This window comes from Natrix helvetica (assembly GCF_964273705.1).
Source record: "Natrix helvetica genome assembly, chromosome: 9".
Lineage (NCBI taxonomy): Eukaryota > Metazoa > Chordata > Lepidosauria > Squamata > Natricidae > Natrix > Natrix helvetica.
This window is the reverse complement of record NC_138560.1, coordinates 26,937,158-27,076,920: the sequence shown is the minus strand read 5'-3', so window position 1 is coordinate 27,076,920 and position 139,763 is coordinate 26,937,158. Positions and strand designations below refer to the sequence as shown.

The 139,763-nt window shown below is 48.2% G+C and overlaps 5 protein-coding genes and 1 long non-coding RNA gene across 18 annotated transcripts; 4 read left to right on the top strand and 2 right to left on the bottom strand.

Annotated features, from left to right (window-relative positions):
• The first annotated feature begins 3,046 nt into the window (after window positions 1–3,046).
• Window positions 3,047–11,712, top strand: EVA1B (eva-1 homolog B). 5 transcript variants are annotated; one of them, XM_081962351.1, is made up of 3 exons: window positions 3,047–3,554; window positions 8,819–8,908; window positions 10,480–11,712. In XM_081962351.1, exons 2-3 carry the CDS (start codon window positions 8,839–8,841, stop codon window positions 10,914–10,916), a joined length of 507 nt encoding a protein of 168 aa, XP_081818477.1. In that variant the 5' UTR covers window positions 3,047–3,554; window positions 8,819–8,838; the 3' UTR covers window positions 10,917–11,712. The 5 variants fall into 5 exon arrangements, with proteins under 5 accessions (XP_081818477.1, XP_081818478.1, XP_081818480.1 ...); XM_081962352.1 differs by lacking the exon at window positions 3,047–3,554 and adding an exon at window positions 3,756–4,601; XM_081962354.1 differs by lacking the exon at window positions 3,047–3,554 and having other exon boundaries at window positions 8,383–8,908; window positions 10,480–10,620; window positions 10,714–11,712.
• Window positions 11,713–18,472: 6,760 nt separating this feature from the next.
• THRAP3 (thyroid hormone receptor associated protein 3) lies at window positions 18,473–51,951 on the bottom strand. 4 transcript variants are annotated; one of them, XM_081961845.1, is made up of 12 exons: window positions 51,794–51,951; window positions 43,886–43,966; window positions 40,637–40,798; window positions 36,562–37,443; window positions 31,403–32,152; window positions 29,334–29,506; window positions 27,508–27,613; window positions 24,718–24,802; window positions 22,249–22,430; window positions 20,572–20,767; window positions 19,898–20,047; window positions 18,473–19,701 (listed from the first exon to the last, which is right to left on the bottom strand). In XM_081961845.1, exons 3-12 carry the CDS (start codon window positions 40,771–40,773, stop codon window positions 19,480–19,482), a joined length of 2,883 nt encoding a protein of 960 aa, XP_081817971.1. In that variant the 5' UTR covers window positions 40,774–40,798; window positions 43,886–43,966; window positions 51,794–51,951; the 3' UTR covers window positions 18,473–19,479. The 4 variants fall into 4 exon arrangements, with proteins under 4 accessions (XP_081817971.1, XP_081817973.1, XP_081817972.1 ...); XM_081961847.1 differs by having other exon boundaries at window positions 19,898–20,044; XM_081961846.1 differs by lacking the exon at window positions 51,794–51,951 and adding an exon at window positions 51,527–51,659.
• Window positions 51,952–72,337: 20,386 nt separating this feature from the next.
• Window positions 72,338–81,028, top strand: MYCL (MYCL proto-oncogene, bHLH transcription factor). The gene is made up of 2 exons (XM_081961627.1): window positions 72,338–72,966; window positions 78,402–81,028. The coding sequence occupies exons 1-2, from the start codon at window positions 72,504–72,506 to the stop codon at window positions 78,974–78,976; spliced, it is 1,038 nt and encodes a 345-aa protein (XP_081817753.1). The 5' UTR covers window positions 72,338–72,503; the 3' UTR covers window positions 78,977–81,028.
• A 4,702-nt stretch (window positions 81,029–85,730) lies between these two features.
• Window positions 85,731–101,053, top strand: TRIT1 (tRNA isopentenyltransferase 1). The gene is made up of 11 exons (XM_081962615.1): window positions 85,731–85,893; window positions 90,621–90,763; window positions 91,962–92,058; window positions 92,699–92,841; window positions 95,125–95,267; window positions 95,509–95,620; window positions 95,771–95,883; window positions 96,153–96,230; window positions 97,629–97,738; window positions 98,769–98,886; window positions 100,688–101,053. Exons 1-11 carry the CDS (start codon window positions 85,756–85,758, stop codon window positions 100,828–100,830), a joined length of 1,338 nt encoding a protein of 445 aa, XP_081818741.1. The 5' UTR covers window positions 85,731–85,755; the 3' UTR covers window positions 100,831–101,053.
• A 3,326-nt stretch (window positions 101,054–104,379) lies between these two features.
• On the top strand, window positions 104,380–112,510 carry LOC309396880. Its single transcript, XR_014176164.1, has 2 exons — window positions 104,380–105,666; window positions 108,523–112,510. It is a non-coding gene; the product is annotated as an uncharacterized lncRNA (long non-coding RNA).
• On the bottom strand, window positions 112,478–139,219 carry LOC309396879 (CYFIP-related Rac1 interactor A-like). 6 transcript variants are annotated; one of them, XM_081962410.1, is made up of 14 exons: window positions 138,877–139,219; window positions 121,964–122,051; window positions 121,195–121,274; window positions 119,842–119,923; window positions 118,617–118,738; window positions 118,212–118,317; window positions 117,475–117,611; window positions 115,925–116,002; window positions 115,429–115,545; window positions 115,125–115,204; window positions 114,680–114,806; window positions 114,036–114,106; window positions 113,098–113,182; window positions 112,516–112,614 (listed from the first exon to the last, which is right to left on the bottom strand). In XM_081962410.1, the coding sequence occupies exons 4-14, from the start codon at window positions 119,912–119,914 to the stop codon at window positions 112,591–112,593; spliced, it is 1,020 nt and encodes a 339-aa protein (XP_081818536.1). In that variant the 5' UTR covers window positions 119,915–119,923; window positions 121,195–121,274; window positions 121,964–122,051; window positions 138,877–139,219; the 3' UTR covers window positions 112,516–112,590. The 6 variants fall into 6 exon arrangements, with proteins under 6 accessions (XP_081818538.1, XP_081818539.1, XP_081818536.1 ...); XM_081962412.1 differs by lacking the exon at window positions 113,098–113,182 and having other exon boundaries at window positions 112,478–112,614; XM_081962408.1 differs by lacking the exon at window positions 112,516–112,614 and having other exon boundaries at window positions 112,653–113,182.
• Window positions 139,220–139,763: the final 544 nt, after the last annotated feature.

The following is a 139,763-nucleotide window of genomic DNA, read 5'->3' as shown; positions in this document are numbered from 1 at the left end:
GTGGTTCCAACAGCATCTCTGGGGGGGTGGGGGAATCCCGCAGCTTCATCTTGCAGGGTCAGATCCAGCTGCGAGGTTCACTCAGGTGCCGGCTCTTTGCGCCTGGCTCCCATTTGGCGTTCCCCCTCGATGGCCTCTTCAGCTTCCACCACAGCTTGGGAAGGAGAGTAGATGGTCTTGGCATAAATGGCCAAGCCATTACCTATGGCTCCCCCCGAGAGTCTCTTCTCTTCCTCCATCTTCCCTGACTTTGCATTGCCAGGGCTCAGGTCGACACTGGGGCTCAGGACTCCAGATAGCACCCCAAAGTTCAGGGGAGCTGGTAGAATTCTTTAGAAAGGATTCGGGTTAATGTCAGGGTTCCAAGTAACACCCCTTACAAAAGAACACTCGGTGTTTCCTCAAAGTTTCATTTTATTAGAGATGTCATACTGGTACATCTGGGAGAACCTGAATCTGAAACTTTCCAGGTTTTCCCCACCCAAAAGAAAGTTCAAGTCCCTGCCCAGCACCCACCTGTCCATCACATGATCCAATCAGGCACCATCCAACTGGAGATGCCTCCCAATCACCTCATTGTAGCTGCAGGGCCAGTTGACCTTGACTTTCTGAGAAAGAATGCTATTATGGCTACATAGCACCTACACTCTGTATAATCCCCCCCCCCCCAATTTCCTACAGTAGAAAATGTAGCAGGCCTGAAGTCCAAAAGATAAAAGATTGCTTCCAGGTCTGACAGACCCACTGGAGAACTGTTTTCCTCCAAGCTTGCCAATAACCGTGGCCGCCTCTGGAGAAACTGAGGTACCAAGGGTCATACAGCCACCACCACTCATAGGCAACCCAAACAGGCATCAAGACTCTGTCCAATTAGAGATGGATAATACTCCACTTAAACAGGATGCTCCAGTAACATTACGGTGGTCCATCAGGATCCATGGGCCCCTAGGGGGGAGGGGTATGTATTGAATATATGTTGTGTTAAGCCTTGCTAAGTAGCCCTTAGAGGATCCTAATGTTAATTTCAACTGTTTTGGAGGGAAACGTAGAACATTCATAGTTGGGCGGGCTTTTTCAAGTACTATGATTGGTTAAGGCCCTGTGGGCCGAGTATAAATTGCAGGGGTTTGCCAGCAGTTCCTCAGTTCCAGTTTTGAATCAATAAATGCTGTTGTATCTATGCGGGTCTGTTCTTGCCTACTGAAGCCCACTACACAATAACTACCATTGCCCTTCCAGCTGAGGAGTGGACTTGATGTGTGCTCTTTTCTAGCTTGCTACAATGTTGCTGTTCCATTTCCTGTTGCTCTGCTGTGTCCATCCAAGCGTTTGGGGGTCCTGCACAAGTTCTAAAGCAACTTCCCAACCAATCCTCCTCACCAGCCCCCTCCCCAAGCCTATATTTAAGAGGAAGGGGGAGCTCTGGCCCCAGCCAGCAACCATTTCCTGTTGCTCTGCAACCTTAATGCAAACCAGACCCCAACTCTGAGCCTCAGCTGCACCTCCCTTTGCAGTCAGGAGGAGGCGGACGCAGAGGGAGGGGACAAGCTGGGAGTTTCTGGGCTTCCTGGCTGTCCCAAAGGCTCTGGATCATTCTCCTCCCAACACCCCCAGGTAAGCAGCATAGGAGTGGGCTCCTTTCCATTCCTTTCCTTTCTATGTATTCCCTTCTATATTCTTCTCATTTCTCCCCCTCCCCTCACTAAAATAAAAGCAGGGATGTCTTTCTGTGTTTGGCCACTCACGGAATGATCGGATGTCAGCCACCTTTATAGGAATCTCCAGTTCCAGGATCTCTAACTGCGTGTCCAAACTGCAGCCCACAGGCCGCATGCGGTACTGCCAATAGCAATAGCACTTGGGTTTATATACCGCTTCACAGTGCTTTATAGCCCTCTCTAAGCGGTTTACAGAGTCAGCCCTATGGCCCCCAACGATCTGGGTCCTCATTTTACCCACCTTGGAAGGATGGAAGTCTGAGTCAACCTGGAGCCTGGTGAGATTTGAACTACCAAATCGCAAGCAGCGGTCAGGCAGCAGCAGTACTGCATTCTAACCACTGTGCCGCCACAGCTCAGCTGGCAACACAGTCCCACAAGAAAATAAAAAACAAAGGAAGTTTGTTATCTATATACATTAACTACATTCTGTATTTTAGAGGAGTATCCCTCAATCATTTGGGCACCAGGGACCACTTCCGTGGAGAGAGGTTTTTCCGTGGACCGGAGGGGCTGTGCTTTTGCGTGCTCCCTGCATCCCGTGGATGGGGCTTGGCTTGTTTGCACAGCCCGCTGGCATCCCGCAGACCAGTGCCGGTCCCCGAACTTTTAGAGGCAGCCCAAGAGAATTCCTCTTCACTCAGTGTGGTCCAGGCAAGCCACAGGCTGGCCCAACGCATTCCAGCGACTGCTTGGCAGAGAGCTGGGACTCCGCTTTCCTTCTGCTCAGGGCCCAAGCTGGGTAACTCCCTGGCCACCTGTGGCATTTAGGCAGGCAGGCAGGGCTGGGCCAGTTTTTGGCCCTTTCAGCAGGGCAACCAGAGCAAACATTTCATGCTCCTGTGTCTGAAGGCCTCCAGGGGGGAGAGGGAGGCCTGGGCCTGCCCAAACCTCAGGAAAGCTGCTTTCCCCGCCAGAGGGAGGGTGCCTGGGGCGCATCCCCTCTTGAGCCCTCATGAGTGCTGCCCCTTTGGGAGGCCGGGTGCAGCTGAAGGGCCAAGATGCCAGGGAGGCCACCGGTGCCTGCCCGCCTTCCCATCCCTTCCTTGGAGGAAATCATTAACCAGGGTAGCTGGAGGAGGAAGCGGCAGTTGTCCTGGGAGACCAGAGCTGCCCTTTGGCCTGGTTCAGCCTCGCCAGCCGCTTTTCCCCGACCCCGCTGCCCATCAGGAGGGAGGCAGCGCTCCAGGCCAGGCACCCTCCGGGGAAGGCCGCTTGCTGGAGCCGCCGCGGTTGTCGCCCCGCATTTTTGGCGTTTCGGCCACAGCCGGGAGGCTCCTGGGAGAAGGCGGCGGATCTGGCTGCCCCTGCCCAGCCGAGGGCGGAGGGAGGCCAACGCCGATCGGTCCCCCCGGGCGGGGATGCGCCCTTCGGCGGCAACCTTCCCGAAAGGCTGGGGCGCAGCCTGAAGACGGGGCAGGTCCTGAGGCCGCCTTCCCTGAGTTGAAGCCGCTCGCCGGACGGCGCCCGCGGGTCTTCCCCAGCTTGCGCGGGCGGGGAAGGGGCGCGCGGGCGGGGCTCGCTCTCGGTGGGCCGGAGGCCGTTCCCCTGCTCCGCTGGCCAACGCCCCGGAGGCCGTCCCAGCGAAGGACGACGGCTCGCATCCTGCGAATCCCGCTGAAAGTGGCTCTGGGGCGGCGCCGGGAGCGTCCCTTCCCCCGGCCGCCCCGCCTGTCCCACTCGCTTCCCGTCCCGTCTCCGCCGAAAGGAGCGCCCCTTTCCACTCGCACCAGGCGGTCGCTCGGCTCGGCTCCTCAGCCCCGGCCGGATCCTCCCGCGGGCCCTGCCTCCCTTGCCGCGATGGGGAGCCGACGGCCGCAGCCTTGAAGGCAACAGGTAAGCCGCGGCTGCCGCTTCTGGCGGCGGCACCGAAGCAGGACGCGCCTCCCAGGACGTGGGGAGGAGGGCTCCGTCGACGACCGCCGGACGAGCTCTCAGCCCGGGTCGGCCCGGCAGCCTGCGCTAGGCTTCGCCTTCGGGCCGCGGCGGTTCGCGGGGGGGGGGGGGCGCAAACCGGCGCGGGAGTCCGGCAGCGGAGGCCAGCCGAGCCCTCTGCGCGAGTTCAGAGGTTGCCTCGCTCCTTCGTGTTGCCGGCCCACGACTCCCCCGCGCCCGCCCTCTCCCTTGGCCCCAACGGAGCCCCTGGAACCGGAGCCGCGCCTCTCTGGAAGAAGGGATCCCGGGTGGCGGCGCCTTTTCGCCCTTTCCCCGGACTTGCTGTTCCCCGAGCCAGGGAAGGGGGCGGTGATGGGGCGGCGTTCTTTTTTCCCGAAGAGAAGGGCTTGGACCCCCGAGGCATAACAAGCCCCGAGACCTTCGCCAAGGAGCCTAAGGGGCAGCGCTGAACGAGAGTCCGGAAACCATCTCAATCCTAAGGCTCCAAGCCACAAAGTTTCCCTCCGGCGGTCAGAAGTGGGAGGGAGCTGCCCGAGGAGCGCAAGGAGGGGCGTCACCTGGTGGGCCACGAGCCCCCGCCGCCCCGCCTGGATTGGGCGCTGCCCGGCCGCGGTTGTCCCGCCAAGGAGCCGCGGCGGGAGCGTCGGGAGTGGAGGGGTTCCGCGCCGCTCGCTCGCTCCCTCCTTCGCCGCGTTGAGGCCAGGCGCCTTTTCTGGCGGGGGGGGAGGGGGTCGCCATGTTCCCTTAGCCCTTCCCAGAGTCGTGGCGTCTCCAGCTCCGGCTCTCCGAGGCTTCGCTCCGCCCGCCTTCCTGCTTTTCCTGCCCCGACTGGCCAGCAGCCCGTCCCAGCCGAGGCCCAGCAGCAGCCTCGTGGCGCGGGAGAAGCCGCGGTCTGCTGTTGGGCGGGAGGCTGTGGCGCTGCTGGGGCTCCCTCGGGCCCTGGAAAGGAGCAGCCCGGGACCTCTTTAAAGCTGCCTACTGAACAGCGTTGTCCTCTTCTGGAGGGACTTCGGGATCGGTGTCCTTTGAGCTCTCCAGATGGTGAAGAAGCCAATGGCTCCGTAGAGGGAAGGCAGCCAACGAATGGAAAGTGCCTACAAATACTTGGGCATGTCCTTGTGCCCAGGTCCCACCCCTTGGGTGTTCGTGAGAGGAAGCCCCCCAAGTGCATCTTCTCTGCTCACTTGCCTGGGGGCAGCCTCTGGCAAGGAGAGGCTGGAGCTGGGTGCTTCCCTGGGTGAAAAGGGCTCTCCCCGAAAGGAAGGTGCCTCTCTTTGTTCAGTGGTCCTTGGATGCTCCTTCAGGGCTGGTCACAGTTGCCATCTGAACAATGCCGCATAAGGAAAACAAGGAGGGCCTTCCCCTCACAAGAACCGCCCGGCTGGTTCCAAAGCAGTGAAGAAGTCAACCGTAACACATGGAGTTGCTGCAGACAGTTGTCCTTCCTAGAGTTAGGAGGACCCTTGAGTCCAGTCCCAGCTCTCTGTAGGAGCCCCAACCCAAGCTTCCCAAAGAGATGGCCCCCTGGCTCCATCATTACACATCCAGGAAAGGGAAGCTGATTCTTTTTACCCTCCAACGGCGCTCCCTGTTAAGAAACACTTCAGTTGACATGGGGCTTCCTGTTCTGTAACTTAATTTTATTATTTTTCTTCTGGCCTTTGAAAAATGGAGGACAACCCTCTGTGCCTCTGTGTTGCATCATTTTCAAATATTTATATGCTATCTCTTCTGCACTAAATCTTCCTAGTTCCTTCAATTTTTTTCCTCATAGAATGTAACTCCAGTTTCTTGAAAATCTGTTTCCCAATTATCTTAGTTGTTCTTTTAATTTGTCTGAATCCTTTTTAAAGTGTAATGTCTACAATCAGACATAAAACAGGATCTCTCCCTTATAATATACAAGATTAGATATTATATGCAAAACCTAATATACAAGATTGTGTAATTTGGAAAGTGTATATTTCATTTGATGGCCATATTTGTTCTTTTGCAGCTAAATCACACAATTCAGCCTTATTCAGTTTATAATAAACTATTTCTCCAATTTTCCCCCCAGTATTGTTTCCAAGCCAAGTATCTCTGCTCAATACTTTTGCAGTTGATAACTGTTACCTAATAATGTCTATGTCTCTGTTAAATATATTGTTATTTTTCAGTTTGACAAAGGAAGCTAAATCGTGCTTCCCTGGGTGAAAGGGAGTTTTGGGTGGGGCGGGCGTTGCTTTTGAGTCTGTTGGTTACCTGGACTACTCTCTGCAGTTCTCTTGACAAAAGTTTTTCAGGAGTGCTTTTCCTTTGCCGCCTTCATCCCAGGACTGAGAGAGAGGGACTGGCCCAGGGTTGCCCAGCTGACTCCATGGCTAATGTTAGACCTCTGGTTTCTAACCACTGCACCACCTGGCTCTCCTTCCTGTGTTAGCAGAGGGCCTTTGGCCATCTTCAAAGAGCAGGTGCTACAACAATTCCCTTCTATTGGATCTTTCCCGATGGATGGATGGATGGATGGATGGATGGATGGGTGACCCATCCCTCTTTCTAGTTGCTGTAGAAGATGTTCTTTCTTGGCTCCCATCTTCACTAAGCTTCTTGTGCTGCCAACGCTCTGCTCTATTTTACTCCCTGGCTGGAGTAGTTTGTATTTTTAATACTGTATGGCCTTTTAAGAAACTTTTGTACTCATTTCCCCATCTTTTTTCTGCTTATAATTGTTTTGAGTTCATGAAAACTGGAAGTCCAAATTGTAGGAGGTTTGACTACACTCAGCTAGTTTTCTTTAAGGACGAATATTCCTGCTCTTTCCATCAGCTCCTAACCCTTCCCCGTTGGTTAATGTCAGTTGAAGGGCAGCTGATCCCCCTGTGCCTTCCCGCCTTTTGAGGGATGGAGTTGTCAGGGAGTTAAGACAGCCGTTTTCTGGAAGGATTAAGTTGCAGGGTTTGCCTCCCATTGTGATTCCTACCTGCTTCTTTGACAGATCTACAATTAGCTTTTGAACATATCATTCACAGCTTTTTTTTTAACGTGAGGTAATATATCTGGGCCATAGTTTAATTTTAACTAATTCCACCACTGTGTTTGACTGAGGCATCCCTTAGATTTCTGGAGATGTGAATATTTATAATATAAAGTGCAATCTCCCCCCCCCCACCCCCATTTTATTGTTTCTGTTCCCTTTTGACCAAGTTATGCTGCTCACTTGCTATATTCTAATCATTGGAATCATCCTGCCAAATTTATTGCACCTATCAAATCTTTTTTTCTTCCTGGAATGAAAGTTTCCTATCCTCTCAGTCTTACTGTGGAGGTTATAGCCATAGCCCTTGTTACTCAGTCATCTTCCTCATCCTTGGTTTCCGCTGAATGTCCTAAGAGTTCAGTCCCTGTCTTTCTCCTGCAGGGCAGACGCAGCCTTATACAAAGGTCTTCTACCTTTACATCCCCAGCCCTGACAGAGGTACCTTGAAACCCTCCTGATCACTTGTAGCATCGATCCATAGATTTCTTGGGATACAGTCCATCTTAAGAAGAGAAGCTAAGATGGAAGGGACCTTGGAGGTCTTCTAGTCTTCTAGTCCCCAACCTCCTGCTCAAGCAAGAGAACCTATACTATTTAAACTTACACCTATAGCACCTTCTACAAGTCCATCCTCCCCAAATTGAACTTGTAGTGTTTTCCCTTTCTTGTCCTCTTCTCTGGAATGGAAGGATGGAGAAAATGTTTTGAGCCAGGTCCCAAAGCCCATGGTGCAGTGGTCACTGCAGCAAAAGTTGTCCCAACCAAGTTGTTCTGTAAGCGTCCTTGACATGTAGCCAAGAGACCAGGCCTGGGTGGCAGCAGGATGACGTTGTTCGTCCATCGTTTTTGAAGAGGACCTTGGCACCAAATGGGTTGTGAGCTGTCCACGGTGTGTCCGCAAGCGGCTGGTAAGGCCTCTATGCACACGGAATGTTCTGCCACAGGTCAGGCAGCAGGATAAGAAGCCTCAACATCCAGTCAGTGGTTCTTCATCTGAGATGGAGCCATTCCTGGGAAGCACCAGGAGGCTTCCTCCCTCCCTTGCCTGCTCCGTTCTGCAGCTCGGAAAACATTGGAAGGACCAAAGGCAGCTAAAGCAGAGGGCAAGGAAAAGAATCAATTTCCTGTCCGATTTGGCTGCTGGCTTCCATTTATTCTTGGCCTGCCTGAAGAGGGCAGTTGGGCTGGGTGACTGTCACAGGATTTGGCAGCCTCTGCCAGGACTCCCATGACGCCTCTGCAGGGCCCGGGGGGAGGGGGGATGGAAGGGGGAAATCAGGCTTTGCTTGCTGGTTAAAAGGACCCTGTTTTGCTGCCATCCCAACTTCAAAGCTCCTTTTATAACTTGCTTCATTCTGAATGCTACGGAAAAAGTGGTTGTGTCTCTTATTGGTCTGACTTCCTGAAAGCAGGCAGGCAGAGACTGAACTGTAGTTGGGATCCAGTCCAACCTGTTCCCATATTTCCACCTCTGAGATGGGCAGTTGTGAAAGAACCACTGTGGCATCCCCTGAGGGAAGTGAAAAAAGCATTCAGCTTCTGTTCCGCTTCAAGGCACCAGAGCAGGGGTGGATTTCAGCTCTCAGAATTCCTGAGTCAGCCTGGTCGTAGAGGGGCCCTGGCTGCCCACCCCTGCACCAGACGATGCATTCGGCCTTCCAAGAAACGCCTAATATTCTGTCCCTTTTGTGACACAGCAGCAAATACTGTACTCTACCCAAAAAAATGTCACCTTTGCTGAGTTCCTGATTTGACCCTGCTTTGCAAATGTGTTCCAGAGGGTCCCTGGGGGCCCTCCAAGGCTGCCCAGCCAACCTACCTGTAAGCATGTTAGCATTCAGAATTCAGCTGATATGTATCCCATGACCAGGAGGTAAAACATTAACTCCAGGTCTTAAGAACCTGTAAAACATTGCACTCAACTCCAACCTACTTTCAGCCATGGAGACTCCTGGGTCACTCACCCTTCCTCACCCCGGCCTACCTCACAGCTTGTGCATTTGGGAACCAAATGAAAGACAATCAGCCTCTAAACTGCAGGGATTGGACTAGTAAGAAGCAGATTATGTTTTAATTTTAATCAATTAATAGTCAAGACAAGCCAGCTAGCCAAGTGAAGGGCTTTGCAAGGTCCAGCATGATGCAAACCATTCGCACTGCCGAAACTCCATCCCCCTCTCTCCAGGTACCACAAAGGCATTGACCATGGAAGCGGATGGCAAAGGGGAAATGGAACTCCTGAGTAGCAGCATTGCAGCCTATGCGCACATCCGAGGTAGGTGGGCAAGTGGGCCTTGGTTGAAAGGTGTGTGTGCCACCACACCAGATAATGTTTGAGAGCGCTTGATGGGTGCACAACATGCTTGGTCTGGCTTAGCAGGCTCTCTTGGAAGTGACTGAGCCCAATTATCTGGAACTGTTTTCAGGAACCGGTTGATGCTGAAGAATTAGACGGTGTCCTTGTGGCTATAAGCTCAGCTACATGGACTCATGCTCTTTCTGGTTGATCAGGGATCCCAGGAGTGATATTTATTTGGGTTGTGTGGTGGTTAAATGCCTCTTTGCAAGAGGAAGAGGTATCACCTGTCTCAAATGATGTGATGGTGGACCCCTTCTCAAGGGGGTATCCTTTACCCCAACAGTATGAGGCAACTTCCATCAGCCTCCAAACTTCCCTTTATGGGGAAGATCATTGAGAGGGTGGCTGGCACTCAACTACAAAGCCCAGGATGAAATAGTTTATTTGGATCATCTTCAATCTGGATTCAGACCAGGATACAAAACTGAAACTTGTGACTCTTGTTGGTGACTTTCAGGGGACTAAGAGGAGACTGGTGCAACTATTCTGGCCCTCCTGGACCTTTGAGCAGCTGGACTGGCATTGGGGGGTTTGGGGTGGAAGGCACAGTTTTGCAGTGATTCTCCTCTTTCCTTCATAGCCAGGTCTAGCGCCTGACCCTCGCAATGTGGGATGCTCAGGGCTTGAGTCTTTTTTGAGCTCTCCTCTTTCAATCTAAACCACTGGGGAGGTCATCCATGGGGTTATACGTCCACCTCTCTCCAGGCAGGTGATGCTGTGCAATGCTAACATGGAGGCAATAAAGGTCTAGATGGGGAGAAACTGGTTTCTGTTCAACCAGTTGAAGTGCCTTTCAGCCCCTGCCTCAGCCCGGGTGATATGTCATCTTTGACTCCGGCTGGGGTTATATTCCCTTGGACTGAATCACGGCTCCTGCTCCAGAAGCAGGTGGCAGCCTTGCCTAGGTGGGCTTTGCACAGATTGAAGCATTGCTAAAGCCTTGGTCACCCCACCCCAGCGCTTGGATTAGTACAGTTTGTACTGTTTTTCAGGAGAATTTCCCTGGAAAATTTCACTTTTTCACCAATTTATGGGCTCTGGCTGCTTCAAGTGCAAAGATTATTTTGCCTGTTGCTTTACTTTTCTGATTTTTAAAATGAACTTACCTTTCATTGTTTTAAGCCTTAGTGGTTTTGAGGCTGTTTCTGATTGTTCTCTTTGAAGTCCTTCCAGGAGGGAGAACTGGTGGCGATAGTCAGGTTCAATCCCTTTAGTTTATACCATTTTATGGGGAGATTGCTCTTCCCTCCTTGCAGCCTGCTTGAAGAGCAACACAGAAAGAATGAAAGACAGTCCCCCAAGGAGCAGATGTGCGGCCAGAGATCAGAGCAGCTTCCTGTTCTTGTGCCCCAGAATGCTGGATTCAAATCCCAGGTGCCCAAGCAGCAGAAGCTGGGAAGGATTTGCCCAGTGAGGCCCCCCCCCCCATCTACCTCCCCCCCCCCACAAGCCACCATGTCTGACCTGCTCCTTTTTGTCTTGCCTAGATAACCTGGAGAGTGTGGGCCTCTACTTTGTGCTGGGCGTCTGTTTTGGTCTGGTGCTGACACTCTGCCTTCTGGTCATTCACATCTCATGGCACCCTCAAGTCATTCCCCCCAAGCGCCAAAAGAGCCTGCAGGACTCGAGTGAGGGTGAGGAGGAGGAGGAGGAGGAGGAAGAGGAGGAGGAGGAAGAGGAAGAAGACACAACCGACCACACACTTTCTGTCCCCCCCTTAGCCATGACAGAGCTGCCCCCGGGGGTTTCCCCCAGCACCCCGGATGGAACCCTCACAATCAACGTCTTTGCTTCGGCTGAGGAACTGGAACGTGCCCAGCGCCTGGAGGAGCGCGAGAGGATCCTCAGAGAAATTTGGCGTAATGGGCAACCGGATGTTCTGGGAACTGGGACTGGGACCATCGGGAGAGTCCATTACTATTGACCAACCTCTTATTTCATGCCTAAGCTGAGTAGGCAACCGTCCTGCACTCCTTGAGGCACTGCGACAGTCACAGACCTTGAACCAAGGGATAATGGCGGGTGGGAGAGGAGAGGTCTTCCCCAGTGTGAGTGACTCTGATGGGAGCACCACACAGAGCGGGGGTGGAGAGCTACCAGGACTATGCCAGGGACACTAAGGGGATCACTCCCAGGTACCTGCTTCTGTGGGGAGGAAGGGAGCCTGTCATGGGTTCTGGAAAGTCTTCATGGCACCCTGGTGGATCTGGGAGGGAGAAGGCTTGAGGGACTTTGGGCCCACTTGGTGGAAGGATGCAAGATCTTTGGAGGTAAAGCCTCCAACCGCTGAAGAAGCTGGGCTTAGTATGAACAGCACTGCCCAATCTTAGCTGAGCTGCTTGTTCAGGCTGGCGCTATGCCCAGAGCTGTGCTCTGCACCCTCTTCTCTCCCCAGCAGGTGGGCAGGCTCTTCTCCTAACTTGCCATACCCCCCCCCTCCCCACACACATAATTCCTTATCTAAAGTACTGTATCTTATCTCAGGCTACCCTCCATGGTGACTCCTGGAGTTTCCTCTGCGGTGGTATTTCTTACTTCCTCAGAGGGGTTCAGCAGTGGGAAGTCTGCCTCTAGCAGGCTGAAGATGGAGCTGGCAGAGACCGGCTGCAGGGTCCCCATGCCCAGCTCCTCACTGCCTACAGGGGTTAACCGACTGGTAGCAAATACTCCATTTAGTGTGTAAAACTTTGCCTTATCTTTTATAAAACAGAATTATTCCACTGCTGTAGTTCTTGTGGTGCTCAGTGCTCAATTCCTTAGGCTGCTTGTGGGTGTCATTCTTCAAAAGTGGGGGGGAGAGCCACCAGTTTTGTATCACTTGGGAAGAGGGGCATTGATTCCTTCCAAGGGAGCTTTTATCATACCATTCATTGGAGTCACGTGCCAGTCCAGCCTCCCCCTCCTTCTGTGGAGGACACTGGTACTTTCCTGAGAAGTTTTGGTTCTTTAGGTCCCAGGCTCTCACGGGGGAGGGGAGGGGGGGCGCACGGGACGACACCCCTTGCAGAACCTTCTCGGTTTGTGAGCAGGCAGCTGTTCCCACGCTTCTTTTTCCCCTCCTAACCTTCCAGAGATTCCCTGGTCTTTCCCTTGAGGGGGGGAGATACTGACTCCCCTTCCCTGCTTTTCCATCAGGGAATAGATGGCTTTGTCCTATCGCCAGAGACGATTGGGATTAGGCCAGGTGTGTGTGTGTGTGTGTGTGTGTGTGTGTTGTGTGTGCGCAGAAGGGCATAGATGCAGTTCATGGAAACAAGTAGCTGTAAAAGAAGTTAATTTTGTCATCCCAGACAAAGCAGATCCTGGACTCTGGAGAACTGAAAGCCCCTTGCTGAGGGAGGGGGAGTCATTGCTTCTGAGATAAAGAAACTCCTCCATGCCCTCCCTTTCCTCCAGGCCACCTCCCTCCTCACCCCACCCCCCCCAGGAGTGGTAAAAATAGCCTTTCCGCTCAGTCCTGTTGTAACATGAACCAGATGTTTGCCAGATGTTTTCCTGCTGCAGAGTTTCCTGCAAAAACCCGTTCAGGAGACTTTGGAGTGCTAGAGAAGGGGAAGGACAAACAGAAGCCGAAGCAGCTCTCCTCCGTTTTGCAGGGAAGAAACGGAAGTCTTTTCCTTTGAGGGGGGGCAGGAAGGCAGCCCACACCTTCCCCACCTATAAAGCCTCAGTTTTGCCATCTGTATCTTACGCTTAAAATACAGGCAACTCTGATTTGTTTCACGTCAAGGAAACAAACTCCTTGTCTCGGTCTGTGGAGAAGCCCTTGGAACCTGTGCTATTCCCCACTCCCCTCCCACGCATTTCCACATTCTTTTCCTTGGTGCAAAGCATTCCTTCGGTTGGTTGGATTTAACAGACCTAGAATTGTGATTGGGCAATCCCCACAAAATGATAAAAGGACGGTGAGAGAGATGAAGGCGAGATGGAAGGGGGTTCTTCCGAGGCATTGGTTTTCTTGGTTGAGCTGGGATTGGAAAGGAGGCCACAAGGCCCATCACCAGACGATACAAGACTTGCAAGAGGATTTGGAGCTCTTCTGGCCCATTGCAGGATTCCAGCACTGAAGTCTCCCTGACAACGTTCATCAAGTTTCCTCCCCAAATGAAGGACTTTCCGCCTCTCTCTGCTAAAATCGGTCTTGAGGATTGGTGGCCTGATGTTCCTCTTATAAAAGTGGATGCTGCCCCCACGGTCTTTGCTATCCCTCTGCTCATCTGAAGATTTGATTACTGGATTGTCTTTAAGCCCCCAGCCAGGTCCTCTTCCCTTCCTCTGGAGGGAGGATGCCTTCTCCACGGAAGACATCCTGGCTCCTCTGTAGGCTCATCAAAACGCTCCTGTTGCACCTAAGTTGGAGGTGAACGTCTAGCACAGCAAAACGTTGACATCATTTCTTATACAGGTAGTCCTCAACTTACGACCACAATCGAGCCCAAATTTTATGTTGCTAAGTGAGAAACTTGTTAAGTGAATTTTGGCCCATTTTACAACTTTTCTTGCCACATTTGTTAAGTGACTCACTGCAGTTGTTAAGTTAGTAACCTGGTTGTTAAGTGAATCTGGCTTTCCCATTGATTTTGCTTGTCAGGAGGTTGCAAAAGGGGATCATCACATGACCCCGGGATATGCAACCGTCATAAATATGAACCACTTGCCAAGCACCTGAATGTAAATCATGAGACCATGGAGATACTGCAATGGCCGTGTGATAAACGGTCACTTTTCCCACTGCTGGTATTCAATTCCTGCAGTCCAATTCCAAGCCGTTAATTCCCCCTCCCCAACAAAAATCTTTGTTCATCCTTTAATGTTGTTCCTTCACACAGGAGCCAGAGGACTATGAGTGCTTAGTTTAATTAGTAGCCTAATTCATGCAACTAGTCCTTCTGAACCATGAACTGTGGATTGCAAAGAACCCATGAGGCTGTGCCCAATGCTGAGCCCAAAGCAAGTGACATCTTAACAGGGTTCCCCACCTACTGGCACCATCCGAAATCTTGGTGTCTCATTTCAGAGGTAGAGGACTCAAAGGGAACATATTTTGCCCAAGGGAATCTTCGCGTACCCCTCCCCAATTTCAACCAAGGCTACCCACTTGTCGTCCCCCACCCTCCATTGTTTGGAACCCCAAGGGAGAGAGATGCGGGCAGCCAGGCTGTTGCAGCCCATGAGCAGAACAGAAAGAAGCATCTCTGGTACGGGGCATGGCGTGTCAATCTGCATGTTGCATGGAGGACAGGTGGCCCAGTATTTTAACAAGCCATGATGGTTTATGACAGAAGGGCACTGTTTTATTGACAAACGGGAGCTGAGAAACCAGGAGTCTCAAGAGGCTGAATGGCTAGAAACCTAACAAATGTAGGGTGGTGTTTAACTGATTTCTTGGCTGTCACTCAAGACCCATACATACCCAGGAGCAGCATCATGACCATGGGACTGGATTCACCTGCTGCTCAGCCTCTGCCCATGCACAGAAAGCTACCAAAGGGAAGGCGCCTCCCAGTGAGAAAAGCCAGATTAACGTGGGACTCAGGCATGGAACAAAAAAAGAGAAGTCGGGAAGGACGTCACCCTTCGTCCAAGCAGGGCAAACCCCAGCTGGAGAGGCAGGCACGTTGGGCTGCTTCGCTATCCACAGGGCCGGCCCTTGGGAGCAGCCACGGAGGCCCAGCCTTGCCTGCAGTCCCGGGTAGCAGATTGGGAGACCGGACAAAAAGAACTGCATGGGCGCCCCCTGCTGCTGGAAGCCAGAAGCACAGGCCATATAGCCGTGATGGCGAACCTATGGCACGCGTGCCACAAGTGGCACGCGGAGCCATTTGTCAGGGCACGCGAGGCGCTGCCCTGTCAGCTGGCCAGCTGAGTTCACCTTTTTAAAAGCTATTTTTCGCCTTCCCCAGGCTCCAGAGGCTTTATAGGAGCCTGGGGAGGGCGAAAAGAGGCTCCCCGCCCCCCCGGGAGGCTTCAGGGACCGTCCCGAGGCTTCCCTGAAGACTTCGGAACACTTAAAACCAACCTCCGAGCAACCCGGAAGTGACTTCCGGGTTGCTCGGATGGTCGTTTTAAGCGCTCTGAAGGCTTCAGGGAAGCCTCGGGACGGTCCCTGAACAGGCACAAGACGTGCGTTTCCATCGCCCGGGCCCGGATCGCCTCCACTGCGCGGCGCCTCAGGCTCGGCGTCCTTGCGCCCAGCCTTCACATCGCTGCCGCCGCCGCTGCTAGGACGGGCTCGGCCGAAGGGAAGTCTGTCAGGCTTCAGCCGCGCCGCCCTCGCCTCCTCCTCCTCGCGGTGGAGGCGATCCGGGCCCGGGCGATGGAAACGCACGTCTTGTGCCTGTTCAGGGACCGTCCCGAGGCTTCCCTGAAGCCTTCAGAGCGCTTAAAACGACCATCCGAGCAACCCGGAAGTCCGGGTTGCTCGGAGGTTGGTTTTAAGTGTTCCGAAGGCTTCAGGGAAGCCTCGGGACGGTCCCTGAAGCCTCCGGGGGTGGCGGGGAGGTTTTAAGTGTTCCGAAGGCTTCAGGGAAGCCTCCGGACGTTCCCTGAAGCCTCCGGAGGGGGCGGGGGGGGCTCTTTTCGCCCTCCCCAGGCTCCTATAAAGCCTCTGGAGCCTGGGGAAGGCGAAAAAATCATGCAAAAATGGGCGCGTTGTGCGCGCATGCGCACTGGGGGCGCGTTGCATTATGGGTGCGGCACGCCCGCACACGACCCCCCCGCGCTCCCCCCACTTGTGGCACGCGAGCCAAAAAAGGTTCGCCATGGCTGCCATATAGGAACCACTCCCCACTGCAGTCCACATCTGTGCACACCTGGATTGGGCTTTATCTACACCTTAAGTGCAGCTGTTGCTGCACTACACTAGTGGGCAGTTGCTTCCTTTGGAAACAAAGGCACCCAAAAAGGAGGTCAGAGTTCCTGGCTCTGCCCAGATAGTGCGGGCGAGAGGCACGCAGCCTTTATTTGCTCAGAACATAAAATAGCGGGAGTTGCAAGGGACCTTGGAGGCCTAATCCAAACCCCTGGCCAAGCAGGAGACCCTATACCTGTGATGGCGAACCTATGGCACCTGTGCCGGAGGTGGTACACAGCGCCCTCTGTGTGGGCATGAGAGCAGTCGTTGCCCCAGTTCAGCTCCGCCTCCCACCAGCCAGCTGGTCTTCGGGTCTCTGTCGCACATACGCCGGGGAGGGAGGGGGGGCACGTGCAGGGGGGCAGGGCCGCATGCGCATTGCACTTTGGGGCTTTGGCTGAGCGCATTTGCGTGTGCATGCACGCTCTGGGCACTCTGTCCGGAAAGAGTTAGCCATCACTGCCATGTTGGATCAATGGCTGACAGTCTCTTCTTAAAAGCCTCCAGAGTCATGGAGCAGCACCCAGAACTTCATGAGGGAAGCTGTTCCGTTGGTTAATTGTTCTGTCAGGGAATTTCTCCTTCTGGGTTCTGGGTTGGTTCTCTCCTTGATTAGTGTCCAAGATTCCAGATGGGGGTCATGTTAAGTCCATTAAATGCAAGTTAAGCCCAAGGAGCAAAGGGAGACCCTGCAATCCAACACACTTAACCGCACAATTTCTCCCTGTCCATTCTAAATCGGAGGCTTTCAGGATTTTACCTCTAAGCCTGGCATAAGCCACACATGACACCTTCTAAGCTGAACTGGGATTTGCTTGATGTTGGCATGCCAATACATTCAACGAGCCACAAATAAGCAAAGTAAGGTGTATTGTGTGAACACAGACTAAACACTTGTGCAGAGTTGGATCTAATTAATACTTGGATGGGAGAGCAGCACAAACTGCCAGGGTTCTAGAAATACTAAAAAAGCCTAGAAGGAAGGAATGACAAATCCTTTCCAATTGTCCCACCTCCAAGATAAGGACCTTTATGTAGTCACCGGGAGCTGCTTCACTTTGATAAAAGGAAGCTTTTAACTCCACTCGGGGCAGAATCCCAGCCTCTAGGAGAGACGCTGGCCACCACCCTGGTTAGTTGGTTAGTGCCTAACAGGCCCTTTCTGATTTTTTTTCCAAATGAAAAATACTTCCCCAGAACCTTCCCCATTCACCACCCCCCTCCCCCAAGAGCTTCAGTGACTTTAACCAGATCCACTTCCCCACTCTTCATTCTTAATCATGGTCACCCTCTCTGCCTGGAAACAAAACCCCAAATATGTGGCTCCAAGTTCCAATGGAAATGGACATACTTTGCTGCCGCAAGAAGCTTTCGAACACATCCAACTCCCTTCTCCTAAAGAAATGTAGTTATCGTACGTTCCCTAAGCCGGTGCTTGTCAACCATGGCAAAGAGGTATGGACCCAAACATCCAGGATCCCCAGCCAATTTCTAATTCTGGGAATTAAACTCCATGCCCCTTCAAGTTGCCACGGTTGAGAAACACTGGCCTAGGCCAATATTCAGGCAAGAAACCCAAACCCCCTCGTGTTGCAGGTCAGGTCTTTTTTCTCAGCATTAATGGACATTTTTCAGAAGTCTGCCATGGCTCCCTTCTGTATTGTCTGCACCCTGGTTTTCCCCTACCCCGCTCCCTGGGTGCCTCTCTCAGGCCAGCCCACATCCGAGTGGAGGTAGGATAAAATGAAGGGAGATCTCTCAGAAGACACCGACTTCTTGAGACAGAAAGCAAATACACTTTAAGAATAAAACTGACTGAAAGGGCCTGCTCCTCCCTGCAAAGCTGAAGCCGTGAAAATGGGCAAAGTAAATTGAGGTGCATGTGACTAATACTGGATCATGTAAATCAATATTTGCTTTGATTAGGAAAAGAAAACTGGAACACAGCGCAGTTGGGTCAGCCACTGCCCCCTAAGAACCTAAAGGTTTAAAGCTTGCACCCTTTGATGTCATTCCAAGCTATTCTTTATGATAAGGGTAATTTCTGGTAAATTTACAAAATTCTGTAGATGTAGAAAACTATACGCATGGACAGTAACAGCTAAATGGATTAGGAGTGGAATCTGAACACCTCACAGAACAAGTAAAGCAAAGCAAATTTTCTGCATTTTTCTTCTTCCTACAGAAAGTTGCTTTGTTTTCCTCCGGCCCAACCTGAGGAATTCTGAACACTCTCACAGGCTGTTTCCAACCTTTTTTACTGGAAGCAATTGGATGGTCCGGATCCAGCTTTTGCTGCTCTTTGTAACCGAGTATTGAAATAAAGGCTACACCAAGCATTCAAAGGCTGGTGAGACAGAGGTGCTGCAACAAGAGTGGGGGATGCCAGTTATGAAAGGTACAGAGTGAAGCACAGAGCCTCACATCCACCTTCATCCGTGCGGAACACGCCCCCCCTTTCCAGCTGGAACAAAAGATGTGATCCACAATGAGCATTTTCTCACGACTTCTGAGGACTTGTTTTTGCTCTCTCTTTCTTTTTGCTGACAACCGTAATGTGCACGACTGTTCGCAGCCATGAAACAAAAGGATTAGTACAAAAGCAGTATGAAATGGCATGCACAAAGTTCAATTCAACATAGTTTTATTTTAACAAGGAGGCAAAACAAGAATTTGCTAAGAATTTGCTCTGCTAAGCAGGAACTGCACCTGTCCCACAAAATGAACTCACAGAGGGAAAAGTAGGGGAGCCAAAGGAAGCCTGGCAAAGCCACACAGCAATCAGAATCTCTCTTGTGTGCCTGGGAGTAAGAATGCTATATCTAGCAAGCATCTTTTAAGCACTGCAGATTTAAAGCTGAAAAGAATGGAAAGCCAACTGTCAGCAAGTGACCGTGGCCACCACACAAGTAAATGAAAACTGCTTTATAAAAAAGATTAATATAATAAGAATTCTCGTTTTTATTCATGCTATAGGCTTTTTTTAATCTACTATATTCAGAAGTTTCTTACAAAACTGTGATCCTGAAAATGTGTTCAATTTGACATTGGGAAGGAAAAGAAGTATGAAAGGAGTCTGGATGAACAAATGAAGTTGCTAACATCATTCAAGAAGAGATCTGTAATTGGTTGAAAGGAGGAAAAGGAAGGTCCCCACTGTGCCATGCTATCTTTAAAATTTCAGCAGAAAAGGGGGAAAACAACCTTTAAAAGATATAGTTCTAAATTCAGTTGGGGAAAAATTCCTGTAAATTAAAAACGCTACAGAGTTTGGTCCCAATAGTTTCTAATCAGATGTTTATTCTTTCCCCCCTCTATTCATTATATGTATATATTCATGAAGACCTTTCTAAAATTAACCATTTAAAGGCATATTGTCAATATATATGTAAATGCTTAAAATAAAGGATTTTTTTAAAAAAATCCACAAACAGGAAAAAGGAAAATGAAAGAGCAAGACATTACTCATCTCTATCACCACATTTAAAAAAGACAGAAATGATTGCCAAAATAGCGGGCACAACTCTACCGTCCTCCAGGGTCACTGAGAAATCAAAGAGCATGAAAACATTCAACTAGCCAATCAGGATCGAAGACGCACCCCCCGCCCCCATCCTCGCGTCACCAGAGGTTCCTACTCTGCCACAGGTTGGAGGACATCCTTGTCTTCCCTGTTCTCCGGCCCGCTCTCGTCGTCCTCTATCTCGCCCTCTTCGCCACTGAACTTGTCGTGAGCCCACTTGGGGCTGGTGCTTGACTTGCGATACAGGAACCGGCCCCTGCCTCGGGGGAAGAGGCCACGACCACGGCCCCGGTTCGCCCACTTCTCGCCACCTTCGCCCTCCCGGTCATCGTGCTGAGGGAGAAAAGGGAGTCAGCTGGTAAGATCTGGCCACTGAGACCCCCGCTCCCCCCTCTTCCTCTGCCCCTGACGCAAATGGGAGGCTGGCTCTGGCGGGGAGCGGGGGAGGGCCTCAATCACAAGCAGGCAAGCTCTGCCCAAAGGGTCAGGGTTGCCCAGCCCCACCCAACGGGAGGAGGAGCTCACGCACCAAGTAGTACTTCTTGCTCTTGGGTGTGTATTCGGGGTCCCAGTCCTCCTCCCGGTTTCGCTTCTGGAAGTCAGCGCTGGTGCCGCTGTTGTTGGTGTTGCCGGAAAAGGTACCCCTTCCCCAGCCACGGCCTCTGGCCCGGAACTGCTGCTAAAGAGGAGGAGGCAGAGCAGGGCTGAGTCTGAAGCCCCTTCTCTGTCAATTTGCTCTGGGATGGGGGTGGGGGTGGGGGGCAATTACTCAAATGGGCAAGTAAAAGGGAAACCTAAATGGAGGGGTTTTCTTTGCCTCAGGAAAGGGCTTGAAGACAAGTGGAAGTCACAGGCTGCTTTGATTAGGTTCAACATTTTAAAAAATCCCTCTGGAGAGATCTGTCCGTATTTATGCTCCACCAGAGTTTGGAAATATTGAGACATACTATTTTCAAACAGGGCCTAAAGAGCTCAAAGCAGAAGATGATCTTAAGTCACAGAATGAGGCACCTTTAGGGCCAAGGATCACATTTGGCCATGAGCACTAGAAAGCAGGCTGGGCCAGGATAAAATCTAGATTAATTTAATTAAAATTCATTAGTGGCAGCTAATATGATAATTCTCAGAATGTAATCCAACTAAGCAGTCCAGTGGTGATAACCTCTGGAGGGGCTTCGCAGGACACAGGAGAGGTGTACTCACAAACGTTCCTCGGGCCCTGCCTCGGTCGCTTGGGCCGGCAAACTCCTTGGTGCCAAGGCGGGATTTGTCAAAGCCGGGGGCGGGGGCCTCCTCCCGTTCCTCAGTTTCCTCAGGATAGTCATCTGCTTTATAGGAGCGTGAAGACTGTGAGGACGAAGAGCTTGACCTCGATCTCTCCCGGACACGTCGGTGCTTCCTGGGACAGCAAAGACACAGAAGAGCTGGCTCGAAGCAGAATCACCGAGACTCAGTAATCCCTTTACTTGTTAGGGGGAGAGAGACTATCTTGAAAATGGGTCAGGGCCCACACTGCCCTCTGCAAAACTGAAGCCCAGAGGAGCCACCCCCAGCCTTTCCAACTCTGCGGACCAGCAAGGGGGGGGGGGGGAGAGGATGGTTTCGCACACGCACCCACCACTTGCACAAAGGGAGCTTTGCATGTGCATGCACACTTGCCCGCCACTTGTGCAGCCTGGTTCAGAGTCGAGAGGGCATAGCCGGGCAGCCACAGCCAACAAATGATACAAAGGTAAGTAGCTGCCTCGGTCCCACTCTCTCCCCAAGGAAAAGATCTAATTCCTGAAAACAAAATTACCACTCAGTCAATTCTTTTCCTTCTATAGCAGCCAAAATAAATTTACAGGTGCAAATGCCTTCACTGACTGCACTCCATAAACAAATGGGCCAATAATTAGGTCTCAGATTTTCCCTGTTTTAAGAGCAAGAATGACAGTTGTTTAATCCCAATCTTGGGGAATCTTGCAAAAACACTGGCTCTCTCTCTTCTTCCTCATCAACATTTTATTTTTATAGCTATGAAATAGAAGGAATTGACTGTTGTCTCTACTGCTAATTAATTAAACTGTATGTCATTAGACTCCTGGTGAACCATCAATGGAAACCAGGATACGGCTGCTTTAGCCCAGTCCAGGTGTCACCAGAGAGTCCCACAGGCCTAGTTCCTCTTGAAAGCAGCTCTTCAAACGCTCATTCAATTTCTGCAGGACTGCAAAGTTGACTTTAGTGAAGCAGCTGCTAAAGTAAAAAAAGGCATACATATTGTGCAAGGTAACCTGTTACTTTGTCTTCTTATATATCCTTCAATATCCAAGTTCTTTTTTAAAAAAGGAGTGATTCATTTTTAACAGGGACAAGGGAAAGTGAGAACATTCTCAATATACCTTCATGCTAAAGGGGGTCTGAGTAGGCAAAAACTCTGCACGAGGCCAAATTTGACCGATCTCCCCTGGCCCTGGAACAGCATGTGAATTGCTCCAGCCTCTGGGCAAGTTGGAGCAGGGAGACGGTGCAGAGTTAGATCTCATGAATCCTGGCAACTTGACAGAACCTCATCCTCCTCACTTAATGGGGAATAGAACCAAATCATAAATGTTGTCATCCTGCCATCTTGAAACTAAAAAACATCCTTCCCAGAGAACAAAGTGTGCCCCTCCCTGCTTGGATGAGGTGGCAGCTGGATCTGATGAATCTGCAGTGAAGGGGCATCCGGTTGTTCAATGTTCCTCTTGCTCCACACATCTTGAGGACAGGCAGGTTGGGAAAGACTCTCCTCATTACTAACCCTGGGGGAGCGGGGGGGGGTGTTCTGCAGGTCATGGAACCATTTCAATAAAAAGGAAAGAACAAGAGGGAGAGAGGGGCTCCCCTCTGACGTACTTCTTTTTGGAGCCTTTGTGAGGCCTCTCCGTTTTCTCTGCTGACCGTTCTCTTGAATGACTGGAAGGCCTGGACTCCACAGATTCTCTCGACTTTCCTCGCTTATCTTTCTCCTTATGTTTTTTACGTCTTTCAATGTCAAGGCGCAGGTCAACTGGATCATCTTTGTATTTGCTCTCAGCCTGGAAGAAGAAAAACAGCAGGAAAAGGATTTTAAACTGAGCCATTAGCAGCTTCTTCACAGATGCAGCATTGATCTTATTTAGGACAGGAGCCACCAAGGACATCACACACCTTATGTTGCTGCTCCCAAATTGTCTGAAAAGAGGGAAACTCTCCCAGTCTTTCTGCACACATTTCTCTCCCAGCCAGAGGACAGAAGGGTCTTGGCCAAGGAATTCAACCAGGTAAAGTGAAAGAGAAACTCAGCCAAAGCCAAGACCCTTCTGGGCAACCTCAAGGGCTGCTACCACTAAATGAAACCAAAAGCTGTCACTTCCATTTGGGGCAGGGAAAAATACTTGTCATATGCTGCAGGAAATTGACTTAAAAACCATAGAATCCCCCTCTTCCTAAAAAAAAGGATCTCTTCCCCAAGAATGGGAAGCCGTTGATTTATATGTAGGAGCAACCCAATAAGTCCATATTTTTGTCCACTCTCCCTCCAACACCTATGCATTTTGAAGACTCTTGCTAAGAATCACCACTTAAGCTTAGATTTGTTAAGACTCACATCAAGCACACATACACAAAGACAGGCCTGAAAAGACTTCTGTTGATGGAGACCAAATGAAGGAGAAAGCAGTTTGGGCCCAGGAGACAAAGTTTGGTGCCTGGGCCTCTTGCATAGCTTCATCTGCCCAAAGGAACCCTTCAACGGCTCAGCAATGGACTATGCGTCTCCTCTTTTCCTCACTTCCGTCTTGCTCCTTGCCAAACCTACTCTTTGCTATTGGAAATATGACTCCTTTGAATCACTGAACTTTGAAAGCATAATAAATATGCAACTAACTGCAACTAATAGCTGCTTCTGAATTATTGACATGTTTATTTAGCACCTGCATAATAAATGGAACTGCAGATAACCGTCAGATATCCTTGGAGATCGAGAGATTTTCTGCAGAGCAGAAAAGGAGAAAGGAATAAGCAGGAACCAGAGAAAATTCTGTAGTCAGAAAAGTAAATTTTATGGCAAAGCCAGACCTTCATAGGAAGCACTGCAATTATCCATCCAAAAAATCATTTTAGATGTGTACAAGTCTTGCTGGGTTATAATGAAACAGTTGATCCACGCAGGGCCTTGAACCAATTCAGCAGCTTCCAGTCTGGCCCAAAGCAAGACCGCACAATAAGAGGCCAAAGAAGGGTTCCCTTCACCCCAACGAGAAGCATTAGCAGCTCTCTGTTGAAGCAGTACTTACACAAGTCTATATAGTACCCTTCCCGGTAAAAATATAGGATAGCCCCCATTAGAGCAGAAACTGGCACTTGTTCTTGGGAGATTTTATTTTTTGCGCTTGTGCATTCCACAGGTGAAGAACAACCCTTTGCAGTTCAGAAGACAAAGACGAAACTGGTTTGTCACCAAGAATCACCATCCAAACCCGGAGATGTAGCCATTATTCAATCCACTCCATTCCTCACAGAGCTAAGCAGCTCTTGCTTGCCAATCAGAAGAATGTCCCTATTCATGTGTCCACATGCACATAACATAACTTTGGGTTCACCATCGGGGATCATCTATTGTCTTTCAGAAGCAACAGGGGTGTTGATAAACAGAGAACACAGGCATGATAGGAAAGTAAACAGTTTCATAGCAATGTTAAAATATTTTAAAACAAACTTGCATGAAGGTGAAGAGACAATGCTTAAAGATGAAATACTTTTGTTTAAAAACTATAAATAATATTAAAATAAAGGGCCTACTGAAATTTCACTGTGCATATCTAAAAAGGCTTCCATTTTCAACAGCATTTTAAAATAAACGAATAGAATTCAACAGGAAATGACACATTAGCAAAAATGTTCTTTGATTCGGCTTATTTACAGTTTGATTTAATTTCCTCTTTCTGACATGCATGGCTTTTTGAAAACATGGTTGGAAAATATCACGGGTAAGACAAGTGATTTAGTTATACTTACAAGCATCAAAATATCACAAAAAGTCTCTTCCATCATCAAGGCCACTTTTGTTTCCAAAAATCCACTTTTTGTCTCAAGCTCAACCTCAATTGATTTTGTGGTCATTTACCATATTTCTAACCACTTCACAAAGGTTGTTGATACATTTTTTAATAAAAATTAACCCTTTGTAGTTCATTTTTAGAATTATGCCCATCCTTGAAAGAAAAACACAAACTTAAGTAGAGAGCAAGTTAAATTAAAAAAAAAATCACTTTTTTTTTAAAAAAAACCCAAAGTTCATGCCCAAAGCACACAGATGAACCCAAATCAAAAGCATCCATTCACCTTGTAGCTTGCTTCTTTGGAACTTTTGATCTCCTCTTGTGAGAATCCATGTTTTCTAAAAGAACTTGGAGAAATGTCTATCCTCCTAAACACAGAAAGGCAAGTCACGATTAAGAGACAGAAATTTTTGTGGTCTTTTTTTGGTGTTCAGATTATGTACAAACCTGGTCAGTTTCACCCTGAGATTTTAAGATTGGGAGTAAAGTCATCTCAGAGTTGAACAACTCTCATCCCACTCTTAAAAGACGGAGATTGCTTTCTTCAGACTATTTTTCAGCAGTTGTAAAAAGGAAATTGCCTGTCTCTCTCTTATCTGCTATAGCTCTACAGGAAGTTGGGAGGCTGTTTAGTTTTAATTACTTGATTTTCAGTGTGCATTCCTTTGATTTTAACTGCATTTTCATTAAGATCGCTAGTTGGGTCTTTGGTGGGAGGGAGTCCTTATTTCTTTTTCCACTGATGCGTATCTCCAAATGGCTTACGATGGTTAAAAAAACTACAACAAAGAGAATAAAAATGACTTCTTCATCAAAGGAAGAAACCACCACAAGCAGCGAAATTCTGTCGCCACCTGCGTTCTGGAACAGCAGCCCTCCAAAGTGCCATAGCCCCGGCTGTGCTCAAAACAGCCCTGAGAAGAAGTTGGCTCTTCCTTCAGCCTTGGGATCATGCAGGTTTGTCTTTTAAGGCCGGTTTTTGTTTCAACAACATATGGATTTTTAAAATAGTATTGTATCCTTGTGCTTATCATCCAATCACCGTTGACAGTTTTATGAGTGAAGGGTTCAACCCTGAGCCACAAAGATTCTCCTTTACTGGTAGCTTTATAGTTTAGAAAAGGGAAAAAACCCTCTGCCCAATGCCCGTGGAATGAGCCAGGTCTTTTAAAGGCAGGCAGGGTCAGGGCCAGACAGATGCCAGGGATGGGCTGCTCCAAAAGGCAGGCAAAACCACACAGGAGGCTCTGCACCCCAGCAGACACCATCGTTGGACGGATGGGAAGCAATGCAGGCCAGACCGATTGGACAGGCAGGCACAACTGCAGAGGCGGGGGGGGGGGGGGGCTGCAGGTGGTGCTACACCGCGTAGGCTTACAGATGACAACTAGCACCATCAACTGCACCCGGAAGCCCACCAAGGCCCCTTGAGAAGGAGCGGCACCACAGGGACAGAGCAAGTAGGACCATTAACTGCTTTTGCCATGACATTTTGGGACCAATTGTGGCCTCCAAGTAGTCTTCAAGGGCAGCTCTCTATAAAGGGCACTAGAGTAGTCCTTGACTTACGACCACAACTAAGCCAAACACTTCCATTGCTAAGTGAGGCATTTAAGTGAATCGCTGCAGTTAGTGACACGTTTGTTGAGTGAATCTGGCTTTCCCATGGACTTTGCTTGCTAGAAAGTTGCAAAAGGTGATCACATCACACCAGGGTATTGCAACCATCATGAGTCAATTTTCAAGTGTCTGAATTTAAATCAAATCCACACACAATATATCCTATAAGTGACTATAAACAGAGCCACATAACCCAAGAAAGGGATGAATCTGGGCAAAAGCTTTCTTGGTCACATCTTCTACCACTCCTTGAGCAAGAGCAGAGTCCATTCCCCTTTGCCTCCTTCCCCAGAACTCTGCAATAGACCAACATCTAGAGCTGCTCAATCCCTGGAAGTGGATGGTCTATAGCCATTGAGTCCTGCTGCAATGAGCTTCATCCTTATAACATCTTATGATGTTTGACTGACTGAACCGCTTGGCATCTTGTAACAGGTGGATACTAATGATTGTAATAAATAAATAAGCTCGTATAACGCTACCTAACCCTGAATGTTATGCCACCTTTTGGGACCCTGATTGTGAGACACACACACACACACACACACACACACCATGGCCTTGGAGAAGCTGCCATTGCTAATCCTGGGGTAAGGCAATAATATGCTGAGAGATAAATGTGCTTTTTCTTGCAACACTGCAAAGCTTATAAACATTAGATCAGGTGGAACGATCTAACGTCCCAGAAGTTGCTGTTTGCTTTTGGTCCTTAGCATTGGGGAAATAAGTCTCAATTTATGGGATCCTGCTAAATGTTCAGGAAATTCAATACAGTTTCAGCACTCATACTTTTTTTTGGCTAAGTATTGACATTTTTGCACAGAATCTGTGGCCACAGCAATACTAGTTTTCACCTGTGTGATATTGGGGCTGGGGGAAGTGTATCTGCCCATACACACGTAATCTCTCCCCCCACAGGCTCCTTCAATGAAGCAGTGCTTGCTCCTGATCAGCTGCCTAACACCAAGCAGTCAATTGACAGGCTGATTTTGCTGTGCAAGGACCACAAAAGGCTTTCAAAGCCTTCGTGATTTTCGCCTGTAAAGTAAAATCAAATACTAGGCAGAGAACTTCTCCTGCATTTTTCTACCACTTCTTAGTATTTTTGATGAATTAAATTTTGTTTTAGAAATTATTTCAAAAGAGAAGAGAATTTCAGATTATTTTTCATAGGGTGCATTTGGGCTTCCTTTGGTTATGAGGTTGCTGAAAGTTATATATGAATGTGGAGTACTCTAGAAATGTTCCCCTCTCCAGCAGCCAGCAGATTCCCCCGTTTCCCGATCCTTTTCCTTTCTCTGTAAAAATCCAGGGAAATCGTACACCCAGTTCTGCACCTTTTAAAAGACCATTGAAAAACCCTGAAATCTCTCCTCCTGTGTATGTCCCTTGCTAAGGCTCCCTCGGTTCCCTTAGTTGAGCCTACTCTGCTTTCATGCCAAGTTCCACTCACCTGTGGATTTCAGGGCTTTTGCTCTTAGCCGACTCCTGCTCTGCCCGCTTGAGGTATTTTGTAAAGCGTTCATTCAACGTCATTCCTGAAGACCCAAAGTGATGCTCTGTTGGTTTGCGATGAGGAAACACCATATTGTTAATATTGTATATAGACTTTAGGACAAGATAAAAGTGGGCTCTGCAACAGATTCAAGAAGCAAACAGTAGAGAAGTGAAGAGAGAAAGAGGACAGGATGCACCTCACTGCTTAGACGTATAAAAGTCTTTTAACTGGAAGCTCCTCCTGGCACTAAAGCCACCTGATGCTACTAAGCGTGATGTGGTGCAGGAGCCTCCTGAGAAATAAGAAGGGTTCCATGCCACTCTTCACTTTCGTAACTATCCTGCTCCTAGGCTTTTCATTCCAGACACCTGAATTTCAGACCCTTTAATCCATTTTTTTTAGGTAGAAGCAGACAAAGAAGAAGTGGAAAGAACAGGAAGCAGACAATAATGCTAAGCCATATGTGGAGAAGCGTTTTCTTTCCCTTGGCTCAGAAAAGGCCAGCTACCCCATGGGGCTACAGCCCAGTAACTATTTTCTCCAGGCAGCCTAATCTGTCTCTCTGGGTCATGTGTGTGTGGGGTGGGGTTGTCTTTTCAGAGCTGAATGCAAAGAAATTTCATTTTAATGTATGCTGATTATTGTACATTTAAAGTAACAATAAAGTTCTATTCCATTCCATTCCCCCATGAATTATTGTGTTTCCTAATAAGGTTGCTGCAACTCAATAGCAAGGCTTCAGAATCCTGCAATGTGCATTTTAGGGCTACACATCTTCTCCTTGTGACAATGTTGTGACCAATTGTTCACAAAGGTCCTGCACAGTATAACTCAAGTGAAGCTGTTTAGTTCTGGGGTGGGCATGTTCACTCTCTCTGTCTACTGATAGGCAGCCATTGCCTGGGTCCTTTAGGTCCAGACCCAATACTTGTTCCCACTTTGAAATTGCTTTCCTATTGGCTCAACGCTACTAGGAATTTTATATGGGGCTGACTAGGAAGACTCTTGGGAAAGTTCGATTAGCACAAAAGGCGGTTGCCTACAGCTGGCAGGTGAGTAACTCTGGTTTTACAGATGCTGTATTGGCTTCCTCTAGGTTTATGGGTACCATTCAAAATACTAGTTTTAACTTGCAAGCTTTTTATAACTTCATTTCCAGATATTTCCCATCTCTTTCAAACAGAACTGTACCATTCCAGGTGCTAATCTCAGCATGATGCGTACAGCTCCCTACTCTGAGAGGGAGGAGGGATGATGCTGGGCCAGCAACCCCTGACTGCGGACTTTCTCTTCAAAACAGCCTCCAGAGAGTTTATAACACCCCTAAACTACTGCTGTGATTTCTATTTAAAATACTGATATATATGAAAACTGCAAATACATAAATAATTTGCAACAATCAGAAATAGATAAAATGATTTGGGTTAATTTATTTCTGTTTGACTCATCTTAGAAGAACTAAATAGAAGTTCAACTGGAACTGAATCAAAATCAGCTAAGAGGCAAAATGAAGAAATTGGTCCAGAATCTTTCAAAAATTCTTCCTATAAAATAATATAGGAATGAATCATAGGACTGGAAGGGACCTTGGAGGTCCTCTAGTCCAACTCGCTGCCCAAGGCAGTTATGAATCCACCCTCCTGCACGTTGCAGAATTCACTACATCTTCCCTATGGAAGAATTTCCCCATTTGTTCTGCCGAAAAGAAAGAGAGAAAAGTGTGCACCAATGTCTGAGAAAGCAGCAGTGCCAGGATGGCCTACAAAGTCCAGGGAACTCACCTTTCACGTGATGGACAATGGTCACTATATGCTGGGCAAAGAGCTCTGAGGGACTTCGCTGAGACTGGGCTGATTGGATGTGATGGAAAATGGAACGGAACTCCTGTTCCTTTTTATTGCTGTGCACCAAATCACGACATAACTTGCGCTCCTGTGCCAAAATCCCACTTGGACTGTAAAGACACACGTAAAAGATCATGTATGAATGATTACCGCTGCCACAGAAGGCCACTTCCAGACTGGAAGTCATAGTGATGTGAAATGTGGCACTCTAAAAATCAAGAGATTATGGCAATTCCCATTTTCTGAGGATTATTCTTCTGGTATTATTTCTTCAAATCTAGATCCATACTAATATCTTTTTTCTCACTGTAGCCCAGAGAGGAACGGGAATGGCTTTCATCTCACAGCTTTTAGGGACAAGAGGTACTACTATGTGCATGCCACTTTTCAGACTGGCAAGCTTTGAAACAGAAGTGCTGGGCACTATGTATTGTCTGAACACATGCATATAAAGGGCTTTTGGCCATGCTTCATTTTCACTGGCCGAGAGAAGAATGAGACTTCTGTACCACTAGTAGCATAACTGCATCTGAGTTAACCTGGATTAAAAACAGTATTAATTAGAGTCAGATTTCAGGAGAGACCTAATAAACATTGGTTCTTTTTATAGACATGCATATAATTACACCAAGAGTGGTTTTGTGCATGGATCTGGAACTCTGGGTGTTAGTACCGCTTTATAAAGCCTCAGTAAGGCCACACCTGGAATACTGCACCCAGTTTTGATCACATTACAAAAAAGGTGGTGATACTTTGGAAAAAGTGCAAAGAAGAGCAACAAAGATGATTAAAGGCCTGGAGACAAAAACATGCCATATTTTTCGGAGTATAAGACGTACCAAGGTTTTGAAAGGCAAACTGAAAAAAAAAGTTTTTGCACTCTGTAAACCTCCCAAAAACGACCCTTTTTTGCGAAAACGCGCCTGTTTTCCCCCCCAAAAGGGCATGAATAGTATGCATTGTGTTTAGGAGGCTTATAAAGTACTCCTAGGGGCTTTGAGGGCATAATTGAGCAAAAAACAACCCATTTTTCACTCATTTCTGCCCTCCCCCAGCCCCCAGGAGCTCTCTGAAGGCCTTCTACAGGCTCTGCACGGCCATTTTGGTGAAGGGGGTGGGGTTTCGGGAGGCAAAAAAATACTGGATTCAGTGTATAAGACGGACCCAGATTTTCAGCCTCTTTTTTGAGGGAAAAAGGTGCATCTCATACTCCAAAAAATACGGTATGTAGAATGGTTGCTGGATTTGGGTCTGGCTAGTCTAGAGAAAAGAAGGATTAGGGGTGACATGATAGCAGTCTTCCAGTATTTGAGAGGCTGCCAAAAAGAAGAGGGGGTCAAATTATTCTCCAAAGCACCGAAAGGCAGGAGAAGAAGCAACGGCAGGAAATGGAAGGAGAGTAGCAATCTGGAATTAAGGACAACCAACTAATGGAATGGCTTCCCTCCAGAGGTTGTGGGTGCTCCATCCTGGGAAGCTTTTAAGAAGAGACTGGACAGCCACTTCTATTCCGATTGATTGACAGAGCCAATATTCTGGCTGGGTTGATAACTGTTTGCATGCAAAAAACCCAGCTCCAATGTGGGTTTTTAAATATTTTATGTATTTTATTGTAAGTCAATGAATGGCTACATAAACCAGATAAATAAGATAACAATAGCCACTCTTATGGTGCTTCAGTGAGGATCTTTTTCAGTTTTCATTCTATATGGAGGGTAACCGGGCCGCACAACTTTTCCTTGGCTGAGGGTTATATTTTACTTTTGATTGTGTATGCTAAAAAAGCCCCCATTTTTTTTGAGTTAACACTAAATGTTACCTAAATTATATTTCGTTCATACTACTTTCTTTACGAAGCAACTGGCACCCATATACGTTTGGGCTTATTTTTAAACAGCTCCTGATTTATCCTTTCTATTGAGAGGGAATAGAATAGGCATCCGTGTCTTCCCCAACCTCCCTTTTCCTTCCTTTCCCTACAAAGGCAGACGTGCCGAATGCCTCACCGAGCAAGATCCTCATCAAAAGAATCCATCCGAAGGTTGACCTGGGTTTCACGAGTAATGGAGAAGGAGGATCTGCCTGCAGCCAGGCCCTCCCCCCGCAGGCTCAGCTTCTCTCTGCTCTCTGGGACCTTTCGGGGCGGGGGAGAAGTCGCCACTTTTTCCTGGCCTGCTTTGTAAGTGGTAACTCGGAAATTCTTCTCTGGAACAAACCCTCGGTGCCCGGCTTCTGCTCTTTTGGCCGCTTGCCTCTCCTCTTTCTTGGAGGAGTCAGTGTAGGACTCCTCCGCCATCTCTTCCGCTTTCCTCGTCTTCTCCTTGGCTGCAGGTAAATAAACCAGGCCTTCCCATTTGCCTGCCCGATCTTCTTCCTGGCTTTTGCTGGACGCAGGCACCGTCTTCACAAACTTGGGCTCCTCATCCTCATCCTCATCAAAATTGGACTCCTTCCGTCCTTTGCCCTTGACTTTCTTTTCTGGCTCCTCTGCCTCCTCTTTGCCGTAGTGGGTCTCCTTGTGGAACTCAGCCATTTTCTTTTCAAAATCATCTCGGACTTTATAGCGCTTTGGGGACTGATTCCCACGATACATCTTTTCTGCATCTGCTTTAGAGGCATAAGGATCCAACTTTGTTTTACCATCTGCTAATCCCATCTCAGAAAAGCTTCCTTTCTCTTTCATTTTGTCCTTTTCTATATTCGTCAATTTCTGCTCTTTGTCCTTCCCATTCTCAGCTTTTTGTTCTTCCAGGTACCTATGAGTAAAGAGAGGGGATATTTCAGGCAGTTATTCCTGGAAGAACTAATCAAGCCATCTGGAAAAGATCCTGTTTGATGATGTGTGGCCCATGTTTATTTAGCTTCTTTTGTATTGTTTAATCTGAACCTGGGAACAAATGCCTTAGCAACAGCAATAAAATGTCAATCTTTCTACAATCTTTTGCCACAGCTAGAAGGCAGAAAATATGTAAAAGATCTTACCCAACCTGTGCATTCATTTACAAACCTGTTTCTGAAGAATTAACCCATCAACAATTTCACTTTGGACTGCTGTGCTTTTAAGTAACACACAATGGAAATAAAAGGCTCAAAAGCTACTTCAAATATTTGAAGGCATGTCTCCTATGGAAGCTATAGACAATTCAAAACACAAATAAAAGCAAAAATGTTAATGGGGAAAATACTTAATTGGTTGGGAGGAAATGAACACTTATCAAGAATGGCAATGTTTAACTAGATCTGATGATTTAATCTGATTCCAGTGATTATTGCATCTAGCTCTAAAAACAGCTTAATGTTCAATCAGAGGTGGAATTCAAAACAACTCTAGCTGCAATACAACTATCCTTCCATACTAAGCGGGCTTTTAAAAAGAATGTGTAAATTACCAAGATTACCAAATCAGCTAAAATTAACATCCGTTTATTGATATGGATATTTTCATAACATGGATGTTATTTTTAAAACATGCAAGTAATGTTCCTGCTCAAAACTGTCACTTTCATTATTTAATTCTTACTGGATGTACAAGTTGACTTTTGAACAGCTACTGACACTTGCTAAAAGTGAAGCCCAAGAATGGATTTCAAAGGTCAACAAATACCGGGTGCATTCTTTCAAATATCTTGCCAAATGCTTCTGAAAAAATACCAGAAAGGTTCTGCTCCTGAACTATTGATTATAGCAGTTCTGAAATCTGACTTACACTACCTTATTTGCAATAATGGATGACTGAAGAGGCAACAGTGTTAAAAATATGCAGATTTCTATTTAAATTGTGACCAATCTCCTAGCTCTAAAGACATTTATATGTTATGCAATTTTTAACAACTCTTTTGTATCCATGTATCCTGGATTATATAGTTTAAACTATTTTAGAACACTCTCAGAAAAGAAGAATCTAAATTTAAAATATACCATATAACATGGTAAACTGAGGAAATATATTCCCGTTATTCCCTGTATTGTGAACATAAATCATCAGTCTATTAAAATTGTACTCTGCCTTAGATGACCAAATCTTGTGTTGCCACATAGCAACAAATAAATGTAACCCCAATGCAGCTCTAACAATATTCCAGTAATATCTAAAAATTGGCTTTTCCTGATAAGAATACAATTATTTCCCCCGTGGACAGTAGAGGCCTAATTTTATGTTATGCCCAGAATTAATGGCCACATAGTCCCATTGCTCCATTTATCTTGTAAATCACTGCTTTGTGAACCTCTTAAAGGACTATGGAGCAGTATATAAGTCTAAGTGCTACTGCTATTATCAAATCTAAGTAAGCTATCATTGTTATATGTTTAGGGGGAAAATACCTTCATGTAGGAGTGCCAATAATTAGTTAAATGACAGCTCTGCCCTGCCATTCAATCCCCAATAATGAAAGGGGGAAATGGGTGGGCTAATTCTTCCTAAATTTGCACCGCCGAGTGCAATTTGTGCCATTTCTCTTCAAGACTGAACGCTACTAGAGCAGAGAGTCTTTGCACTGTGATACACATCAAGGATTTAAATCCTTCAGGAAAGCTCAACAAGCATCCTTATGAACTGCCTTCCATTCTTGTTTAAAAATCTGTCCAATTCTAAAAATAATAGCAACTGAGAAAGTGCTGAAATGTCTGCATTTTTGTGTTAAAAATTCATGTTTTTACATTTAAAATAAGTACCCTTTGATGATAAAGGGATGTTTTCCAGCTCTTTATTTTTCCCCAAATTCAGAACTTTAACCCTAATATATAAGGCTGAACCTAGGTAAGCCTTGGGACTTATGCACCCTCCTCTGGCACTGGTCCCAGATTCAAAAGCATTTGCTTCTCTTTTCAATTAGCTGTGCTTTGTTTCCGAATGTGGCTACTTTTATAGGTATTAGGATTAGTGGCACTAAACATCAGGTTATAGTTCATAAAATAATTTGGATTCCTCTAGCCACTCTGATCCACGATTTGTATTGGATAAAGCCACGATCTGGGTTTACCGTATTTTTCGGAGTATAAGTCGCACTCTCCCCCCCCCCCCCCCCCAAAAAAAAGATGAAGATTTGGGTGCGTCTTATACACCGAATGTAGCCCCACCCACCCACCAGCCCCCACCCTTCAGCCTATACGTGTCACGTTTTAGACCTGTTCCAGGCTGCAGGGTTTGCCACAGACCATTGCCCCCCCCAAAGCAGCTGTTCCGGGTTGCCATTTTGGCCTTTGCGCCTCGTGTTTTCAGCCTCTGAACGCTCCGTTTGAGACCCGTTCAAGGCTGTGGGGATCACATCGTCACCTCCGTGCATCGCGTTTTCAGCCTCTGCCCATCTCATTTTAGGCCTCCGCACAGCGTTTTTGGCCTCTGCCCACGTTGTGTTTTCAGATGGCAATTGGTGGCGACATGCTTTGGCGTTCCCTTGGCCTTGAACCGGTCTCAAACGGAGCGTTTGGAGGCTGAAAACACAAGGAGCATCGGCCAAAATGGCAACCCGGAACAGCTGCTGCCTTGCCTGACTGCTTCCATGCTTTGCCTGCTTTACTCACTGGAGCTCCCTGCGACGATCAGCTCTGTTTTTGAAGCTTATCAGCCCCAATGAGGTACGGGCGGGCGAGCAAAGCAAGTGCTCACAACCAGCCAACTAATGTGCTCAAGCAGATCAGGCTGTTTGCTAAGGTCTCTAGCCAGATGAATACCGATGGATGCTGGTAGGCAGAGGAAGATTTTTTTTTCTTATTTTCCTCCCCAAAAACTAAGGTGCATCTTATACTCCGGAGCATCCTATACTCTGAAAAATACGGTAATCTAAAACAGAAGCTTAGTGTTGCCAAGTCAGGGATGCAGAAAATACAAGCCTGAAGTTTCTTCTACTACCTACCTAACATTAAAGCACTGGTGATTGGTCCATTTCAATTAGTGTGGAAAATGCCACTGGTTGGGTTTCACAAAAAGCCTAAATTCCAGGTTTCCCTGGCTCCATTGTTCACAATTTCCATTCTAACAATTCAGTCCAAACTTGTTCGCTCACTCAAGCAAAGACCAAATTCCAATTGCGAGCTGCCTTGCAGGACTCTTTCAGGCAGTTCTGGAAAATGCATGAAAAAGGTGAATTCTGGAATGAATCCAATCCAAATCTGCATTTAACTTCTCAGACGGCCATTTTACAAACTATATTTAATGTATATATGTAATTTGTACCTATTTAGTACCTAATTTGTAAAATTAGGATGCGAACCACTTGAAGATTTCTCTCCCAATTTCTAAAATATATAAATATGGTTATTTTAAAATATTTGTAAATATTAATTTTGAGTAGAGCTTTGAATCTGAAATGTGACATTACTGATATTTAATTAATTTTTAACCAAAAAACACCTTCAGCTATTTATGTGAATATTTACAGGTAGCCCTTGACTTATGCCACAGGACATTGCAACCATTGGTAGATACCTACCGGTTGCCAAGTTACCAGGTTTTGATCATGTGGTGGTTGCTGCAACAGTCATAAGGTGTGCAAGGATCTGTTGTGAATCCCTTTTTTCAGCGCCACTGTAACTTTGAACAGTTGCTAAACTAATGCTTCTAAGTTGAGGGTTTCCCGTATTTAAAACTACCCAAGTAAAATATGCATTCAGGGTGTGGAATAGTTTCCCAAAATACCTCTTTTATTTCTTCTAATTGAATTTAGTTACTTTTTTCATGAAATGGTTTGGATTCAAAAGAAGCCTGGTTTAGGTGCAGCTTGTTAAAATATAAAATGCTCTTCATTATGGTTTAAATCTCACTGGACCGAATAGCAGCAAATTTAGTCTGGATCCAACTCATTGCTAGCAGTAAATATTCAACAGCAATAGCACTTCAGAGTGCAGCCCTCTCTAAGCGGGGTACAAGTCAGCATATTGCTCCCAAAAATCTGGGTCCTCATTTTACCGACCTCGGAAGGATGGAAGGCTGAGTCAACCTTGAGCCTGGTGAGACCCAAACTGCCAAAGTGCTGGCAGCCAGTGAGAAGCAGAAGTAGCCTCCAGTACTGCACTCTGACCACTGCAACTCCACCAAGAGCAACTTATTCCACAGCCATGTCAAAGAAAGGGCAATCATTCCATTAACCCACATTATATTTTATGCATCCAGCTTCCAACCCAAAAAAGGAACAATTAATCAACTCCAAGAGGTAAGATCACTTGCCTCTTAGAAAAGGCTGGCCCTATTTCCTCCTTCTGAGAGGCCCCATAAATGGAAGTGATTGTTGTGGGGCTTTTGCACACTGGGCTCTTCCTGGTTGGGCTCAGGCTGGCTAAGCCATGCTCAAACGGATGTGAGCCTGCCTGAAAGGAGCTGCCGCTCTGCAGAGCTGAGCCCAGCTGGGAAGGATTGGAAGATGTTGGGCTGGGCTTCTGAAGTGGGCTTGGCCTGGGCGATCGGCGTCTGACTACGACTGATTGAAGAGGGCTCTTTAGCGCTGGACTCCGCTCTTTGGGACTCAACTCTGTCAGGGCAGAGGCCCTTGAGGCTGCACTGGTGCCGTAGGTTCCCACATCCTGCCAGGGTTTTGACCCCTCTGAAGACTTGACATCCTGGGCAGTTCCTCCTGAGAAGGGTTGTTCCTTGGAGTCATCCCCTTGGTTGTCCCCAGCACCTTGGGATCCCCGAGCCTCCTTAGATTTCTTTTCCTTTAACGACCAACGTTTGGAGGACTCAGCTCTGCTGTGATTAGAAGATGACCGAGATGATGAAGACCTTCTTGAACGATCAGAAGATGATTTGTCAGAGTTTCGAGAATGACTTCGGGATCTTGGAGAGGGAGACCTCCTCTTTGGTGACCGAGAACGAGAACGTCCTCTTCGAGGGCTATACGTTTGGCGGTAGTTTTGCCAATTAGACCTGTAATTTCCATAACCACCTCGATTATATTGGCCCCACGGGTAGAATCCTCTATTTCTTCCACGGAAGTAATAGGGTCTACGATAGCCTCTGTTATGGCCTCGAAAATCCCGGTTCTGGTATACTCGTTGATGGTTCCTCTCTCTGTTATGAGATGGAGAATATGATCTTGAGCGGGACCTAGAACTGAACAGAAAAAAGATATTTGGTAAATATAAATTAAACATTTCAATGTAATTCAAAAACCTATTCTTTCTTGCATGGCAGGATAGATTCCCTTTCTAGAATTTCTCAAAACAATCTTCCATACTAAAAAGCTACCATTAAGAAGAATTTACAGCTAGAAGAAGAAATTGGTTACTGCAGTTGCTTTGATTTTCCTACAAAAACATTAAGATACACAGGTACTCAGAAAGAGGCAGTCACTTCTAAATACCAATTACAATGGATTGAAATGAACTTAGAATGAATGAGATGGAAGGGACCTTGGAGGACTTCTAGTCCAACCTCTTGCTCAAGCAGGAGAACCTATACTATTTCAGATAAGTGACTGCATCTATCTTTGTAGAGGAGTAGGGAAATAACTTTTAAAAAGGAACACAAGAATGATTATATAAATAAATTTGGCCCTAGGAAAGAAGAAGGGATGGGAAAGAATCTCAAGATAATCTTGTTTTGATTCACTCTTGAGAAGGCAGAAGGTAACTCTGTCAGGCTTTCGAGATTCTATTATTATACCCTATAAGAGAATTCCAGTAATTCTTGTGATGTCTCTTTCCTGACCTAGCCTACTGCAAAGGACTAAAGACTATCAGTCTTCTAAAACCCCTGTTGCAATAGAGAACACACCTGGCAGGGATTGTGTGTGTGTGTGTGTGTGTTCCAGCATAACTCTGGAAGTTCTTGAGTAATTTCAACCAAGCTTAATACACAGATGACTTACTCTCTTGAAAAAAAATAGTGGAGGTAAGACATCCCTAACACCCCTCCCTGTGTGTTCTGTTAAGATACAGCTACTGTACAGCAGTGGAGTTGCCATGGTAACAGTTTTACGGTATTCCACAAGGAGGCTCCCTCTGGTAAGGGGGAAAATCCAACACTAGAAATTACCTTTGGTCTGGACATTTTCCCCCTAAAAATAAATACCTGGGCAACACAGGGTTATCAGCTAGTCTACTATAAAGCTGAACAAAGCCTTATGATCATATAGAAAACTCATATAACACTGGAAGTGTACTGTGTGACATGTGTAAAGTTTTGAGCAAGTCCATTTTATTTTGCTAAAAAAAAGTATAACATCACCTTAGGAAGCCAATGTAGTCAGAAGGCCAAAACTATGACTTGGGAAACCCAGATCCTGACTTTGGAACATACATACTCAGCATAATATCTTTTGCAGCATTGTTACAAGGATGTATATAGGCAACATCAAAAGTCACTATTGTTTAGCAACACAATACATCTTCCTCCCTGATAAAAATAGGAAAGACACCGACTTACCTGGAATACTGTCTCATTCGCAAACAGTTCCAGGAACATAAGAAAGACGAAACAGACACACAGCCTAGTGCGTGCGGTGAAAGTGAGCCAATTAATGGTAGTTCTAAAAGAACTAACCAGCCCGCAGAAGAGACAGTCCCCAAGCGGTTATGTTAACAATCACTGAAAACCAGTTTGCCTGGGGGTTGTTCACAAAAAATCATTTCGAAAGACATGCTAACATGGAATGCAGCCCAAGTTGTGTAACAGTAAAGAAGGTTTTGTTTGGCCTAAATAATCACTAATAAAATCATTCCACACAGTTAGGGGAAATGAAGAGAGAGGCAAGCGACTGTCTCCTACCATGAACTAAACAGACTGTCAAATTGAAAAAAATATAAACTCTCCTGAGAGAGATACAAATACAATCCAGCCAATTTTCCCAACTAAGTCACTGAAAGCAACCAGCTGCTACAGTTTTTTCCTCTGCCAAAGGATTATGATCTGCAGCCATTATGCTGAAGAAATGAATCCTACCTATGAGAGACTGCTAAATTTCTCCCAAATGATTTGTGCATGTCAGCTTTTTCCATTTTGCTTCTTTAATCAAACCATTCACAAAATTAAAATTTCTCCAACAGGTTTCTACATCTAGAGACATTTTGCACACAGAGTCTGTTTTCATTTGCTTTTTCTGAATATTGCTGCATATTCCCAGTCTTAGGCAGATGTTCCTAGTGGTTCTGCCCTCTGGAAAGAAAGCTCTTCAGTTTCACTGCATGACTGAGTTGCCTTTTCCACACGTTTCTTTCAAAAACGACATTCTAATTGTTAACAATTACTTGTGTCTATAGCCTAACAAAACATAGAATAATTTCAATTATTTAGACATGTAATTAAATACAACAAGAAGCCAAGAAAAAGAAATCCATTTGGAGACTGAGTGGTTTCTGAAAAGCAGAGCAACCACGTAAACAGGCATGTCCCTAAGCAGCTATCTGGGATTGTCTGAACAACTGTTGCTTTTTATTTAAGAGTCCAAGCTTCCACAAGGAATCAGAAAAGCACACCAAATTTATCTCTTGCTTTTTGGAATTTAGTTACCAGCAACAACACAATATTCAGATCAGGGAACTAGCTTTCTATCTGGATTAAAATGTTTTCTACTTACAGGGTCTTAAAATGTAAGTACAAAGTAAAAAGCTTGAAGATTTTGAAAGGAAAACAAAACATTTTACACATACTGCAGTTACTCTTTGCTCTTGAAAAAGAGAAAGGGACCCTACCAGTGGTGGGATTAAATTTTTTTAACTACCGGTTCTCGGTTCTGTGGCCGTGGCTTGGTGGGCATGGCAGGGGAGGGATACTGTAAAATCCCCAATCCCACGCCAGGGAAAGGTTACTGCAAAATCCCCATTCCCTCCCGATCAGCTGGGACTCGGGAGACAGAGAATAGATGGGGCGGGGCCAGTCAGAGATGGTATTTACCACTTCTCCGAACTACTCAAAATTTCCTCTACCAGTTCTCCAGAACTGATCAGAACCTGCTGAATACCATCTCTGGACTAACCACAAAACACAATGTTTTTAAACAACTCTCATTTTATCTGTCAATTTACAGAATGGGAAATGTTTTCTTACAGTTTATTGCATTCCTCAACAACAAAAGAACAAGAAAAGCAAATACTTGCCAGTGGCCAAAAACTACCTCCCCCAAAAAATCCTTCCCCAAATATGGAAAGCTCAGGTTTTCTTTTCATCAATGATCAAGAATCATGTTGATAAAATTATTGAAGTACAACTTCTGGCATGCAGTAGATATTCTTTTCATATGAGCATCTGAAGGTGAAGCATTTGTTGGCAAAAATCTGTCAACCCGAGACAACCCCAAAATATTTACCTGAGTCTTCGTTTCCTTGATCGTGAAACTGATCGAGACCGAGATCGAGACTTTGAAAAAGACCGAGACCGAGACCGAGACCCAGATCTTGAACGAGAAGAACGGGACCCTGATTTTGATTTATTCGTTTTTGACATCTTCGATAAATCCTTTCACTTCAATCTGTCAACAGAGAAAATGTAACCAACATCAATGGCTGTCCCTCTGTAGTAAGGGAAATGTTTTTTACTGAATAATTTCTGAAGGGAGAAAAGGGACCACACTAGGATCACACAAGCTTTAAGAGTTCTCTTAAAGATATTTCAAGCCTGTTACTTTTTTTATGACTAGCAACTTTGTCAGTTTGTCCGCAAATGTATCAGTTCTCCAAGTCCTTACTGCAAACTGTAACAGAGAAACTGTAACCTGTTCTTTCCACACATAAATACCAGAGCTCAGGAAGAGGTGCTGACTCTGAGGAGCACTGGTGCAAACCAAGCCACGATCAAGTAGCCACCAGGGATTTCTTCTGTAGCAAAAATAAACAAGGAATCTATCCAGGTATTTCAGGGCTTCAAATGTTGTTACAGCATCTTGTCAACTTGCAATGTCTTTGAAACATTAGTTTTTATAGGAAAATGGTTTTGCTATAAGTTATCTCATACCAGTGTGTGCTCATCTAGAGTTCTTGCTTCTCTTGTGTAAGAACTGTATTTACACAAGAGCACAAGCACTCTGCAGCAACTCTGGACAGCAGAAAAAAGGAAACAGATCATCTATAGACATCTTACACTTGACTTGGGTAGGATAGTCAGTTTCCCAATTGTAACTATGGTTAAATCTGCCCATGTTTTGGGAAAATAAAGAGTTGTAATACAGTAGATATTCATGTCTTCTTTCTTCACTTGTGGCAGCAATCCCAGCTGGCATGATTAAATGAGAATCACAGGTTCTTAAGCAGAGCCCCAGGTAAAGATTGAAGGCCGTGTGTGTGTGTGTGTGTGTGTGTGTGTGTGTGTGTCTGTCTGTCTGTCTGTCTGTCTGTGTACGCGCGCCTCAGGGCTTGGAAAAAAACAGCAACCTCATTCTTGTGGTATTATAGAAGCCTCATTTCCTAAATCACACACACACCTTCTTCCAAATCACATTTCTGAATGAAACATAAAGCAGCAGGACTGAAAAAAAGAAAGATGGTTCAAGTATATTTGTTTATTTTCAATGCATTTAAAAATGTCCAGTAAGAGGATTCCTTCCTAGATTCTTAATAGTGATAGAGCACCCACAACTTCTGAAGGCAAGCTGATTAGTGTCTCACTGTTAGGAAATTTCTCCTTAATTCTAGGTTGAGTCTCTCTTTGACAAGTTTTCATCCATTTCTTCTTGTCCTATCCTCAGGTGCCTTGGGAACCCTTCTTCCTTGTGGCAGCCCCTGAGGTATTGAAAGAGTGCTATCATGTCACCCCTAGTCTTTCTTTTCCCCAGACTAGACCTACCCAGTTCCTGCAACCGTTCTTTATATATTTTACCCTCCAGTCCCCTAATCATCTTGGTTGCTCTTCCCTGCACTCTTTCCAGAGTCTCAACATCTTTTTTATAGCGTGGTGACTAAAACTGGAAGCAGTATTCCAAGTGTGGTCTTATCAAAACATTATAAAGTGGTATTATCACTTCATGTAACAGAAGTTATCCCTCTGTTGATGCAACATAGAATTGCATAGGCTTCTTGCTGGCTGTAGCACACTGCTGGCTCATACGTAAGTGGTTGTCCACTAGGACTCCTAGATCCCTTCTCATAGTTACTGCTCTTGAGCAAGGTATCACCTATGCTATGCTTGTGTGTTTGGTTTTTCTTGCTAAGTGTAAAAGCTTACTTTGTCAAGAACCTTCTGAGTCTATCTTGTGAAGTGTTAACCCTTCAACTGGTCCTGATGCTGCAGCCTACTGCTACTGAGCAGGGTAGCTAAAAGGGCACAGTCAGGGGTGAGGCGCAGACAGGTGGGTGGAATGAATTGGAGCATCCTGCAGTCTAAGCACTACTGAGCAAGTTGAATGGCTGTAGCTTCGCATGGCATTACCCCTCAATGTATAATGTATATACAAACATGTATAAATGTTTATTGAAATTTGATACAGAAGATGAATAAGTGAAATAATAATAAAATGGGCTAAACTTTTGAATGTAATATTCAAAGGGAACAATGGGAGAATATGTGGATGAAAGGACTAAAATTCACAGTATTATAATCTTTAAAATATTTTTTTCTTTTTCTAAAGTTACTTTGTATCTCAGCATTGTGAACTTTTTATCATGCTGGGTGGATATGCAAAAAAGCGGAAAAATTGGATTCAAATGCAGAATTCAGAAGCTCATGAAGACTAATATACAACTGAAACCAAAGATATTCCTTGCGATGAACTTTTTCCAACAGTTGGAAAAAAACCTCAAGGAACTTTGTTTCTCAATATAACAGCAGTGAGACTTTTCTATGCAGTGACGGAAGGAGCTGACATTTCCCACAATGGACGAATGGATGGTGAGGTTGATGGAGCTGGCTGAAGTGGTGAAATTGACAGCTTCAATTAAATACAAAGATACTGAATAATTCTAATGCTGATTGGAACCCCCCTTTGGACTTTATGTATGAAACAGAAAAACATATGAAATTTTGATGGATGGATTTGATTAGAAACAGGAAAATAATGTGGGATGGAGAAGATGAGTGGGGTGCCACAGAACCTGTGAAGCACAGGGCAGCAAGGGCAAAGGCAGCTTTGCAGAATGGCACAGACGCAGCTGGCAACAATGTGGAGCTTGTATTTCTCAGTAGCAGTGGCAGTGCTGGGGCTGACGTAGAGGCCAGAGGCAGCTGGCTGGGGCTGCTGAAGGTTCCAGGCCTCTTCTTTCAGAACCAGTCCCAGAGCTACCACCAAGTGCCACAACGCAGGATAGCCAAGATAGCCTAGATTGCCAGGAAGCAGATAGGTGGGTGGGGGGGGGGGCAGGGGATTGTAGCATCCCTGCAGTCGTAAGTGCAAGCAGGCTGCCATATGCCCATTTTTTGATCACATGACTACTGGGAACTGCAAAGGCCTTAATTTTGGACATGGGTCATAAGTCCATTATTTTCAGCAGTCATTTTGAACAGTCTGTGTATATAACAGGAAAACAATGAGCTTTTTAAAACATATTTTTAACAATTTTGCATGAAATGTATGCAATATTCAAAGCCTCTTCAGTATTAACAATGACAAAATTGTTGGAAAACTTACTTTGCCTTGAAATTAACTCTGCCTGAACAGAAATCAAGGGTCAATTGGAACGTCTCCTTCCACTTGAAAGAGCAAACAATTCTGCAAAATAAAGGTAATTGCTTATACTCCAACTGCACACACAGTAAGGGTTATTTTTTAAGGAATAAAATAAAGACAACATAGCTTGAAGGATGATCTGAGGCACAAATCTATCTAGCTCAAAGTGAGTTCATTTTAAAGCAATTTTTAATCTATGTCTCGTGTGAGCACAGAGTATGGCATGTATGAACAGGGGTCCATGGCCCAGTGCCAGTCGGCAGCCCATTGGACACTGGGCTGCAGAAGTGATGGTTGAAAACCTCCCCCTCTTCGCTCCCCCTGCAAGCCAGGAAGGTTGGGGACCAGTGATGTAGCCAACTGGCCTAGATTGGAAGGTTCACATTGCAACCTAAGAGGTGAATCATCCCTCCTGCCTTTTGTATCTCAATATAACAGAAACAGGAAATAAAAAATGAAGTATATACTACTCTATTCTCACTCCTACATATAAGTAGTCCTCGACTTACGACCATAATTGAGGCCAGAATTACAGTTGTAGATCATACACACTGTAAGGCAGTCATCACGTGACCACATCCAATTTGATGACTTTTGCTGAAGTTGTTAAGCAAACTGCTGCTTTCCAGGAAAAAAAATGTTGTAAATCACTGTCATGATTTAAATGCAGGCTGGTTGCAAGTAACCAAAATGCAACCATGTGACTGCAGGGGGGAAGTTAGCCATTGGAATTTCAAATCTGGGTCATAAGTAGCCCTGGGGAGAGCTATCACAACTGAGAGGTCCCTGAACGGCTGATCGTAAGTCAAGGACTCCCTAGTTTAGAACCTGAATTCAGTTCAACTTAGCAACAGAATGATCCAATGATATCCTGCTGCCTGCTATTCCTGAACTAATGTTCACTGTATTTGCTGTTTATGTCTGCCATACTCTAATGAACATGCAAGATGGACAGCACAAAAGCTTGCATTATAATGTATTAATTCATTAAACTAGTACAGATTGAAATAGCTTTTTACAATTAAAAAAGCTAATCAGTGAGAATATATGTGGACACAGTCTCTTGGTGTTTTCTCATATCTGTTCCTCCCTATCTACTATTTGGTGTAAACCCCTGGCTACCCCATACCCGTCAGCCTTATCATTTATTCTAGAAAGGAATGTATCTGAAATGCTCACCAAGAAATAAACGCAAGTCAAGCGAAGAAACTCTGGTCGCAATAGCACTTAGACTTATATACTGCTTCACAGTGCTTTACAACCCTCTCTGAGCCATTTTCAGAGTCAGCCTCTTGCCCCCAACACTCTGGGTCCTCATTTTACACACCTCAGAAGGTTGGAAGGCTGAGTCAACCCCTGGTGAGAGTTGATCTGCCAAATTGGAGGCAGACGGCAGTCAGCAGAAGTAGCCTGCAGTACTGCATTCTAACCACTGTGTCACCATGGCTCTATTTTATCTTGATCCCCAAAGTAGTTCAAGACAAACTCAAAAGCACGAGTGTATTTAAAGAAACATACTGGAGAGATTTGTAAAACACATTAATGTCAATCTTGTGATCTAAACTAATCCAGCTATATTATATATCAAGTGCCAACAGCAAACTTACTTTTTGAATACACAATGGATATAGTTTTGTATTTTTATAATGCAAATTTGGCATATTATGTAAATTATTCTATAATTCATTTTAATATTCATTGTTAGTGCATCAATTATTACCTTATAACACAAGTAATCAACTTATAGTGTGAAACTGCTTGTTTTTAACTGCCTTTACAAGCAGAGGCAGAATTTCTAGAGTAAGCTTGGAATTTTGCCATTAAAAGCAATCTGCTTTGCTTCCCAATTGCCATTGCTGCAAATCACACCTACATACAAAGTTAATTTTTATCTTGTTTTTACCCCTAATAGGAAAGAAAACACTTTTTGTTCAGCACAGTGAAGCCCAAAGGGCCTCACCAGCAAAATGGGCAAAAAGCCAACCACTCCTCCTCTGTGCAGTAGCTGCCTGGGCTTTTGAAAACAAAAAGCCACCACCTGTTCCATCTCATCCTTAAGGAATATTTTAATTATCTCACATCTGAAAGGGGACTGTTTATCTTTTCATCCTGTCAACAATGAGCTAAGATAACATGCAGCCTGCTTCACAACATGCAGTTGACAAGTTATTCGATCAACTGATGACTGTTTTTTACTTTCTTTTCCCAGACCTATATGCCTCAAAATCACTCCTAATCAGGCAGAAGGCAGAAGACAAGGCCTGCAGTGTTTTAAAAATCTTCTAGAAAGTATCATAGCCCGTAAAGAAAAAGGAAACCTGAATGAATTTTTCAATAACACACAGTATTAATACACATAATTGCTTAATACATGTTGCTGGAAAAGGACAAACTTTTCCATGAGTAGATAAGTTATCATCCATTCAAATTTCTTCTCCTTCTTAGCATGAGATCCAAGAGTTATCCTTGCCTGAAGAGCAAGACAGCACCAATCTCTTGTACAAAAAGGAAAAGTTGTTGCACAAAAATCTATTTACCCTTAGTCTGAAAAGTATTTATTTAAAAGAAAAGTGAACTTCCCACAAACTTGAAAAATTACTATTGTTCTTTTAAACTTTGAACCTTCAACATTGCTCAACTTTAGTTGTCCCTGACTTCCCTTCATTGCCTTTCTGCCACAATAGCTTCTCCAACAGTCCAAAGGTTTCACAAACATCACTGAGGAAGGTGAAGCTCATGCTGTGGCTGGGTGCTTCCCTCTTTTCCTTGAACAGAAGGTTCAGCATAAATATCATAGCTTGCATTAGGTCAAAGTTTCCTTTAGCATTTCAAGAATTGTATTTTAATAAAACTGCTAAAGTAGACAGCAAAAGAAAATTATTTTCCTGACAACTGTCCTCAATTGGGCATATCTGTTTTAAGTTTGTATAAGACTTTATGATAACAAATAGGCAATGCTCTGCAGATTCATCATTTTCTATTTTTAAAGGTAACCTTTAATTCCCTTTTTTAAGATGCAATGCAAAGTGGACCATAACGTCTAAAACTGGAATATCAGGTCAACAAAAAATGATCCTCCTTCCTGTTACATCAATAATGAAACAGTTAGCTATGATTTTAAAGCAGTCAGTTTAAAATTTTATATTGATTTACAAATTGTTTTTGAACAACTTATATAGCTGCAAAATGGTAAATTTGATATTATAACCCTATAATAATATTCAGACCAAAGTTTCCTTGGACTGGAATCAGAACTCTTACAAATCAAATTAAAAGCATAATTCTGCTTGCTTATGATTCAGAAGCTTCAGATAACACAGAGCACTGCAGAAAGCTCAAACAACCCACACCTGTTCTACCTTCCAAATGGAAATATTTCTGCACAATGAGTCAGGATAGTGAACTCTACTAAACAGGACCATCTGTTGCAGCTATTTGCATTCTGATTATCTTATAAAGCAGCTCTTTCTTACATGCAATTAATACTGGGAAAGTTACAAATGGTGATCACATGACCCCGGGATGCTGCAACCATCATAATTACATTCGGTTGCCAACCACCCAAAGTTTGATCACATGACTGTAGGGATGCTGCAACAGTCGTAAGTGTGAAACCTGGTCATAAGTAAGTATTTTAGTGACATGCTAACTTTGAATAGTCATTAAAAAAATGACTGTAAGTCAAGGACTGCTTATAGAGTCTAACTACCCCACAGACTGTGATCCAGCTTTTCCTCAGACAGATTCCTTGGCTCTGAGCAACTCACCCAGCTTCAACTTCCATCTTATAATTACTTTATGGAATATAGCTGCCTATTTCAGAATTCAGACATAACTGGGAAAAGAAAGGACAAACAATGTGAAATCTAATTCAGAAATGGAAATAATGATCTGACAGGCACTGAACAAGACTAATACAAAAGTTATAGCTCCTTTAATTCCACAGTATTGCAAATCCTTCCCTTTCATAGGAAGTTTCTGCCTTCCTTTCACAGCCATTGCCCATTTACATTCTTAGACTCTTGTCACTCATAAAACTCACTGGAGCCAGTGAGGCATATTGGACTATGACTCCCATTATGTCCTGCCCCTCTAGTTAATCTATCATACTGCCTGGTGAAGACAAAATTTGTAGCCCATCAGCCCAAGAAGACAAAAGGAGTCTGAGGGAAATTTACAAAAAGCAAAGAAATTGTACCATTGATATAATAATAATAATGGAATCTTAGGCTTATCTAATGAAACACATGGATTATTCAAAAGAGTGATCAAAAAGTATTTTTACAAAGTATATAATTAGAGGGGGGGTACTACTGCAAGACATAAGGATGGTTAGATTATATAACTTTAAAAGGGGATAAAATCTTCATGAATTTGTCACAAATAGTTGGGTATTGGTTTCAAGAGAGATATGCAGAGCTTCCAGTTTCACATAACTACTGAATTTCAAACAGAGGGATGGACCGTAGTTCCATCAAATAATAAAAACAGCCAGAATACAGAAAACAAAAAATAAATAAAAATCCCACATCTTTCTTTGCAGCTTAAGTTACTATCAATTAATCACAGTGCCAAGTTAATCTCATAGATCATTTTGATATATTTTAGAGATAATACTAACTAAATGGTGGAAACAGAACACTTACCTACCAACTTCAAAAAATATATCATACACAACAGCAAGAGGCAAAAGAATTTATAGCCCAACATTGTAAATGAAACAAAATTTGAATCCAAGTTATGACAAATGAAAAATTTTGAGATTGATTTCCATGGCAAAAAAATAAATTATATAATTTGTAGTAGTACTTCATGTGGGCTTGATTCTATCCCTCTGTTGATGAAACACAGGACTGCATTGGGTTAAGTGGTTGTCCACTAGGACATCTAGATCCCTGTCAGTTACTAATGTTCAACCATGTATCTCCAATTCTATGCCTACGCACTTGGTTTTTCTTACCTTATTTTTCACACCACTGAACTGCATTTTGTTGGAGTCCAGTGTTGAAGTCTGTCAAGATTCTTCTTGAGTCTTATCTTGTAAAGTGTTGGCTACCCTGCCCCCCCCCCCCCAAGTGTGGTGTCACCTGCAAATTCAATGAGTTGCCCTTCTATCCCCTCAACTAAATTGTTTATGATGGTGTTGAAGAGTACTGGGCCTAAGACAGAACCTTGAGGTACTCCACTGCATGCTTCCCTCCATTTAGATGTAGTGCCACAAGGACTACAGGTTGAGTGTGATCAGCGACTTATGGATCCATCTCATGGCAATTCTGTTTATCCCATATTTTTCTATCTTTACCAAGTAGGCTTTATGGTCTACTTAGTCAAATGCTTTACTGGAGTCTAAGTAAACTATGTCTACTGCATTTCCCTGATCCACCAGCTTAATCACCTTGTCAAATAATGTAATAAGGTTTGTCTGCATGATCTGTTTTGGACAAACTGATCTTGACTCATATTTACAGCTGTGCTTGTTTCTAGATGTTCACATTTTATCTTTTTCCAGGATATTCCCAGATATTGATGTCAGGCTGATTGGTCTGTAGTTTCCTGGCCCCATTTTTCCTCCTATTTGAAGACTGAAACCACATCTCTAAACATTCATTTTCTCTGGTAGTTAATTGTTTCTTATTATGTTCAGTTTGGTTGCAGTCTTTTCCTTTAAGTTGGGGTTTCTCATTTTGTTGTCAGAGTGGCTAGACTTGTCTCCAGACACTTTGCTTTTTCCTCTGGACCTTATAACTTTTCCTCAAGTAATTCAATTAGTTTACATTTGGTTGAGATATAATTTGTGTCTTTTACACACTTGACCTAATGTTAAGGAGCAACAGTGCTTTGACTTATGGATGAAGCACATTAAATGTTGCCCTTCAAGACAAAAACCTTGAGATTTGAGGTCTGCTGCCAAGCATAATGGAGTTAAAAATGACATGTTGCCCTGCCTTGAAAGGGCTTGTGAATGGTTTTAAACATATTTTAAAAATCAGAATTTACAAAAATCAGGTTTTTTTCATATTTAATTTTAGAGGCATTCAAATTGTTAATTAAAGTGCCCAACAGCTGGGCCATTTAGCCTAGGATCAGTCATACCATTGGGCTACAGTGAGTGAAACAAGCAGCTGAAACGCAGAACTCCTTAAGAATGTGCTCTGCCAAAGAATTACTTCCCTAGCCTTTTATTATTTATTCATTCATTAAGAGCTGTGGTGGTCCAGTGGTTAGAATGTAGTATTGCAGGCTAATTCTGCTGACTGCCAGGGATTCAATCCTGACTGGCTCACAGTGGACTCAGCCTTCCATCCTTCGGAGGTTGCTAAAATGAGAACCCTAATGGGGGGAGGGGGTGTGACTGTAAACTGCTTAGAGAGGGCTCTAATGCACTGTGAAGCGGTATATACCCAAGTCTAAGTGCTATTGCTATATTTTTAGGAAAAATAGCAAAAATACCATTTTTAAAAGCAAGCTATGGAGAGAAATGCACATTTAAAAAAATCACTTGTGTTGCTTAAGCTAAACATTGTGTTTGGGTCTAAACAGTACAAACGTAAAATTTACATGAAACCCAGAAAAAATATGCAAAAACATAAATTAAAACCACCATCATGCCTAACGTGTATAGCAATTGATAACTGACAAGGGCCGTTTTCCCTTATCATTTAATGATAATTAAAATACCCCCTTTGGGGCTCAAGTAACACTTAATAAGTTTCAGCTGGTACTACTATATATTAGAAGTCTGCTAGCACCTTTTCTATTAACACCTTTTATTACAAACGAATATGTTAATTTCCTGAAATCATGAACCATTCGCCATAGCAAAATAACACAAAACACTTTGGAAAAGCTCATTTCACGCAACGACCCATTTCGCTAACATCTCTCAAACGTTCAGGGCAAGAAACCCCAGAGCCAACCGGACGCCAGCAGGGTCCGATTATCCCCTCAAACGGCAGCCGCCTGCCCGGCCATTTCTTCGGGCGGCCCTGGTCAGCCCCGCGGCTGCTCCCTTGGCGTCTTTGTGTGGAGACCGAGGCGATCCACTCGGTAGCCATTTTGAAAAGGAGCCACCCCCGCGGCAGCCACGCCACGCCAGGCAGGTTCCCCAGGAGGCAGCGAGGGCCTTAGGCCGCCCGCCCGCCCCTCCCCTCCCCCGAGGCAGATTTCGAAACGCGCCCTCCGAGTATCCCGCCGGCACACCGAGGGGCCCTTAAGGAGAAGGCGCCTTCTGGCGGGGCATTTCTCCGAGGAAGCTTCTTACGCCAAAGGAACAAACGCCATAAAACCGCTACTCTCCAACCGCCACCGCCCAGCAACAGACGCGCGGCCGGCCCTTCCCCGCCCAGGGTATTCCTGCTGGAGCCCGCCCGGGAATGTCGAAATTACGAGGCTAGGACGCCGGGGAGGCCGGCGCAAGGAAGGTCGCGCCGGCTGCAGCCAAAGGAGCCCGGCCGGAGCCACCGCCTGTCCGGTTTTCCCCGCTGCCAACCGAGCTTTAGCTGACGCCCTGCGAACAAACGCGGCAGAGTCTCAGCTTGGGCCGCGCGCGGAGCAGAGAAACGTTGCACTCGCGCTGTCGGGCCCTTTCCTCGCCTCACCTACCGGCCGGGCCTGGCGAGGCCGCGCCACAATCCGAGCACCTTCTCCGCCCGCGGGAGAAAGAGGCGCCGGGCCGACGGAAGGCCTGCGCTGGCCGGGGGGGGGGGGGATACGCGACCTCCCCGGGCGCCCCTCCCCCACGCGCCGGGCCTTCCCTGTCGCCCTCCAGCTGCGCAGCGGAAGGCCGCGCCAAATCCCGGTCCGTGAGCCCTTCGGTAAATCCAAGATTAGTGGGATGAGAAAGAAGAGACGCCGCGGCCTCCCACTCACCGCTGCGGAGCGGCCCGCTCTCGCCTGCCTTTCGTCGCCTCACAGTCCACCTCCACAGCTGCAGAAGGCCCGGACGCTTTGCGCGCGCATCACCATAAAAAGCAATCCAGTTACGTCCGATGGGGGATGTAGTTCTTCTTGAGCTAGAATCCACGGGACTTCCGTGAACGTCTTCCCCGAGAGCACTACATCTCCCAGGATACCCGCGTCTAAATATTAGCCCGCCTTCTGCTTCTGAGGCTCTCGCCCTATACTCGCCAAGCTCCGCCCCTTGCGCTTTTTCCCGTCCCTGCCCTCCTTTGGCGTGACGGAATATCGAGTCTTTCTGCTTCTCTCCCTTGCATAGGCTAAGAGGAGGAGTCCCTAGATTGAGAACTACAACTCCCAGGAGGCGAATCGTCCACGCAGAAGCCCTCGGGAGAGAATGCGCGCACGCTCGCGCCAACGCGGCTTTTTTCCTCGGGCCCCGGATGTCCCTGTTGGGCCGCTTCTGTCGCCCGATTGCTCTCAATCGGCCTTGAAGGTGAAGGAGCTAAGGAAATAAATCCTCTTGAGGCGACCTGACGGAAATTGTGCTGCTCGATTGCGCTCGCATGTCGGCATTTGAGTTCACACTGTGCCCTGAGCCAGTGAAACAGGCGTGAGAATCCCGGGACACGTGTTAGGATGGTTACACAAAATGCAAAACATTCTACTCGGAGACTATATGCAAATATGAATATGGGGGAGTATCGCGGGACATTCATGGCTCAGGGTTGAACCGCGAAGTGCTCTCTGAGCTGGGTTGTTTTCTTGCAGATGTTTCATTACCAGATTAGGTAACATCATCAGGGCACAGCTGAGGGGCTGCCGCAGGCACCCGAGGGCTGGATAAGAAGCAATGGATGGAAACGTAACAAGGAGAGATCCAACCAAGACATTTCCTGACAGAACAATTGCTTGCATCCAAAAGTGGGTTCTGAGCACCAGAGATTTTTAAGAAGAGACCGAACAGCCACTTGTCTGAAATGGTCTAGGACAGGGTCTCCTGCTCAAGCGGGGTTCAACTAGAAGACCTCTACGATCCCTTCCAACTCGGTCACTCTAAGCTCCAAGCATCCACAAACACATCTGCCAGCTCCAGCTAGCCAAGGAAAAAGGCTGCACTTGCAGACAGGGTTTCCCTTCAACTGGGGGGCAGAAATTTTAGGAAAGCAAGATAGAAAAAAAATGGCCAGAGGATTTCTTAGAAACAAGGCATTCCAATCAAGTCACAGTCCAAAACATAAACAAGGGGCTACCTTGGCAGAGTGTGATGATGTAAGAAGGTCTTTGGGGCCCTAAGGTGGCCCATATTACCATTGCTCCATAACTGTTGGCATGCTTTTGGTGCAATTTAAGGTGTTGGTTTATTACCTTTAAATCCCTGGATGGCATGGGTCCAGGTTGCTTGAGGAACTTTCTCACCCCCAGTGGGACTGGCTTGCCCCACCTGCGCCGGCAAAGGAGACATCCTGTGGGGCCTGCCAGTCAAGGAATTCCAGCTGTTGGCATCCAGAGAAGGGCCTTCTCTGCCGTGGCTCCTGCTCTTTGGAACATCTTGCCCCCTGCCCCCAGATATGCTTCCATCATCCTGACCTTTCATAAGGGCTCTGGCAGATTCCTTGGGGCACTGCTGGAGGTAGTCTATGAATTAAGAGGCAATGCCAGCCCCTGCACATCCTGTTCCCTCCTTCCCCATCTTTTAATTATAATTTTGTCTTGATTGTAACTTCAATTTTTATCATTTTGCAAATATTTATTTCATGGTTTTATGTTTTTATTGCTGTAAGCTGCCTGGAGTTGCTTTGAAATCATATGGGCAGGAAATAAATTCAATTAATAAATCTTAAATATGGCTGACTTATTAAAACAGCCCTTTTTCCACAATTGAAAGAAAATTTGTTTTTTTTTTCAAAACAAGATACCGTATATTGATAAATTGTATCTATATAGTTACACTACATAGTTATCTATGTATTTTTCTCCAGTGGAAATTGTTTTCCATTGTTTTCTTAAGTATAAAAACCCTTTTTCTCCTAATCTTGGATTTGTGAGTAAAATAGACACATTCTTTACTTATTGGGATAGAAAATAGATCTGTGTTCAGAACCTGAAAACCTGTGTAGTGGAAGCTATATAATGTCATCAAATACACTGTAGTGTTAAGTCATCTTTGGGAACACTTCCTGACATGCTTACAATGATAATATTTGAAGCTCCCATAAATAGAGTGCTAGTTAATTGTCTCTCAGAAGAAAAAAAAATTCAGGATTAATTGGACTGATCCTTCATATACCCACTTTTTAGTTTGGCCTCCCCTTGTTCCACCAAGACGAAAACCACAAGTCTTAAGAATTGCCAAGTTTGGAGTTCCACCAAGCTTGCAGGGCTAAGCATAGAGTTTCTATCACCTTCTTGTTTTGGAAACATGGTCTCAGTTGGATTATGTGATGCCCTGTTGAAAATGCCAGTGATCTATAGCAACCTAACTCTGAAGTTCCAGCACATTTGTGAGCAGTTTTTGAAAAATGAGATAAGCAGAATCTTTTCTGTTCAATGCTCTTATATCAGTCTTATTTTCACTAGAAGGTCTGCAAGTGAGATCTTAAAATGCAGCAGGAAAATCCTTAAAATTAATTTTCTTGCCTTGTAACACTTAAAGAAGGGATGGCAGAAGAAGGAGGAATTAAGAGCTGGAAAAAATCGGAAGCGTCACGACGAGACTGGCTGGAAAATAGCGGGTTCCAACAAGCCTCACGAAAGCCTCACGAAAATCCAGCTGGACAAACCGCTGTCAGGAGGTCTTTGGGCAGGAACTGTCTTGAAGGGACAGGGAAGAAGGACAGGTATCTCGGACAACTAAGAGGAACCAGCAAGTTCCTCGGTAGGTTGGAGAAAAGGTCTCCAAACTGACAGCAGGAGTGGCAGCCATATTCAAATCACCGCTTTTAAGTTGTGGCTTTAAGTTTTAATTAAATGGGATTTTGCAGAAAATTTCTAAAAATTTGTTAAATTAGTTAAATTAGCATGATGGAATTCTGTATGTATGATGAATTACTTGATATGCTAAGAAATGCACTTGAAACATTAAATGGTAAGAAAAAACAAAGTCAGATGGAGCACTCAGATCAGAGGAAAGGAGAAAAGGGGGTAAAAGAGGGCTCAAACGGAGAGCAAGAAGACAATATGGAGGAAAAAGGGATTGAAAAGGAAAAACAGATGATTCCACTGGGATTTACAATGGCACAGAAAAAGTAGACAAGGGGGGAATGTCCCCCCCAAAAGAAACAAACAGCAAAGAAAGGAATTGTGGGGAAAGATTGGAAAAAATCCTGGGGAAAACTACCAGAATAATAAAATTAAAAGTGAGAAGAAAGATTTTGAAGAAAAGATACAGTAATTATAAAAATAAAAAGAACAAGAAGAAGCTAAAGGAATGGGTGGAAAAAAGAGAAGAAGTGGAATTTTTGAGAGACCAAGAGAAAATTGTTAGAGGAGAAGGAAGGGAAAGAAGGGATATATTAGTAGATTAAAGTGAAATGTGTTAATATTGTTAATGGTATGTAGTTAATTAAGATACATGGGAATTATATTAACACTACTAATTGTGGATAATTAATTAAATTAAATGCTTATGTAAAAACTGAATTTGAGGGTGTATGCTACTTATAGTAAAATAGATCAACAGACAGAATATGAAATGATAATTTGGTTTTAACTTTGAAGTGGCAATTAAAGATACTGTTTATGTATTAAGAAAAAAATAAGTTTAAGATGGAAAACATGGACGGAGAACAATACGGCTGAAATGGCTAGATATAGTATTATGATGTAAAATGAATTATGTATATGAGAGGATGTTATTCCCCTGGACAACATTTTGTTTATAAAAGATCTTACAATTTGTAATAAAAAATAACATCCTTGTTTAAAAAAAAGAGAGCCGAGGTCGCGCAGTGGTTAGAGTGCAGTACTGCAGGCTACTTCAGCTGACTGCTAGCTGCAGTTTAGCAGTTCATATCTCACAGGCTCAAGGTTGACTCGGCCTTCCATCCTTCTTCTTTTTTAATTATTTCTTTTTATTTTTTGAATAGACACAAACAAACAAGACACAACAAACACCATAAAAACATATTCCATTACAAATTATAAAAAGTGTGTCAATTGGTTACAAAGAACTTTCGTGCATCCCTTCCACAGTCATCACCTATAATCCATATCAAATTATATATTTTACATCAAATATATTTATATATATTACTATCATCATACCTCATCCTTCATATGACTATAGTTGTTTTAACATCCCTTTATAACAAATATTCCAAAATTCAAAGCAAAACCATATGATGGCATTCCATTGTCTATTTTCAATATCATCCAACAACATTCTAGCTTTGTGAAACGCTCTAAATAAAAATTATGTTTGATAACAAAGTTTCTAAACCTCCTTTCTTAATCACTGTTTACAATTTATATCTAATTTCAATATTATAGGCTTTCATACATAACTAAGTTTCAAAAATTCCTTTCATGGTCACCATTTAAAATTTATACCAAATTTCCTCTTGTCGAACCAATATATATACCAGAGGTTGCTTCCTAGCGGTTCGCACCGGTTCAGTAGAACCGGTTCGTCAAATTACCGAACCGGTTAGAAGAGGTTCCACCAGTGGACCCAGAAGTAGGTTCCACTGGTCGACCCGGAAGTAAGTTCTGGAACACCTGCCACGGCCCTGTCGCTTGCTCACCCTGCCCGTTCTGTCACAGATCGCTTGCTCCCCTGCCCGTCCGCACTAAACTAGCCCAGCCCGCCGATCACTGATTGGCTGGAGTCCAGCCAATCAGTGATCGGGCTGGAGTCGACCCGCCCACTTCTAACACCCGTTTAGTTTTGTTTACATTTTGTTTTGTTTCGCTTCGCCTTCCAGCAGCTTGCTGCTTCCCTCAGGTAAGCAACAAAGCGCGAGGAGGGGCGGTGGGAGGCTAGCTTATGCCAGCTCGCAGCTTTCACAAGAGAAGGCCTGAACCTCGTGAAAGCCGTGAGCTGGCGTACGCCACATAGCCCAAAGGGGGGGTAGCCTAGCTTACGCCAGCTTGTGGCTTTTGCAAAGGCCTTGCCTCGCGAAAGCCACAAGCTGGTGTACGCCACGTGGCCGAAAGGGGGAGGTGAAAGGAGGAGGTGGGTGGCAGCGGCAGGAGGCTAGTTTACGCCAGCTCGCGGCTGAAAGGTGGGCGGCGGGGGTGAGCTGGTGTGTGCCGCCGCTGGCGGCGGCAACAAGGGACAAGGTGTAGTGGCAGCAGGGGGGCGAGCTGGAGTGTGGCGGGGGGGCAGGTGGTGGTGGTGGCAGCAGCGGGGAGCAGAGCTGGCGTGAACCGGGGGGGCAGCAGACTATGCCAGCTCGCAGAAAGGAAGTGGGCGGCGGCAGCGAGGGGACGAGCTGGCATGCGGCAGCGGGGGTACGACAGTGGCAGTGGTGATGGGGTAGCTTACACCACCTCGCAAAAGACGCGTGGTCAAAAGGGCGGCGGCAGCAAGGGGATGAGCTGGTGTGCGGCATTGGCGGTGGGCTAGCTTACACCAGCTACGAAAGCCGCGATCTGGCGTACGCCGCATGGCCGAAACGAGGTGGGCGGCGGCAGTGGGGAGGCGAGCTGGCGTGCGACGGCAGCAGCGGGTGAGCTGGCATGTGGCGGGGTGGGGTTTTTGGAGGTTTTGCTCCTGGGAGGATCTCAATGCTGCAATCTGTTGCACAGTGAGGGGATAATTTATCAGAGGATTTTTCACTGTAAACATCCTTTAGGTCCCAATATTCCTTTGGGGTTTTCTCCTCCCCCTCAATTTTTTCCTGCAGCATGGCTGCTAGGTTAGGTTCAGCGTTGGTAATATTGGAAACCCTCCCTTCTCCCTCAGGGGGTTTATCAGATCGGATGCGCAACCACCCTTTCTTCCAGTTGATGTGTGGGTTTCATTGACGTAACCAGGGTAAGGCCAGTATGAGAGGCCAGTCCATCCCCGGTGCCACAATGTAACTTAATGTTTCCTGGTGATCTCCCATCCACTTGTCTATAGGTTCAGTCACAAAATGGGCAGGAGCCCCCTCCCCAGATATAGACCCATCTAGCTGGCAAAAAGCAATGGGGACTTTCAAAGTTCTGAGTTTCAAGCCCATTTTTTCCACCACTTCCGGGCTAACAATGCAACGTGTGCATCCCGAGTCTAAAAGGGCCAGCATTTTTGCTTGGGCGCCAGTAGAGGGCACTTTAAGTTCTACTGGGATGGTCATGGGGCCCGATCAGGAACTTACCAGATGGTCGTCATTGGATTCGGTTTCACTTTCCCCTGATGAGGAGGACGGTTCTTTTTCTCTCAGGATGGGAGGGAATTGCGCAATAGGTTCCACCCCTTTCATGGCGGTGTCCCTTCTCTTCCCAGGTTCTTTGTCTGGCTTCCTCCCCCCCCCCCCAGCAGAGGGCTTTGGGCCAATCTTGGAGCAGCAATTTGCTGCCGTGTGCCCCTCTTTTCCGCAGCGGAAGCAGGTGGTAGACCAGGGCTTGCTTGTAGACCAACTTTTTACTCCTTTCGGAGTTCCTTTGGGGGGATTGGGAGGGGTAGCTTTCTCTTTCCCACTGTCTTCGCGGTACTTGTCTCTGGCTAGATCGATCTCCACATCTGCTGCCAATTCGTACCAGCGTTCCAAGTTATGGAGGGGGGGGCTGTTTACACAGTTTTAGTATATATCTTTGTTTAAACCATCCAACTCTTACCTTGGCTTCTTCTGTGGGGAGATCCTCTCCGAACTGTTGTATGAAATTCCAGACTTGGACCAGGAAAAATCCTCGTTCCTTTGGGTCAACTACAAATTTCACACCAAGCGGAGGAACTTTTGTCTGTAGGGGGGCCCTCCTCTTGGAAGGGCTCTCGCGGCTGCTGCTGCTTCTGCTGCTGCCGGGCCTTCCCCATCCTGATGAGCTCCACTGTCTGCCCCCAGGACCCCCCTTGGACGGAACAGGGCTTCTGCAGTTCTGGGAGGTCAGCTTCTCTTTCAGGACCACTCTCTCGTAACCCAAGCCTCTTGAAAGAGTTTCATAGCCTGGGACATCATAAGGTTCTCCTCGTTGGCATTCTGCCAAGCAGCTGCCGGCCGCCAATGTCGCCTTGTGGTAACTCCAGCCAAAATTTGCTCAGGGTCATACTTCTGTCCCACTCCCAACGACCACCTGGGGTGGACGGATCGTTCCTCCAGATTCAGATCCGCCATCCGCTCCGTCTCCAAGGGACACGAGGATGCAGCTGCCCCCTTGTCGTCCTCCTGGTTGCTGTCTGGGTAAGACATTCCTTTGAAGGTTTTGGTTTTATTTACACTCCCCTCGGAAGGTGTTAGCTCCGGGATGAGTGCGAAAGTGAGATCTTGCTTAATGTCAAGCCGGCCTCCCTCAGCAACCAAGAAAGAAACCACTTAACTCCATTTTGCAGAATTAAGAGTCCTTTTACTGGTTATGAAAAGATAGCAGCTAAGCAAAGCAAGATCTGAGGCAAAAGCGCGCGAAATCATACATATCAATTTGTGACCAGCCCCCTCCCCCTGGTAACTCTCATCCCAGTGTCCAATCTGTAAATCCCTTAGATGTCATGTGAGTTCCATCTTCAAGGAGCATCATCAGGTTGGTATGCAGGACGGTTGGCCTTGACCGACACCAAGCACTAATCTCTAGCACGCACAGTTTTACCAATACTCCCACTTTACAATCTCTCCTGTACTTAAACTTCCCCTTCCAAATACCAGCGCCCCCCCTCCCCGTTTCAATGGCAGCTGAAAGCAATTAGTGAAACAGAGGCTGACACTCAACATTCTTGGCTGGGTGATTGACTGAAGATATTCAAAAGTTGGAACAGAATTCCCCCAAATTGACTGCAGTATGAAATAAGCCATCTTGGTAAAAAAATCCTACATAGTAGGACTAGTATGAATGCATAGCCATGGACTGCGTATAGAGCAGTAATAAAATCCAGAGAAACCATATGCCAAGGACGTAGGGGAGGCTGCAAGGCGGTAGGGATGGGTGGTAACAGCCCTGCTGGCCTCTGATGGTGGGGTTTAGCCCTCCTGCGTGTGTAGAAGATACTACGTAGCCCTTGATGCCCACTGCCATTTTAGGCCACCAGCTGTCTGTACGATGAGCAATAAATTAAAAATAAAGTCTGCCTTCACAGGTGATTTTATTGTGGACGAGAGGGCTGACCCGGCATGCCTAGGCCCGGGGGGCGGGGCGGGGGGAGTTCCTCTTTTAGAATCCTGCCCACCTGGGTTGGCTTGGCATCAGCTGAGATCCCCTCACGGGAGGGATACTTGTGGCTGTGGTTATCAACAAGTTGGTGAAATCTCTCTGAGGCTCTGCTGCACAGATGGCTGGATGTGAGGCAGTCTGGTTGAAGTCGGGTCCTCAAGACAGTTGGGATTGCTGCTCATGCACCACTCTCCCTGCTGCCAACTGGCATCCTGGCTTCAGCTGTTAGATTCCTTGCCAGGTTGTGTTAGCCTTCCGGGGTGAGCTAATTCTACCTGCACGTCTGAAGGTCTCACTGTTAACTACTTGATTGGGTCCTCCTTTCTCCCTCTGGCCATTAAGCCCTTGGGGGTCTTCTCTCTCTCTTGCCTGATTGTTTCTTAGGCAGCCCCTCCTCCCCCAAGACCACCCACATATTCCATTACACGGTACATCAATCCCAGCCGGAGGGGGTCCTGTGTTTCAGGTCCTGTCTGCTAAAGAATTTCATTGGATGGGACCCAATGATAGGCCTTTTGTGCTGGGGCTCCCCTCCCCCTCCCTCCCGCACGAGGCTCTGAAAACTTGTTTCTTCCAGCTCTCATTTGGAGCTCCTCTCGTGGGGAGCCTGCACAACGTGTGTTCTTAGGTGGGTGTTTTCCTGAATTTTTTTACATCTTAATTTTTTGGCTTTTATTTGTTTTTTTTCAAGTGTTTTAATACTTGTGTTTATTATTTAAACTTTTGGTTGTATGCTACCCAGTGTCACATTTAGTGAGGTGGGCGGCTATATAAATGTTCGCTTGCCAAATAAAATTATTCAATGTTCACTGTTCACTATCAGGTGGTTCATTTGTTTCAGATAATGTAATGGTATAAATGTGAAAAAGGCCCTCAAATTACTGGTGTGTGTGTGTGTGTGTGTGTGTATTACATATTAGCTTAATCACATTTATCTTATGAGAAATATTCACAGAAATTCTAAATCAACTGTCAAAATCTTGTATTTGTTGAGAAACAGAGAATAAGTTCAAAAGTATCACTTCTGAAAGTTTTCTGGAAATTTTCTGCAGCTGCAACACAACCTAACCCCTCAAACTTTATAATTATCCAGATAATTACCACGACTCAGCAGCATCAAGTAGGATTAACTTCAGAGTAACCATACAAAGGGGATGCCTTGGCTGAGTGGCTAAGATGCTGAGCTTGTCAATCAGAAAGTTCAGCAATTCAAATCTCTAGCGCTGCATAACAGAGTGAGCTCCCATTACTTGTCCCAGTTTCTGTCATCCTAGCAGTTCGAAAGCATGTAAAAATGGGACTTCCGGTTCCGGCTGCGGTTCGCGACGGGCAAGCTTTGCTCGCCCCGCGCACTCCTGATGGGCTCTCCTTTGATCGGGGGGGGGGGGCACAGGATGCCTTGGAGGGGCTCCTGCCAAGGGGGCGGCATAGCAGGGGACCCCGTCTTGGCGGCGGCCGGGGGGCTCCCCGCATCGCCCTAGGCATCGGGAGGCAAGAGGGGAGGCGCTGCGGCGTCTTCGCATTGAGGCAGCTGGACAAACTGAAGATTTGAAGGACGCAGTTGCAATGCGGTGAGATGGAGATTCCCCCCGTTCCCTTTCATGAGTGAAGGAAAATAAAAAGACTGTCATCCTTTTGAAAAAACTTTCAACCTGTTCCTGGGAAGTGTGATTGGAGGGAGGGGGATTTTCCCCCCCTTGGACAAGCGGCTTTAAACTGTTCTGCTCTCTGCCCCCAGAGGAGGGGGAGGAGGGGGGGAGCCTGGAATGAAATCACGCTCATAGTAAACGCAGATTTTTTTTTACTGTAATTGTGAAAATGAGGTGATGATCTGTTTCCTTCTGAAAACTTTGAAAACTTTTGGTTTGTTGCTCTCTGATCCCGGAGCTGGCAGGGCAAGATGGCACACTTCCGTTGTCTTCATGTACTTTGAAATTTGACTCCATGCACAGAAACTGCTGGCATTTGTCTTTGTCTCCGTGACACTCAGAGAAATCTCTTGTTACATTTTACCCTGGACTTGGAACAAAGGATTTTATTGCTTTATTGCCTGGAACTAGAATTGAGAAAAGGTCCTTATCTGTCTGGACTTCCTGCCTCGTGATCTCTCTTGGCTATCCACCTTCCCAATTGTTTCCTCTCTGTATTGACATTGTCATCTCTGAGCTTTGCTTACTACAATGCCACCTAAAAGACCACCACCGGGGAAACCGGGTTTTGCTGGCTCCGCCCCAGCATCTTCAACGTCCAGCCCCAGCGGACAACAGACACCAACTTCTTTGTTCCAGCCTAAGCCCCCTGAGGTGGACTTTCAACAGATGTTTCAACAACTCTTAAAGGGGCAGGAGGACTTAAAAAATCAATTGAAAGAAATGAACGAGCAGCTCAGAGAGAACCAAGACCGAGCGATCCAAAACTCACGGAGACTGGAACTTTTGGAGGAGGGGACGGCTGAAATGAGGAGGGAGGTGAAGGGGGTGCAGAAAGGAAACCAAGAACTTGAGAACCACCAGATAAAAGTGGAATTTGAAAGGATGTCTTTTTTTCTTAGATTTCAAAATGTAATTGAGGCTGATGAGGAAGACCTGAGGGATATTATGACAAATTTATTGGCTGAATATATTAAAAAAGACAGACAACAGATGGGGTGGGACATGGACCTGGTCTATAGAGTAAACTCAGCATATGCCAGAACACACAATGTTCCAAGGGAGGTACACATTAAATTTCTCAGAAAGACCACAAGAGATGAGATTCTGAGTGCACAAAGGGGGCAAGCACTAAAATACAAAGATAGAGAAATAGCCATTCTGAAACAAATCCCAAAGAAAGTTAGAGATAAAAGAAAAAACTATTCGCTTTTAGCGAAGAAATTATACCAGAAAGGGGTGTGGTTTAGATGGCTTATGCCAGAAGGTATGCTAATATTCTGGGAGGACACGAGAGTTAGAATCAACACAACTATGGAGGCTGAGGCCTTCATGGAAAAAAATAAAGTCCTCCTAGATAAACCTGATGATACTATACGGGACATACAGGACACGGGAGGTGCCGGAGCTCTGCTGGAGGGGGGAGAAAAGGCAACATTGAGAAAACTCAGATCACAAAAATGAACTAGAAAATCTGTTTGATATAAAATGATTGAAATTGTTTGAAGATAAAAGTTTATGCTGACAAAATACTATTAAGTAGCAACAATCTAATGTATTAATAAATGAAAGTTATGAGAATGGGGGGAGGGCCATTTCCTGCATAATGTAACTGTCAAAATTTGTAATTTTACCCATTACCCCTTTCCTTGATTATTTTTTTTAAAACTAATAAAATTTTGTTTTTTAAAAAAAAGAAAGCATGTAAAAATGCAAGTAGAAAAATAGGGACCACATTTGTTGAGAAGGTTCCGTGCACCGAAGGTCATGCTGGTGACATGACCACGGAGATATCTTCGGACAGCACTGGCTCTTCAAAGCAGAGATGAGCACCGCCCCCTAGAGTCAGGAACGACTAGCACATATATGTGAGGGGAACCTTTACCTTTTAACCATACAAAATGTAAATGTGAGATTAGGAACTGATTTTTCTCTGAATTTTAAGGTATCATCTGCATGCAATGGAATCTTGACTCTTCACTCCTCCTGTAGGAGAAAAGCAAGATGAGCCTGAACGGAGGGATTAAACACCTTGTCATGCCCCCAGTGTATCATTTGTGTATGTACTGTTGTTCACTGGCCCCATCTAATGGCCGGGACCAAACATCAATCTTTATTGCTTGGAAACTGATCCAGCTCTTTAAGACAACCATCTTCCCATCACCCCTCATTCCAGGCACAGGTGCATCCTGGGAAGCCAGGCTCCCTTTCCTTAAGGAGCCTGGAAAGAATCCACTCTAATCCATGACCTAGCTTCATCGGAGGACAAAAATCCACATCCTGTGCGCACAGTATTGCTGGTGAGATTTATATTTATTTGCATATGTTAATTGTTATGTTCACCAGCAACTCAACATTGCTTATTTTGTATTTGGGTTCTTACTGCACGCATTTCTATTTGTCCGTTTTGCACATCCTGTTCTTTTAATAAAGCACCCAGATCTACACCCACGGTCTGTTTTATTGGAGGGCGGGTGCATTTAGCTGCATGTCAAGCTGCACAGAGTAGTGTGTCATGAGGACAGAACACACACTATCAGTTTGGCATTGCTGCATTGCCACAAGAGACCTAGGTGTCCCCACCCCCCAACCCCACCCCCCAGCGGATTCCATCGACCCTTATCCAGCTCCAATGTAGCTTTGACTGTTACTCAACTAGTTTCTTACATAAAAAGGAGTTTCTGAGGATTTCCTCATCTCCCTTTCTTAGCAGAGGGAGCGAGCACGGTCCAAAGATGTTTCCACAGCCATGTGGTCTGATGTCCTACCACAGCACAGAGCGTGCACCCAAACATGGAGCACTGTTACTTTGGACTGCATGGTGGGGGGATGGAAGGATAACTACTAACAGTTGAGTCCCCCCCCCCTAAAGGCCATAGGGGCTTCAACAGGACTGTGGGCAAAGTCCTTGAGATTTTAGACCATGGGTGGGTTCATTTTTAAAAAAATAACTATTAGATTTTAAAATAAATAAAAACTAACAACAACGAATATTTAAGAGAAAAAAATAGAGAGAAAAAGTAAAGAATGAGAGAGAGAATAAAACCAGTGCAGAGAAAAAAGGCAAAGAAATGGCTTGTTTTTCCTTCACAGCAGTATAAATTCACTCTAAGTTTACAACATAACTTTCATTTTCTTGTTGTCTCCTATTTTTTCTAATCATGAAATACATACATCAAAAAGGAGGGGTTACAATCAACATTATTCAGTATCTTTGTATTTGAGCTGTCAATTTCACCACCTCAGCCAGCTCCATCAACCTCACCATCCATTCGTCCATTGTGGGAAATGTCAGCTCCTTCCATCACTGTGCATAGAAAAGTCTCACTGCTGTTATATTGAGAAACAAAGTTCCATGAGGTTTTTTTCCCAACTGTTGGAAAAAGTTCATCAGAAGGAATATCTAGGCTAGACTTTGCAAGAAATATATGACGTAAGACAGCTGTCATGAAATCTTTTGTCTTTGTTGGAGGGAAGGTGGAGTACCACAGGACATGAAGGATGCAAATATCATCACGCTGTATAAGAACAAAGGTAACAGGGGTGACTGTAACAACTACCACGGCATCTCTCTTCTTAGCCTTGTAGGGAAGCTGCTTGCCCACGTCGTACTGAAGAGGCTATCCAGAATCACAGTGTAGATTCCGAGCAGTGGTGGGTTCCTGCCGGATCGCGCCGGATCGCGCGCTCCCTTTCGGCGCTAAGCCCGGAAGTACGGTCTTGCCCCGCCCCTGGCGACGCGACGACGCTTGCCTGCGCTCCACCAGCTCGGCTGGGAACGGAGACGTTTCCTCAGCGGAGCGGAGCGCCTGAAAGGGACGCAGGCTCAGCCTGCCAGGCTGCCACCACTCCACTGAAGACATTGCTGAGCAGAGAAACATCTCCGTTCCCAGCCGAGCTGGTGGAGCACAGGCAAGCGTCGTCGCGTCGCCAGGGGCGGGGCAAGACCGTACTTCCGGGTTTAGCGCCGAAAGGGAGCGCGCGATCCGGGTTTAGCGCCAAAAGGGAGCGCACGATCTGGGTTTAGCGCCGAAAGGGAGCGCGTGCGATCCGGCAGGAACCCACCACTGATTCCGAGCCAACAGGTCCACTACTGACATGGTATTTTCCCTTAGACAGTTACAGGAGAAATGCAGGGAACAAAGACAGCCACTTTTCATAGCCTTCATAGATCTTACGAAGGCCTTTGCCTTGGTTTGTAGGGACGGCCTTTATAAAAATCTCTCCAAGATTGGATGTCCACCTCAGCTCCTCAACATCATCAGGTCCCTTCATGAGGAAATGAAGGGCACTGTAGACTTTGATGGCTTAACATCAGATTCCTTCGACATTTGAAGTGGAGTGAAGCAGGGCTGCGTCCTCGCACCAACTCTATTTGGGATTTTTTTTTTTGCTCTCATGCTGAAACATGCTTTTGGAACTGCAACAGAGGGCATTTATCTCCAGACCAGATCAGACGGAAAACTCTTTAATCTCTCTAGATTGAGAGCCTAAAGTCTAAAGTCCAGCTGAAATGCTTACGGGATTGCCTCTTCGATGATGATGATGATGCCATTACTGCTCACTCTGCAGAAGACCTTCAACAACAAACTTATGGACTGTTTGAGCAAGGCCTGCCAAAACTTTGGACTAACAATCAGCCTGAAAAAAACACAGTCCTGGGTCAGGACGTAGATTCACCTCCCTGTATTGCGATCTCTGCACAAGAACTGGAGGTCGTTCATGACTTTGTATACCTCGGCTCAACTATCTCCAACACTCTCTCTCTTTAGATACTGAGCTGAATAAACGCATTGGTAAAGCAGCCACCACACTCTCCAGACTTACACAGAGAGTATGGCTTAATAAGAAGCTGACGGAAAATACAAAGATCCAGGTATATAGAGCCTGTGTCCTGAGCACACTCTTGTACTGCAGTGAGTCTTGGACTCTTTACGCATGGCAGGGGAGAAAGCTGAACACCTTTCATAGGCGCTGTCTCCAAAGTATTCTTCTTGGCATCACCTGGCATGACCAAGTTCCAAATAGTGCAGTCTTGGAACGTGCTGGAATCTCTAGCATGTATACACTATTGAAACAGTGACGTCTACGCTGGCTTGGGCATGTTGTGAGAATGGCCGATGGTCGGATTCCGAAAGATCTCCTATATGGAGAATTAGTGCAAGCTCCCCAGAGGGTAGCTGCAATAGAAGGATATCTGCAAGAGGGATCTAAAGGCCTTGGGAATGGACATTAACAGCTGGGAAACCTTGACCTCTGACCATTCAGCTTGAAGCCTAAAGACGCAGCATGGCCTTCTCCAATTTGAAGAGACGCTTGTTCGGCAGGCCGAGGCAAAGAGGCAGTCCTGGAACCAGCGAAATCTGAGGGCATCTGCCCTCACTGTGGAAGGGATTGCCACTCCCGAATTGGCCTTTTTAGCCACACCAGATGCTGCGTTAGGATCTTTTTCCAGAGCACGATACCATAGTATTTTGAGACTGAAGGATGCCAATGTAATTAGAGCTTCTGAATTAATGTATTTGAATCCAATTTTTTGTATATCCATCTTGTATGACAAAAAGGGCCCTCTTCAAATTTCCAACACACATTCAAAGTACCTTTATACATTTTTGACAATTTTTCAGTAACAAATACTATAGCACTTTATGAAAATTCTCTTTAAGTTTATAACAGTCCACATGTTCTCACATGTGAGAAAACTACACCCAAAGTTTTTAGTCCTTTATCATACATTCTTTCACTTACTCGTCGTCTGTTTCTAAATTTAATAAAACGTTATACATTTTAGCAATATGTACATAATTTATACATAATTTTATTTCAAGTTTGGTCTTACAATGAAAAGTCATTTCATCTATTTTAAATCTTTCTAGTAATTGTACATAGGAAAACCACTGACATCTTTCTGATCTTATCTTTCTGATATAGCAATAACAATAGGACTTATGCACTGCTTCATAGTGTTTTACAGCCCTCTCTAAGTAGTTTACAGAGTCAGCATCTTGCCCCCAATCATCTGGGTTCTCATTTTACCAGGTTCCTGCTGGTTCTAACCGGTTCGGTAGAAGAGGTTCCACAAATCTACCGTACTGGTTAGAACCTGTTCCTCACAGAGTGCCTGCCCTGTCCCCCTCGCTCACTTCCCCCGTCCGTTCCGTCTCCGCTCGCGGGCGGTAGCTTGCGCGGCGCAGCCGGCCTCCTAGGACCTCCCCGAACTTGCCTAGGAGGCGTGGCTGCCAAAAATCACGGGGGCGTTCCAGGGTGTCCCCCCCCCCCACTGTTTTCCCACCTCCCTTCCCGGCAAAATTTTCCAAGGCGTGATTTCACTGTCTAAACTTCCCATTCCTTGTGCCCGGCTCCCACTGAACTCTGGGAAGGAGAAGAGGCTTTTGGGAGTGAGGTGGAGGAGGAGGAGGTGTGCAGGAAGAGCTGTGCCAGCGGGGCAACCGGTGCTAAGAAAGCGCCTCACAGCTTTTGAAGGGAGGAGGGGCAAAGGAAAGGGAGAATGCGGAGTCGCCTTTCAGGGATGCCGAAGCAGCGGGAAACCAGCACTGCCACCAGAGTCTAAAGCTTTCGGCGGCTCCAGACAGGTGAGGCGGAGAGCAGAGACCCAGGCGGTTTCCTTCGCTCTCCTTGCAAGGGAGTAGTATCCATCGTTTTTGCATTTCTGCCTCCGCTGTACTTCGCGCTCTTCCCCGCGCTCTCCTAGGCTCCTCGTGACTGCAATAGATGTCCAGAAGTGGAGGGAGCTGTCGGGCTGGAAGCCCGAGCCCCATTATCCCCAAAAGCCGCTTCTGAATGTCTATTGCAGTCGTGAGGAGCCAAGGAGAGCGGGGAGAAGAGCGCGAAGTCCAGCGGAGGCAAAAGGTTCTTGGCACTCTGGGAAGCCGCGAAAGCGGCTGGAAGAGGCGCACGGCTCCAGGGAGGCTAAACCAAGCCACACGCCTCTCCCAGCTGCTTTTGCGGCTTCCCGGAACACCAATAACCTTTGCTTCTTGAGGGAAGAGCCGAGCTGGGAGAGGGCCCCTTCGCCGCTTAGGCAGGGCACCGAAGCCTCTTCGCCTCCAAGCCACTTTGTCTTGATGACGTCGCTGCAGCTGCAGACGCGGACAGACAGAGGTAGCCAGAGCGGCGCCGTGCAAAAGAGCAGCTGCAGCGATGTCATCAAGACAAAGTGGGAGCGAAGGAAACCCAGACCTCCCAGTCGCATTCTTTTCCACACTCCGGGGTGGGGGGGGGGAGGAAGAGACAAAGCAGCTTTCCAAATATCATGCAGAATTAAATCAGAATTCAAGGCAAAACTTTCCTTAAAGTTCCAATTTAATAAGACAAACATGTTGGCATTGTGCTATGAAATCCCAAATCTGATTTGCTTCCTGAGATTCCAACCAGTTGAAAGTTCATGATCTTATCCCCAACCCATAATCCATCACATGGTCCAATCTTCTTCTTCCACGCTGGCATCTACACCCCTCTGCTTCCGGTCAGGTGTCGAGGTGCGGAGACAAAAGATGACCTTGAGCTTCTAGAAAGAATGACAATAACACATTCCACAATTCTACTCCTTTCTATTCCCCCCTCCCAACTACTACACTAATGAAACAGCATAAGAAATTAATAGAAAGTGTGGCAGGCCAAAGATCCCAAAAGGAACATAACTACAGGCCTGACAGCAGCAACAGCTTCTTTTTCTCGTGAATTCGGTTCAAAGGAAGAGTGAGGGAGAGGGGAAAAGTGAAGCTCCCGGCGGCGAAGCGCGCAATTCAAGCAAACTCTTGCATAATCATTCTGCTGTCAAGAGCGGTATGGCGCCATCGCAGGAGCTAGTAGGAAGGCGGCAGAGGGGGCAGGAGCGGCGCCGTCGGGTTTGGCTGGGCAGAGAGGGCGGTTTAGGAGATACCGAGCGGGGCTGCTGCAAAAGAGTTGAAGTGCTTCCACTTCCTCCTTGCCACCTCATCTTCACCAGCGCTCCAGTGCCCTTTTCCCCTCCCGCAGTCGGTCCGTACCTGCCGTCCAGCTCCCGCCGCAAGAAAAAAAAGGCCTCATGGCTCCTCAAAAGCACAGCGGAGGAGGAGCTGGTGGTGGGGGTAACACGGGGCCCAGCACAGGTGCTCCAAGCGGAGGGGGAGGTGCTGCCGCTGCTGCTATGGGCGGGGCTGCCGGTGGGAGCTTCGGCGGCTTTACCTCAACTGCAGGGCTAGGCGGCAAATCCGGCGGTGTTGTTGGAGGAGGCAGTAGAAGAGGAGGAGGAGGAGGCAGTTATTCCGATGGTGGCGGAGGCTTGGCGGCATCTTCTGCGGTGACCGGTTTGGTGGCGGCCATTGGAAATTGTGGGTGCTTCAAAACTGGAAGATTTTAAGAAGAGGCTGGACAGGCATCTATCAGAAATAGTATAGGTCTTGCGAGAACCGGGGGTTGGACACAAGATGACCCCCAAGGTGCTTTCCAACTTAAGTACTGTTGCTGAGAGGATGAACAATGACACTCAGAAAGAAGTCCAGGACCTCCTTGGATAATCAGACATTTGAGAAGCTGATCACTGTTTTAACTGCAGCATTGGGTGGGGAAATCAAAAGATTGGGTACTGAGCAGCTGCCCAGAAAAGTTTTCCTAAACGCTTTTCAGCTTGATGCTTTCGATGTTGTCAATGATTTGCACACACACGCAATGCCATCAATTTACCAGGAGATGGTGATGTTGAACAAAGAATTGCAGCTCAGTTTCTGGGCAGTAAGATGCCATTGCAATGCGGTAACTTGGTCTATGGTTCAGGTGGTGGACTGGGAGTTAGTATGCCTAGTTCTGCTTTCGGCATGCAAGGCAGCAACTGAACCTGGGCCAGTCACTCTTTCTTGGAGGAAGAAGAAGACAACAACAAATCACTTCTGAAAACGTCCAGAAAGCTTCGTGACACCAATTGCTGGGAGTCAAATCTGATTAAAAAAACAAAAATGGAGTGTATAAAAATAGTATGTGCCTTCTCCAAAGAGTAAGTTCATAGCACAGCACCAAACATACACAGACACATGCAGGATCACTAAAAACAATGTTCTCATTTTGAACCAATCTGTCATGTGACCTTTTAAGGTACTCAGGAACTCTTTCTCTGGTCAGGTCGATAGTTAAACCAGCACCGGGGGGGGGGGGGGGAGACAGCAAATCTGATTCTGGAACAGACTAAGAAGATGCAATTTTGCTCATCTACATTTATTTCAGTGTTCAGGTAGTATTCTTCATGAATAAACGTTGTACAAATTATATTTAATTCCCAATAATTTTATCTCTTCCGTACTCTAGGATCCCATTAATGGTAGCCTCAGTATTCAATCTTGTTCAGTCGTACCACCTCACCCAGATGGCTACTATGCTTAGAAAATGAAAAACAACACAATGCAGAAAGTCCTCAACTTACAACCACAACTGAGTCCAAAATTTCTCTTGCTAAGTGAGATATTTGTTATGTAACTTTTGCCTCATTTTACGCCTTATTGCAGTTGTTAAGCTAATAACATGGTTGTTCGGTGAATCTGGGTTCCCCATTCACTTTGTCAGATCACAAGATGATCAGACGACCCTGGGACAATGCAACCGTCATAAGTACATGCCAGTGGCCAAGCGTCTAAATTTTGATCACATGAAAAATGGAATGATGCAGTGGTTAAGTGGGGGACGACGTCATTTTCCTGGTGCCGTTTTAACTTTGAACGGTCACTAAACAAATGGTTCTAAATTGAGGACTACTTGTATAGTCAATTGTCCTACAGTCGCCTCAGCACTGGGCAATGCTTACTTGGCCTCAGTTGTGGCAAACGTGGAATCTGCCTCCTCCTGGTTCCCCAAGGGCTTCTGTGTGACCCCGAATGTGGTTGTTTTGTGTCTTTGCATCTTCAAAGCACAATCCTGGGCAATGGTCTGGGTTCCTTCGGTTGCCTTCCTTAGCTTCACTCTGTTTTGGGGGATTCGAAGGACGGAGCCCCCCATCCACCCGGCAGGCGTTGGGGCTTCCTCTGTGCCTCAGGCCTTTGGGAGGCAGCGCCCTTAGGAGGGGGGCAGCTGAGGAGGTCCAGGGCCTTTCCCGGGCTATAGGAGGAGAAGGAAGCGGGGGGGGGGTTCTTTTTCAATGGGGAGGGGGCCTGGGGGGTTGGCCAATTGCCCACCCAATGAGCCCCTCCCAAAACCACCAGCTGCTGCTACGTGAGAGCATCCAATGGGTCCAGGGTGTCCCTCCAGGGCGCAGCAGCTCCGTTAAGTCCAAGGCCAGGGATTCTTTCACGGGTTCGGGTTTCCCCGCGCTTTGCGCCGCTGGCCAATGGGCGGCAACCGAGGGGAAGCGGGAGGCCGAGCCGGGGCTCCCGAGCGGCCTCGGGGAGGGGGGGGCGCCGCCGTAGCCCCCCTCCGGGCGTCCCCCTCCCCCTCCCTTCGGGGCCGGGCGGGGGGCGTGGCGCGCTTGGCGGGAAGGTGAGGGCGGCGCCTGACCCGCCCACTTCGCCCATCCGGCGCTGCTCATTGGCTGCGTTCCGGGGACGGTCCGGGCGGGAGGCGGGAGGCCAATATAAGCCGCGGAGGCTGCGAACAATACGGCTCAGCCGAACCGCGGGGCTCCGTCGTGGCTCCGTCGTGGCGGGGTTTGGGAGGCGCCTCCCCGGCCGCCGCCGCTTCCGTCGCTCGCCGGGCCGGCCGGGCTGCTGCGAGGCTCTACGCGGCCCCGGCAGGAGCCAGAGCTGCTGCGGCCGCCGCCGCCACCGGCCATGGAGCTGGACCTGCCGCCGCCCTTCTTCTCCGAGCCGCTGGAGGCGCAGGGCGAGGACTTCCACCGCTCCAGCGCGCCCAGCGAGGACATTTGGAAGAAGTTCGAGCTGCTGCCCAGCCCCCCCGCCTCCCCGCTGCCCGGCCCGGCCGAGGATGCCGCCGCCGACGGCCCGCCGGAGCCCGCCGCGGGGCTGCTGGGCAACCTGAGCGCCTTCGTGCTGCGCGACTGCATGTGGAGCGGCTTCTCGGCCCGCGACCGCCTGGAGAAAGCCATGGGCGAAAAGCTGGCGGCCAAGCCCACGCCGGCCCTGGCGCCCGCCCACGACTTCGGCGGGCTGGGCGGCGAGTGCGTGGCTCCGGGCGCCGTCTTCGCCTGGCCCGGCGGGAGCGCGGCGGCAGCGGCGGCGCCCGCGGACACCAAGATCCCGGCTTCGTCCGGCTCCGAGAGCCAGAGTGACTCCGGTAAGGCTGGCATGGAGCCGAGGGAGGGCTGGAGGGTCTGCTCGTCTCTCCGCCTCCCCGGGAGTTTCTGCACGGTCCCCTCCCGCCTTCCCTCGCCGTTCCTGAGCTCTCCAAGGCTGCTTGCCGGCCCTTCTATCCCCTCTCCTCCCCGGGCAGCTTCCTGCTTCGGCCCCTTCCCGATCAGCTGCCCCTCGGCTGGTTCCCAAGGAAGCTGGATGAAGGAGGCTGGGGTCCCCGGGCGAACCCAACTATTGGCTTAGCGGGTTGTCGGGATTGGGTCGTTACCGGGCAGGGCAGGCGAGGCGGTGGCTTTTCCACACGTTGAGTGAAGTCAGCCCGAGGGGCCTTGAAGGCAGATCTGGAGAGATCTCCCTCCTCTGCCCCTGGGGTCTGTCGCTAGGAGGGAGCCCTTCCTTGTGGAACTGGAAGTGCCCCTTTCAAGTTTCTGGGTGGCTGAGCTGCATTGCAATCCTATGAACTACAATCTAGTTCTTAATTATTAATTATTGGAAGGCCTGGAATAGCAGCATCTGCAGCATCCTAAAGCTAAAAACTGGTAGCATGGCAGGCTGGTAAATAGAGCAAGAGTGGTGTCCCTTTCTCTCCCATTCTGCAGCTTGGCGCTTAAAATGATCTGAAGTGCGGGGTGGGCAGCCAAACCATGCCTGACGTTCCGGAGTTTGGCTGCACACATCAGTTCACATTCAGAATTGCACAGGAGTAAGAAAGAACCTAGAGACTGAGAGCCAGAGCCAGCCTTTTAAAATGGGGGGGGGGGGGCTGCAAGGGACTTTCTGATCTAGTAGGAGACCCATGGACTTCAGGGGAAGAGTGACAGGCAAGGGCAGAGAGACAGGCAGCATGGTGGGTGTGGGAGATGGGCTTTTAGAAATGGAATGGCATGAAGGTATACAAAGTAATGGTTGAGTTACGGGTCCTTAGTAGTTCATCAGAGCTTGTTCAATAAATGCGCTGCAAAGGTTGCTGATGCCTGGTCCAGTCAGCTGCTGTTAAGGCACCTTGATCCCTTTTGTGCCAGATTTAAGACTTGAGTTTCACCTGGCTCAGTCCATTTGGTGTGTTCACAACAGAGCAGGTGATGGTAGGAGCTGCCTGTCCTCCTTCACAACTCCACCTTTTCACTGGTTGATTTTTCTGGCTGAGACTGAAAGGGGAATCTCCCATTTCTTAACTACTCCACCCACCACTAGGCACTAATATTGCATATCAGGCCTTGATATTCGAGTGGTTTGAGTGCACCTGGCTTGCTAAGCCTTGCATGTGCAAATGTTATGATGGCCCATGTGTGTTCAGTAAAATAAGCAATGGCAGAGATGCTTTCTGAAGTGATGCTTTCTGACGGACTCATTCTAGGGAAGTAGTCTTTCTGGAAAAAGTGTTCTCCAGCATAAGGACTATCACTCCAGGGTGATAGCTGCCCTCTGGTGAAAAGACAGTTCAGACAAAGTGAGGAGACACCACCTGTTCAAGGGCAGCTTTTTCCCAGCTAAACTGGGAGGGGGAGGCTCCTTGCGCCTCTACTGCATTCTCCTTCCAGGCTTCAAGCCTTGTTGACTCTCTTCTGCTTGAGTCACTAGGTGAGCGGTGGTGATGCCTTGTGACTCAGCTTGCAAGGCTGAAGAAACAAATCTGGTGTAAGGTTTAATTACACGAGGACACTGGTAGGTCTGGCAGAGGCTTAATCTCCGTTCACAAAGGGGTGAGAACTGTTACTGATTGATTGAATCCTGTTCTTGTGTTGACATGGACTTTGCCCCCACCCACAGGAGGGCTCTGTCCACAAATGCCCTTTTCGGTCAGGGACAAAAGGCAACAGATGCTCATGTTTGGGTTATTGGGAGGGGGCGTGGCTGCCACTCTCATTAAGAGTGGCTGGAGGACAAACCAATGGGGACAGGAAGGGGAGGCATTTCAGAAGGGGAGCCATCAGCTTCTTGCATTCTGGGACCAACAGTCAGGGAGGGGTGTGTGGGTGGGTGTGTCTTTTTGTTGAGTCCTGGAGAGTGCCTCTATGAATCCTGCAGTTTTCTTGGGGATGATTTCACAAGCGTTTGCCATTGCCTCCTCCTCGGGGTTGAGAGAAAGTGCCTGGCCGGAGGTCACCCAGCTGGCTTTGTGCCAAAGGGGAGACACAGGGCCTCCCTGTTGGTAGCCTGATGCTTTAACCACTAGACCAAACTGGCTTTTGGGCCAATATTAATCCTAGAGATAAGTGGATTGTGCAAAAGGACAACATAAAAAGGTAGAGCAAGTGGTAGAAAGAGATATGGGAATTCATAGTGGGTATAAATGGGTATTCCAGTATTTTACTTAAGAATTGTATGCTGTTTTCAGAACCAGAACACGCACAGTAAAAAAAAAAAAACACTAGTCCCCAAAAGTAGTGATCCATTTATAATTTTGTCAAGTGCAGATGGGTGCTCTGTAGAGGGTGGGGCGTTCCCACAGACTCTTTCCAGCCCCCCACCCCCACCCCACCCTGCTTGCTCACTCTTCAGTACTGGTGAGACAGGAAGCCCGGATCTTCTCTTCTCTTATACACTCTTTAGATCTCTTTGAATTTGGATAAGACAAGTTGCAAGAGAATGGCAGGATCTTTCCATTATCATTGTTTAACATGTAACCCAGTGGTGGGATTCAAAATTTTTAGCTACCAGTTCTGTGGCTTGGTGGACGTGGCAGGGGAAGGTTGCTGCAAAATCCCCATTCCCTCCCCATCAGCTGGGACTCCGGAGGCAGAGAATAGTTGGGGGAGGGGCCAGTCAGAGGTGGCGTTTACTGGTTCTCCGAACTACTCAAAATTTTCGCTACCGGTTCTCCAGAACTGGTCAGAACCTACTGAATACCACCTCTGATGAGCACTGCACTTGGGTCTTGAGAATGAGAAATAAGGTGCATCCAAGCATCTTTATCATACCTTGGTAAGACCACACCTAAAATCCTGCATCCAGTTTTGGCCACCACAATATAAAAAAAGATGATGAAACTCTAGGAAAAAGGGCAGAGAAGAGCAACAAAGATGATTAAGGGGCTGGAGGATAAAACCTGCAAACATCGACGGCAGGAATTGGGTATGTCTAGTCTAGTGAAAAGGAGGGACGGGGGCAAAATAGGATAGAAATGTTCCAGTATTTGAGGGGCTGCCACAAAGAAGATGAGGTCAGCCCCTACCCTATTTTCCAAAGCAACAGAAGGCAAGACAAGAAACAATGGATGGAAACAAACCAAGGAGAGAAGCAACCTAGAACTAAGGAGAAATTTCCTGACAGTGAGAACAATTAATCAGTGGAACGGCTTGCCTTCAGATGATGTTGGTGCTTCTTTACTGGAAGCCTTTAAGAACAGACCGGACAGCCACTTGTCTGAAATGGAGTCTGCTGCTTATGCAGCGGGTTGGACTAGAAGACCTTTAAGGTCCCTCCCAATCTGTTATTCTGTAATTTTATCTTTCCAGTTAAAAACCCTCCGCTGTGGACTTCTCTGTCTGTTTCTTCTCCAGCCCGTTAGCAAAGGAGAGAAATGCTGAACCAGAGGGTGGGGTTTGGTGAGAGGCAAGTTTAGACAGGCGGCAGCCTCCCCTGGCAAAGGCCTTCTTCTGTCTTATAGTTTATAGTTTATTTAATTTATAGACCGCCCCCTCTCCCCGTAGGGACTTGTCTTTCAGAGAGCCTAGCCAGTTTGTCTGAAGAAGAAGAAAGAGGGATCTCTTTGGAGGTTTACTCAAGCCCTGCTCAACTCCTCTCTCTCTCTCTCTCCCTTTTTGTGCCTCTGGAGTTGGGGAAAGGCCCTGTAGATTGAGGGCTTCTGAGAAGGGGCAAGTCAAAGGGACAAAAGCCAGTTCTCCCCCCTCCTCCCCCTCCCCCCTCCCCCCCAGGCCTGTGCTTCATTTACAATCCCAATGAGCTATGGAAGATCAGGGCAAAGATGGAGGTGGGTTTAACCCCCACAAAGTTTACTCCAGCCCTGCCTCCCAGTCGGATATAATTTTGTTGCTGTTGTCCTTGCAGTTCTCTTCAGTAGAGATTTCTTCCCTTCCCTCCAGAGTACCAGGCCACATGCCTTCTTTGGCCGCAGTTTTAGACAGGTTGAATTTGGAGGGTAGAAATGCCCTCCTCCCTATATTCTCAGGATCTCCTGACGGGTCTGAGTAGGACAGGCGGCTACATGGGTACTTTTGGGGGAGTGTGGGGGAGGGGTTGCCTAAAGGTGCCCCCCTGGTCAGTTTTAGAGTTTGGCTTTAATGCCTCTGATCTTTTGCTACTCCGTCATAGATGTGTAAGTTCACTGCTTTAAAGAGTTTTACTTTATTATTGTGCTGCATTTGGTTACTTAAGCGCAACAGAACAATATCAGTAATATTATTAGAATTAGCAGACTGATAACAACTGATGAAAAAGAGGGGGAGGGAGAAGAGTATCATTCCGGGGGTCCAAATGCCCAAATACTACCCAAAGAGGACATAGTATTGCTTACTCACCGAATGTCTCAGGAGGAAAAGTCATTCAGTGTACCAGATATTTGAATTTGGAGACTGCCAAACTCAAGACTGCCTCTTGTCTTCTGAGCCACAAGCCATTCCAGAATTTGTTAATGCCCTTGACCCATAACTTAGGATCAGGAGAAGTCATGTACTCTGCATTGTGACAACAGGATGGCAGCCTGCACAGTGCCACAGAATGTCCCTCGAGTTTATTTTTTCTTAGGAAAATTGCCCCATAATTCTTTAACATTACGGCAGCTGAGGAAAGGAGAGGGCAAGGCATAGGCGAAAATCCTGCTGTTCAAGAGCTCAGCTTTTCGTGATTCTGGACCCTGGGCTGGAGAGGTGGGGAGCCCTTGAGCAAGGGCTCGGTCTTATGGTCTTCATCCTGGACCTGGAGGCAGGTGAGGTCATCCCCATGGACAGAGACAATGAACTGGCTTTTACGGGCTCCTGCCCTTGGCATCTGCTGGAAAAATAACCTACTCTGGCAGTGCCAAGCTTGGCTTTACAAGGCATCTGATGGCTACCAGGGAAAACTGCTGAATCCACCCCTTGGAGTCGGATCAAGCCAGTTCTCAGTAGTTGTAGAAGTTAATACCTGGTTTGGGACGCTTTTCTGAAGGAAGAGGCCACAAGCTCCCACCTCCCTCTGCCGGAGCCCTTGGTTCACACAAGTTGAGGCGTGTTTTGTTCAGCTATGGCTTATTGAAAATCACAATTAGCTGGATTTGCATAATATGCAAACCAAAACCAAGCAAACCACAGCACAGCCAAACCATCTGCCTTGAGCTGTTTCTGGGCTGCCCATCCATTGATCCTCTTCTGCAGTTGCCCACTGGGTCAGTTCAGTTAATTCGTTGTTTGCCACTGCCTGAAGCACAGAAACGGACCTTGATACCCGTTGATTCCTCCATCTTTTCTTTGTTTGCAGAAGGAGAAGAAATCGATGTGGTGACCGTTGAGAAGAGGCAGGCTCTGGGGACAAGGAAGCCAGTCACTATCACAGTGCGGGATGACCCTCTGGACCCCTGCACCAAGCATTTCCATATCGCCATCCACCAACAGCAGCACAACTATGCCGCCCGCTCCCCACCTGAGGCTCACTCCATTAAGGGGCCTTTGGAGAAGGGCAGCCCGGGTGCCGGAGACAATGAGCCACAGTCGCCCGGGCAGGGGGTAGAGAGTTTCCTTCCTGCGGTTTCCCTCCCCACGGCTGGCAGTGCTCCTGGCTCGGACAGTGAGGATGTGACCAAGAGGAAGAACCACAACTACTTGGAGCGCAAGCGGAGGAATGACCTTCGTTCGCGTTTCCTGGCACTGAGGGACCAGGTGCCCGGTCTCGCATCCTGCCCCAAAACCCCCAAAGTGGTGGTCCTGAGCAAAGCTTCCGAGTATCTGCAGCTGCTTCTCAGCACCGAGCAGCAAATGGTGGCTGAGAAGAAGCTGCTGAAACTGCACCAGCTCCAGCTACGGAAACAGATTTCGCACCTGCAGGGCCCAGAGTAGCTGGCCAGGCCTCCTGGGTTTTCAGTCGCATAGGGCACTTTTTGGTTGGTTATGGGTTGCAGACTCCTAATGGGATGTCATTCCCATCATGCACTGCCACTGCGCATCACACGGGGCTTGTCCTTATTCTGCTGCTCCCGTCTGAATTCTGTTCCTCCTTCCAGGAGAGGGAAGGGGCTTCAGCTGCCAAAATGAGGCTTTTGCTGCACAACGTTGGATTATGGCCAAGCCCCACGGCCGCCTCCTTTTTGGTGGGCCCAGCTGGACCCAGACGGCTGTTTCTCCAGAGGGACCCTGGACACACCAGACACACCACACCTGATGTTTCAAGGGGGTCCTGAGCCACATTTCTCAGTGGAGGTCAGGAGTGCATGGTGCATTTGTAATTTGTGGAGGGTGGATCTTTCTGCAATTTGTTGCTTTTTCATAATAATGTGATGGTAGTTAAATTCTCTGTCTCGTCCCTTTGCTCCTGGACCAAGACTTCGTTAGAATTGGCTTTTTCTGTTCCTTCAACAAATTGTGGATGGATCCTTTGTGCAAAAGATTATTTTACATCTCTGGAGTCCGGGGGAGCTCAGACCTCCCTGGAAAGGCAGCAAGGAGCTGCCTCTGGTTTTAGGGAGAGCTCATTCCAGTTGAGTGCAACCTGCGCAAGAGGGAATTCATGCCAAGGGTTTGGTGCAAAAGGCACTTCGGCCACGGATACCATCTGTCTTGTCAGAGTTTCTCCAGCTCACAGGGGGGGGGGGACTTAAAAAAAGCACCCCACTTTACACCATCACTAGAACAGCACTGCAATCACCTTGAATTTGATTTACCTCATTCTTTTTCCATTTAATGACAAACCAGGGCTTATCTTGGCATTTGTATATCCTAGAACCTAATGTAGTGACTGCCTCATTCTTTGTACCAGACTGCTTTTTAAAGATATATACTGTATTTTTGTACTTTTTAGATTTTTTTCTGTTTTTGTAAAATGCTGGCTCTTTCCCTCCCCCCTTTGTTTCTATACCCAAATATACCGCCTGCAGTCAGGGCGGTGGGCCACCTCCATGGCTTCCAAGGGAGTGATTCAAATTGGCTCCCTTGGGAACAGGCTGCTTTCCAAAAACTGGGATGACTGGAAATTCTTCTTGCAGGGAAGAGGCTGGTTCCAGCTTGCAAGCACCAATAACAGATGTCCCAGGGGCCTGTCTGGTGGGAAGCAGAGCCGGCCCTGCACTTTCGAGCTGACTCCAAGATGGGCAGGAAAGGGCTGCTCTTGCACTGGGCTAGTATGGGCTGCCCGTCTATGGGGCAAACCTTCAGGGCAGCAAAGTAGGTGAGGTGCGAGTCCTGGCTTGCCAGAAGCATTGGGAAGTGAACGAGAAGGCTGGCAGGTCTCACGAAAGGGCAGGGTGCATGGCGGGTGAGGAAAGCTGTACTTGTGCCTTTAACTTCATGCGCTGCACCCCAAGCTCGCTGGGAAAGGTGGGTGCCTAAAGCAGGGGTCTCCAAACTTGGCAACTTTAAGACTTCTGGACTTCAACTCCCAGGATTCCTCAGCCAGACTCAGAAGCCTTAAAGTTGTCAATTTTAGAGACTCCTGGCCTAACCCTTTCGGAAACTGTCCTTCTGCCCAAGGCCTCGGCAGTGGGTCTCTTTCTTCTTCAGTGGAAGAGCCACCCGAGGATCCTTGCTGGTGGGATGGGCAGAAAGACGGCCACGTTTATCTGCTGCAAAGGACTCCTGTTTGTGGTGGGCTTTACTTCTAGGTTGGGACGGCAGCCTTTGCTAAGGGGAGAGGGGCTGAGCGGCATCTCCCTCTGCTTGGGCCAAGCTTTCCTAGAGAGCGGCTGCTCCCTCCTTATGCAAACCTCCCCCCATCCTCCCCCATTTCGGGAGGGGTGAGAGTGATGGCCCCCCTTGCTGGCTCAGGGCAGGTTCCACCATGCAGATGCCCCTGGGATGTTCCTCAGCCCACCCCGTCAAAGCTTCGAGCCTGGGTGGTTCAGACTTAGCACTTTCTTACCTTACATTTCTGAAATAAATTAATGGCAAAAGGGCAAACCAATGTAGTGTCTTCTTCTCTTGGGGGGGGGGGGGCGGGGGGATTCTTCTGTGTTGAATCCAGCTGAAACTCAGCTGTTTGGTAGTGGGAGCAAAAGGCACATTTGTGCTACAGTGGAAATTCCTCAAGACCGACCATCGTGGATTGTTCAGCACTTTCCTTTGGTCTCCTGAAGTGCCCGGACACTTGTGGGCAGCCTCTGGCCAATTGGGGGTATTGTCCTGATTGTCACCCCATTCCACCCATTCCTGCAAACGGAGACTTACTCTAATTCGGGAGGTAATGCAGCAAAGTTGGTTCTTGGAAGGATAAGGGCTTCTTTGGGGCCTTTGGGGCACCCCAAAGCATTCGGGGCTGCATTCTTACTCCCACAAAGGGCTTCAGGGTTTTGCTTGCTCTGACTCAGAGGCCAACAGCTTTTACTCGACAGATGCAAGAGGAAGATGCGGGTTGGTTTTCCCAACACTAGAACTGGATTTGCATCGAAATTCAAAGGTAATTAAAGTGTTTGATTCAAAAGGTTTTATCAGACCAACAAGATGACCAGAACGGAAGATCCTGGTTAGGCCCACCATCCTTGGGACTGTGGGGGATGATGTGAAAGAAAGCATGAAATCCCTGGCGATGGGGACAGAGGCACAAGGTTCTGCCAAGCCCAACTAAGTGTTCCTATGCTCGAGAGAAATAGGCCTCTTTAGCTTGTGGCATGGATTTGAAATGTTAGCCATTACACAAACATCCTGGATTCACACAACATATTAAACTCATGTTAACAGTGCAATTCTGTTTTCACATCTCTAAAGACAAACCACGTTAACTAGTTTCAGTGCAAAATGAATCAAACTAGCAACTTATTTTAGCTTAGCTTAGTGTGTGAACCAGGCCTCAAATGTCTTGCGCATTATGCTTCGATACGCATTTCCATGTTAGCTCTGGCTAGCAGGTTTATTTGGCTACTCAATATTAAAACATTAAATGAGGATTAGTGACCAAAAATCAGATTAGTAACTAAAGTAAACTGAAGGCTTCTACCTTTAATTAAAATTTTAATTAAAGGGGTGCTACCAGGCTCCTCATTTTACCTTTAGAGGACTGATGGCTCTGCTTTGCCCAGGTAAGAATGACAGGTATGATGGTGAACCTCAGCCTCCCCAATCTGCAGCCTTCCATCTGAACTCTGCGACTGGAATATTGCCATTCTTGGGAAGGCCAACATGCTCAGCAGCCTCCTAGCCTGCTTATGTCACCAGGAGCTGTCTCCCTAGGCACACTGCTACAAATAGTTTATAAATCATTTGATTTTTCCAATTTGCATGAAGAAACTAACATAGATGTAAGCTTTCAACCCAAAGGGTTCCCAAAATAGGCCCAAACTCATTCCTACCTCTAGAGTAATGTTCACAGGCGCCTGATGTAGCCCTTATAGTCTTCAAGGATTAAAATAACAATAAATGACCATTGCAGCTATAAGGCAAAAACACACCATCTGCTCTGCAAAATGAGGCCCTAACGTGCTTTTGGTCTGCTGTAGAGGGGACATTTCTCGGGGGGGGGGGGGGAGTGTAAGCTTTTCTTTGGAGATGCTCAGCCCTTTCTGCATAATAAAAGGGAAGTTGGCAACTGCAGAAATGCTTCAGGCAGCGTCATGAAAGTTCCAGTTGGCAGCAAGAACCTCTGGCCTCCTGTCCCACAATCAGGCCCCAGAGCAGGGACTCCGTGGGAACTCCTTAGGACTCGGCCAGTTCCACCGCATAGATTGGGGCTGGAAATGCACTCCTCAATGCCAGGTAAGGAACCGCAGGACCTTTCTGCAATTTCACCTGGGAATTCCTATCCCTCCGGTGTGTGATCTGGCACTGAGCCCCTGCCCAGAGGGCAAAGTGCCCATCTTCTCCTGGCCCGTGTCTTCTGTGATGCTATCCCATAAAGTCCGTTGGCTGTATTCATGTGACACGCTTATCCTGCTCAGTTGCAGATTTTGTTGCTGCGTTTCACATCCTCCCAACCTTGGTTACTTTTAATCATTTCCATTCTTTGGAGGTTGGTTTGGAGTCGGAGGGCAGCTGCTTTGAGGGGGTAGCATGAATGAACGTATTGTGCAAAGCCTGAAAACTGATCATTAAGCATCCCATGTAGATACATTCCCGGTACAGGTAGTCCTTGACCTATGGCCACAATTGTGACCAGAACTTTGGTTGCTAACCAATGCAGTTGTTAAGTGAGTCATGCCTGATTTTACCACCACCTTTGCTATGATAGTTAAACAAATCACATGGTTATTAAGCGAATCTTGCTTCCTCCATTGACTTTGTTTGTTGGAAGCCCCCTGGGAAAGTTGCAAGCGGTTATCACTTGTTCCTCGGACACTGCAAGTCTTGTAAATACAAGCTGGTTACCTGAAAGGCTGTGACAAGAGGCTCTCCTGGCTCCCTCGGGACATGAAATTGCAGATCTAGAATCTCAGAAGCCTCGGAGTGCAAGTGAAGGTGGCTGAGGTTTTGTTGTTGTTGTTTTTGAACTAGAACAGCCGGTCATGGAGGGAGATGGGCTTTACCCTGAGCAGAAAGACGGACTGCAGTCTAGACATCACTACTTTTTGCTCTGTTTTGCTTATCAAGCATTTACTCTTGGTGGGTTTGTTTGTTTGTTTAATCTAGGTGCGTAAAAGCTTCATATATTTTTTCATTTTTGGGGGTGAAATGAAGGTTAGTTCATGGCTGGGTTAGTAAATTTTCAGGCTACGTTGGCTGAGCCTGCTTTAATCCCATCTCCTCCAATTATATTGCCTGCTCTCCCTGTTGCTATGGCAGGAGATGTGAGTTGCTATGGGAAAAGTCCTCTCCCCCCCCTTGTTGCTATGGCAGAACATTGCTGAACCTTTCTGCTACCTTGGCAATAGCTTCCATCTCCTTGGTAACTGTCTCCCCATCCTTTTTCTTCTTTGCTTTTTGTTGCTACGGCAACAATCCCTTTCTCTTGTCTTTGGTCACAAGTTCATCTCTTTATCCATCCCCAGGGCATCTGCTCTTCCAAATGGTTGCCATGGCAATCTCCCTCTCCCAACTTTGCTTACCCAATCATTTTTCTTCTTCTCCCCTTTGTGCTTGGCTCTCCCTGCCCATGTGCATCAGCCCACCTGGCACCAGATGTGACATGGCAAGGGCAGACCCCTGGCCCAGAACCCAGCCTCTTCTTAACCTGTACCTTCCTAATGGGTGAAGACTCCAGTTCCCATCATTCTTGACTTGGAGGGCTCTAGCTTTGCTAAGTTGGAGGGACTGTCACAGATACCCAGCAAACCCAGGTGAGTTACCATGGCATCAGAGCTAAACTGAAGGACACAGACCACCACAAATTGCATCTGACTGTAGCTCTAATTAAGCAAACCATAGTTATTGGATTCAGAAAACCAATCATGATGTAGCAATACAATATGCAACCCCCCTGGGTCAGAGAGGCAAATGTCCAAGAGGCAACTTCCTGTAAGACTGGGATCCCCAATACCATGGTGCACCTTCTATGTCGTATAGTTCAGTGTATTATATATAGCTACCAACTGTGGTATAATTAAAACATCCACGATTTTAAAAAACCATGACAGAATAAGAGAGTTGGAAGGGACCCTTGAGGTCTTTTAGTCCAACCCCCTGCATGAACAGGGAACACTGTATCGTTCTGGATAAATGGCTGTCGGCTCTCCTTAAAAGCCTCCAGTGACGGAGCACCCAGAACTTCTGGAGGGAAACCATTCCACTGCTTAATTGTTCTTACCGTCAGGGAAATTTTCCTTAATTCTAGGTTGGTCCTCTCCTTGATTAGTTTCCATCTATTGCTTGTCTTGAGTTCAGATGCTTTGGAAACTAGGTTGACCCCCTCTCGTCTTTGTAGGAACTCCTCAAACATGAGAACAGTGCTATCATGTCCCCCCCATGTCCTTCTTTTCAGTAGACTAGACATACCCAATTCCTGTAACCATTCTTCATGTTTTAGCCACCAGTCCCCTGATCATTCTTGTTGCTCTTCTCTGCACTTTTTCTAGAGTTTCAACATCTTTTTATAATATGGTGACCAAAACTGGATACAATATTCCAAGTGTGGCTTTACCAAGGCCTTGTAAACTTCACCTGATCTTGATTCTAGCCACAATGTGTTTTTTTTCTCCAGATGCAAATGCCAACTTTATTGATTTTGGCTACAACCTCTGCAGGCCTGGCTTGAGCAGAATTCTCTTCCCTTCAATTCTATCCACAATATTGAATTGCAGGGGGAATCTCAGAAACCTCAAGCAACTGCAGGGGATGTCAAAGGTGTCACCCCAGGAAACTATTAGTGCAAAGTGAGAGTGGAAACCCAAGTTTGAGACAGTGAAAAAAAAAGTCTAAGATCAGAGAGACAAAAGCCGGAGAGATGCTGGAATCCAAGTCTTGGCCTGACTTTCTTGCCAAGCCAAGAGTTCCTGAAAAGGGCTTACCCAACAGCTAAGCTAGGAATCATGGTTTATAAACCAAATGCCCCAGAGCGCAGACCTTGTGACCCCGGTTGTGCAAACTTGGCCCAAACCCCCCAAAGCTTCAGAACCGCTGCGGACCGGCCCGAGGCGGGAGGGGGCGGGGTGGGAAGGGCATTTCGGCACGCGGTTCCCCGCCCCCCCTCCCCATTCCAGCGCGCGCACCCGCGGCGGCCCCGCCTCCCTCCCTCCTCCCTCCCTCCCGTCCTGCGGCCGGCCATGGCACGCTCGGCGGCGGCGGCGGGGCGGCTGCCGCTGGTGGTGGTGCTGGGCGCGACGGGCACCGGCAAGTCGCGGCTGGCGCTGCAGCTGGGGCTGCGCTTGGGCGGCGAGATCGTCAGCGCCGACTCCATGCAGGTGCGCGGGGCCCGCGGGGAAAGCCGGGCCCGGGCCGGAGGCGCGGCGGCTCCACTCCCCGCAGCGCCCTGGCTGCCGAGGGGCGGCAGAGAGCCAACCGGGGGCGGCGCTGCGCGAAGCGGGCTCGGCTGCTGGTGGCGCGGGGCCCTCGGCCGGGCCTTCCGCCCCGGAGCTTCCCGGGCTGGCCTCTCCACGCCCGCTCCTCGGCCGGCCGGAGCTCTGGGGAGGCGCTACGGCCTCGGCCCGGGGAACTTCCGGCCCGCCCGGCTCTGCCTTCTATGGCTTTACCTGGCAGGTTGTTTCCTTTAGGTGTGAAAATGGTCTTTTTCAAAGGGAGATCTGGCCTAAAGTGACATCTGTCGATCAATCAGTCGCTTTGTAGAGCTGCAGGGGGGAGGGGAGGCTGTCCTCGGTCAACCCCGGGGGGTAAAGGGGCTTCTTGCGAACCTATGTCGTAGCCTGGGAAGCGTCCCCGGGTCTGCACTGCACTTGTATGGAAACCCCAAAGGACATCCAAAGGAGCCTTTCTTCTTCCTTGCCTGGAGAGGAGGGTCGCCCACTGCAGCCGCTGGGCTTTCTCTCCGGGAGGGGGGAGGGGGGAGGGGGCTGAGAAACCTCCTGGGGTTTCCCCACTGCAGCCCTGCAAACCTGTTGAACTGGAAGTCCCACCTCCCCCAGCCCCAGGTGAGCCACCCTTGTTGGGGAGGGGTCACCTCTTCCACCCCAGCAGGATGGCACTTTGGCCACCAATTTTGCCTCTGCTAACACACGTTTTGCTTGGTGCCTGGATGCTGCATCTGCTCAGATTAGGAGTGAGGGGCCTAGAGAGGCATCTGTTGCTTAGATTGGGCATCTTTCTCACACCAATAGAAGTGACATCTAGATGGGTGTTTCTCAGTCTTGGCAGTTTGAAGATGGGCGGACTTCAACTCCCACTGGCTTAAGAATTCTTGGAGCCGAAGTCCACTCATCTTCAACTTTCCAAGGTTGAGAAACCCTGATCAGTTTGGTTGAGCTGACAGGCATGCGTGGAGCTGAGACTCTGCTAGCCTTCATGGATGATCTGGGGTATCCCTTGACTGGGAGTATGCCCCACAGCGTCCCATCCTGTCCCTCAGGTTGTTCCTCAGACGGTCCTTGAGATGGTCATCACCTGTGCTTTTCGCAGGCCGTGAGCTGCAGCCTCCAGGCTTCCTTTGGTCCCAATTCTCTCTTCCTTCAGTAGAGCAGCCAAGATGCCCCTATGTCACCAGAGTTTTAATGGCTAGTGATGTATGGCCTTTTAATCTGTTCTCGTAACCCTTCATGCATTCCACTTTTATTGAGAGATGTCCTTGAGCAGAAGGGTGAGGTTGGGCCTGCAGACCTACAGAGTTGCTTTACCATTGCGGATTCTGCCTGACCAGCAAGTCCTGGCCAAGTTGGTTTGCTCCAGGTTCCGTGAGGCAAGCAAAGACATCTTGTGCGATAAAATGGAATATTTAGCCAAGTGTGTTTAGATATGTATGGAATTTGTCTCCAGTGCAGAAGCTCTCAGTGTACATGCAAAGCAATATAGTTAATAATAATATTAATAGCAATACCACCTATAAGAGAGGATGGTAAAGAAAAAGAAGACAAAAAGAATCAGAGTTGGAAGGGACCTTGGAGATCATCTACTCCAGCCCTCTGCTCAAGCAGGAGATACTATGCCATTTCAGGCAAGTGACTGTCCAGTTTCTCCTTAAAAACTTTCAGTGTTGAAGCACCCATAATGTCTGAAGGCGACTTCTGTTCCACTGGTTAATTGTCCTCACAGTTAGGAAGTTTCTCCTTAATTCCAGGTTGCTTCTCTCCTTGATTAGTTTCCACCCATTGCTTCTTGTCCTGTCTTTCAGTGCTTTGGAAAATAAATTGAGCCATTCTTCTTTGTGGCAGCCTCTCAAACACTGGAAGACTGCCATCATGTCCCTCCTAGTCCTTCTTTTCTCAAATCCTCCAACCGTTCTTCATATGTTTTAGCCTCCAGGCCTTTAATCATCTTAGTTGCTCCTCTTCTTTACACTTTTTCCAAAGTCTCAACATCTTTTTTGTAATGTGGTGACCAAACCTGCATGCCGTATTCCAGATGTGGTCTTACCAAGGCTTTATAAAGTGGTACTAATACTTCATGTGATTTTGTTTCTGTGCCTCTGTTTATACAACCAAGGATGATATTAGTTTTGGCTGCTGCTGCTGCACACTGCTGGCTCCTGTTTAAGGGATCGTCCACTAGGACTCCAAGGCCTCTCTCACAGTGACTGCTTTTGAGCCAGGTTTCGCCTAACCTGTATTTGTACCTTTGGTTTTTCCTGCCCAAGTGTAAAACCTTGCTTTTCTCCACATTAAATTTCATTTTGTTGGATAGGGCCCATTGTTCAAGTCTATCAAGATCTTTTTGGATCCTGAGCTTGTCTTGGGGGGTGGGGGGTGGACTATTCCTGCCAGCTTAGTGTCATCTGCAAATTTGACAAGTTCTGTTCCCTCATCTCAGTCATTTATGAAGATATTGAAGAGTCCTGGGCCTAAATCAAAACCCTGTGGTACCTCACTGCTTACTTACTTCTGTGCAAATGTAGGGATATGTAGGAACAAGTAAGGACTACTTGTTGAGTATGGTTTGTCAGCCAGTTACAAATCCATCTGGTGGTGATGGTGTCTATCCCACATTATTCTAGCTTACCAAGAAGTAGGTTGTGGTCTACTTTGTCAAATGCCTTGCTGAAGTCTAAATATTCTATGTCCACAGCATTTTGCTGGACTACTCATTTAGTCATTAAGAAGATAAGGATAATAATAATGCTATAGACATGCAACTTGTATAATATACCTTAGACAGCATGTGAGAATTAAGTGTTCAGCAGACGGATGGCACGAGGGAAAGAACTACCCCTGTGTCTAGTTGCTTTGGCCTACAGTGCCCTTGTAGCACCATCCCAAGGGGAGGCGAAACCGTTGATGTCCAGGATGGGTGGGATTATTTTCTCAGCCCCTCCTACTGACCCCATGAAATGTACAGGTCCTCTACAGAAGGGAGGCTGGTTGTAGTTGTTCTTTCTGTGGTCTTAACTATCCGTTGGAGCTGCACCCGTCCTATTTGGTTGCTGTAACAAAGCAGACAGTTATTGAAGTACAGATGACAGACTCAATAATTCCTGCGCAGAACTGTGTCAACAGCTCCTGGGGCAGACTGAGCTACCTGAGTTGATGCAGGGAGAGCGTTCTCTGCCGTGCTTTGTTAATGATGGTTCTAATGTTAAGTGTCCATTTCAAGTCCTGGGAGATTTTAGATCCCAAACCCTTGAAGGATTCCACTTCTGATACTGTGCTCTTGAATATAGTAAGGAGACCGACCTTTTCCATCCTCTCTGAAGCAGCCTTCTCCTAGAAATGGATGGGGCCGCACAGGCCCTGCACGAATCTTGCAGAGGGCCATGGAAAAGGCTGGCACCGCTCTCCATGTGGAGATTGATTGTATGATTGTGTCTTGTTTTGCTTTGTTCTTTTTCCCACTCTGCCTTTGGATACCACTGGGGGTTTTGTTTGCTTTTTCTCCTCTCGTTTTAACCCTTATATGTGAGCCGGCTGGAGGAGCGGTGCTTCTCTATCACAGCCCTCCCCTCCTCAGCTCTTGCCCCCTTGCCTCCTCCCTTGGGGGCAGGAAAGATGCTGCGGAGGCTGAGGCACCTTGGCGCCTCCAGCCGAAGACGGGGACTCTCGCTTGCGAGCGTCCTTCTGCTGAGGCTGCATCCAGGGTGAGGCTGTCTGGCTGCTCTGCCAGCTGGGATTTCTGAACATAGAAGCTGCCAATTAGAAACAGGATCGTGCAAAACCCGGAGCCGCCTGTGCTGGCTCCGTCTCCTGGCACTCAGCACCCAATCCCAGATTTGAACGGGAGATAGGAAGGTGGTGATAAGGGAGAATTACTTTGCATATTTGAAGGTTCAGATCCTTCCGTGATGCAGCGTTATGTAACAAAGAGTATATAGAGTAATCCTAAAAGGAAAGTTGGCTCCCCTGGTCCTTGAGGTCTCCTGACCGGCTGCCCAGAAGGATGGGTTGAGCAGATGATGGACCGCAACCTGTCTGCTCGGTGTCAGATGTGTGCAATTCAGTTGTGGCTCCTCAGTGCAAGCGATCGATACATGCTTAGTGTCCCTGTCTTGGTGTTCTTTCAAGTCTTCCGTAGCTACCTCTGAGGCTGAACCGTCCTCTGGAGAAAAGGAGCAGGTCCTGGGTGGGGGTGCCAAAACGCACAGCGAGTCTCCAGAGGTGGCTCTGAACTACTGGATGGGTGAGCTGGCTTCTAGCTTCAGCCTCCGCAGACTCCCCTTTTCCCAGCAAGGGAAGGAATGCAGCTCCTCCCTGTCCCACGGGGAGGGAAGCACCCCGCTGCTGAGGAAGAGGGTGCTGGAGACGTCTTTGGGAAGCCGAGTGAACTGTTTCATTGGTGCACTCGGTCATCAGGGCGTGTTGATGCAGGCAGGCAGCCATTCTTTGCACAGTGCCCCACTCAAGCAGTCCTGAACCAGCATGTCCTTTCTCAGGGCGGGGGTGACATCCTCCTCCCTTAAGGCTGACCCTGTGCTTGCCCCGAGGCCTCCGGTGGCTTGACGTGGGGAGCCACCTGAGATACTGGCTGGCCCCCAGCAAGGAGACTAGCACTGGCTGAATGTAATGCTTCGTCTGTTTGTCTTTCCCCGACTCAGATCTATCAGGGCCTGGACATCATCACCAACAAAGTTTCTGCCCAGGAGCAGAAGCTGTGCAAGCACCACATGATCAGCTTTGTGGATCCCTTGGTCACCAATTACACAGTGCTGGACTTCCAGAAGAAGGCCAGCGCCATCATATCCTTTGCCAGAGACCCTCTTGAGACATGGCTGGACCGTTCAGTGCTGTGGGAGAGAACCACAACTAAGGGCCTATAAACCACATTATATCCAAATCTGAGAAAGCATGTTGGGGAGGGGAGGGCGGATGGAAAATTAGGAAAAAATGTTTTTATTGGGTATAGCTAAGGATTTCACCAAAGGGGAAACAAAATTGGCCTTGCATATGGTCACAGCAGCTAGGTTGTTGATTGCGCAACATTGGAAAAAAGATTTTTTACCGACAATTGATCAATGGATTCAGAAGGTGGCGGGGTTTGCTGAAATGGCAAAAATTTCAGCTTTCTTAAAAGCTCAGAAACAGGAGGATTACACACAGGAATGGGCAAAATGGATTGATTATATACAGAACAAATACCAGACTAGGAGTTATTATCTAGCCTTTAGGTAAGAATGCTTAGATTGATAGATGATCAGAGTAAATAATATACGGGATGTTTGGAATTGTTAGAGTGGTATACAGCGGAAGTCAGGGGGGTGGGCTTGTGTGGGAGGTGGGGGAGGGTTAGGGTGGAGGGCGGGGTAATATATATGTATGAATAAATTAGAAGATGGAATTAATGAAACAATGTTATTTTAGGAGAAATTTATACTAAGAGTTATATATGTGAAATTAGCTTAGAAAATGGGATCAATGTGTTGTTATTAATCTAAGAGAAATTTATATTGTGTTTGTTGGGAGGAGAGGGGTTACGAGTAATCTATTTTAAGATGGGGGGAGGGGAGGGGGCAAAGTATTTGGTATAATATTTGAATGTGAATTTTTGCGGGGGTGGGTGGGGGGGTATAGCATTTGTATGAGATTTACATTGTATGGCGGGGGGGTGAAAAGGGGGAAAATCTGTTTGTTCAAAACTCTTTTAATAATAAAAAAAAGAAAATTAGGAAAAAATGTGTTTGTGATGCAGGCAAACAACATATGCAAGTTGTGTCCTGGAGAACCAACCGTTTCTGATGCTGGCAGTGCATCAACGTTTCAAGAATAAACTTAATGCTAATTGGGAAAAAGGGGAAATACAGAAGAAAAAGATGACTTCCAAAATGTATTATTTTAAAGTTGTCAGGTTCAATATATATATAGTATATTATTAAGGTGTTTTTTTTAATGAAGCTCAGCTCAGCTTCAAATTTTTTAATATGTTCCTCAACTATTCACATTGATGAGATTCTTGCCTCCCAGAAGATCCCAATTGTGGTTGGTGGAACAAATTATTACATTGAATCTTTGCTCTGGAAGATTTTGTTTGACACCAAGGTAAGCCTCTCTTTGGAACCAGTGGAAATTAATCCTTTGGCAGGAGGGATTTTGACTGACAGGTGCGGGAGAAGGAGCTTCATGAAGATCGTGTTGGTTCTTTGCCTTCCTGTTGCTTGGTTGATTTGTGTGAGTTGTAAATTATACCTAATTTCTGCAAGTCTTCCTCCCTCCCTCTCCCTCCCTCCCTCCCTCCCTCCCTCCCCCTCTCTCTTTCTCCCTCCCTTCCCCAATCAGTTGCAGAATCCTGCCCTTTCTGAATGCCTGCAAAACCTTTGGTTACAAAATGTTCCATGTTTATAGTATAATATTTCTCCCCACCCTGCCTAATGGTCTGAGATTTTCCTTATGCTGCTTGATGTGTTACTTGTTGGTGGCAATGGTTTTCTCAGCTTTTCCTCCTCCCCGCCTGAGTCTGACATCTGGTGTTCTGCCTGCAAGCAGGATGTCCCCCTGAGAGATGAGCAGTGCTCTGGTGGGTGGGTGCAAGAACTCCATTTTGAGCTCAATGTCCTTCTTGGACCCTTGCTAAGATCAGAAAAAGAGGATTTGCGAGCTTAGGCGCAGGTGGTCTCAGCAGTTGTGTCATACTTCGGGGAATCCGTCTTGTGTGTAATCGTCTCTGTCTTTTCGGGGGAAGGCCCAGGGTCCAGCAGTGGCAGCAGAAGAATGGAAAGCTGGGCTGGAGAATCTGGAGAGTCAGGAGCTACACCGTCGGCTGAGTCTGGTGGACCCTAACATGGCAACCAGGTTGCACCCTCATAATAAGCGCAAAATAATCAGGTCAGTCAAATAGCTGGAAGCAGAGAGGGGCAGGTTCCCACTCATCCTTCTGGAGGCTGCAACAGAGACAGCCCCTGCTCTCCAAATACAACACGCCCCTGAAAATGAGAGGCTTTTACCTACAGGTTCCTCTGGAGGAGCATTTTGTTTCCCAGATGCCCACTGCGCCCAGGGGCTGGGTGGAGATAGTCCCACTCTCGCCTCTTCCTTCACACTTTCTGGGCCAGGAGGGCACCTGTTGGCTGTGTGGTCCTGCCAGCTATTTAATTTACAGCTTTATTAAGTCCACCTCAGTTGCCCTCTGATACTTGGTGACAGATGGCGAGCAACAGCAAAGCAGTTTCCTTGAGAAAACGGGAAGTTGTGGTTTTTATCTCTTGCAGGCAAGCAAAGCCCTTCAGCTTCTGTTAAAAATGAAAAGGAGAGAAGAAAGTCAACCCTGCGCCTCCCCTGGGGCAACGTGACTGGCAAACACCCCATGAGTGCTGGCTGCTGAAAAGATGCCCCCCCCCCCCTTCCAATAAACCAGGGTTTTTCAAACCTTGGCAGCTTAAGCCTTGTGGACTTCAACTCCCAGAATTCCTCAGCCAGCATGAGCCCCACAATAAACAAAGTGCCTGTTGTAAAGTCACCCAAGCCACTGACCACGCAGGGAAGGTCTGCAGGACGGGGTCCACAAAGTCACGGTGGCAGCCGCATAAGAAACGGGTGGAGCTTTGTTTTCCCCTGGCCCACAGCCTGCAGACACCCCTGCCCAAGTGTTGTTGAACTCTGCCAGGGGCTTCCCACCTGGGCCAATAATGCTCAGCAGTTGTGATTGCAAGGGATCCCCCACAAGAAAGTCCAGATTGCAACTGTGATGAGAGTGTACTGATGGGACAGGGTTTCAATTGGGTCAGGGATGGGCAACTGTGGCCCCTTTATGGCCTGTGGACTTCAACTCCCAGAATTCCTGAGCCAGCATTAGGTGATCACAGCCGCCATCTTGATTTTTGGACATGTTCCCTGAGGAAGCTCCCACGCGGCCATGAAGCAGCGGGGTCAGAGCTGACCTTGGGGGTCTTCTAGTCCAACCTCCTGCTCGAGCAGGAGACCCTGACCCATTCCAGACAAATGGCTCTCCAGTCTCTTCTTAAAAGTCTCCACAACCTCCGAGGTCCAGCTGTCCCACTGATTCATTGTTCCCACAGTCGGGAGATCTCTAGGGAGCCCACTCTCGGACCAGCAGAAAAGCAGCAGCCCTTGCCCCGGGGGCAGCAGCTCCGTCATGCGCAGCTGTCTGAAAGGCCCGTCTTAGGCCGGGCTGCTCCGGGATTTGCACCAGTTGTGCAAACTAGAGTTGCCCTACCAGACAAGCAGCTTTACAGCCGTGTGGAGAAGCTGGCCCTGGCTTGCCCTTCTGCTCAAAGTTCCCAACCCTGCCCTCCCCAGGAGAGGGAGGAGGCGCCCCCACCTTGCTGACTTAGAGTGGGGCCGAGGCCAGGCCTTCCCCAGAAGTCCTGGGGTTTTGTTTGCATTTGCTCTGGGGGTGATGGGGGTCAGAACTGGCACAGAGCAGCCTGAAGAAGCCTCTTGGGAGGTTGGCGCTGTAGCCAGCCTCTGCTCTGGCCTCTCCTGTGGGCATCCTGCAGGTGCCTTGTGGCAGAGCTCTCTTAATTTGTTTAATTTTTATGCCACCTTGTAAGGTCCCTTAATTTCTGCTGAGATTCTGGAGGCACCGGGTCAGAAGACTGGGCAGCTGTGCCAGGGCAGCCCGAGAAAGAGCCATCTGCCTCTCTAGCTGAGCAGGCAGTTCCAGGCAGGTTCCTGGGCTGGAATGAGGAACTCCCTTTAGATGCCCCACAGGGCCAGGGAACGCTGCATGGTTTGGAGAGGGTGGGGGGAGCTGAACACCTGACCAGGCCCAGCTAAAAGGACGTTGCTTTTGTGGCATGACAGCCGTGAAGGTCATTCTGGAGAGCCTCCGGCCTGGGTCCCATTTCTAACGTGGATTGATCCCCTCTGATCATCCCCCCCCCCCCAGTTGCAGGGATGGTGGCCGCCTCTTTGGAGCTCCTGCCGGGCTCTGTGAAAGCCCTCCTTGCTGGGGTTCCTGCTCCCCTGCTTGCCCCAGGTGCTTTGGAGGGGTTCCCTGTCCTTCTGGCCCGGCTGCCTCTGCAAGCACGCTTTACTCGGACGCTTCTGTCCTCGTGTGTGCTGGCCCGGTGCCATCCTTCGCTCGGGGGCTGCAGCCAAGCCCCCTCCAAGCCAACCCTCCCTAAAACTCTCCCCCCCCCCCCGTAGGAGCTTGCAGCTGTTTGAACAAACGGGCATCCCCCACAGTGAGCTCCTGCAACGGCAGCATGAGGAAAAAGGGGGAGGACCCCTGGGGGGTCCCCTGAAGTACCCCAATTCTTGCATCTTCTGGCTTCATGCAGAACAGGCAGGTAAAGAACAGGGAGGGCCTGACCACCAGGGCCAGCCTTCCTCTCTCAGGCCGAGGGGAGCTGAGGTGCTTTCTGGCGTTGGCAGCTCCTTTGGGAAACGTGCCCCAGTTTTAACCTCCAGGCATGTGGTGGGTTGGCAGCCATCCCCTGGGGGGAAGGGACTTTGGAGCTGGTGCCCCGTCACCTCCCAGACCTTTTGTGGGTTGTAGCCGGGCTTGTTTGTCTGCTGGGTTTCCCTCAGTTCTGGAGATGCGACTGGACCAGCGGGTGGACGAAATGATGGAGGCCGGGCTGCTGGAGGAGCTGCAGAACTTCCACAGGCGATACAACCAGGAGAAAGTGGCTGAGAACAGGTGAGGCCCCTGCCCTGTTTGCAGGTGGACGCTGGCAGGGGGCCGGGGGATGTGAAGGGCTGAGCTGTCTCAGGAGGCCAGAGTCCATCTGGGTGATCGACAGCCAACATGCCGGCAATGTTGGCCAACTGCCTCTCATCCCTTCCCCAGCCAGGATTATCAGCAGGGCATTTTCCAGTCTATCGGCTTCAAGGAATTCCACCAGTTCTTGATTTGCGAGGACAAGAGTCCAGAGCAGGTCAGGCACCAGTTGCTGGACCAAGGTGAGGATCTGCTTGGGATGGGGGGGTGGGGGAGCCCTTCTGGAGAGCAGGCTGGGGTTCGCTTGACTGGCCAGCCAGAGGATTAGGTGAGCTTTGGTCTAACGGCTGGTTCCATGTTCTGGGAGATGGAACACATTTTCTGGCACACAAAAATGCCGTGGTCCAGAGGCCATAAACAAAGAATTTGTGGTGCATTCCTCCCACTACCATGAGACCGGTTTGTATTGGCCTCTCCTGTCTGTGCCGTTCCTCACCCTGAACTCTTTCAGGCCTTCAGGCCTTCAGGATGGTGACCAAGAGGTACGCCCGGAAGCAGAACAAGTGGGTGCAGAGCCGCTTCCTGCGACGTAAGTCCTTCCTCCCTGCTCCTCCTTTGCCCGGCTGGCCAGGAGAGAGACGGCGCCACTTTTCCTCTTGGCATCTGTGGCATGCTGGGCACCCTCCTCTGGACAAAGCTCAAGTGTGAGGGGAAAGGGACAACCATTGTAAAGGCTTCTTTTAAGCATGTGCAGAGTGTGTTCCCCTAGAGGAGGCTTTATTCTGGAGAAGAGCACTTTGAGACCAGCTGTGCCTGAGGGGCTGCCCTTTTGTAGCCCCCGAAGGGACCCATGAAGGGTGGGGAAGCCAGAAGTAGCCGGAAGGGGGCCTCCTGCTCTCCTGTCTTTTTCCCTCTTGGGCAAGATGGAGGGAGAGGCCCCAACTCATAGCTGTCCTCCGTGATCCAGCTGGTGGGGAGGGGGCATGAGACTGTTTTGCTGCCCCCACCACCACCACTGGCCTGTCCCACCTTGCCTCGGGCCGGGGGTGGGGGCTGTGGTGGGAAGGCTGCTGGTGGATTCAGGAGAAGGCCACGGAGAGGAGGGAGACTCTGGGCAGGGCCTTCTCCTGGCCAGGTGTTGAGCAGCCCGTGCTGGCTTCTCTGCCAGGCAGCCGACAGGTGTGGCAGGAGCCGGGCTTTGTGGTCAGGGCAATCAATGGCATCACCTGCTCAGATTTTGGCCCTGGGAGGCCTATTGTCCTGCTGCTGCTCAACTCGGCCTGCCCTGGCATACACGGGGTCCCGTCTGGAGGGAGGCCGCCCTCTCCTGCGATGGCTCCTCTGGAGAGGCACACTTGGCCTGTGGGGGGGGTTTGGCTCCTCTCCACTTGGCCTCTTGTTTTAAGCAGGAAGTTACCTCTTGAGATGTCACAGTTCACTGTAGCCCTTCTAGGAACTCTTCTCTGATCAGTCCCCCCCCCCACACACACACACACAGCCCCAGGGATGGATGATGGGGGACTTTTTCTCCCCACTGGGCATCAGAAACAGTATAGCCAGAGCGATATAGCAGATTAAAAGAGTAAAATGATGCATCACTAAGATAGAAAGAGATACCCAGGATAAAGAGGCCCCAGGATGAGGGTCCAGTCCTCTTAGAAACACGCCCACTTGCCCTCTGAGTGAGTGAGAGACCCATCGGCATGAAGAGCAGAGAGAAGCCAGGTGATGGGGGAGGAGGAGGGCAGGGATTCTCCTCTGGGGCAGACGGAGTTCGTTGGAGGACTGCCCAGCGGCAGCTGTGCCCTCCAAGGAATTGGCAGCTTCTGCAAGTTCTCCCTAATATTCACAGCAGAACATTCCAGTGTATCCCGCCCCCCCCCCCCTTCCCAAACATTAGGCCTTCCTGGCCTCCCTGCTCCTTTTCCTGGGAGAGGAGCCTCCGGTCACAAAGCCCCTGATGCTCTTTTTTTATGGGTCCCTCCAGGTCCTGGATCAAACGTGCCCCCCGTTTACGCCTTGGACGTCTCCGATCTCTCTCAGTGGGACAAAAGTGTGTTGGAACCAGCCGTTCAGATTGTGGGGAGCTTCTTGAAGGTAACCCCCAGATTGCCCTGGAGGAGGTTTTCTCTGGCTCACTTTGAGTCTGCTGATGACTGCTGTTGTGACTGGCTGTTGCCCTCTTGGCTCTGCAGCCTGGTCCCCTGAGACCCTCGTTCTGGACCAGAGAGACCCTTGTGCCCACTGGGCGTGTCCCTGAAAGCCCAATTCAGTGGAGGAGCCCTAGGAGACGGGGAGTGGGCACCTCTGGGTCAGCAGAAGGACCCAGCGGAGGTTTTTGCCATACCTGCCCTAGACAAGATCTTGCCCTATCCCTGCAAAAGAGAAAGATGGGGCAGGAGTAGTGAGAATTTCTCCCCTCCTTCCCAGGCGATAAGTGGAAGAAGGACCTTTCAGGCTTTCTGGGTCAGCAGACAAATGGTTTCCTTGCCCTAAAACAGCCTCCACTGGTTTCAAACATTTCTTCTTGAGATCCAACTCATCAAACGTGCAGATAACTCTAAACTGGCAGGTATAGTCAACACCCCAGAAGATCCAGAAGGCTCTTGACAGACTTGAACACAGGGCCCTGTCTAAGAGAAGGAAATTCAGTGTAGAGAAAAGTAAGGCTTTACACTTAGGCAAGAAAAAACAAATGCACAATTGGTGTACAATTGGTGCTACCTGAAACGGTGCAGGGCTTCCTGTGTGAGCCGAAGATTGGAATAGAAGACCTCCAAGGTCCCTTCCATCCCTGTTATCCTGTTGGACCCTGGACTCTTCTGCTTTCGTCCTCTGCCCAGCTTTTAGCCCCAGCAGGCTTGATGAAGAGTTCGGAGGGGGGTTGAGCATTCCGTGCCTTTCTTTGCCACTTGGGTGATCTTAATAACAGTCTTGCCAGTCGCTAGATTGGGGCCTCCGACACGCTCCTTTGAAAGAGAAGACAGGCTCTCCTACCCGAAGGGGAGAGTGTGGATGACAGCGTTAAAAGAGCTGTCATCTAGGGCATTGCTGATCTCGGAGAAAGCTGGCACGATGGGAGCATCCTCCCTGGCATCCAGTGACCGGCCGAGGCTTTAACCCCCAGGGCCAGAAGCCTCCGATGGAGCCCCTCAGGCTGGAGCCGGTGCCAGCAAAGGACAAGCAGAGTTGCCGGTTGTGTGAGCTGTGCAGCCGAGTCATCATCGGGGACAGAGAATGGAGAGGTAAGTCTTGCTGGGGGTTTTAGGACATGGCTTGAAGGGACTGGGACGATGTGACTTAGCGGTGAAGACTGGAAAGCCAGCAGCCCAAGTTCAAGACCCAAGTGCCATCTGATGGGATCAGCGCCCATCCTCGCCCCAGCTCCTGCCAACCTAGCAGCTTGGAAGCAGGCAAATACGAGTGGATAAAAAGGAACCACGTCAGTGGGAAGGTAACGGTGCTGAACGACATCATGCTGGCCACATGAGCGTGGGAATCTCTTTGGATAACGCTGACTCCGTGGCCTTTAAACGGAGATGAGCAGCGCCCCTTCTAGCCAGCAACCACTAGCGGAGTAAAGTCCACAGGGACTCCTCTGCTTGAAAGAAAGGGACTAAAGATCTATCTAGATTGTTAAAAATAAAAAGAAGTTATATAAAGTTGATTTGTTTGATCATGGCTAACATAGAACTGTTGTTATCTTTGGTAAGCCTTAATAGACGTTTGCTGATCAGGACTGAAATGACCAGAGTTTTAAGGATTTTCTTAGAGACAAGAGATGGGTTATGGGAAGAAGAGATTAGTTATTATATTTGAAAAAGGTGAAAAGTTAACTAATATTGTTTATATTTGGGGGGACAGGGCAGGGGTGGGTTCCAGCAGTCACTGCTGCCGGTTCGCTCATGGCTGTTCCTGATGTGCGCTGCGTGCTCAGTGCGCAGTGCAATAAAAATGGTTCTGCGCAGAAGCAAAAAACAAGGTGCCGCCACCAGGAGAACCGGTTTGGGGGGGGGGGGGTGCCAGGCCTGGGTCCCTGCCAGTTCCAGCAACCCAGCCCACCAAACCACTAGCGGTTCAGCCAAAGCGGTCCGAACCGGTAGGAGCCCACCACTGGTACGGGGGGGGGGGGAGTCATTTCTTTATATATTTCTTTTCTTTTTCTCTACATAATATTTTTTCTTTCTACTTTTTTGGCCTTCTATTTTTATTTTTTTTAGTTCTTATTTTTTATCTTTGTAGTTATAACTTTTATAACATTACTATTAATTACTATTTTAAAACATTTAAAAAAAACAGTCACAGTTCTTGTTTTACCTGCACCCGTGATGGCGAACCTATGGCACACCACAGGTGGCGCGCAAAGCCCCCTCTGCAGGCATGGCAGCCATCACGCCAGTCCAGCTCCATTGCACATGCGCGGACGCCTCATGTCAGCCAGCTGGTCTTCGGGTCTCTGCCGCACATGCGTGGAGGGCGGGGGGCATGCAGGGGATGCACACGTGCATGAAGGGGGGAGCGGGGGGCATACATGGGGGGGGTGCTCGCATTGCATTTTGGGGGGTCATGTGGCACCCCATTCCCCGTTTTGGGCCTGGAAGACCTCCCGCACCAACCTGGAAGCCAAAACGGCACAGAGATGCCGCATAATGCCAAAAAATGCAATGCAAGTGCCCCCCCCCCCCCTGCATGCAGCAATCTCCTCCACATATGCGCAGCAGAGACCCGAAGACCAGCTGGCCGGCGGGAGGCATCTGCACATGCGTGATGGAGCTGGGCTGGGGTGACGGCTGGCGTGCCCACAGAGAGGGCTTTGCGTGCCACCTGTGGCCTGTGTGCCATAGGTTCACCATCACGGTGTAGGCAAAGCAAGAACTGCAACTGGTTTTTTTTAACTTAAAACGGTCACTAAATGAAGTGTAGTAATTTGAGTGTTACCTGTGTTATGCCGAGTTAAGCCCTTCCTCCTGCGCTAAAAGAGTTGTTTTATTTAGAGAAACAAGGTCGTTTCTGGAGCGATATTCTGAATGACTCTCTCGTTGGCAGCTCACCTGAAATCCCGCTCCCACCTCTCCCTCCTAAAGAAGTCCCAGCGCTCAGCCTTGGCCTCCCCGGCTGAAAAGGGCTGCAGCAGCAACTCAGAATCTCCTGCAGAGAAGACGGACGGACGGAGGGACGGAGGCCAGTGAAGCCTCGGCTCACTTCTGCATCTGAGACTGGGGGATGGAGGGAGACGGAGCCCATTGCCTTTGCGCACAACGGACCGAGAGGAAGAGCTTTTGTGCCATTCCCCCTGAACCCCAGTCTGCCAAGTGGAAGGCGCTCATCCTCTAGTGGCAAACTGTCTGCGGGGCCCCTCTAAAGTCTACTGTGCTCTTTTCCCTAAATGAAGGCAAGGTTTTTATATTTGGAGACTGTGGGTGCTGGTGCCTTTTTCTTCATTACCAGGATGAGAAGCTCCCCCTGTCATCTCCAGGCAGGCAAAAGGGAGCTGGAGAGTCCATGTAGCCCATGTTAAAATGCCCTCAAAATGCAGGACGGAGCCCAAATTCTGGCCTGGAAGGTTCTTGAACTACACAAAAACCATCAGCAGAATCCTTTCCCCGACTCGGCTCTTCACTCTCTGTTTGGGGCTGTCATTATCTGCCTACGTGGAGGGACGGCATGCCAATTAGTTCCATCCATCCTCGGCTGAACTGCAGAGAAGGTCTGGTGGCCCCTGGTGCTTTCCCAGTGGCCCAGCCCATCCTGCTAAGTAGCCTGAGCCAAAATTAGGCCCAGCACCTCCCAGTCCTTCAGCTCTGTCCCTGTTGGGGTGGGGGGCAAAAACACCTGGGGACAGGTGAAAGTGGGCCTGCTCACCTGGGGCTGGAAGCTCCCTCAGAAGCTGCTTGGGAGGTGATGGTCCTAAGGCGAGCCGGGCTGCTTCTAAAGGAGGAGGAGGAGGCTCTTTGAGGGGCCCCTGAGGCTCAGGTGGGGTGGCCTCCTTAGCAGGGTGGACCTCGACCTAGGAGGAGCGTCTGCTGCTGCTTTCAAAGTGGGTTGCATCCATTACTCCCCAGGGGGGGATTCCCTGCGCAGGGTGGCTTGCAGAGTGCTCAAAAAGGCAAGACGGGAGTTGTAAGTACGCATCTAAAACCGGGTGCTTTTGGTAGGGATTGCAAAATAGTTAATTGGGGGGGGGTTTCAATTGCACAGTCATGGACCCCCCTGCTTTTGACTCAGGCGGGTAACAAATAACAATATCAGGGTTGGAAAGAACTTTGGAGGTCTTCTAGTCCAACCCACTGCTCAAGCAGGAAACGACCCTTCAGGCAAGTGGTTGCCATAAAAGACCTTAGAGAAAATCACAGGATCATAGAATTCTCCATGAATCCGATAAGAGTCATTAGTTGGGAGTAAAGGAGCAGCTCTTCCCTGGGTAGGAAAGGAGCAGAGGCCCTCAAGGACAACTCAGGAGCTTTGGTCCTGAGAACCTGCGAGAGGAAGCTTTCCCATCCTGCACTCTGATGGGTGGGCGTAGAACTTCCTCCCTCCTTCCTTCCTTCCTTCCTTCCTTCCTTCCTTCCTTCCTTCCTTCCTTCCTTCCTTCCTTTCTTTTCTTTTTCCAGTGGTTTCATTCCAAACATTAAGAGGAGGGAGGGAAGACTTGTTATAAGGGAAGAAAAGGGAGGATGCTGGTGTTGCAATATCTGCAGAGAGGAAGGAGCTGGGGAGGGGCCTCTTCAGAGGAAAAGAACAAGGGAACTCTGCAGATGGAAGGCAGGAGAGGTGGGGGAGGGGCTGGATGGGGACCTGCAGGGGAAGAGGAGCTTGGATGATGGGCTGCGGTTCCTCTGGTTGATTCCTGAAGAAGTGACCCCCCCCCCCAGCTGCCATATGCATGGGGGGGGGGCCTGGAGCAGCCCCTCCAGGGATGGATTGCAAAACTCTGCAGCTGCCTTGATTGCCGACACCAGTGTTGTGCAAAGCCGGAACAGGAGTGAATCTTCAATTCCATCCTCCTCATCCCCACCCCACCCCCAGCCCCCAGTGGCCTGGTGGGAAGAAGGGCAGAGATCCTGGGGGACCTGGGAAGTGAGTGGAGGCAATGCTCTGCGTGTGCCAGAAGGCGGCTGGTCTCTAGCTAGCCCGGAGGGTGTGGGGTGGGGATGAGAAAACTGACCTGAGGAAGAAGAGCTGAAGTCTGGGAGGATGGATCAGGTGTTCAGCAGGAAAGTAAACCAGTAGAACAAAATAACCATACAGCTCCAGCATCCAAGGAACAGACTCAGTCAACATTCAGCCTCGGTTTTTGAAAGAACTTTTCCTAGCCTTCACCCTCCAAAGGTTCCTGCTGCTCAGGCTCCCTTCACTTTCAGGGCTGACTTTAAAAGCCAGACTTGAACTCCTTTCTGGAATCTCCACGGGGGGGGAGGGGGGGAGTTTGTCTGAGCCTGGAAGTTCAGAGAGCAGAGGCTGCGACTGAGCAAGCGTAACTCTGGGGCCTCTGGAGGTGGCATTCCTAAGAGCAGAGGCCCTTCCCAACCTTCTGGGCCCCCGAAAATCACTGGGAGCAGGTGGTCCTCTGGACTGCCCAGTGTTGAGATGTGTGGACTCAACTCCCAGAATTCCCAGCCCATCTATCTAAAAGTTTTTAAGAAGAGATTGGACAACCGTTTGTCTCCCATTTGAGCAAGGGGTCAGACTAGAAGACCTCCAAGGTGCCAACTCTTGTTACTCTCATAACATTGTTGAGGTAGAGACGCACTGCGTAGATACTGAAGTCCTGAGCCATGTAGGCCTTTAAAGGCACTTCAAGTACTGGAAGCCATTTGAACCTTTTCAACTTCTCTAATTGCTTCTGTGCCATTTTTGGCATTTTGGTTTTGGTTTCCCACCAAGATGGGCAGGAAATTGCACTATGTTTTGTTCAACAGTTTGCCACTGAATTTCAAAAGCCTGTTTTGGTGTGTGTGTGTGTGTGTGTGTGTGTGTGTGTGTGTGTGTAGGGGGGGGTGGCAGTTGGTGGAGAGCCTCCCAGTCTGCAGCGATTCTTGATGTATCTGGTCTCAAGAGTATGTCAAAGGCTCCCACTTTCCCTGGCCCCAGACAGCCTACGATGCCCTGGCCTGGTCCTCACGGAGACCCCGAGGCAGGGGTGGGCAACTGGGGCCCTTTTACAACCTGTGGACTTCCAACTCCCAGAATTCCTGAGCCAGACATAGCTGCCCATCCCTGCCGGAAGGTGAGGGAGGAAAAGGTTGCCCTTGAAATAGGTTGAAATCCAGGGACGGAGGAAGCAGGGAGGGTGAGGGCTGCTCTGTTTGGGCTTCCCCCAATGCCCTGCAGCAACCTCCTGAACTTTTGTAGGAGGCCTCAGACCCTCCTGGCTGGGGGGCCTTGGAAGGGCTGAAGCTCTCCCCTTGGCAAACGTGAAGTGTCAGCTGTAAGCCCAGCACTGAACGGCAGCTGCTTCTCCCAGGCCAGGCTTGGTGCACCGATGGCTTTAAGGAGAGAGGTTTTGGGCAATGGATGCTTGGCCACCTGCTCAAAGGAGTGGCAGGGGCACCTGTCCCTCACCTCCTTATCCTAGACCAGGCCCAGACTGCTGCCTATCTTTGTAGGGATAGACACCTAACAGCATTGACATCTCTCTTCCAAGGCTTTGATGGCTGGCCTAACCAGACCTGGCCTGTGCGGTATTGTTTGGTCGCCTGCTCCTTTACTGATGGTGGCTGATCCTAAAAGGCCGAAGATCTTCACCACTTCAGTATCTTCACTGCCAGTTCTAAGTTCCAGGTTATTCCAGATGTTGCCGTTAGTTTGGCCTACTGTCCTGATTTTTATTTTTATTTTGTTCCTTAACTTTTATTACTGGAGCTTGCAGATCCTTTGCAGTTTCAGCTATTAGTGTTACCAGCAGAGCATGCCTTATATAGGTAAGCCCTCATTCAGTGACCACGTGTTCAGCAACTTCAAAATTACAACAGCACCAAATGGGGGGACTTATGACCATTCCTTGTAATAGCAGTTATTGCCGTTTGTGCACCTCGCTCCCTCCCTCTTATTCTTTTGACGTTTAATACTACATTTTATTTCAATATCTGTAAGCTGCCTAGAATTGCCTCTGGTGAGATAAGGGGCATACAAGATAGATGCATGTAGATGTAGATAGATGAGAGAGAGAGATGATAGGGAGGGAGGGACCGAGAGAGAGAGACGAAATTGCAACCTTCACTCCCAGCTTTTGTGCTTTATGGCTGCATTTCTTCTTTGCAGAGTTCCCAGTCCCAATCCAGTGAGTAGCTTTAAACCATGCTCCCCCTTTTTCTAATCCAGGCTCCCTCAGTATCTGAATAAATGAGGAGAGAAGATAAAAGGGGTAATGCTCCCCATATGGCTGTGTCCTCAGAGAAAGAGACTCCACTCCATGGCTTGGATGGCTGAGAATCTCACCAGACACTTTGCTATGCCCTTTGGGATGACACCCTTCAAATGGTGCGGGAGCATTGCAGACCATGGGAACCATTTGTGCTTCAGTTTGAGATGCAGACAACACAGACTCATCCCCACAGCCTGCGTCTGTCTTCAACAGGGAAGGGACACAAGGCAGAAAACATCCTGCAAAAAGCACAGGTCCACAACACGGTCCTTTCAGCAGTTCCAAGAAGACGCCACACCCATTTGCACCACTCAGGTGACCCTGAGGACACAGACAAGCCCCCCCCCAGGTGGCCTCAACGATTCTCTCAAAGGATGCAAATGACCAGCTGTGTGCATGGAATATAAACCCTTCCCAACACCAGTCAGAGCTGAAAAAAGCTTCTTGGATTAGAAGCAAAATGTCTTCAAAGAAAAAACAAAGTCCAGTTGCCTCTTGAAACAAGCACCTTCGGGACGTTTGAAGTTCAGACTTAAGAGCTGCTCTCCCATTCAGATCGGGTGCCACACAAAGGCCTTCCCTGATCCTTCTACGTTTTTGCTCAGGCGTTTCGCGCCAGTGGTGCAGCTCCAAGGGAAGCCAAAGGGAGAGTTCAGGCCAGGTGAGTCTCCAGTGCGGGAAAGCCTTGGAGTTTTGGCGGCAAAGGTCTTTGTTTGCACACCCTGGGAAGAGACCTCGGGGAATGTGGACTTTGGCCTGAAAAGCGATGTCAGAGAAACATCTGCCAGGGCTAACCTGGGGGGAGAGAGTGCTGAGTCAGCATGGGGCGCAGAGGGAAGGAGAGCCTTCAACGAGCTTTGAGAAGGGGGGTCCAGGCGCAATGGCAGCCCTTCTGCTCCCTTGGAATCACTAAAGAGACACCAGAATCCATGTGGCTCTAAGGTTAGATCTGCGGCTTCCAAAGCCATATTTAGGGGCTCCTCCTGAAGAGCCTAAGCCCTTCCAGGGGCCCTTCTGATGACCCTGGGATTGGTCTCAAAGGCTGTAGAGGACCTTCGCCTTAGTTCAGATGAGGAGCAGGACCGGCTGTGGTAATCGCATTCTCAGATGGTGGGGCCAGACGTCTTTTGGATGGCTCCCCCAGGAGTGGCTTTAAGAGAGAGAGAGGATGGGAGCTCCGGTTGGAACCGCGATGGGAATCTCTTCCAGAGGGCCATTTGTGCTGACACCTATATCTGACACCTATATTCAGACTATAATCTACTTTTGAACCTCTGTGTTATGTCACACACTTTATTAAGGCAGTTGCTGTTCACATTCAAGGCAGGTACAATACAATGGGGGAGCCGTCAACAGTGAGTCTTGTGAGACCATTCTGGGAGGAGTTTGACTCTGTTGCCCCCGAGGATTTGGACAGGTTACATGGACGGCTGCGACCCGCCACATGTTCCATGGACCCGTGTCCCTCCTGGCTGGTACTGGCAGCCTGGGAGGTGACACGAGGCTGGCTACTGGGCCTGGTGAACGCCTCGTTGGGCGAGGGGTCCTTACCAACCGCCTTGAAAGAGGCGGTGGTGAGGCCCTTACTCAAGAGGCCTTCACTTGACCCGATGGAGCTAGCTAATTACCGTCCAGTCTCCAACCTTCCCTTTCTAGCGAAGGTTGTAGAGAATGTGGTGGCACAGCAATTTCCGCGACACCTTGACGAATCCGAATATCTAGACCCACGCCAGTCCGGCTTCCGACCCGGGCACAGCACGGAGACGGCCTTGGTCGCGTTGGTTGATGATCTCTGGAGGGCCAGAGATAGAGGCTGTTCCTCTATCCTGGTCCTATTAGATCTCTCAGCGGCTTTTGATACCATCGACCATGGTATCCTATTGCGCCGGCTGGAGGGGATGGGAGTCGGAGGCACCGTTTTGCGGTGGTTCGGCTCCTACCTCTCCGACCAGATGCAATGTGTGTTGGCAGGAGGGCAGAGGTCGACCCTGAGGCCACTCACTTGGGTGCCACAGGGGTTGGTCCTCTCGCCCCTTCTGTTCAACGCATATGTGAAGCCACTGGGGGAGATCATCCGTGGTTTAGGGGTTGAGTATCATCTGTACGCTGATGATACCCAGCTGTACATTTCAACCCCAAACCACCCCAACGAGGCTGTCGAAGTGATGTCCCGGTGCTTGGAAGCCGTCGGGGTCTGGATGGGGGACAACAGACTCAAACTCAACCCCTCCAAGACTGAGTGGCTGTGGTTACCGGCACCTTGGTTCAGCCAGTTGATTCCATCACTGGCCATAGGGGGCGAACAATTGCCCCCTGTGGAACGGGTGCGCAATTTGGGCGTCCTCCTAGATGCCCGGCTGTCAATGGATGACCATGTGGCAGCCGTGGCAAGGGGGGCGTTCCACCAGGTTCGCCTGGTGCGCCAATTGCGCCCCCTACTGGACCGGGATGCCCTACGCACGGTCTCTCACGCGCTGGTGACGTCTCGCCTGGACTACTGCAATGCTCTCTACATGGGGCTTCCTTTGGGACGCGCCCGGAGACTACAGCTAGTTGAGAACGCGGCCACGCGGGCTGTCATGGGGAGTACTAGGTACTCCCACATAACACCTCTCCTGCGCGAGCTGCACTGGCTGCCTGTGGTTTTTCGGGTGCGTTTCAAGGTTTTGATTATCTTCAAAGCGCTCCATGGCATAGGACCTAGCTACCTGCGGGATCGCATCCTGCCACACACATCCCTGTGACCAATCCGCTCTCACAGGGAGGGGCTTCTCCTGGTGCCGTCCACCAGGCAATGCCAACGGGCGACGCCTAGGAGTAGGGCCTTCTCTGTGATGGGCCCAACCCTCTGGAATGACCTCCCCCCCCGACATTAGAACCACCACCAACTTCCGCTCCTTCCGACAAAAACTGAAGACTCACCTGTTCCGATTAGCTGGACTGGCACATTCATAACTTTTATCCCCCAGCAGATATATTTTAACTGGTATTTTAGGGGAATTATTTTTAAATTTAACTTATGGGGTACTTTTAAGGGGTTTTTAAAAACTATATTTTAGATACTTTACTTAGATGTACAGTTTTTCTTTTAACCTCCTCCATAACTATTTAACTATTTAATTATTTAACTATGTTTTGTATTTGCTATGTATTGACTGTACACCGCCCCGAGTCCCTTCTGGGAGAGGGGGCGGTCTATAAGCGCAAATAAAGTAAAGTAAAGTAAAGTAAGTTAATAAAGTGTGTGACATAACACAGAGGTTCAAAAGTAGATTATAGTCTGAATCAAGAGGGTGCCCTTAGGGGCTTTTCACACATATGTGATGAAACCTGGTTTACTGGTTAAACCTGTGCTAATAGCCTACTGGGGTACGGGTGCTAGATTTGTTCCAGAACGATTATTTTCGGCATCCAAAGGCCACACAGCATTGCTGTTATCCAAGGAAGTGGCCTTGAGGTTGTTCCGTGATCATTTTGGTGGTTTTGACACTAACCTGAAGTTATGGATTGTCTGCAGCATGAGACCACCAAGAACCGTCTACCAGGATATAATCAACATCTGCAAAATAAAACGTAGAAGAACACATAAAGGTGAATGAGTCCCGAGGGAGTCCTTGAGTTTTAGAAAGCACCAAGCTAAGCTTCAGTAATCCAGTGGAGTCGATGTGGTTTCCTTTGAAATTGTCCTCGGTGGAGATGCCCTGAGTTCTTCTGCTGTCCCTCGCAAGCTCTAGCGGGAGCCTTTAGGAGAGCATTTGTGGACCTCCAGAGCCATCTAGCAGCCAGGAGTGGCAACAGGCAGCGGTCCATGCGCTGCAGTCCGTTCTGCCAGAGGCTGTGAAAAGAGCGTCCATGGGGTGAGATCAATCAAGGGGGCTTTCGGGGGGGGGGGGGCTGAGTGGGTTGGCGACCCAAATAAGCACAAGGACCAGCCCACTGCAAGAACACTGGGAACCACTCAGCAACCAAATGAAGGAGAGGGATTCAGAGAGTCCGAGGGAAGGAGTCCGGTGGTGGTGCTGGCTGCGTCTGAGCTTTTTTAAGGAAACAGGAAGAAGGGATAAAAGAAGCAATGCTGTTAAGGCTGACACCAAAGAGGCAGCCAAGAGGTGGAAGAAGTTGCACATCAATTCAAAAGAGTGGAGCACTTTAAGCACCCTAACCTTTGTTGGGAGCCTGACTACACCAATCATGGTCCTAACAGGGGACCCTTGTGTGTCACCCTAACAATTTCCTCCTCAGGAGAGAGGCTGAGGAGGACAATTGGCTCAGCTAAAGTGCCCTCCACTTGTCTGGAACCAGCAACAGTTTGCCGTTCCCCTTGCAGACAGACACACACACACACACACACACATGCCATTCTGGTTTCCCACATTTCCCACGCAGGGGTATCTGCCCCCCCCCTTCCAAATGTCACCAGCAGGAAAGAAGAGCTGTCCAGGTGCCAGGTGCTCTTTCGATTGGGGATATGGCTTTGGCAGAAACCGAGATCTGCAGGTTTAACCAACTGTCAGATAACCCTTCTCTCCCCCACGCCAACGGTCCCCTCTCCCAGCCTGAGGTCCAGCTTTTCTGGCTGAAGACAGAGAGTAGCCCTTCGCATGGCATTCCTCTGATCCTGATCCCTCCAGATACCTGGCAACCCAAACCATGCTGACGGGCGTGGTGGAAATCGGAGGAGCTAGCTGTCTTTTTATCCTGGAGTCTTGCTCCCCATCGCAGCCATCAGCTGCCTTCATTTGCTTGGGCTGCTTCTGAACATGGCGATGTTCTTGGAAGTGCAAAAGCCATCCAGACAGCAGCTGACAGGCATAGAGGACTTTCTTCTCCCACTTGTCAGCCACCACTGGTCGGCTGTCTCGCTGGCCTCTGGATCAGTGCAAAAGATCAGACAGCTACAGGGGGGAAAGTCCATTTGAAGGAACCACCTTCTCAGCTGGCCAAAGAAGGAACCAGGGGAAGGAGGAGCATGCCAATCTTTGCTGAAGGCCAATGGGTGCAATTCCACCCCTACATGTCCAAACTGACTGCAACGCTGCAAGACTGTTCAAATGCTCAGTGAAGTACATCAGCGGATAGCTTATGGGCGATTTAAAGGAGAAAAACACTAAGCCTGAAAAGCATGGGCCCAGACTTCCTGAGGAACCATATCAACCCAATTGGATTGGTCTGCACTGGGCAAAGGGCATGCCCGTTGGTCACCTGGCAGGAGAAGAGCCTTTTCTACTCTGGCTTCTGCCTCTCAAGGGGAGCTCTACTCCCACCCTCCTGGCCTTCCGGAAGGGCCCAAAGACCTGACTCTGCCCAGTGGCCTGGGGCTCCAATGGGGGCAAATTGTTCTGGAGGAGGTTAATGGGCAAAGTGCCCCTCCTCCCTGTGTGCATCTTACTTCCTTCTTTGCAATCTTTATTAATTTTAAAGTCAATTTTAATGTCAATATCATTATGTTTTATTGTGTTGTTTTTATCTGGTTGTAAGCCACCTTGCCATGATTAGTGAAATTAATAAAAAGGCTGAATTTAAGGAATCTTAGATATGGGTCAGCAGTGAAATGAAAGCAACTACATAAAAAACACGAGGAAGAGGAGAAGATAGTTGTTTCTGGGATTTCTTGTGTCATGGTAAAGGATGAGTTTAAAAGCCAGTAATATTTGGGAATGTGAGTGTGTAATGATGAGATTGTTTATTTTAAGGAGAATTAAACCTGAGGGAAATTGCTAGTTTAATTTCAGAAAAGTATATTTTAATGAACTTAGGGAAAGGTTAAGTATGCTTTGTGGTAGGAGATGCTAATCAGAATTGGAGCTCAAGGTGAGTGGGAGATCCTAAAGGAGATCCTAAAAGCAAAATTACACAATTCCAGGGAAGAGGAAAATTGGAAGGCAACGTGGCTGCACAGAGAGCTTGTGAAAGACACAAAGAAGGTGGAAAGAGGGACAAGGAGTACCGAAGGGGAGCCTGGACTGGTAGGTGTGGGATCCCGAGAGTACAAGCTCAGAGCAAGCTGAGTTAGCAAACAATGCTAAGAATAACCCAAACTCCAAACCCAGAAGCTACCAGTGTAAGCGCTGCACCTTGCAGTGTCGGGGAAAATGCTGCAAAGCTTCACGGTGATTCTTCTGGAGCAGAGGAATTATTAAGGGGTGAAAACTGCCAGAACCTTCAGCACAATAAGGACACGCAACGGTGGTGCCAATCTTGGATCAATTCCACCCTTCTGTACTGATGAGAAGTGGCCAAAGATCTTTGAAGAGGGACTGAAGGATTGAGCCAAGAACATTTAGCCTAAGAACTCCCCCCTCCCTCCCCCCCTCCTGTATGAGAGAAGCTTTAAAGTACCTGAAACAATATTTCAGAGAAGGCAAAATATGTTTCTCTGTTCCAGAAATGGGGAAGCCAGAGGAATTATATGAAAAAAGGGCAACGTTTGGCTGAATGTTGTAGAAAAAGGAACAAGGAGGTATTTCAGCCAAGACTTTACATCCCACTACCTTAAGCTGGGCAAATACTGATTCTGCTTTTTTTTTTTTTTTTCCCTTTCTGGTTTACTTCTGTCCTCTCCAAATGCTTCATTCTATCTATGAATACTTACTTCCATGAAAATTGCTGTGGAGATTTGAGTGATATTCCTAGAATCCTTTCACTTGTCAAGCTGTGTAGCCCAATGGAAAGGTGCCTGGTTTTCCCAGAGTGGAATGTAAGGTCTTGGCTAAAATCCCTCCTTGCTCTCTCTTTGACCCGGAGCTCCCTTCCTCAGCCTTACAAGGAGCAAAGGCTGGTGCCAACGGGATGTAAAAATGGACCCTAACTGGGGCAGGCTCTGGTATGTACAAGAAATCAGCTTAATGGTGGAGGCCATATTCGGGGCAACAGTCACAACCAATGTTGACAAGCACAGACATCACAGATGAAAGCAAAGCAGAAAACCATGCTGTAATCTCTCACACATTAACTTTTCTTTTTATTTTGACACAAAAATGTTCAAAATAATAGTTGGATGGTTGCAGTTGTTCATATTAAAAATCTAAAAGGTGTGACTGAGCCACTAAGAATGGGATCAGAATTGAAGGCTTAATGATGCTGCCCATGCCTTCATTCATTCAATCAAGCTTTTCGGGTAAGAGACCAGCCATCCTTCCTTCTCACTTCCCTGGCATCTGGGCTTCCTTGCAGATCCATGTTATGATCCCAGAAAGGCTCAGAAGAAATCTTCCTCCACGCTCCAAAGACGTGACCTGCAGGGGGCCTGGTCACCCCAGCATGGAGGGGGCTGGAATCAGCACGCGCGGCCACTTGAGACAAGAGACTAGTCCCTGCGCTTTGGCCGGCATTGAAGGGGGGTCGTCTTGGAGCTGGAATATCAATTGCAGTTCTGTCTCTCTCTCTATAATATATATTCATTGACAATCTCACTGCTCTTCTTTAACTTTTTTTTTTTTTTTACAAAATGAAGGGATATGACGACTATTTATAGCAACATGTCAAGATTAAAATTTCTGCCGGAGTTTCTTGCGTCTGTCTGGTGAACGGCTGTCCCAGGAAGCTTCATTGCAGCAAAGCCCGGATCTGCTTCGAAGTGGTGTCGTCATTGAGGTGCCGGGTGGTGTACCTAGGAGGAAGAAGGCAGGGGAGGATAAGCGCAGCCTTCCTTCCGGAGGTGGGAAAGAGGGAGGGACGCCTATGACGCTCCAGAGCCTCTTGGCCCCCAGTGGGCAGAGGGTGGGTAGACGGCCCTTCGCACATCAACAGGAAAGCCCGGAAGAAGGGGAATCGGGGAATAAGCTAGCAGAAGTAAGTGTGTGTAAGTGTGTGTTTGTGTGATGGAGAGAGACAGCCAGGGGAAAAAGAGCTCCAGAACAGGACCAGGGTGGAAGAGAAGGGTCCCTTAAGGCCACATTCCCTGAGTGCAAAACTGGACAGGCAGTGGCTGTGTGTGATGAACGCAGAAAATCCCCATGTACCCACCTCCTGATCACTGGACCCTGATTTCTTCCTGGCAAAGTCCATCAACACAACGACACACAACCGCATCTCCTCCCTCTTGCCCTTCCTGCCTGTCCTGCACCTGGCAGACCCACCACCAACCTCTCACCTTGCAGGTAGACCCACAACACGGGTGGCATTCACACCCCTCGCTGACCTCTTTAGTTTGCTTCTGGTTCAGAGCTTTGTGCAAACTGAGGAAAAGAAGCATTTCGGTCACCCAGTTAAGGATGCTGTGCGAACGTAAGATTTTCTGATGGACTGTATAGGTAGTCCTCAACTTAAGTCACTTCATTTAGTGACCATTTGAAGTTACTATGGCACTGAAAAAAATGACTTATGACTGTCTTTTACACTTACGACCTTTGTAGTGCCCCCATGATCAGGTGACTAAAATTCTGTTCCTTGACGACTGACTCCTTTTCATGATGGTTGCAGTGTCCCACGGCCATGGGATCCCCCTTTGCAACCTTCTGACAAGTGAAGTCAACGGGGAAGCCAGAATTGGTAACCATATTAGCAGTTTAACAATTGCAGTGTTCACTTCACAACTGCAGCAAGGAAGGTCACAAAATGGGGCAAAATTTACTTGAAAAATGTTTTGCTTAACAACAGAAATTTTGGGCTCACTGGTGGTCGTAAGTTGAAGACTACCTGTACAAACAAGCAAAGTGATAGAAGTGAGGAGAAACAAATGGCCTTTAAATGCCAACAAAGTCCTGTTGAACTGCAAACTGAGGACAACTCTTACCCTGAGAAAGCTCCATTTCCTGGTCTGAAAAATGGGAATATTTATTTGTATTTGGGCAAAACAAGAATAGTTACCGACATAATCAATAACTACAGTACAGTTAAGACCTCCCGGCCAGCTGTCTCTGCCTGTGTCTTCTTCCCAACTTCATCCTGTGAAAGTTCTCCGCTGTGATTCCCGTGGAGCTTCCCAGAAGGGCAATGGCTGACCCTCTGTAGCTCCATCACCCAGAGTGCCTGGCCAGGAGCCGCCCTGGGCCTCTGGTGGGTGCAGGGGCACCTTTGGAGCTGACATACCTCAGAGCATTGAGAAGGCCTTCTGTGCTGTTGGAGGGCTGCTCCTTCAAAACCTTGATGCATCCTTTCATCTAGAGGGAAAGAGGAAGGAAGGGCTTTCTTTTTGCAGAGAGGAGGAAGGGCTGGAGAGGTGCAACCAGATCTGCTGGCTTCAGCTCGAGAACTTTCACCAGAGACCAAAAGAGGCTCCTCCTGTCCCTAAGGGGTCCTTTTAGACCTCTGACTATGAATGAAGGGCATACGCAGCAAGATGGGTAACAGCAAGTTTAAGCTGGAATGCAAATCCTTTCCTTGCCAGGGAGATTTCTGCAAAACTTTCTATTGCTTTCCTTTGAAAACTCTCTCCCCTTTGCCCCTCACCTCCAAAGGAAGGGCAGCCCTCCTCTTGGGAGGATGAAGGGGCTGTAAGGGGTCTCATGCGTGTCCTTCCGCAGGAGCAGAGAGAGCTCTCACATCCTTTGCCCTTAAGGGATATTCTCTGGTAGGAAGCGTACGAAGCCAAAAGGGGTGAGAAAACGGGGGTGAGTGAGTCTCCAACTGAAAATCCCTCTTGCGAGTGAGGCAGGGACCTCACAGAAACTAAGCTGAGCCCGGGGGCTGCACTGGGTGGGGGGAGTGGGGGGTTGCCTAAAAATGTTACTCACGTCTATCTTGGAGGTCTTAGCGAATGCCCCCACGGGGTGGACATGATCGTAGAGGATGATGACTCCCACCATTACCCGCATGCAGAAGAGGAGAGTCTCAGTGTTCGTGAATCTGCTGCGATATTCCCTGTGGGAAAGCCGAAGAGAAACGCGGAAAGAACTGGCTCAGTTTCCCTTCCTGGAAAAATACCAAAAGCCGTCAGTCCTGATCTGAGCCTCTTTGCCAGCGAGACAGCAGCCTTTTCCTGCTGCATTCACCGCTGGTCCTTCTGCACTTAACCATGGGCAGAGCCACCAACCCTCCTGGGCAGGGGCCTGCCGCCCTCCTTCCGGCCAGCATTCCTGGGGCCTGAGTGGCAAGGTGCCTGTCGTGTAAGCAGCCCAGCAGCTTCCGCAGCGCGAGCCCCCGTTCGTTCGGTCCATGGAAGAGCCAGCTAAGACTCACGGAGTTTCCAGCATCACTCGGCAGACAGAGGCCATGGTACTCAGGCAGTCCGTCGTGTCTTCTATTGGGAGAGTTTTGTTCTGAAAGAAAGAGAACAAGGGGCTCCGTGGGTCGAGAGATCTCTTCATCAGGGGGAGGAAGCACGTTCGGGCCCAAGGAGGGGGCTCAGACCCTTCCCTCCCTCCCTCCCTCCCTCCCTCCCTCCCCAGAGCCTCTGCAGCCCTGGGGCCTTTCACTCGTCATCAGCCTGAATCCTCTCCTCTTGGGACTTGCAAAAGTGTCCCCAGGAGATCTCGTGGCTCACCTCCGAGACAAACTTGGTGGTGGCACTGCTCAGAGTTTTCAGCATCGGGGTGGCCTCGGCGTAAAAGAGGGACATCCGGTTGGCCATCTCATTGTTGACCTCACTCTCCACATCCAACTGCAGGCGTGGGCACAGAGCAAGGCAAGGACAGTGACCTAAGAGGGGACGACTGCTGGACCACAGTGGGGGTGGAATTTCTCTGGGGAAGAGGCGGCTTTGCTTGCAAACTCAACCCTTCAAGGAGAAAAGCAAAGCAGGGTCTGCTTTCCCCAATTTCAAAAGCCCACCTGGCTGAGGGGGCACATTGGTCCTCCTGATTGGTTCCTTGGCATTTTTCACAACTGACTAAAGGGTTACGGTAAAACTGGTCACTATCTCATAAGCAAATAATAGATTTTAATTAATTACCACATTGCTCTTCATCGATCTTTTGTTTTTTTCCACTTTATGCATACCAGATTTTTATGTGTCCAAAAGCAGAGAAGCATTTCCTTACTTGCAAATTGTTGATTCGATTTCGGCTGATGGTTCTTCTGTAGTAGCTAAAATCGTTCTGAATGGCAGGATTGGTCATCTGAGGGAGACAAAGGGGAAACCTGGAAAGGGCTTCCCCCTGGCCCCTGGGGAGGGGGCTCCGGGCCTACAGCTGATCCCCAGAGTGGTAAAACTCATCATCCCCAACACACTCGGGTCCCCTAGCAGACACTGGCAGGGCAGGGAAAAATCCCCATTGAGCTGCTTCCTGCAGCAACTATGAGATGCTTTCTGGCTACTCTGAAGTGTGCACTTGATGATGAGGAAGAGGAGGAGGGGGGAGAAAGTTAGCGTTGACTCTTAGAAAGTACATAGATTTTCTCCAGGGCAAATGATCTTAATACTCTTTCAGAATAAAATATCTGAGATTAGGAAGAGTGGTTGCAAGGTGTCCCTTTATGTTACGACCTCTTGATTTTTAAATGTTTTGTGGGGAATTTTTAAAGACATGTTTGGTGCTCTTTGGAAGGAGTTTTGCTTTAGAGCAGCCTGGCATGCCCTCTGGGCAGGCCATGGGGTGGAGGAGGCTCCCTTGGGCCGCCAGACAATGGCTAAGGGTGGGAGCCTCTTTGCCCCTGTCAAGACTCTGATCCCGGGAGGAGGGACCTGGCAGCAAAGGGCTGGGCTCCTGCCCTGCTCTTGCCAAGTGCCTGGATAGGGAAGCCTTGGGATCAGCTGGCCGTGTGGGGGGAATTGGCAAGGAAAAGAGAAGGGAAGGCTTGTTCCCTGGTTTACGATCCTGTGGAACTGGGGACACAGCCTTGACCCTGCTCTGAGTCTGGGGACCAGACTCCGGTCTTTCAAGGTAGCACTCATGGGAAGGGATGCCGCTCCCACGTGGGGAGGGGGGAACCCACATTGAAGAAACTGGATTCTCCTGCAAATGGGGTGAGGCAGGGAAACAGGTCAATGGCAGGTTGGATCCCAGCCTCAGCCACACAAGGAGACATCACAAATCATCCCCATGGCAAGATTTGTGGAGGAAAAGGAGGGGAAACCCCACTTGGATATTTAAAGAGAGGTGGAAGCTGCCTGCCTGCCTGCCTGCTGGGCTGGGCGAGACCCAAGTGTTGTCCTTTAGAAAGAACAAGGAAGGTTTGCAATGACATAAAGGAAACAGCAGTGAGAATGTTTACAAATACCACATTTTATGAGGAATTGTGTGTTTTTCTGCAGTGACTTACTCTTACCTGATATTACTACAATCTTCTTATGGGATCTTACTGGATATGTTTACTCAGTATGTGATTTACTCAGAGAACATGGACGACCAGAGTAAAAAGGGAAATGAATGGGGCAGAGGAGAGAGAGCATTCAGACAGAGGCAGATAAAAGATGGGAGACCCAGGTGCCTCGGTGCCTGGGCAGGCTTGGCACATTTTGGTTGTCCCCACAGAGTCATGATTAAACATGGTTAACTTAGGACCAGTTGTGAACCTGAAGCCACAACCTCCCCAGGAACCCCTTTACTTCATTCTCCTGCCCCCCATTCCCCCACCCCCGCCAAGGTACCTTGAGCTCATCGAAGCTGAGGGTGAAGTGCAGGATTTCTGCAAACTGCTTGGCCAAGGCCTGCTCTCTCTCCAAGTGCTGGGTGGGGGGGTGGGGGGGGCTGGTCAGGGCCTCCAGCAAGCTCCGCAAGGCGTTCTCTGGGGGGGGGCAAACAAAGGGCAGGTCAGTCCCTGTGTGCCACTTGGGGGGCTGGCCCAATGCTACAAGGGGGGCAAAGGAGGCCCGTGGAGAAGCCCATCACCTCCCCCCAGGTCAGGGGAGGAAGGTGCGCACAGCCTGGCCAGGCTCTTTGTGCCCAGCACTGCAGGAGAAGGAGCCCCAGCCGCCAAGAAGAAAAAGCCGCAGGAAAGAGGCAGAGGAAGTGGGGGGCCTGTCCTCCCTCGCAAAGGAATGAGGAAGAAGAACTGCTTCAAAAGGGAAAACGAGAACCCCAGGACCACCGTGTCCAGAAAAGCCCCTCCCTCCATCAGACCCTTTGTCCCCTTGGCGCCGGAGGACACGGGGGCACAACACTGACTTTTCTTAGGTGGTCAGGGTCCCGGTAAAATGTAATGTAAGGACGGTGCAATAATAATGTAAGTATAATCAATAGACCAAGAAAGAGGTGACGGTCCCTGCCTATGAAGATGCACCCTGAAAGACAGGCTGCACAAGGCGAATGGTCTGTGTGTGTGTGAGAGAGAGACGACTCGCCCCTCTCACCCCTCCCTTCGCACACCAAGCAGGTCGACACGTACCGAGCCTGAGAGAAAACTCGTAAAACCGTTTCAGCTTCGCCACAAGGGGACAGACGGCGTTCCAGGCCTTTTCCTGAAGTTGCAGCTGGCTGGGGTTCTGGATGGCCTGAAGAAGGAAGAGAGCAATGCTGGACGTGTCTCCTCCTCACACCCTCCATTGCTACGCTCTCATTTCCAGAGAGAGCCTGTTCTCCTGGGGGGTCAGCTGCGGGACAGCTGGAGCCCCGAGACTTGGGAACAGCCTATCTGGAGGATGGGCTCTGACCAGCCAAGGCCAGCAAGACAAAAACGTTGAGCGACCAGATCCTCCCCAGCAGAATCCCTGGGGCAGGAAGACCTCTTGGCCCACCACAGCCACGGGGCTGGCCCAGCCTGGGGTGGCTGCAAGCTCGGCTCGGCTCCTACCTCCCGGATCTCTTGGCCCGCGCCTGTGTAGGACTGCAGTTCTGCCAGGATGGTCTGGGCCTCCTCCAGGACGGCATTCACCTGGTTCCAGATGGCCGTCTCGGCTTCTGTGGGCTGAGCATCTGCAGCACACCCCACCCAGGAAGGAAGGGAGGCAAAGTTCAGAAGCTAGGGGGCACAGGGGCTGCCATTGAGGGGAGCACGTGGAAGGGAGGAGGATGGTAGGCTGGCCAGGGATGGGAAGGAGCCAGGGCACTCTTGGAAGTCCATAAGCCACCTCCCCAAGCTGGCTAGTCCATCCTAGCTGGTGCCTGGAGCAGCAGGATCTTCAAGGGAGCCAGTGAGTAGCCCCATGGGATCCATGAGCTTCTGTCCCCAGATCCTTTGCCCCCTCACCAAGGATGAGAGGGAGAGGGGATATCTAGGAGGGAGGGGAAATATCTTGGGGCTTCCCCGAAAGCCGTGGCTCATGAGTTGCTTTGCTCTGTCAAGCCAAGACCTTTTTGGCCCTGAGCAGGGCAGGAGAAATTGTAGAAAATAAATATACAGAAAAACATACAGGAGAACCAAACAGAACAGAAATAGAGCTTTAAGCTATGGCAACCCAAGTCAGCTCTACCTGGATGCTGCTAAACAGGGCTCCCTCTCACCCCCCCCCCCAGGGACCATCTGATGGGTCAGCATCCCCCTTCCTCCTGTAACTTCTCCCCCAAGGTGGGTTCTTCCTTCAACAGTTTTCCCCAGCGAGGAAAACGGACTTCAGCTCCCAGAGCTCCCCAGCCAGGAATTCCACTCTCAGGCAAGGAGACCCAGGTTGCTCCCTAAAGAGGTCCCTGTCCTTAAAGAGCTCGTGGGGGCTTGTGGGGGGGGGGCTCACTGATCAAGTTGTGTGGCCCCTTTGACTGGTCACTGGGGGTCCCTCTCCAAGCGATGCTGCTAATGAAGATGCTCTTCTGGAGATCCCACTTTCCTCTTGGAAGCCCTTCCTGACACCCCCCCCCTCTTTAATGGGCCTGCCCCCCTTCCTCTGCAATTGCCATTTATCTGCCTGGATGGTGCCCCCTTCTCTCTTGCTCTCCTGGTTCCCAGCTCCATCAGCCTGCTTAGCTATCGCCCAGCAAAATAACACCAAATGAAAGAAAATCAATGTGAATAAGGCAAAAATTAATGAAAGAACTTGTGAAATTAAAACAAAGACAAAAATAATTTTAAAAACCCTTCTCACGTTCAAAGTCAAGGGGAAAATTAGGGCCTTGGTCATGCTCATTATAAGTCAACACTTTAAGAAGGTCCCCCATTTGACACACCTGCAAGAGAAGAGACAAGAGGGAGAAAAGCATGATGGGTCATGGGGTGGGGTAGGGGCGGGAATGGCTCCTCCTCTGGGGCAGGAAGAGTCACCAGCAGATCCTGGAAACCGGTCAGACCAAATTGAACGCAGAGCCAAAGGCAGGAAAACCCAGGCATGCATTGGGGCTGCTCTGGCCTCCTGCTTCTTCCTGCCCCGAATGGAGGAGAGCATCGACTGATGGCGAGGAAGGCCAAGGATAAGGAAGAGGAGAGCCACTGTTCTCTCTGGCATGGGGTGGTCCATCGGGGCTGGAGCGAAGCAGCTCAGCATCCCCCTGTTGCAATATTGAAAACCACCTGCTTGCCTGACGGACGCATTCCCAGGAAGGTTTTGAATAAAAGTGAAATGGATGGAAGCCTTCATGGGGCATTTCCAAGAGCCCAGAGCTTCTCCCACTACTAACTCCTAGAATGCCTTTTGCAAAGGCTGCCGGCATCACTGCTCCCATTTTGCAGGTGGAAGCAGTGAGGGCAAGAGACACCCACTTGAGCAACGAGCGCCTGTTGGGACCAATGTATGTCTGATGCTCTTAACCAATCCAGCCCTGGCAGCTCAGGTGACCATAATCAACAAACCTCCTGTTAATTTTATCCCAAAGGTAAAGCTTTTCAATTACAAGAAAGCAACGCAGAAGCCTTTTGCCTCCGTCTTTGTGCCAGCAAAATTCTCTTTCTTGTATGGGGAAGGGGGCAGGGAGGGGCTTGCCTCTGCTTCAGACTTGCGGGGGGGGGGGAAGACTCCTAGCCTACAAGCCCCCCCTTTTCACCTGCACCGACAGATGCAACCTTGCCTGCAACTGGAAGACCCTTAGCTGGGTTGTAAATGCTTTATGTGGTTTTGCTTTTTACTCGTGGTTTTCCAATCTGCCGTCTGTTCTGAGCATCCCAGGGTGGCACGTGGGGGTGCCAACTGAAACACATACGCCAATAAAAAGTGGCAGGGATTTAACGATGCCCAATGGCCTTGAGGGGGAAACTCTGCGCCTGAACCTGGAGGGACCCCTGAGCACCTGTTCTAAAACAGCCCCTCCCTGACAGAGAATTTGCAAGACTGCCTGGCAGCCACCCTCTGCGGCTTTATTGTAGGTGGGCAATCCTGCCTCCTCTGCGGCTGATGCAGAGGCCAAGGAGGCCATCGCCCAAGCCCCCCCCCCAAACTGGTGGAGAACAGTGACTCCCCTGCCAGGATTTATAGGGCCCCCCGACTCCCCCTTTGTTTTTGACTTACTTTCAAAATCCAGGAAGAAATGAGGACAGTTTTCTAAATCTTTGCCCAGGACTTTGATCAGGTTGCCCATGGCGGCAGACCTAAAGCAGGAGAAAGTGAGGAGGGTGGGAAGGCCCAGGGGAGGCCCAGGCGGGATGAGCCCCCCCCCCCAGCCCTCTTCGCCCTCAAAAGACCAGCTGGCAAATCCTGCTTCATGATTGGCCCCACTTTGCAGTGTTCATCGGGGGGGGGGGGGGGCTGAGGGGTAGCTGAGGGTCCTCTGTGCTTTCAGGGGCTGGAGCCTGCGCCCTGCTCTGGCCCTCTGGCGCCCCCTGCAGTTGGGGTCCTCTTTCCATCTGGTGAGGGATTCAGCCTCAGACCAATTTTTTTCCCCTCAGACATTTACATTGCAAAATGACATTTAACCCTTGAGCCAAGATGGCTCTCGGAGTGAGGCGCTTCTGTCTTTCGCTTTCTCTGTTTTTCAGAAGTCTTCGCTTTTGGCGCCCCAAGGTCAGGACCTACTCACCTGGGCCTAGAGCCAGCACTGGGCAGCAGACTGCAGGCTGGGCCCTTCCTTGCTTTAATGCACCTTTGCACTAAGAACAGCTGGACAAGCATCCCCCAAGGAGCCCCTTTGGCTTCTTGCAAGCAGCCACAACCTGGACAGTAGGAACGTCCTCCTTTGCAACCCCACCCCCCGCCCCAAGTCTGGCTCTGAGATGAGCGTTAGTGGGGTGGAACGGGGGCCGGGGGGGGGGCTCGTGCAGTGCAGGAGTGGCCCTTTTACCTCTGTTTATGGTCCTTGGGCAATGTCTACAGCAAGGAGTCCTGGAGTCCTGTGGGGATCGTGACACACTTCATCAGCTGGGGGGATCCTGCAGCAAGGAAGGGGGAGAGAAATGGTGTGTGTGTGTGTGTGTGTGTGTGTGTGTGTGTGTGTGTGTGAAGCTTCCAGCTCCAGACCCTCCTGGCCAGCTCAGCAGTTCCTTTCGGGTGTCTGAGCGGGAGAGCAACGTCCTTGGTGTAAACTGAGGATACGGAAATGGACACCTGAGGTCAGAAAGAGAAACTTCATCCATTGTTCCACACAGAAGGGGGCCAAAGGATTCAGCTGCCGAAAGCAACCATGCTTATAAATTGGTTCTGATTTCTATTTCTCCCACCAACAGCAAGAATCCTTTGATGGATTGCAAAAGTATTAAGAGACTGAACAAGACAAGAGAAAAATAAATGCCTCAGAAACACATTAAAGCCACCATCTCAATGCATGGCAGCAACTGAGATGTCAAAACAGAAAAATCTTCCAAGGTTGGGAGAGGAGACACAACTGGTAGCAATGGGGGTGGGGGCACTCTCCCCGTCCCTAATTATACCATGTTCATGACATTCTTACTTCATCAGGAAGAATTTGTCATCAGCTGAATATTGAAGACAACTTTGGGGTCAAAAATCGATGTGTAAAGCAATGTTGGGTACTATGTGGAAGATCTCAATCACCCGGGTCATGGTGTCCCAAAGGGGCTTTTTCAAAAGTCAGTTTTTTTCCTTTCGCTTATCATTCAAGACGCTTCTTCAGTTCTGAAATCAGAATTGAAGAAGCTTCTTGGATGAGAAGCAAAACCTCTTTAAGGTAAAAAACAAGAAAGTCCAGTTGCCTTTTGAAAAAGCAGTTTTGGACAATGTTGGGCACTGTTTTAAGGAAAAGAAACCATAGTCTTAGGAGAAGATGATGGGCAACCTCACAATATTTATGATATCAGCATTACAGTATTTGAGGGGCTGCCACAAAAAAGAGGGGGTCAAATTATTCTACAAAGCATCTGAAGGCAAGGCAAGAAACAATGGATGGAAGCTAATCAAGGAGGGAAGCAACCTGGGATTCAGGAGAAACTTCCCAACAGTGAGGACAATTAACCAGTGGAACCTCTTGCCACCAGACGTCGTGGGTGCTTCATCATTGGGGTTTTTTTAAGAAGAGATTAAACAGTCACTTGTCTGAAATGGTATGGGATCTCCTACTTGAGCAGGGGGTTGGGCTAGAAGATCTCTAAGGTCCCCTTCAGCTCTATTCTGATTATTATTTTACACTATTTTACACCAATTCTTAGTGCAGATGATCAAGAAAGTTATAGAGGATGAAGTTCTGGAAGTCTTCTGAAAATGGGGATGTTCAGAAGAGAGCTGGACGAGTGTCCTCATCCGAATGAATAGGCCAAATGTTTAGAAGCAACCCCCGACATTCATCTCCTCCTCCTTCCTGTCTCTCATGCAGTTACAAATGATTTCCTTAGTTTTGACCCCAATCAATGTCTATCAAAGTCACATGGCGGAGAGTGGAAATTAACTATTTTTGAAGCAAGTAGGGCAAACTGGTGGAGTCTGTTCACCTTGAGCAGATAATAATTGTGCCCTTTGGGGAGGAAAGTTGGAAAATCTTTGCATTATCATACAGTGATGCCTCTGATACAGATTGAATTGCTGTAATGCAATTGTTAGAACAAAAGCTGCCAACCCACTGTCGGGTGCAGATGGGACCCCAGTGAACTTTTTTAATTGGCGGAAGAGGCAATTAAAAAGCTAACAGTTCTGGCTCAGCAAATACACAACCGGAGTGTGCGGACGGGAGACTGAAAAAGACTAATGTGTATAATTGTATTCCAAAGATTGTAGAATGTACAAATGATCAACGTGTGCAATAATTGAATGCATGTAATTAAAGGTTTGCTTAAGATCTTACAAAGACAAATAGATTAACTCGGATGAACAGGCAGATTGCAAAACAGACCGAAGGAGATGAGACAGTGAGTGTGAGATGGCCAACTAAAAGAAAGAACAAGAGGAGTTTTACCTCTGTCTCCCTGACTACATCGAAGCCTTTGGATCGGGTAGTTCATGCTGCCGTGTGACACATGCCAAGGACTGCATTGAGCCACTAATGAAAGGAGGGAACTGTTGCTCAGGCAGACAAATATAGTAAAAGAACCACTTGCTCAATTAATTGACTTCAGTTCTCCAAGGCTGGATAAATGACGCCCTGAGGCCTAGACGACAGAGGAACTAGCCGAATCTCCAACTGAAATTTCTGGGAACTCCTGTAGCTTGACCTCAGCAAAGCACTTGACAAAGATTCTCATCATGTTCTCCTTCATAAAAGAATACAATAGGAACTAAATCAGTTGTCTCCAACCTCTTTGGCACCAGGGACCAGTTTCATGGAAGAGACCAGGGGGTGGGGGTGGGGAATGGTATCAGGATGATTCAAGCGCATTACATTTATTGTAAATTTTCTAAATAAATAAACTGTGCACTTTATTTCTATTATTATTACAGTGCAATATATAACAAACTAATTATAGGGATCATCATAATACAGAATCAGTGGGAGTCCTGAGCTTGTTTTCCTGCAACTAGACAGTCCCTTCTGGGGGTGATGAGAGATAGTGACACTCACAGTGTGTTGTTTATGTCCAGTCTACCCTGTATTTTGTTTTGGTTGCTGTCACTGCAGAAAACCCTGCTCCTCAAAGATAGGATGTTGGAAATACCCAAACTATGACTTAGGCAAGTGCTCAGTATGGGAAAGAGGCCCAGGTGCAAGTGGTAAATAAAATGATGGGCAGGCCGTGCACGGACTGAAAAGCCTGAGGGAATCTGACCTAAGGCTTCCACCAGATGATTTTGCTCCAGACGAAAATCAGCATAAAGACATGGAAAAGCCTTGGTGGGAAGAGGCTTTCTGCTTCTGCTCTGGAGGAAAATCAGAAGACATGGAGAAACCTTCACTGGAAGAGGCTCTCTGCTTCTGCTCCAGAGAAAACCCCCAATCAAAGACCCCAGGGAAGCAGAATGAGATGTGATGACCTCCACCTGCATTTTTCAATAGCTCAGCACGGTGTTCCCCTTCCAGAGTACACCAGTGACTTTACCAGTGGGATAAAACAACAGGTTCTGTTTTAGGCCCAGGACTCTTCAACATCTTCATCAATGACTTGGATGAGGGGATAGATGGGGAACTCAGCAAATTTGCAGATGACACCAAACTGGCAGGAATAGCCAACACTCCAGAAGACAGGCTCAAGATACGGAAGGATCTTGACAGACTTGAAAATTGGGCTCTTATCTAACAAAGAAATTCAATGGTGAAAAAAAGGAAGGTTCTACATTTAGGAAAGAAAAACAAAATGCACCGGTAGGTGGTACCTTGCTCAACAGCAGCAACTGTGAGAGGGATCTTGGAGTCCTAGTGGACAATCACGGCAAATATGAGCCAGCAGTGGGAGGCAGCAGCCAAAAAAGCCAATGCAACCCTAGGCTGCATCAACAGAGGGACAGAATTGAGATCAGGTGAAGTGTTAGTATCACTTTATACTGCTTTGGTAAGATCACTTTTGGAATACTATGTCCAGCTTTGAATACCACGATAAAAAAAGATGTTAAAACTCTAAAAAGAGCACAGAAACGAACAACAAAGATGATCATTGGACTAGAGGCTAAAACATATGAAGAACGGTTGCTGGAACCGGGTATGTCTAGTTGAATGAAAAGAAGGACTAGGGGGGGACATGATACCAGTCTTCCGATATCTTAGGGCTTGCCAGAAAGAAGAGGGAGTCAAGCTATAAGACTGCTACAAAACACCTGAAGGCAGGACAAGAACAATGGAGGGAAACTAAATACGTTTCCTGACAATGGGAACAATTAATCAGTGGGAGAATGGACATGGACAACAATTTGTCTGAAGTGGTGAAGGGTTTCCTGCCTGAGCAGGGGGTTGGACTAGAAGACCTCCAAGGTCCCTTCCAACCCAGTTATTCTGTTAAATATTATTTCCTGTTTGAAAACTTTCTGTTTCTAAGAAAGAGGGAAGGAAGGTGGAAGAAGCAAGCTTAACTCAGCCTTCCAGCAAAACAAGGCAAAGACCCAGCACATTGAGAAAACCACCAGAGGGAGAGGGGGGGAGAGAGAGAGAGAAAGAGAGAAAGAGAGAAAGAGAGAAAGAGAAAGAGACCAAACCAACTCTGCATAGAGCAATGTCTTTTTGCAAAGAAACCCGAAGGACACGTGCAAAGGCTTGGTTGCCAAGCAGTGAAAGCTTTTTAAACATATCCAGAAATACAGAGACAAGCACACACCAAACCTGACTGCAAGAAGCCGGCACAATGTGGCCAAAACACACGAGGCATCCTTGAGCATCAAAACAAAAGGGAAAGCACAAGTTGAAGCGCAACAGAGCCCAGCGGTCTTGGAAAAGGTTCAGACTTGGAGACCAGCACTTAAGGGGGAAAGTAGCTTCTCCCGGCCCCTATTTGCACTCCGAGGAAAAGACACCCTCCCTACATACACACTACAGGGGGGGGGGTTGTTTCCTGCCCCTACAATGAGGCTTTGGGAGAGCCCTCCATGGCCAACCTGGAGAGCTGCGCAAAGGGAGCGTGAGCCCAGTTGGGGTGCCAGGAGGGGGAGAGCAAGAAAATGAAGAAGAAGAGGAGGAGAAAGAAGAGGTAGCAGGAACAAGAGGAAGCAGGGCCAGGAAGAGGAAGGACATGGCGCCCAGGAAGGGCAAGCCGGATGCAAGCACTGCCAGAGGGGAACCTTTGCACGGGGCAAGATGGCTTCTGCCCTGCTGCTTTCCCACCCCCGTCCAAGCCCCAACCTCTCAGACTCACCACACGCCTGGAGGTGGAAGATGCACCTTCAGCTCACTCCAGCTGCATAGCCCGGTTCCTAACCAGTGCGGATCAGGGATGGGGGACCCCTGAACTCAATTGCACAAGTGGTGAGCATAGTGGAATCAACACCCCAGAGGATGCTCACAGATGGTTCTACATCAGGTGGAAGAGTAGTATCAGGCAGAGGGCTACAGGGCTCTCTCTTGGTCTGTCCTAGTGAACGTGTTAATTAATAACCTGAGGCTGAGGAGAGCATCTATTAAATATGCAAATGACACAAAACTAGGAAGGATAGCTAACATCCAGAAAGGAAGTATTAAAAATGACTTTGATAGGCAGACTCAATAAGCCAAATTTAACAAGGATGAAATTTAACAATAAGAAATGTCCAGTCTGGGGCAGCTGGGGACCAAAAAAACGGAACCTATAAATATAAGATGGAGATCTGGCTTGGTTGTAATATGTGTCAACAATATCTGTGCCTTCTAGTAGATCACAAGTGGAATATGAGTTATGTTGCCATTGCTAAAAGAACAGATGCTATTTGGGGACATATTCAGGAGTATAGAATCCAGATTAGAGGACATAATTGTTGGCCTGTACTTTGCCCTGGGCTGTTCCTTTTGAGAGTCTTGTGTCCAATTCTGGGCATTGCAACCATGACAGGTTAGAGCATATTCAGAGGAGGGATACCAAGATGATGAAAGGTGTGGAAACCAAGTTCTATGAAGAAAAGCATCTGGGAAGAAATGTTTAGCTTACAGAAAAAAATGACTTGGGACAGATATTAGTCTTCAAGTATCTAAAGAGTTGGAAGACAGAAGATGGAATGGATGTTCTCTGTCACCCAAAGGCAGCAGTAGAGCCAAGGGTTTGAAACCACAGGGAAGCAAAGACAGGTTAGATATTAGGAGGAATTACTGTTATAAAAGCTGTCAACCGGTGGGATAGATTCACTTTCACAGAAGGTCTTCAAACCTTCAATGGTAACCATTTGTCTGAGTGATTTAGGAGACATTTCACTGAGCACAGCATGCAATAGTTAAACCCTGAGCTCTACGTTTCCATCACAATGGAAAGTTTGATTTGAAGAACTTTAACAAGATACAAGAACCTATTAAGGGAACTGAATGGGAGAAGAATCGTTATTTCCCAAAAGAAATATTTCCTTCATCCCAATTTCACCTAATATCGTGGCTATATTAGAGGAACAGAAAGACCTGAAGAAGACATGGCTGGAATTAATTAAGCATTAAACATCCTACCATTTAGGATACGCAGATGACAGAAAGTAAAGAAGGCTTTCAAGAACTTATTAAGAATTAACTTATTAATGTTTGAAAGAGGAAAAGTTAAATGTTAAGAAGACAAATGAAATGTCTACCAGGCACCTAGTAATTGACAGCTGATGGCAAGAAAAGAAGGTCAAGGCTAATTTTGATTTCCTGGCTCAAGAATGAAGAAGAAATGTGCTGGAAAAGTGAGGAGATGGCTTGGGGTTGGGTCCATGTATTGGTGTCAGCTTCTTTGAAAGTGGGGTGGCAATTACTGCCTTAAAGGAAAGAGTGTTGCACCCCCTCTTCCAAAGGTCATTGTTGAGAAGGGGGCCGGTCTGCAGTTGATGAGAGCTCTGCAGTAAAAAGATTGTTTCAATCCAGTTCAGCTGGGTTTTAGGCCAGGATTTGGTACCGAAACAGCCTTTGCGGCATTTTGGAAGGCTGAAGGCAAAATGGGGGTGGGTGGGTGGGGTTGCATTCATTTGTGTGCTCTTTGATCTCTCCGTAGCTTTTGGTATCAACCATAGCATCGGGATCAGCTGTGGAGGTTGGAGATGGGGGGCGGGGGCGCTGTTCTAGGGTGGTGCTCTCCCTTCCTCTGGGCAGGTTTCACTCGGTGTTGGTTGAGGAGGAAAGGTGCCACAGAGCTCAATTCTCTTCTTTTTCAACCTCCACATGAAACTGCTGGGTGAGGCCCTTGGGAAGTTTGAGCTTTGCTATGATCAGTACATTGATGATACACAACTATCTCTTTGGACTCCAAGCCAGCCAAGAGAGGCTCTCAAGGTCTCTTTCTGGTGCCTGGAAGATGTGGAGGTTTGGACAAGGAGGAACCCTCACGATTCAATTCTACTGAGTGGCTGTGGATATTAGCACCTCCTAAATCTGGGGATATTCATTTTAACCTTGGATGGGGCAACACTTCCTCCGCCAAGCAGGGTGCAATGCCCAGCTGACCACTCCTGCTTCATGAGCTGTGCTGGTGGCCAGATCCTGGTTATAACCCATAAAGCCTACAGAGCGCAGGGCCTGGTTACTTGGAGGAGTGCCTACTATGGTTTCTGCCCAGGGATGACACTTCCTTTCATCAAACAGTGCCCTCTATCGGCACCCCAGAATAGTGTCACTTCTCTGTTGTGGCACCTGCTTCCACTCAGATGATTCCAGAGGGCCTCAAAGACCTGATTCCTCTTCCAGGTGTGGGACCAAGTGTGGTTGGAACCTCTTCTGGTGTACAACTTTTGTCCTGTTGACTATTCCCACCATCTGGTAATAATTGCTGTTCTTATATGCCTTTTGTATATATGTTTTTGTTTTTATGCTGTGAAGCACCGAAGAGTTTGTACTGTAAAGGATTGTAAAATATACTACTTCCATGGCAACATATATCAAAAACATATCTTACAAGATGAAATGTGTGGCTGTGAAGGCTAGGCACTGCGTCTTGAGGAAGAATGAAAGGAGACTGATGCTTCTGATTTATGATTTATGAACCAACAGGTGGGAGGGGTCCACTGGGAAAGCCTAAAAAACCTCAAAATGATGGTTGTGGTGTTTTAACTGAAACTTTACCCTTTCTGTGACCGTGACCCAAATAAAAAGAGCAGGGCTTTAACCAAATGTCCATCGCCAGCCACCATCTTGGCTGTTTTGACCTCTTCCCTTGCAATATTTTTGGTTACTAAGAATACCTGTGTTTTCCAGAAAATAAGAGTTGGTTTATTTTCTTTTGGGCTCCGAAATAAGCACTAGGGATTATTTTTGGGGATGTCTTATTTCTTTTGAGTTCTGCTGCCCCAAGGCTGGGAAGGGTGGAGCTGCCCCATGTACCCCGCACCGGCTTGCGTCAGGGCCCCCACAGCCAGGCCTTCCATGCCCCAAGACCTACTTTGCCTCGTGGCACCAGCCCACTCCTTCTTCTAGCACTGGAGCAGGAGGCCAAGTGATGCGCCGGTGCCAGAAGACGAAGTGGGCCATTGCCATGAGGCAAGGCAGGTGTCAGGGTGTGGATGGCCTGGCTGCAGGAGCCCTGAGGTAAACCAGTGTACATGTGGGATAGCTCCATCCACCCGCTCGCCTCACCTTACCTTGTGTCGTTGGCACTGCAAGCAACCACATGGAATGGGCAGGCGGCCAGCTGTGCAGGCACTTAAGTAGGGATTATTTTGGGGGTAGAGCTTATATTGGGCACACTCGCAGAAAACATGTTAGGCCTTATTTTCAGAATAGATCTTTTTGGGGGGCGAAACAAGGCACTAGTAGGCTTTTCATCCGAATGCAAAATTTTGGGTTTACTCTTCAAAGTCCTACCCAACCTGGCACCCCGTGGTTTGCAGAGTCCTGGCCAGGAAATTTCTACCTGTGTACTTCCTCCTGAGAGAAGCTGACCTGGGTTCCATTCTCACATGAGGCTAACCGAGGCAGAGGAAGGCAGTTCATTTGAGATTCCTGGGTATGCATATATTTCACAAAGCAGTTAAAACTATCCTGTTCCAACAGGGTATTGGGTCATATAGTGAGGCACCTCCAGTTTTAACTCCTATGAGGTTACATTTAGATGTTACTGTGATTTTAACTTCTTCAATGTACCTTGAGTCTTAGGAAGTAAGGCCGTATAGAAATGTGCTTGCAAAGAAAGATAATTTCACATCCCTTCTTCTGTCTAAGGGAGATGGGTGGTTAATACTTGTGAAATATGTGATTTGATCTAGTCCAAGGGTATTCCACCGTGGCAACTGTAACACTTGTAGACTTCGACTCCCATGGCTGGATGGGGAATTGAAGTCCACAAGTCTTAAAGTGGCCAAAGTCAGACACCCCAATTTAGTTCATGTAAAACTGCTGGGTTTTTAAAAAAAAAAAAGATTAAGGTGATTTCTACAACTGTATAGTTGAAGCCCTACTGGTTTTTATTATTTTGTTTGTTTCATCAAAGTTTATCTAAAACTTTGGGAGTCCAATGCTCGCCATCCTCAAGCCAAGGAAGGCCCTCAATTATCTAAGCAATTTATATGGGCACCCATTTCTTTATGCTTGCAGAGAACATTGATTTGCACTGCTGAACAGCCTCACCCAACTTTCCAAAGCATGGCAGCCTCACTGTTGGCATTGCCTTGTCTCAGAGAAGATCCAAGCAACCCATTGGGACCTTTATTGGCTTCACCGTTTTCTTTCTCCCTGCCAGATAAGGTGGTACCTTCCCATGGCACAAAGCCATTTGCCCCTGCTTAAACCTGGATATATCAAAGTCTACTGCTGATGGGTTAATGAAATATTGATGCTGCAAATAAGCTGTTATTGTCTTAGTACTAATCCTAATTTTCCCCCTTTGCTTAGAACAACAGAAAAAAACTGAAAAACTCTTTGTATATTGAAAAATAAAGCCAAATATTGCTCAAGAAGATTTCAAGCTTGCTTTCAAAATGCATGATTATGTAGTGCACCCCAAATCTAAGTAATGGTTTGGGCTTTGTTACCAATTTGTAGGAGAAGCCTACCAGAACAATGGCAATTTGAAAGCATTGGGCACAGGCAGCTGCAGGTTCTTCTCAACCTCCGACAGGATCTGCCTGGATGTTTAGCATTCCTTAAAAATCTACCACCTTTGACCAATATTTAAGCACTTTCAGTCTAGTTGGGGGAGATTTTAAAATAATACCATTACCTTTCAGACAATCGGGTGGAAGTGCTCTGAGCCACCTAGAGCAAGTTCCAGAAGTGAATGCTTTTGAACTATTGTCTTCCAAAGGATCTCATGAAGAAGATAAATCAAAGGTTTGCTTAGCTAGGAGAAAAACCAGGCGTCTGTCAATGGTGCCCAGGAACACCCAAGGTTTTGCTGAGAGCATGGACTTCAGCTGCATTAAGCCAGGCTGCCAGCCCTTCCGTGCTCAAGATGTCCTAAAGTGAATGAGGTCAGGTCAATCAGCTGTCACCAAATCTACGCAAGTGAAGGCAGGTGCTACAGCTTCCCCCCCCCCAAATAAAAGAGAATACACATTTCTTAAGCATTGCATTTTAAATCTGTTGATTATGTGTGTAACTTTTTATTTAACAGTGACCTATGCTTTTAAACTGAAATTCCTTTCTTTGCTACGTGCTTTCATCACCCCTCTGACACAAAAGGCTTTTTTCTAAGCAGGTACTCAATTCTCCTTCTGAATAGCCTGGTCAGGACACTTTTTCCAACGCTCATTCCCTCCCATCCCATTCACCACACACACAAACACACACAGCAGCAGCAGCAGCTGAACAATTTTCTCCTGGACTGCATTCATTAAGGGATACCTTGTTTTTTCTCAAAACTCATATCCAGTTCTATCATAATTACCCCTCACAACACACACTATTAATAAATATGATTTCCTACTTTCATATGCACACACAACAATTGAGATGACAGTAGGAGACATTTTTTGACCTGTATTTTAGCCCTTTCATTCACAATGAACCTGTGTTTTTACTTCCCTGAATATATTTATTGACTCTATTCTACAAGTTTAGAACCCATTACTTAAGTTCTATGAATCCTTTTTTTCCTCTGAGGTTTACTTTCTTTCTTCTTTCTCTTTCTTTCTTTCTTTCTTTCTTTCTTTCTTTTTCTTTTTTTCTCTTTCCTTTTTTCCCTTCCTTCCCTTTCTCTTCCTTTTTTCCACCTCTTCTCCTTCTTCTCTTTCTTTCTCTTTTCTTTCTTTCTTTTTTTTGTTAATTCAGGTTCTTTATCATTTATTCCTTTTGAATCCTGAGCCCAAACTAGAGAGGGATTTCATTTGCTAAGGGCAGCCACTTGCAGCAGGAAGGTCCACAGGGTGGGGCTGCCATTGGGATTCTTTTTTTAAACTTCCTGGTGGACATATCTATGCTTGCCTGGGTTTAGCAGCATTCAGACTGAAAGGTGTGAGAAAGAGAATGAGCAAAATGTTTAGGGAAAGAAATGATTAAGGAAAGAGGTTTGACTTGTAGAAAATTCTGTAGGGCTGAAGGTACGGTGATAAATGACACAGGAGTGGTTTGTGATGGAAACAAAGCATACTTGAAAGTACGCAGAAAGAATTTTAAGGAATGATTCAGCACTGACCAAATGCAAGCCAAGGATGTCTCCCTGACGCTCAGCATGTTTACGGAATGCCTGTGGAACGTATTCTTGTATGCAAAACTGAATGATGTTAGGCTAAAAGGGACAATGAGGCACATGGCTGTGAAAACACTGCATTAATAAACAGTGTGAAAGTTTCCTTGACAGGTTCTCCTTTCTTAAGACTTTTCAGTGGATGCTCTGGACTAGTGGCCCCTCTCAGCCCCACTCGTGGCCAGGCTGAGCCGCTGCCATCCCTTGGTGTCTTAGCATCACAGAGTCTGCTGCCCTGCAACCATGGGTCCTCTGGCAGGGCCTGGGAGGGGCTGCCCCAAGGGAACCCAGCACCCGCGGACACATCTTTGCTTCTTCATCCCCAGTGCAGCCTTTCGTGGCTGGAGAGGAGCAGGGAAAGTTCACAGGGCAGAGGAGGAGGTGATACAAAGCCTGTTGTATATTTGGACTGAGGAGAGGGGAGTTATGGGAAGAAGGTTTCCTATGGATGGGGCGCAAGAGGCTAAAAATCAACAGGCCCCAAGAAATGAGTTCTACAAGAACAGCCTGGAAGACATGGTGCAAAAACAGTAACTATGAGAGAGGACCTCCTACTGGACGGTCACGTCAACATGAACCAGCCGGCAGAAGCCAAAAAAGTGACTACAATCCTTGGTTGCACAAACAAAGGCATAGAATCCAAATCACATGAAGTATTAGAACCGCTTCATAAAACCTTAGTAAGGCCACACCTGGAAAACTACATCCAGTTTTGTTCATTACATTACAAAAAAGATGTTGAGATTTTGGGAAAAGTGCAAAGAAAAGGCAACTAAGGTGACTAAAGGCCTGGAGACTAAAATATATGAAGAACGGCTATAGATTTTGGGTTTGGCTTGTCTAAAGAAAATAAGAATTAAGGGCAGCAGTATTTCAGTATTTAAGGGGTTGCCACAAAAAAGAGGGGGTCAAATTATTCTCCAAAGCACCAGGACAAGAAACAATGGATGGAAACTAACCAAAGAGAGAAGCAACCTGGAATTAAGGAAAAACTTCCTAATCGTGAGGACAATTAACCAGTGGAACAGAAGTTTTTAAGAAGAGTGTCAGGCCGGGAAGCCGTCTTGGACATGGCTTGGGACCAGACAGCCACTTAACTGAAATGATATAGGGTCTCCTGCTTGCACGCAGAGGCGGGGGGGGGGTTGGACTAGAAGATCTCCAAGGTCCCTTCAAGCTCTGTTCTGATTGAATGTTGTTGCTTTGCATGGATGAAAGAAACAATTGCTGCTGCAGTTTTGTAGGAGGTGCTCAGAGAAGGAAATGAGGGACAGAACAGTACAAATGTCAAGCAAAAGTGGAAGGATCTCTGGGTGAATCTTTTAAAGCTTACACTTCAGAGCCAATGAGAAAAATGGGGAAGGGATTTGATGAAGCATCTGACAGGGACATCTGAGTAAAAGGGCATCATAGCGAATCTGGTGAAAAACACACAACAAAAACATCTTCTACTTCATGGTCTTTAACACTGAACACCCCCCCCCCCCCATGACCCAGCAAATTCACCACAGGGTGTACATAACAATTCTCAAAAAAAAAAAAAACCCACCTGAAACTTGTTAAACTTACTTGAGATCTATGCGTCAAGAATTGATTGTACTGGCAAGAATGCCAGATAAAAGTGATATTGTTCACACTTAGGGCATTGGTAACTGATAGCAAAATGCAGAGGAAAGAAAGCAAAAATGGGGAAAAAGGCATTTCAGGAATAAAAGTAGCTTTATTCAAGAGAGTCTCTCCAAGGGAAGTATTTCCTTCTTCGAAAGGGATCTGTTTTAACAGATTTTAGTTCAGATTCTGTGGGTATTTGATCATTTAATTTTAATAGTAAACCTACTATTGCATTAATTGTCCTATAGTTTTTAAAGAGGCCCGAGGGCCATCATGTAAGCACAGGACAATATTCGTTTCTTTCTGTCACTTAGGGCAGAAGTTCTCAACCTTGGCAAGTTGAAGATGCTGGCTGAGGAATTCTGGGAATTGAAGTCCAGACATCTTCAGCATGTCAAGGTTGAGAACTACTGACTTAGGGGAAAAGTGCATTTTGCCCTCTCATAATATCTTCCTAGGAATCCAATAATTGGGAAATTATCCAATAACAGAAGAAGTGTGATTTTCAATACCATTTGATGAAGTTTGGGAAATAAAATACTTGAATAAAAAGAATCTAGACAGCTTTTAAATCCCTAAGAGGAATTCATCAGCCACAGAACGAAGGGAGCACAGACCAAGATCTGTGCATCCTGCAGTGCAGATGGGTGGAGAAAAAAAAGGGCTGCTTCCTGAATTGCTGATCATGGGGGTGGGGGGTGGGGGGGTTACCACCAATTGCTCATTGGGGTTGACTGAATGGCTGCTCCCTACTGAGCCAACAGAGGCTGCAGCAGGGGAAAGGCAAAATATAGGTCAGCCGGTTTTTGAGCAACCGACTGAGCTAATAGAAATGGGGCAGGGAAGCTGTCACAATTTCCTCTATTAAGAGTGGATACCAGGTGGAGGGAATCTTAACAAAACAAACTAAACAAAAATAAGTCTATTGCAGTTACCTTAAGAAGCAGAAATGAAGATGAACGAATATAACTATATAATTATATAATATAATCATGAACTATGTTTGTCAGGCATATCTGGGTTCCTGCCTGAAATTAAACTTCTAGCTGTGCTGGAAGAAGAAGCACAGAAGAGCCGGTGGCCCCATCAATGGACAAGGGAGGACGAAGATTTATTATGCCAAGCAAAATACAAGGAGTAGAGAAGTTTTCAAAATGAAGAGACTTAAGCAAAGGGGCTCCTGAGTTCATAAGAATGACCCCTAAAAAACGAGAGTGCAGATGATATTCTCCACTGCTGTAACTGAAACAGTTCTGGGCCTCTTGCAGAAACAATCATCATTCCTGAGCTTTCAAGAGAGGAAAAAGAGGCCACGTTGAGCAGGGGGCAAAAGGGGAGACCCTCGAAGAGCAGCAGAGTGGATGCAGCTGCACCCTGCAGGAAGGCAAAGAGTTGTGACACTTGGTTGACTCAATGCAACAAGGACATGGCCCAGGGAGTGACCACCTTTCAGTTATATGAGACAATGAAGATTTTCTGGAGAAAAGAAATATTATAAGATTGATGCAAGAAGCAACTTTCCAGAAAGAAGAGAATTGGAAGAAAGAGGATGCTCCCCTGGTCTTCAAAGAAAGGAAGAGGAACGGCAGGGAACGACAAAAACAGCCAACAGGTCAGCAGTGCTAAAGAAAGGGCTACAACTAAAGAAATCACTGTGTAAGCAACACACTAATTACAAAAAAAGTGAGCATGCATTGATTAAAAATAAAACCTGCCAGACTGATTGTATTTCTTTTTTTATCAAATAACATTGCAAGACTGCTGTCAACTTAATAGACAGAATGGTTGGGATACTTTCTGGAAACGGCAGCTCAGATGATTGAGAATTTGGAGGCAGTGAAGACCCTGGACAGTTTCAGCCGTGGGGGGAGAGCGACAACCTTGAGGTTCTAATGAAAGCCCTCCTCAAATAGCCAAGAGAATCTCACCCAGAAGACGGGCATCTCTCCTCCAGAGCCCAGGACACCACTTAGGGGGAGGAGGACCAGTCACCTAGGCCAGGGAATGCCTTCTCCCATGTTCCTCCACCTGTCTGACCAGACTGAGCAGGGAGGGTCCCCTCCAGCTCCTGTCTTCCTGCAGGTATTCTCTGGTGCGGCCTGGAAGCAGCCTTTCCCCACCTAGGCCCCCACCTAGGCCCCCACCTGCCCTTCAGCCAGCTCCACCCTCTGAGACGATGGGCAGGCCCCATCTTTTCCATCCAGTTCAGGAGGAGGTAATGCTGATTGAAGAGGAGCTTCCCAAGAGTGTGACTTTGGTATTTCTGCTTTTTATTTTGATTCTCATTTGTGTTTAAAGGGTGTGGTTAAAAAAAGGTTTTTTTTTAAAAAAAAGAGGGTAATCATGGCAGCACAAGTGAAGCTCCCCCCAATTTCTGCCTGCATGCACGAAAAATGGACAGAGCACCAATTGTGCCATTCCGGCTGCCATCTTGACTTCCTAACCACTCCTGCTTGTGTGTACTTTTGGTGAATTTAAGATGGATTTTCTTTTTTTCCTACTTTTTTGTGGATGTTTTTATTTTAGGATGAAATCGTTAGCTGCCCCAGGCCTTTATGATTCAACAGCATCCATAGGCAAATAAATACAACCTCAATCGAATTTCGAAAAAGCTCCTAGCAGGAAGAGAGCTTGAGCCGTATGGTCCCTCCCCTGGGTGGGTTCGGCCGAGGCTGGCCCACCCTCTGTGTGGCTGCTCCCTTTGGCAGGAGTTGAGGCCACACAGGGGATGCTTGCTCCTTTTGCCCTTCCTGCCCAGCCTTCCCCACTTCCCTCCTCTTCAGGACAGTCTGCTACCCAGCAGGAGAGGGGCCAGTCTCTGTGCCAGTCTGGTGCACCCAGAGGTTGCAGGCACAGGGCAGAGCCAGATGCCAGCAGCATCACAGCCTGAATGCTCTGCACTCTCGCAAGGGAAGCTGGGCCACCAGACAGGGGTGTGGACTGTGGAGAGGAGAGATCCACTTTCCTCCCCCCTCCCCCGCAAGAAGGCGCTTAAAGAAATGCAAAGCTCTGCCCCCCCCCCATTCAAATTCCATCAGTGAGCAGTTAAGCCAGGCCTGAGCCTGTGGCCTCTAGGGAGATTGTCTCTTTTCTCTTAATGAGCTCTCCACAGGGCTGTTTCCCCTGCAGGACCTCCAAGGATTTTGCCAGACAGAACCCTCTCCAGCAGCCCCGGATTCACCCCATCGGCTAAGATCATTTCTGTCTTGGCCCGGGGTGCCCCTATCCTCCACTGGCAAGGTCCTCCTCACCTGCCTGCCAAGGAACACCTGGCTGGCTCAGACCAGGACCAGCTACTCCAGTATCCCGCCTGCAGACTGCTCAGCCCTAACTCCGCCTTTTCACCAGCCTCAACCCCCATCCCAGCAAAGAAACCTCCCTTCATTCCTGCAGCAGACTTTGGGGATGATGGTCCCTCCAAGCACCCCAGAGGTTGGGGGGGGCACTGAAGGTTGCGCTCTCAAGTGGACCATCTCCAAGGTGAGGGGAGGGAGGAGCCCTGCTGGCGGTTGCCCACTTCCCGGCCCCTTTAGAAAGCAGAGGGCTTAGGAGCCCCTCATCCTGCGCCCCCTGCGCCTGGGGATGCTGGCAGGAGAGGCGCCGCTCTCTTGCCTGCGCCTCCCCCTCCGCCAACTTCCCCAGCAGGCAAAGGCTGGGGCTTCTTCGAGGGGAGAGGATGGGGGGCTTCTTACTTCCTGCCTCTGCAGGCGGAGCGGGGAGGGGGGATCCGCAGCGGCCCATTTCACAGAGGCGACCACGAAGGAGAATCCCCGGCAAGGCTTGGTCCCCAAAGGGGCGGGCTGAGACCTTCGGCAACGGGGAAGGAGGGAGGAAAGAAAGGAGCCGGGGCTCGACCGCAGCTGAGCAAGGGGCGCCCAAGGAATCCTCCCGCCTCGCCGCTCTGCAGAAACAGCTCGGTCCCCGACCGAGCCCGCAGCTCCGGGACGCCCCCGGAATCCAGGCTGCCGCCGCCCTGCCCGCCTCCCCATCGCCGGCCGAGGGGCGAGGAGCCCACCTTTGCACGGAGGTCGTGGACGAGGCCAAAGCGCAGGTCGGACGGCGGGGGTCCTGCTGCCGCCCTTGCTGCTCCTCGCTCCCAGCTGGGCCGGCGGAGAGCGCGGCGGCGGGCTGGGCGCTGGAAGGGTGCCGGTGCCGGTGCCGGTGCCGGTGCAGCTGCTTCCCGCGGGCTCGGCGTATCACAAGCCCCCTCCAGACCCCCACGCGCCCCCTCCCCTTGCTCCAGCCCTGCTGACGTCTGCGGTGCGAGGGAGCCGGGGCAGATTAACCCTTCCTTGCCTGCCGGGCCAGCCGCCCAGAGCCCAAGTAGGGAGGAATTCAGAGAGACGCCGGTGTTCCCAAAGGTCATCTAGTCTCATCCACTTTGCAGCCGAGACGCATTCTCTGCTCGTGTCCAGTGGAAGCCAGCAGAGTCGCTGTATTGGTGTGAGGCTGCCTTCAGCCACTGAAAAAGAAAACCCAAATGTACCGGCAGAGAGTAGGTGGAATCTGACTCAAGAGCAGCAACTGCCGGAGGGATCTTGGAGTCTACCACAAAAAAGGGGGTGTCAACCTATTCTCCAAAGCCCCTGAAGGCAAGACAGAAAACAATGGATGGCTTCCCTCCAGAAGTTGTGGGTTTTCCATCCCTGGAGGTTTTTAAAAAGAGTGGACAATCAATCATTTATCTGAAATAGTCTTGGGTCTCCTACCTGAACAGGGGGCTGGCCTAGAAGACCTCCAAAGTCCCTTTCCACTCTGTTATTCTGTTATCCTCTATTATCAGCTTGGGGTGTGTGGGCAATTAAGCCCTCCCATGTCTGAGCATGTGCAGAGAGACTTCCCTTCAATGCTAGACATCCCTCCTAGCAGCCTGCAACAAATGATGTTGGAAATGAAAATGAA

Bases quoted from the DNA above. Each gene is read 5' to 3' on its own strand.
- EVA1B (XM_081962351.1), top strand. From the start codon at position 8,839: ATGGAAGCGGATGGCAAAGGGGAAATGGAACTCCTGAGTAGCAGCATT. The intron at 8,909-10,479 runs GTAGGTGGGCAA...TGTCTTGCCTAG, and splicing joins AGCCTATGCGCACATCCGAG to ATAACCTGGAGAGTGTGGGC.
- THRAP3 (XM_081961845.1), bottom strand. From the start codon at position 40,773: ATGTCAAAAACGAATAAATCAAAATCAGGGTCCCGTTCTTCTCGTTCA. The intron at 37,444-40,636 runs GTAAATATTTTG...TTTTCTGTTCAG, and splicing joins TCAAGGAAACGAAGACTCAG to TTCTAGGTCCCGCTCAAGAT. The intron at 27,614-29,333 runs GTGAGTTCCCTG...GCAAACCAACAG, and splicing joins CATTGTCCATCACGTGAAAG to AGCATCACTTTGGGTCTTCA.
- MYCL (XM_081961627.1), top strand. From the start codon at position 72,504: ATGGAGCTGGACCTGCCGCCGCCCTTCTTCTCCGAGCCGCTGGAGGCG. The intron at 72,967-78,401 runs GTAAGGCTGGCA...CTTTGTTTGCAG, and splicing joins CGAGAGCCAGAGTGACTCCG to AAGGAGAAGAAATCGATGTG.
- TRIT1 (XM_081962615.1), top strand. From the start codon at position 85,756: ATGGCACGCTCGGCGGCGGCGGCGGGGCGGCTGCCGCTGGTGGTGGTG. The intron at 95,884-96,152 runs GTGAGGATCTGC...GAACTCTTTCAG, and splicing joins GCACCAGTTGCTGGACCAAG to GCCTTCAGGCCTTCAGGATG. The intron at 96,231-97,628 runs GTAAGTCCTTCC...GGGTCCCTCCAG, and splicing joins GCAGAGCCGCTTCCTGCGAC to GTCCTGGATCAAACGTGCCC.
- LOC309396879 (XM_081962408.1), bottom strand. From the start codon at position 119,914: ATGGGGGACCTTCTTAAAGTGTTGACTTATAATGAGCATGACCAAGGC. The intron at 118,739-119,841 runs GTGAGAAGGGTT...GGTGTGCTGCAG, and splicing joins TTTTCCCCTTGACTTTGAAC to ATGCTCAGCCCACAGAAGCC. The intron at 115,546-115,924 runs GTAAGGAAATGC...CCACGCCTGCAG, and splicing joins ATCGAATCAACAATTTGCAA to TTGGATGTGGAGAGTGAGGT.